The 122,335-nt window shown below is 50.3% G+C and overlaps 1 protein-coding gene across 1 annotated transcript; it reads right to left on the bottom strand.

The window, feature by feature from the left end:
• Positions 1-9,524: 9,524 nt before the first annotated feature.
• On the bottom strand, positions 9,525-108,101 carry Clmn (calmin). The gene is made up of 13 exons (XM_052185144.1): positions 107,890-108,101; positions 44,114-44,175; positions 39,912-40,007; positions 36,747-36,830; positions 31,272-31,364; positions 29,967-30,157; positions 25,870-26,063; positions 24,192-24,274; positions 20,812-22,473; positions 18,349-18,545; positions 15,799-15,859; positions 15,116-15,186; positions 9,525-13,275 (listed from the first exon to the last, which is right to left on the bottom strand). The coding sequence occupies exons 1-13, from the start codon at positions 107,969-107,971 to the stop codon at positions 13,104-13,106; spliced, it is 3,048 nt and encodes a 1,015-aa protein (XP_052041104.1). The 5' UTR covers positions 107,972-108,101; the 3' UTR covers positions 9,525-13,103.
• Between the last annotated feature and the right edge of the window lie 14,234 nt (positions 108,102-122,335).

Genomic DNA, 122,335 nt, shown 5'->3' with positions numbered 1-122,335 from the left:
TCTGTTCCCTTCCCAGATCCCTGGTGCGCTCCATCTGAGGGAAAGTAGACTTTCCTTCCTTCTGACCTCTTGTCTCCAAAAGCCAACCAGAAGGCCTGTGTGCTGAGGGAGCCACAACTGCTGGCCTAACCCCTGACCATTAGAACCTAGGCAAAAGCCACTAAAGATGCTTGCTGCTGTCTCAAAGTGTACTTAGTATGGTTGAAATATCTATTCCCTTAAGAGTTCACGTACCGAAGGCATGGTCCCCAGACAAATAGTGGTCATAGAGGTGGCTTATGGAACATGATAGGATCCTGAGGGCTCTGACTTCATCAATAAATTAATCTACTGGCTGATTCATAATTGGTAATATTACTAGGAAGGGTGAAATTATCAGAAGGCGGGGCCTCACTGAAGGAAGTCACTGGGGCTGTGCCTTTGAGGAATGTCTGTGCTCTGCCCCTCCTCCCCTCTCCCTGCCCCTTATCCACCATGAACCGATGTGCCCTATCATACGGTCTCTCTCATGATGTTCAGACTTTAGATCACAGCAATGGAACCATCAAGCTAGAGACAGAACAGTAGTTGACTCTTCAGAGACTGTGAGTAAAAATTAATCCCCAACTTTGTGGTGGTTTGAATAACAGTCCCATAGGCTCATGTGTGTGAATGCTTGGTCTTTAGTTGGTGGAAATGTTTGGCAAGGATCATGAGGTGTAGCCCTGTTGGAGGTGTGTCACTGGGAGTTGTGGACTTTGAGCTTTCCAGAGCCCACACCCTTCCCACTGAGCTCCTCTTGTCCTGTGCTCACCCATCAAGTTGGGATGCAAGTTCTCAGCTACTGCTTCAGCGCCTTGGCTACCTGAGGTCATGCTCCTGACCATGATGGTCACGGATTCACCTTCTGAAGTATAGGCACCAAATATACTTTTTCTTCTGAGAGTTGCCTTGACCATGTGTAAAGTAGAAACCACTAATTTCTTTGGAAAGTTAGTTATGTCAGATGATGTTGTGCTGGGGCACACAGGTAAAAGGATGTCTTGCTACAGCAGACAAGTGACAGAATGTTTTCCTGAAGCAGACACAGGTGAAAGGATGTTTTGACACATGAAAGGACCCATGATGAAGGGATATAAATATGACTCCTCAGGCAGTAGAAGAGGAACACTGAGCATTGCTTTGGTTTGCTCCGCCTTGCTACTCGTCACTAATGACATGCATGTACTGGTTCGCCTTACACAGCTTTGTTGAGCTGGTGGTAATGCTGCCATTGAGAGAAACTCGCCAAAGAACTGCTCGTGAGGTTTCTGGGGCAGCTTGCAGCTCCAGTGGCCTTGCCTCAGGCTGGTTGCTGAGCCTTGCAATTTCTTCAGGATTGAACGACAGCTGTTGGTTCATGCCTGGTGTCTGCCTGCCAAGAGGACTAGTCTGTAGCTGCCGGTTCACGTGTGCTGTCTGCCAGCCTAGAGGACCAGTGTGAAGCTGCTGAGTCATATTTGGTGTTTGCTACAGAACTGAACTGCTGCCCAAGAAGATCGAGCTTGACCCCAAAGCAGTACTGCTGAACAGGTTCACTTCCCCCATATCCTAATAACTTTTCTCAATTACCTCTGCTGTGTGGTGGGCTAAAGGAGAGGTTGAACCCTTATTAAAAGTAGGTTGCAAAATATCTATGCCTACAATGGTGTCAAGGCAATAGAAAGGTAAGTAAGGTGCTCCTTTAAGTTGGTCTCACAAGTATTTGTAGAACAGGGAGAAACTAACACATCAATCTTCCATACAATTTTTTCAACCCTGTGACTAGCCAGAGGACAGTTGCTTTCCCCCGGGTAGCTGTGGCCATTGGCAAGATGTGCTGTGTGGTCCTTAGACACCTGCAGTAGTGACTCACAGTTGTCACTCCCACTATTCTGCAGCATGGGATAGAGATGAGATGTCTACACAGCCTCCATTTTGGACCATGGGGATGGGAACCACAGTAGAGGGATGACCCAGCCACAGAGATCCAAGAACAGCAGGAAGGAAGGGTCAGCTATTAGATGACTCAAGCCTGAAGGTCCTTCCAGACAGAGATGAAAAGTAAACCTTTCATATTGTTTCTCGTTTTCTATGTGCATGTGTAGCACATGTACATGCGCACATGTGTGCCTACAATGCGGAAGCCAGTTTACCCCCAGGCATCCTCCACTATCTCCCTCCATCCTACATTTCAAGGTAAGTCTCTCAGCTGAACCCAGAGCTCACTGATTGGCTGTACTGGTTGAGCCATTGAGCTCCAGGGATATATAGCTATCTCTACCCATGCCTGCAACCCATGGTGCTAGGATTACAAATGTGTGGGTCCTCCTGCAAACCTAGGTAGGTCTTCCTGCTTATCCAGCATCTGAGCCTTTACCCTAGCTCTTTTTTTCTTTTTCTAAGAGAAAGTCTCATGTAGTCCAGGCTGGCCTTGTACTCACAGTATAGCCAAGGATGACCTTGAACTTCTGATCCTCCTGTCTGCACTTCTCAAGTGCTGGAATAACAGGCATGTTATTCTCTGTGCTTGCTAATGCAGTGCTGGGAATCGAACCCAGGGCCTTGTGTGTAAGCACTATCAACAGAGCTATATCTCTAGCCCTTTCCTGAATTTTCCATCAGTTGAGCAACTGATATTTGAGTTGCTTGTCACATGGAGTTGAAATCAATTCTAAAGATAATGGCAGTTACCAGAGAGAAAAATATCACCCTCCCTTTCTCCAGTTAAATGGGGAGCAGGCTCTGTGCAGCATTAAGGAGGCTGGCGAAGAAGGGTCATGACACCTGAAATAGAAAGATTTAACATGTGGGGCTGAGAAGCTTCAGCAGCTAAAGTGCCTGTTGCTGAATCTGAGGAACCGAGTTCGATCCCTAGCACCCTCATGGTGGGAAGCGAGAATTGCCTCCGTAAATTGACTTCTGATCCCCTCTGTGTCTCAGTTTCTCTCTCTCTTTCACTCACGCTGTGCATGTGTGTATGTGTGCACACATGTGGGCGCACCATCCCCTGTAACAATAAATGTAAAAAAATAAAAATAAAATAAAACAAAGATTAAAAATACAAAGAGGACAGGATTGTGGAAAGAGAGGTAGGTCACCTTGAGTGTGTACCTTTGGTGTACAGAGATCAGCAGGTGTGTAGCATATATTCTTCCAACCACTTCCCCCCTCCCCTCCCTGTTGCCTCCTTTTGCCTCGGGCCACCCTTTGCCTGAAGAAGGAGTCTTATTACCTAGGCTAGGACTCGTCTCTGTGTTGTGGGTAATCAGGCTCTTCTGTTTTTTTGACACAGATCTTCAACTTAGTAAATAGACCAGGCTAGCCTTGACCTCACAGAGATCTGCCTGCCTCTGCCTCCTGAGTGCTCGGAATAAAGGCATACACCACCGTACTGGCAAACCGGGCTATTTCAGTTTACCATAAAGCTGGTTTAAAAGAGGGGTGGGGTAAGGAATTCAGGCCCAGAAGCCTTCCTCTGAACCAGAGGGGCTTGCCACTGTGCTGGTTTCCTTGTGTTGAGGATTCCAAATCTGAGGGTTTTACCAACAGGATTAAACAAAAATTGTACACACACACACACACACATACACACACACACACACACACAGAGAGAGAGAGAGAGAGAGAGAGAGAGAGAGAGAGAGAGAGAGAGAGAGAGAACCTGTACTGCACATAGCATAGGCAGACTATCTTCCCGCCATTATTCCCCCAAACAATGTAGCATACATAAGCATACATGTCACAGCAAGGATCACGAGTAATCCTGATGTGATTTAAGTATAAGAACATGTAGGTTTACACACAAATATCACACCACTTATTTTCAACCTGTACATCCAAGGACTATAGTGTTTCCCAGAAGTTTGAGAACCAGCCTTCTGCAGACACCCAAGGCTGACATAACTGTTGTCATTCCTTCTTGGAACTTTACTTAAAAAGACTCAAGACAAGTGGACATAGCCCAGAAAGAGCTTGTTCCCTGTGAAGGTAGATGGTAGAGTCTACTTTTAGGAAAGGAAGGGCAATAATTTCTGGTTGGAGAGAACACATATTCATGTATACACACACACAAAGTTAGCAGAGAGGTAATAAGTTCAAGAAATTTATATTGAAAAATTTTCTTAAGAATACATGTGATTTCACAAGGTCGTTCATCATAGCACCAGGCCCAATGTTCCATGATAGAAAACAGTCAAGTAACAAATACTCCAGGGTATTCCTACAGGTATAAATTATGCAAATATCCATTTATATCTTCATTTACAATAATCAATAAATAAGAGCGCACATTCGTACAACTTTTTTTACAAAGCTCCCTTTGTTTTTACAAAGCAAAACTACACACAACTAAATAGACAAAATAAGCCTTGTACCACAAAATAACATTTTGCTTTTGTCCCCAACAATTCTGCAACTTTCAGGCACAAGCCATGAGGTCCTCCACCACGCTATTAAGAAAACATTAAGTCTGTTAACTATATCCCAGGCCCAAAGACGATGAAACACCCGTCAGCCTTTGAGGGGTAATCTCTAAACACCTTCTTACCTCCAGGCTTAACAACCTGTCCCAACAGAGCTTGGGAGGGAGTAATGTTTTCCTATTTATCTTTGGCTCACATTATCAGTACAAAAGTAAATAATACAGGTAACATCCCAGGGTCCAGTTTCAAGGGCAGAAGGCGGGTGCACCCTTCACTCTAGACCTTCCTACCACACCCCAGGGATGCTCTGCATAGCTCTCTTTGCTAGGGCATGAAGAAAAGTCTGAGAGGGATGAAAAGATACAGGTGGTGGTGCACGCCTGTAGTCCCAGCACTTGGAAGGCAGAGGCTGGCAGATTTCTGAGTTCGAGGCCAGCCTGGTCTACCAGAATGAGTGCCAGGACAGCCAGGGCTATACAGAGAAACCCTGTCTCAGAAAAAAAAAAAAAAAGATACAGGTAATTAATTGCCTATGGCTAACTATTCCTATAGCTGAATTCTTGAATTTCAAAGAAAATCTTCCCCTGGGAATCTGGGGTGCAGGTGCAGTGCCCCCCAGGTTCTACTTCAAGCCCTGTAACAAACAGGCTACCCTGGGTTGACCAAACTTCTCCTCAAGGCACCTTTTTTTTCTGACAGCAAACCAAACCAGACAAAGGTTTGGCAATCTGGCAGTGCATTCATTTACACAAGTGCACTTATGATGCAAACAGACCACTTACAGAGATAAAAACAAAGAGATGCCTGGCTGAGCCTGGAGTTGTGTGTGGTCTCCCAAGCTTCTGCCCGGAGAGCTAAGTACATTCTCAGAGCTGAGCCAGGGTATGGGTCTCAGGTCAGAGACTCTTAAACTTGGGAACTTCCCCAATTCACTTTAAATAAAACACGCCTCGATCCTCATGTGAGATTTAAGAACACAGGCATTTCTCGGCTGCCCTTCCCACACAGTCTTGCAATCTCAGTTCCTATTGATTTTTGAGGTCACTGAAACAACAAGTAAGGGGTTTCTTTCTTTCCTTCCTTCCTTTTAAAAAAATAATAATGTAAAATTCATGACTTTTAAACTTAAAAAACAAACAAAATGGATCCCCATGATTATAACTTCAAGGGAGTCTGATCATCTACCCGTTTTAATGCTTTAGAAGGTTTCACGGACAACCTGAGTTTGGCTCTCTGCATCCACAGGGTGGCTCAAAACCACCTGTAACTCCAATTCCAGGGGTTCCAACACCCTATTCTAGATTCCAAGGGCACTGCACACATAATACAAATATGTACATGCAGGCAAAACGTTAGCACACATTAAAAGCAAATTCTTTTTTTAAGGTTTATTTTTGTGGGATGTTTTTCTTTTTCTTTGTTTTGTTCTTGGTTTTTGGTTTGTTTTGAGATAGAATTTCACTTCTTAATCCTGGCTGGCAACCTTCGTGCCCAACCTCCTCAGTGCTAGGATTATGATGTACATCACCAGGGCTGGCTCTCAACACCTGTTTTTCACTGTGCTCTTTTAAGCCCACCCCTTTCTCTAGGCTTATGTTTGAAGAAGAAAGCCTGAATTCTTTCTCTGAGAAACATGTGTTGGAGCTGGGGACCAGGGAGAACAGCTGGGATATTGACTGAGGGGGCGTGTGTTTGACTTTGGATAGTGAGATTTTACTACTACAAGCTAAAGGCCAGCCATGAACGTCATGGACTCCTGAGAGATTTAAGCAGTTGCAACACAGGTTGGGTCAAGGCATACAGAAACTTGGTGGGGTGACAATGGGTGGGGGTAGGGTACCAGGTAAGGAAGGGCTGGCTCTGAGAATCCTACCCACAACTTCCAAATGGACTGGTGGGTGCCCCACAATTAGAGTCTCCTCGAATTACTGCCTTGTTTTTCCTAAGCAGCAAAGTTCATCACAAAAGTCAGGGTTAGCCGGCTCTAGGCTATGACCACCTTATCTTCCTGTCCAATGTTTTTGATCTTTCCTGAAGGAAACACTTCCTGGACTGTTGGCAGGGCCAAGGGAGTTTACAAGTATACAATGGCTTAACACTTCCTCTTGTAAAAGTTGCTAGATTTAAGACTGGGCAGCTGACGCTAAGTCTGGTAGTGTGGGGCTAGAGAGAAGCTGGCAGAAGGAAGCCATGGTCAAGGGAACGCCATTGGGGAAGGAGGCACAATGCAGACTGTTCCGTCTCCCTCTGGGGTAATGGGTAAGGGAAACCTCCACAGAATTTCCAGCCAATGAGAAAAAGACACCAGTACACACCAGTCTCCAGCTACCCAGCCTAGGTCCCAGATGTGCTCATGAGACCAGCTGCCTCCCCGGGACAAAAGGCTAGAAGACTTGGCTACTACTCAGCCGTAGCCCCTGGATGCTGCCTCTGCTTCATCAAGAGTCCAGACAAGAAAGTCAGTGGAGATCCCCAAGGGCACTGTCTCCAGGCAAGCCGGAGAGGGAGGCTAGGCCTCACACTGCACTGAGCCTTCTGGAGTTTGTGGGAAAGATGAACTCACATGAAGGAGCTGACATCACCGAGCCAATGACATCCACAGAAGGCAACAGTTCTCACCATGGAAGCCAGGTTCATTATGTTCTTCCAAAAAACACTCCCACACGATGGCTGACTTCCGGCAAGATGTGCTCCAGAGGTGTACAGAGGCCTCACTGAGGTTGGCTGGAGTTTTACACAAACCTTAATTGGGAAGGAATAGCCATCCCAAGGTCACTGGCTAGATAGGTAATGAGTCTTTCCTTGTTTTCCTTCTTTTTTTTTTTTTTACATCTTACTGAATTATCCTCCACAAACATCTCTCTAAAGACGGTGCTTCATGCGGTTCCCCAATGCCACCAAACAGGCTAGGACTTAGAGAACCCTTTTCTTCTAGATGCCAAGGCTTATGGGGCAGGTGAGTGCTGATGGATCTGGGGTGAAGCCAGTTGTGGAGAAACATGGCCTGGATCAGAGAGTGTGTTGGAGCACATTTCTCCTCCAAAGTCGCACCTGACCAGTAGCCCTCAGGCTCTGTCATCAACAGCTAGGGAAAGCCACAGCTTTTAGGAGGAAATTCTACCCAGACTCCAGACATCAGCGGGTAGAGAACCATGTCTGCTATCTGGCAAACACTAGTGCGAGCAATCCATTCCCTACATGAGAGTCAGGGCCAGGGTGGCGGGTATAGCAGGGCTAAAAACCATGTGACCACACAAACTACATCTTGAGAGGATTTTGGGAATCTAAGTGTTCTACGGGAGAGGCTGGCAAACCACGAAAGGAAGGAGAAAGAGGGACACCTTGAGCATGACCCGCAAATGCAGCGTCCTTGTGCCTCCTGATACTCTCCGGCCCTTCATAGCTTCAGCGCACTTATTCAAGACAAGTTCACAATGATGTTTGCAGGATCACGAGCCGCCTAACCCACCAGCCAGAAATCCCAAAGGCATTTACAGATCAAGATGGCACACAGAAGCCAAGCACCGGGGTGCGTGCCTGTAACCTAGCACTTGGGAGGATGAGGAAGGAGGATCAAGAGTTCAAGGCCAGCCTGGACTATTTAGTAAGTCCATGTCCCCCCCCAACCTCCCCCAAAGATCAAACTGAAAAGCAACAAAGCTAAACAAAAGATAGGGTACAGAACATCTGTGCTTACTTCACCTGTCAGAAGAAGTGTAAGGGAAGAGAAAGTTCCAGAGCCAGGGACTGGAAAAGATAGGCCAAAGGCCACAGGCACCGCCCATTCAAAGCTGAAGACCACCACTGAGAAAGAGGCAGGGAAGGATCCTCCCACCATGTGCCTGCAGGGGGCAGCACTGAGGAGTGGCCCACTTTGCCACCCAAGACAGCTTGTGGCTTGGGATGGTGTCTATAGTCTATAAGGTAAGACAGAGTGCTGATTCTTGGGCCTCCTGCCTTCTCATGCAGCCAGATGACTGCCTTGCCTCCTCTTCATAGAGGGCTAGAAAAGCACAGCCCAGGGACAGAAGCATGGCCAGAGCAGCTTCAGGTGGTTACACGGTGATTCTGGAGACTGCCTGCTTCGGGGCCAAAGTACTCAGGGGTATGTGGGTCCCATCCTATGGTTGGTGCTCGACACCAAGGCGTCTAGCCAAGGGAGCATGTGGGGGTTAAAACCCCAGCTTTGAATTAGCTGAGGACTGTGTCTGCTAAAGAGAGAAAATAGCTGTCCTCTGCCAACTAAACCAAATATGGATGGTGGGTGGCTTCTGCCCAGAGGGGGACCACGTACTAGCATTGCACAAGTGTACTGCATGGGCTAATCGTGGCCCTGTGTGTGTCCCTCTCTTCCAGGCAGAGAAGTGGTGGGAAGCTCTGTAAGGAAATGGAACAAGCCCCAGAGGGAACATTTAACTCCCAACATGGCGGCCTCTCGGAGCTAAGCCAGCCCACTGGGCGACACTGGACGGAACCTTACCAGACGGCTATCAGAATATCCTGCCAGCTCCTGGGTTTATCGCCCTGAAATATGAGTAAATGCAGGTGTCTGTGCACAGCGTGAGAGATGGGGGCCCAGCCCAACCGAGGAAAATGGAACTTAGAGGACCCAAAAGCACACCTAAGGGCAGACGATGCCCCCTCCCCCCACAGCTGCAGCAGCCACAAAGAAGACTCACACTCCTGAACCAAGAACAGGAGGCTATGCAACAAAACTCAGAGGAAGTCTTAGAAGCTAAAAATAGAACACTCACATTGGAAAGAGAAGACGGAATAAACCCCCTTGGAAGGAGAAACAGAGAGAGATGAGGGATTTAAGAGACAAAAACATTTGAAGACAAGCCAGGGAGGCCCAGTCCTGGGTCAGTCAGGGGCTCAGAAAGAAAGAAAGCAATTGCAAGAGAATTTAAGGAATGTCCTGTGAGGACCCAGCACAGGTACCCCAGCAAGGACAGAACACCCTCAGGTCAGGCCACCAAGAGAAGGGAGACTGGGGATGTCACCAGGGATGGGAGAGTCCCTGTCTCACATCAAGGCATTGGGCAGGTAGGAATGGCATCAGAATCTTTTTGTTGTTGTTGTTTTTGTTTTTTTTTTTTTTTTTTTTTTGGATTTGGTTTTTTCAAGACAGGGTTTCTCTGTGTAGCCCTGGCTGTCCTGGAACTCACTCTGTAGACCAGGCTGGCCACAAACTCAGAAATCCACCTGCCTCTGCCTCTGCCTCCCAGAGTGCTGGGATTACAGGCGTGTGCCACCACCGCCCGGCTATGGCATCAGAATCTTAAGTATGCGATTGGAAAGCAGCAGCAAGGACTCCATTCCCACCTGTGGATGGATCTATGCCCAGTCACAAAGAAGGGCAGGGCTTCACAGACATATTAAATTATGAAAAAAAAATCTAAGGTTATTTACATTTGGTTCTCATTTTCCATTTCTCTGGAAGTTGGTGAACAACGGACAGATGGGGAAGGGGAGGGGGCACCGAAGGAAGAGAAAGAAAAGAGGGAAGGAAGGAGACACTGACAAGCGAAGATGTTTAACCACTGCCACTTCTTAGCTCAGAAGCAGTCCCCACATGCCCAAGACACTAAGGGGAGATGCATCAGTCATGTGACCTAAGTACAAACCCTGTATGGTTCTGGTGAGAGGGGAAGCCCATCTGAGGTAATATATATGTATGTATTTGTAATATAGTTACTAAAGACCCAGAGGAGACTAGAAGAAGAAACAGCTGAAAGGGACTACTACCACAAGTGAGCCAGTCTCAGGGACAGCTGTCCTCATTTTAAACTTGCAGAATTTTCTAATTTAATAGAAGCTAACTAAGCGAGGCTAGAGACATGACTCAGTAGTTAAGAGCACATAACGCTCTTGCAGTGGACTCTGATTCAGTTCTTCATACCCACAAAAGGGATCTGACGCCTTCCTAGAGCCTCCACGGATACCTGCACTCATGCACGCACGCACGCACGCACACACACATACACACACACACACACACACACACACACATATACACACACATACACAAGCACACATACACGCACACACATACAAGAGCATGCACACACATGTACATGAGTGCACACACACGAGCACACATACATGCACGCACATACACGAGCATGCTCACACATGTACATGAGCACGTACATGCACACACACACACACACATTCACTCTTTAAAAATTAATTTTTAAAGAAGATGTCAAGTGGCCGACAGCTTGGCCAGCAGCTTACTGTAACGGTTTCTTCCATATTCCCCTACACCCAAGTGAGATTAAGGTTGTCTTTAAACTAGCCAGCTTCCTGCCAGCTTGGGCTGAACGAAGCCTGGGCATCTTGCCTGCAGAGGCTGTAAAGGCTGCTCTAAGCTGTGGGGGGTGAGAGAAGCAGCACGCACAGACTTCGGACTGAGGTCTAGACCCATAAAATAAACGACTCACATCTGGGTCAGCTCCTCTTTGGTGCCTCATCTGGGCAAGGACCAGGACCGTGCAGTGTGCGGGGCCATAAAACATCACACAGAAAACCTTTATCATCTGTACTTCTGAACTTCCAATGAGATCAGGGAGCTCATTAAGCAGTTCACTTTCTTTGGAGCTTCGGCCCTTCGACCTGGAAGTGTTCCAAGCTCCCTACCGCTCTCTCCTTAGAAAGCCTCAAGTCTTTTTTGGGGGGGGGGGAACGGGAGGCAGACACCAATCTGAATGACTGGGAAGCCAGGTTTTTAACTGTCCGGATTCAATGTGCTATGTAAATTGTCTGAGTTGTGTCTGAAAGCCAGCGAGCCCTCGGCTTGCTTAAGGAGAATGACTCCTGGATTAGTGCTCACATCAACCACAAGATGAGATGCTCCATCTCCTTTGTCAATATGACTGCATTTAGTATTCATGGAAACACACCCCTGGATGGGACTCTGAGGGTCTTTCCGGAAAGAGGCAAGGCTTGCCCTGAAATGTGGGCAGCACCATGCCCTGGACTGGGGGTCCCAACCTGAACTAACACCCATACTCTTTCTCTCTGCCCCTCTCCCCTCCCCCTGCCTCCTGATATATGACTAACCATCTCACGGTCCTGCTGCCATGACTCCCCCTTCATGATGGGTCCTATCCCACAGCTGTGAGCCCCCAAACCCCCCTTTAAGTTGTTTTCTCAGTTGCTTTGTCACAGCAACAAGAGTAGTAACCAACACATAAGTCTTTACAGCCGTCAAGAACATTCTAGAGGGAGCCCAGGCTAAGCTTGGAGGTTAATAAAAGGTCTTAAAAAGGATGGCTTTGTTTGACTGAGGACATTTGTGTACCTGGCTGGAAGTTTTCTACAAAGAAAAAGCACTAGTTCCAGACTGGGCTGGGGTGGCGGGGTGGGGACAAGCAGCCTGGGGGCTGGTGACGGTCTGTTGCTGGTGGGCTGTGTGACCTTGGCCAGCCTGCTCTGCCTCTCTGAGTGCTCCCTGAACCCTGCTCTGGACTAAGAGTTTGTGGTTTTTAAGGGCTGCCCTGTGTGTGTTTTTTGAGAGGGATAGCAAGGGGAAGAAGAACGGGGAGCTTCCCCAGACTTGAGACTTCTCAAAGCAGACAGAGGACACTGGGGTAGGGGCGGAGGAAGACAGGAGGGTGAGGGAAGAAACCTTTCTCTTTCTGCAGGCTGCCTGCCTCAGCCTACACCCTGGTCCAAGCCTTTGCAAGATCTTTGCTTGGCTAACCGCAAAGGATGCTGGTGCCAAGATACACATGCATCCCGAGCCCAGAAACCTGCAGAAACCCTCCCAGCTCCACTGTTTGTGCGAGTTTATTCTGGCTGGGCCACTTCCAGTCTCCTAGGGAACCTCATGCAGCCCCAGAGGTCAGGCTTCCTACAGAAAACTCAGCAGAGAGAGGGAGAGGCAGGGCTACCCCAGTCAGCCAGAGCCTTGCTTTACAGGCAAACCCAGACTGTTTTTCATCAGATAGAAGGTCCTACTGATGGGAAGGTTTGAAAACTACAGTTGTTCCTTGATTCAATCAATAAAAAAGCAAATTAAAAATGTAACCCTCCAAGGCTAAAGACAAATGGGCTCTAGCTCACAACAAACCGGGCAGAGCGCCCTCTTCTTTGGAGTCTGCTAATGCCCAGGTGTAATTCCTGGCGAAGGGCAGGTAAGTGCTGTTTAACTCCCCCAGCAAAGGATGGTCAGGCCGGGGCAGAGTATGAGGAGTAGGCTCTTCACTCACTCACTCACACTTGCAGGCAAACAGGGCACCTTTCTTCCTTCCAGGAACTCCAGCTTTTTCTAGAAGTCAGACAGACTCTCCCCTGAGATAAAAGTAAGTAACTCAAGCTCCTTCAGGACCTTAGGAACCTGCATGTGCACATGCTAAGACCCAGGCTCGGGGTTACACATTAGTAAGGACTCGCTTCTGACCAAACAAGGCACATGAGGAGGAATCCCGCCTACAGATCCAGCCTCAAACGTGAGCTGGGAGCACACAGTCTGAGGGGAAAGCATGCTCTCGGGTCTTAGAGAATCAGAGGAAATGTGAGCAGACAGAACCAGACAGCAACAGGGGGTGGGGCCTGCGCTCCCTCTGAGGTCTTCCATCTCTGCACAGGTGGCTCGACCCTGAACAGACAGTAAGATACGGTAGGAAGACTCTGCCCTGGCCAGGGTCCTGTCTTTTTATTCTCCAGACACGCATTTCAGAGCCGGCTGACATCAAGCTGGGGGAAGAGCAGTAAGCAGTAAACCAGGAGCCAGAGGAAGAGAATGAAATATATCACATCGGGCTGCTGTACAAACTGCGTCAGAGAGTCGTTGGGTGGGCTCTGGCTCCCCAGGGGCACGGCTTCTCCGGAGGAGTTGGTGCCAGTCCTGCAGAGGGAAAGAAAGGGACAGGATGGTTACTGGCAGGGTCCCGATGATTGGAAGACCATTCCGGACCTCAACCCCACCGCCCACCTGCAGATAAAGGTTCCCACGATACACCAGGGAGGTCCCCATCTCTGTGTGTGTTCCGGGAGTGGGGACAGACCCCAACCGTCTCCAGCACCCCTCCCTAACAGAAGGAGCTATGCCAGCCATTTCACAGATGGCCACGGTGACAGTCATGGGGCAGCAGTCACACAATTACTTTACTCTAGAGCTGAGCCAGGTCCCCTGGGACAGCCCAGGAGGAGGTAGGTAGACTGCCAGCTGTCACCTGGGCCTCAGTTACTGAAGGGACTTTGGCCCTGAATTTCAAAGCAGCTACCAGAAACAAACAAGTCAAGTCACCCCAAGTTTTGTCTTTGACAGGCTGCCATCGGAAGAACTGCCAGCTCTGATTTGGGTCAGAGTTACCTTTCTTTCAAGGGTAAAGAACAGGGAACTAGCTGGAGGGGATAGGTAGTGATAAACAAAACAAAACAAAACAAAACAACCAAATGTCCCAAGGAGAGGTAGGAAGGGGTAGGTCTGCTACCCAGAAGCCTGAAGTATGGGGGTGCAGGGCTGTTTTCACAGCATAGCTCGTGGGGGGTATGGGTGGGCTGTGGCATCTGCAACGGAGTGATTCATAGCTGAATATTAGACACGGGGCACAATTTCCCTAGCTTGCATAGAAAAACTAAACTCTTTGTTGCTGGATGTAGGAAACACTCCTACAACATGTCAAGTTCTCATGCAATGCCCCCTACCTGATCAAAGCTAAAAGCATTTTCTTCCTAGCTGAGAACTCCCTTTGGTGGAAAACTGAAATTAGCATTTCCATTTTAGCCCCCACCCCCACCCCCACCCCCAAGGAAGCAGGGGATCCTGCTTGTATTTGTTTTTGGGACACAAAAGAATGGAAGTCTAAAGCCCCTGCTCCCTAGGCATGGGCAGAGACTACCAAGCCGGGTCATCTAATCCTTCCAAGCCCGTGCCAACCTGACGGAAAGATCAAGTGCTTCTGTGACATTAACAGGGGTAGGGCTGTTTCAGAACTCGAAAGATCCCATTCCGGTCTCTCAGGTTCTAAGTGGACCAGTTTACTACTGTAACTCGAGAACTATCAACTAGACAATTTAGTTCTCCACCAGTAACGAATACTTTCATAGACAGCCTGGCATGTTTGTACTCCCTCTTCATGTCTGCTCTGATGCCGTAGAACTGTAAAATCAGCTCAGTGAGCTTCTGAGAATTGTACCTACAGTGGGACAGAAGGGGTAGAGAGTCAGGTGCTACAGGATGGGATGCAAGCAGCTCTACCTCCGACGACTGCCTTCTGCCCCTAACGGATTCAGACACAGCCACAGACTCAGAACCCAGACCCGGCTTGTCCCATCCCACACTTTGTGAGCTGTGCCCCACCCAGATTCAGGAATCTCTCTATCTTTTCCTTCATCCATTTACATTCAGTTCATTTGGAATAGCTATTTTCAGGTATTTCCCCAAATTATTAACAGCATGGTCAATGAGCCATAGCCAGAAAAATAATGGCCCCTGTGGGTTAGGATATACATATATACATGCACACACATAAATATGTATTAAAATAAGCATATTTACTTAATAACATATTAAAATATATAAAAATTCATTTATAATATATTTATATTTATATAATATTTATAAAGAGAAATATAAATATATGATAAACAGATAATACATAAATATATGAAAATATATTTATAAATATAAATATATGTAAATATATTTAAACCCCACACACTTATGGGACGACGCCACCAACCTGTTTAGCACTCTGTTTCTCCTGTCATCCAGATCAGCTGCGTTCCTCAATTGAACATAGCTAAAATGGTCCTACAGTGAAATTTATAAACAAAACCCCGCAACCCAATTAGTAAAGATGAAATCTCTGAAACAGAAAACAAGGTGATTTTAAGCTTACAAAGCTGACCACGCCACGCTTTTCTCGATACTGCAGACATCTAGTTTCAAAAATCAAATTGCTAAACAGTAGATACCTCTGCCTCCTCCCCTGACCTCCCCACCCAAGGGGGACTGGGAAGAGGCCCACCCACCACCTAGCCTGGATCTGTCCTCAGGAAGGGTCTCAGCACTTGCAGATGTCCCAAGGAATCCTCTTAGTGATTGGGTACGCCTGCTCTGACTTTGATCTCTCCAGATGTGGGTGCAGGGTTAGGGAGGTGTCTTGAATTTGTGTTTTGTTTGTTGTTTTCACAAAGAGGCCTTTGGGGCTTTGAAGTCAATGCTTTATTTACACCCTTTCTTGCTCCAACTGGACATCCAATTGGACTGTGCTTAACAAGATTTCAAGTGTGTCTGTCTTCTATCCCAAAGTTAAGGTTGGTGCAGGTCAGTAATCTCAAAGCTCAGGGCTGGGAGGGAGAGGAAGGAAGGAAAGGTACTGATTAGCAGGGGCCACAGGGAAGAAGAAATTCACATACTAACCAATTCCAAAGACCTATTAGCGTGTCGCCGAATGTAGATGCTGGAGTCGCTGTGACTATTCCTGGAAAGCAAAGACACGCTGTGAATGGGCCCTGCTCAGAGCACCAATGATCCAACCACACAGTCACCCAAGTCACCTCGGCCTGGGGCCTTCCACAGCTGGGGTAAGCACAGTCACGGCTTCAAACCAAGGGACACTTTCTACCTATGGGTCCATCTCGTCGAAGCACACAGCCAGGTGTGGCCACGGCCACTGGGCCCTCATCTATAGCAAAATGCAAAGCAGGGTTTTGAATAGAAAGCAGGCCACCTATTTCTAAACCTCCAAGGATTTGAACCAGAATTGGGGCCTTTATATCCAAGCATCCTGAGGTTTGATGGTTCACCTGCAGTCCCCTGCACATTAAGGACAGGGCTGGGCCTAAGGCCTGGAGGCTGGACTTACTCTCTGGTGTTCCTTGCTATGCCGTGACATTCTGCCAATCTAGCCCTAGGGAATACCCACCATTTTTCCTTTCACACATAAGGAGGCTTATTTTTATGCCCAGATCTTTGATTCTAACATGGAATGCCCTTCTGCCCTCTGAACAGAGCTGATACCCCCAAAATGGAGACAGAAGAATCCTGAACCATCAGCTGTGACTCCCGGCTGGGAGCTGCCAATGCTACTTGGAAACCGAAGTTGTCTTCCCCTGGAGAATGGGTCACCGGGCTTGGTCCAGAAGGCCTTGGGGCCTGGCTTGCTGCCTAGCAGAACTAAGTATCTGGTGGGGGCCATGCACCTTCACATAGTGTCACCTCAATTTCCCTTAAGCAAGCTCACTCCATGGCCTCCAGGAGCCTGGCACTTGGCCTAGGTACACATTCTCAGAAAGTCCCTGTAAGGCAACCTCAGTATCTCTTGATCTAGGTTTCACTACATTACATTGTGAACACAGGGAACAGGAATGAAGCAAGAATGTAACCTCAGAATAGAAAGGGATCCTGGGGCCTGGAGCTCAGCAGAGCCCAGAGTGACGTGATCTCCCATGGTGCAGTGCTGGGAGCTGCGGAGCCCCCTTCTTGCCCTTACGTGTAATACTTCCTAACGCAAAAGCACGTCCTGGAGGGAGGAAGTAATCTCTCTGTCCCCTTCACTGCCGCAAGCTTCCTCTTATGTATGTTTGTGTTACATTGTATCATCAGTCTGAGGCTTCTAATGGGTGTGAAGCCTGACCTCACTCACTCTCCCAGCTACAAGGTGCTGAGAACCCATCGCCTTTTCCAGAAGACAGGGAAAACACAGCCAAGTCAGCCAGGCATTCATCTACCCAAAGAACTGAGTGCCCACTCCAAGGCAGGGCCGTGCTAAGTGATGGAATCAACTCCGTGCCTTGCCTTTGTCGGGCTTTGGAGCCAGTTCAAAGCCAGCCTAGGCAACTTAGTGAGACACATCCTTAAAATAAAAAGTCAAAGGGAGCTGGCCAAGTGGCTCTGACTGGTAGCCTCACTTCCCAGCATGAGGCTGGGAATTCAATCCCCAGAACTACCAAAAATCTTAAAGGAAAGAAATGACTGGTGTGTGAAGAAAAAAAATCATGCTACTGTACAAGAATATATCAAAAATAAACCATGGGAGGGCTAGAGAGATGGCTCAGTAGTTGACTGCTCTTCCAGAGGTCCTGAGTATAATTTCCAGCAACCACATGATGTCTCACAACCATCTGTAATAGGATCTGATGCCCTCTTCTGGTGTGTCAGAAGAGAGTGATGGTGTTCTCATATATATTAAATAAATACATCTTTTTTAAAAAGGGAAATCCAAGACACTTGCTTGGAGGAGGTGTAATGGAGTCTTCCCTCCTTCCCTCCCCTCTTCCCCAGCCCTCTCCACCAGAGGCTGAGCTGGAATGATCAAGGACAGAGTCGAATGGAGAGAGGGACAGCTCTCCAGTATGAAGGAGCATTAGCAAAGTGTAAACCCAACTGAGGATAGAAGGCCAAAGCCAGAGGCGTACATGGGCCCTGTGGGTTCCTGGGCCTCTCTGCCTGGGCCAGTAGACAGCTATGTAGGGAGACCATACATAGCTGAGTCATGATCATATAGGAGATAGGTACCCAGAGGACAGACCTTCCACTGGTACTCAAGCCAGGTATCAACCTCGTGGAAGCTCGGTTTACCTGGGGCCAGCAGGCTCCAGGACCCCCTCACATAAATGAGCTCACCTCGGTGCTGCCTGCTTACACAGGGGCTGCAGAGATCCGTTGTGCTAACTAGGTCTACCTGCACCACAGCATCCTTAGCCACACTGTGCCTGAGCAAGACAGGAAGCAGAGCCGGGCAGTAATCACCACCTGTTCTGTGACTAGTGTCCAGACTCTGTGTAGAGCATGGCCAACCACACCTCATGCCCACGGACACGGACATTTCCTTGTCTGTTCTCAGCCGATCTCCACGGCTGGGGCTTTGCCTGCCCCTCTGCTGAGGCACTGTCCATCCAAGGTGCTCACTCACCCCTAGAGAGCAAGCGTCACCTCTGTTTCTAAAGTAAAAGGACCTTAGTAACATACCTGGAAGGGACCTTGTGTTCGCAGGGGTTTTCTTCAAGGTCGTCTGAGGAGCGGACCGTCCCAGGGGCTATAAATAGTGAGCTTTCTACGTGGTCCACGTGTTTCCTTTTTTCCTTCTTTTTACTGCTAGTTGAGGCTTCCGTTAACTTTTCTTCTAATGGCTTTGTGGGCAGTTCTGGGTTTAGGGGTTCTTGGGACTAGAATACAAAATAGCCAAAACACAGGTCATCACTGCCTGGGCTCTACTCCAATCTGACCAGTGTCCCTTCCAATTCTACTCATCTTATGAATTCTTTCAGGCCTGGACGGCCCAGGAAAGAAGCCCACGCCACTCCCGCTCCTTGTGCAGAAATCAAGGGCTGTGAATCGATGGAGAGAGGGCAGCAAGAGTTTTGGAGACAGGAAGCTGATACATAATCCTGCCTGAGTCACCTATTGACCTTGAGCCATGGACTGTCTGTCCCTGAGCCTCGATTTCCCAGCAGTGAAATGGGTACAACCACCATCATCCTCTTCCCTCTGCAGCACAGGGTTCCTTAGCAGGAGGCCTCTCACAACTGGCAATGGCTGAACTTGCAATATACCCAGCGACCTCAACAGAGGAACAAATGCTAAGAGCTAGGTGGCTAAGAGCAAGGTGGGCCTGGCGAGGAACCCACACAGGCAAATGCAGTCTATGGGAGGACACTGACATCGTGCTTTTGCTGGAAGGGACCACAGGGCCACATCTTTAGTATTTACTGGAAAGGGAAATAGCTAGGTAGCCGCTGTAACACAGAGCACCCGATAGACATGAGCAACGCCCCCACTGAAATCTCAAGTGTGGGACCAGCCGGGAGAACCTGCTCAACCGGGGCCAGTCAAGGGATCTGGAGGCCAGGCCAGCTACCCAGAACAAAGCTCCAGGCAGGAACTGAAAGTGCTCTTAGCCACAGGAGGCCATTGTTCTTCCTGGCTGAGCAAAGAGACCTTTCCTAAAGCGGAAATGAGGAGAGAATTTTCTTTTTCAATGGTCAGAACAATACAAACTTGCCATTTTCTAGTCTTTGCTTATTCCAATAGCCTTTCCTTTTTGAAAGGAGGAGCAGGTAGGGAGCAGGCTTGGGGTTCTCCTCACCATGGGCTTTGCTCAGCCCCAGGGGTGAAGAGGGGGGACACTTGGGGACCAAGTGGGGTGGGGTAGGGAGCAGCAGACAAGCAGTGCCACGGGTGGGAGCCATGATGCAAGGTCTGTCACTGTTACTGCCCTGGGTTATAGGGAGGCTGTGCTCCTAAGACTTGAGGTAGGATGAGATTCCAAATCTAACTGACCCATGATTCTAACCCAGGGCTGCCCTAGCCACCTAACACTCTCCACAAAGCAGGTGCTCAATCTGAGGTTAGCAACTCCTGGCATGAAGGGTCAGGCACTGAGCACACGGCTCTGTTAATAGAGGGCTTGGCTTGCACAAAAGAAGCCCTGGGTTCGACCCCCCAGCACCGCCTAAGTCTGACATAGCAGTGCTTAGAGAAGAGGATCAGACATTGAAGGTCATTCTTGGCTTCTGAGTGAGCTCGAGGCTAGCCTGGGATACATGACAGCCTGTCGCAGCCAATCAAACAGGAGAATGAACGGTCAGACTTGTGTCTCCATAGGCTGCTGTGGCCCTTTAATACAGCTTTATGTTGTGGTGACCCCTGACCCCAACTATAAAATCATCTCGCCGTTATTTTATAACCGTAATTTTGCTGCTGCTATGAAAAGTAATGTAGATATCGGACAAGTGACCCTAAGGGGGTCGCAACCCACATTGCTGAGTTGACAGGCAAGTGACCTACTGGAGCTAAGCCTGGGCCCCCCTCCCCTCACCTGTCTCTGCACCAGCAGACCTTCGATGCCCTCTCGGGGATTCCCAGGACTGCCAGGGTAGTTTTTGTTGAAAGCTCTTGCCTGTTCCCCAGGGCACCAGGGCAGGGCTCTGTGTACCAGCGCCTCTTATATCTGCCTTGAGCCACTGGCTAGACATGGTGGAAACACAATTGGCTACCAAGCACATGCTCAGTTACTTGCACCTAGAATGAGTGTTCCCCTTCCTGTTTACACAATCCATAGCAAACCACAGGAACTTTAGAACAGAGCCTGATCCAGCCAAGGCTTCTAAGAATCAAGCTGGAGTCCAATGTGAGCTTGCCCTGTTCCCCAGGTGGCCACAGGAGAGGGCCTGGAAGTTCACAATTAATGGCTGCTTTTAAAAGATCATTCCTTACCCTGTTGGCTCCTCACACACAATCACATTTGTCCTCTTAGAAGCCCTCCGAGTAGGGCCTGGACTGGAATAAGATTAGCGGGATGCCCACGTACAAAGTATTAGGAGGGACTCCCTTCCGGGTATCAACCTAGCTCTTGCTGGAATTCTGCACCTTAGGGGATTCTTTAAGGGAAGAACAGAGGGAGAAGCTCTGAGTTCCCAAAACCTCGAGTACCTGGCTTTCCACAGGGCCATTCTCTTTGGTTTCCTTTGGCTGGTGGTCCTCATAAGAGGGTGGAGAAGCAGGTCCCGAGGCTGATGTGGGTCCCTCAGAACTCCCGTCGACGTGGGACACAGGGTCGCTGACTCTGGGGTGGCTGTTGTCAACAGGCAAGGAGAAACTGCAGCTGCTTTGGGAGCTGTGGGCCTCCTCCTCCTCCTCGTCCTCCTCCTCTCCCCTGGAGTCCTGCAGATAGCTCTCCTCTGGATGCTCTATGTCCGCATCTTCACCTTTCAAATCCTCCCCGCCTTCCGCGTAAGCCTCCAGCACTGCAGCCAGGGGTACCTCATAGTGCGGGTAGTAGAACAGATCGTGGGGGATGACGGAGATCTTCGAGAGCGGCGGAGAAGGTTTGAAATCCAAACCTTCTTCACTGTGACTCCTGAGGGTTTCCAGGCTGACACTGGTGCTTGGAGGGTTGGATGGTATTTCTCCACCGACTGCGGGGAGGCCGCTGCCTTCTGTTTCGACTTCTTCCTCACTGTGATGACGAGTAGACTTTCTCTTGGCCTTTTCATACACTTCGGGCTTTTTGTCTGCGGATGTTTCCGGGGGCAAAGCGCGGCCTTGGTCTTCACGTTCAGGATCCTTGGGAGGAGGCTCGCGTTTGCTGGGCTCTGATCTGGACTCGGCAGACTCTGTTTCTGCATGGGGAGACTTTGATTTCTTTTTCCCTGGTCTCTCAGAACCCTCTTCCTCCGCAGGTGCCTTCTCGTGGGATGAAGGATCCTCACCAAAGGCCTGGCTGGTGGAGGCGAAATCTACCAGGTCCCTGTTAAACTTTGAAGCTTTTAGCGGGATGCATTCAAAGTAGTCGTCTTTGTCCATGGGCTCAACGGTCAGCAGCTGAACCTTGAGCTCAGTGGAGTTGGCTAGGATAGTATAATCTCCAGGGGACAGTGGGGAATGGCCTTTCTCACCTTGACTGGATGGACTCTCTACCATGCCATTACAGAATGAGGAATCCTGGGAAGACTGAGCATCTTCGGACATAGCATCCACGCCATCAACAGTGTCTTCAGGGGCCTCGTCTGAGGCAACTTCGAGCACTAGCCTGGCTTCCTGTTCTGGCTTCTTTTCCTTGGAAACCTCAGCCAACGCCACATGGCCATCCTGCTTTGACAGCTCCTTGGCTGCCTTGGGGCTCCCCTCGAAGCGGAACTCAGAACTGTAGAAAGGGTCTTTGCTACACGAGGCATCCTTGTGCAAGTCGGCCTCGAAGTGGACGGTTTTCTTGACAGGCAAAGAGTTGGACCTCCTACCATCCTTTCTGGTTGATAAAATGGACGACTCTGGAGCTGGCTCTGTGGTGGGTCCAGTCTTCCCTGTGCTCCCCTGGATGACTTCGTCAATAATCTGGTGCATAAACTCCGTGGAGCTGTCTGACAGTTTGTGGCTGGGCGCACTGTCCAGACAGAAGCCCTTCGGGCTCTCAAGCTGGTCACAGACGAAGACCTTGTCAGGCGGCGGGTGGCTGGTCTCGTGGTTGACAGTGTAGGCCTGCTCTCCGTTCTCGCTGAGGAGGAGGACTCGGCGCTCCTGCTCAGAGGGGCTTTCTTTGATCCGGACAAAGGTAGACTCAATGGGGGCTTCTTTGTCTGGATTTACAAAGTCTTCCTGCAGAGAGACACAAGACAACATTAAACCACAGGTTCTGCCTTCAAGTACAACCTCCATGCCCTTCTTCAAACCCAAACACGAAAGCCACTTAAACAAAAGTTTTCATGGTGATGTCAACAGTCACAAGAGTTCTGTCCTGCCGAAATGCAGAAGTGCCAGAAAAATAAAAATACAAAATACGTCTTTTTTTCAAAGAGATAACAACACACTGAATGGAATATTCAGTGTACTCCAATGAACATCGACTAAGCTGCTTCACCCTGCCAGTCAAGGAACCAGCTTGCCTGAGGTAAGGAAGGTCCAGCCACATTCCTACTGACGTGCGGCTCATGAAGCTAGAGGGGTCACAGTCAAGCTGTATGACCGACTCTCATCAGAGCCTTGCGATTCTACTCAGGGCCATCCAGTGCAAGAGCCAAGGCAGGGCTGAGCCAAGGCAGGGCTGAGCAGCAGAGAGCAAGCCAATAGGGCTGCAGGGGGCGGTGCTGACAGAGAGGACTGACCTCATCCTTAGCCCGTGAAGCCATTCTGTGTCAGGATGGGATGCGGCAATAAACTAGCACCGACGTGCCTCTAGGTTCCTGAACTGATCAAAATAAGCAACTCCCATCTTAGGGGTGTGTGTGTGTGTGTGTGTGTGTGTGTGTGTGTTCAGTGAAACCACGACAACTTCTATCCATGCCTAAAACCTATCTTCAAGTGCAATCTGGGATTCTAAAAGGTAAAAGTGTGATCAGAGTGTAGTGGCACCTATTGTATTAGACAGAGGGAGGAGGCTGAGGCAGGGGACTGATGAATGTTCAAGGCCAGCTGGGACTGTAACATGAGATCCTGTCTCAAAAATGCAAAAAACAAATAAAAAACAATACCCCCCAAAACCAAACAACAGAATACATACACACACACACACACACACACACACACGGACACAAACAGGGACACACACACAAATGGACATAGACGAACACACACATACACATGGACATACACAGACACAGACAGACACACATACACACAGATGGACATGGACACACACACAAATGAACATGAACACACACACAGACACATACATGGTCACACACACACAAATGCAAATAGATACATATACACACACAAACAGACACACAAACTGACATGGACACACACACAAATGGACATGGACACACACACAGACACACATACACACATGGTCACACACACAAATGGACATAAATACACACACACAAACAGATACACAGACAGACATGGACACACACAGACACACACAGAGACACACACACATGGATACACACACAAATGGACATAGATATACACACACACACACACACACACACCCCACAAGCATGCTAGTCACAAATGGTTGGTAGTTTTTATAATTTTGAGCCTCCTCTAAGATTTGGTAACTTGTTGGAGTATACCACTGGGTATCTAAAGAGTGATGCCCAGTGATAGGTGAACACTGTTGTCTTAAGTCGGTCTGGGAAGAGGTTTGTGTGAGCTGTGGCTGGCTTTCTGTTCTACTTGCAACCTAGATGTACTAGGTCACAGATGGTTTAGAAATTGAAATAGGATAAGCAAGCAACTTGAGGTCACTCTGTTGCCATCACCCCTATAGAATAACACAGCCCCTGCCAGAGCCCTGGATATTGTGTCTGTCCCTTGAGTACCCAGGAAAAATGTCGTTTGTGAATTGAAGGGAGGGGGAACAAACGTACAGGCTCCAACTCTGGAAAGCGCTCTAGAAACTGGGCCACGTAAGTCACAATGGACTGCTCATCCGGCATGTCAACCATGATGTCTGTGGAGAGAGACAAAGGCATTAGCAAAGACACACACTTTCTCCTCAGGAGCATGGGGCATTGATGAGGGAGGGACATGCACATCAGCAAAGGTTTTCCCTTTTCTTTTCCCCAGGAAGAAATTTAGACTCTGAGAGGGAGCCGTTGGCTCCTCTAAGATTTGGTGACTTGCTAGAGATTATGCCACTGGGTATCTAGAGAGTGATACCCAGGTGACAGGTTGGCTAAAGCTGGCTGACAGATGGAGGAGCCAGGAAGGGAGGCCTGTCACCCTCATGTTCAGGATTGGGTCCCTCCTTCCTTGGGTCCCTCCCTTCACTGTAACCAGTCAGTTCACTGCTGGCTCCATGAGTACATCTGGTGACCATGAAGTTGTGTGTGTGTGGCGGAGGGTTCCCAAATTAGACACCACAGTGTGGAAAGCAATGTGGCAGAATAGAGTAACACAGCTCAATGTACAGCTGCTTGTACCTAGCCTCTGGGAACCCAGTTGGCTCTGACTGGTAATAAAGATGCCAACAACCAATGGGCAGGGCAGGGCGGGCAGAGGCAGAGCAGGGCGGGACGGGCAGAGGCAGAGGTGGGACTTGGCTTGGGACCAGGAGGGAAGGAAGGAGATCCACCATGCGGGGAGAGCATGGAGGAGAGGAGAGACGCCATGCCTGAGAACAGTGCAGGGCAGAGAGGCATGGCCGCCTTGTGAAGGACTCCGGAGAACACCACCCAGTTGGGCTGCCTGATGGGGTCCAGAGCAGCCAAGACAGAACACAGAATTAGTAAGTAATAGCTCAAGATTAACCATGTAGAGGTTAGGCAGTGGGCCAGCTATTGAGCTACTTAAGGCATATTAAAATATAAAGACTGTGTGTATATATCTTTCATTCAGGAATGTAAAGCATTGAGGTGGGTAGCAAACACGCTGCCAGGATTTATTAATAGATAATTAATGCTATATTAATGTACTCCTCTAACTCTGTCATTCTGCAAGTGGGAGCTGGTCTTTGAGGGATGGTCAAAGGCATGCTGGGTAAGTAAGATGGCTATGGTCATGCTGTGTGCAAAGGCATGCTGGGTAAGTAAGATGGCTATGGTCATGCTGTGTGCAGAAACTATCCTTCCTTCCCGTTCTTCTCTTCCTCCCTCTTTTTGCTCTCCTTCCCTCTTCCTTCCCCTGTGCTCCCCCCCTCCTTCCATCTACAGAACTGAGTATCTAGCCCAGGATCTCACACTTGCCATGGAGCTACATCTCCAACCCCTGAAGTGATCGTTTTTGACGTAACCTCAATGGCCAGGTAAATTTAGTATACCTGCAGGTGGACTGTTATGGATCCACTAGAAATAAATATAACCAGAAGATTATAGAAATATATTAGCCAAACATTGATATTACCTACAAGTGAAAAGGAAAGAAAATGATACACATACCAAATGATGTCGACTACGTAGAAATTAGATGCACAAAGAAGACTATAGCATAGGAAATAGAATTTTTTTCACTAGACTTTTATTTTAATTTTCTTAGTTTCCTACCTGAAAGAGCAGATGGTATATTTGTAATCACAGTTGAAAGGACAGAGAGGGAGATTCACCGTACCTTCTGGCTCCAGGAGCCTGGGGATATGCAAGAAATCATGTGCAATGCTGAAGGCCTTCTCCAGATTTTCCCGGGTGGAATCTTCCAGAGCCTGCTTCATGTCTACGAGGCTGGGGTCAATAGCTTTGATGACAGCCAGGAAAGCCAGGCCACTCCTCCAGCTGCCCGCAAAGTCTTGGACCGCCACACCATACCTGATGAGAAGAGGCAGGGACAGTAACAACCCACCTTAGTAAAGGAACCCAAAGAGGAGGCCTGCCTGAATCAGGCTCCCTGGCCAGATGGGGCTGGGTGCTGTTCTCCCTCTCCTGCTGTTCAGAGACGCCCTGGCCCTGACCACTATGAGGGCTGCCCTAAGAATTTTCCAAATGGAGCAGGAGGTATATGTTATCCAAAAAATGCAAGCCAGACCTCGCTTCCCAAGTCCCTAAATACATAAAGATTTTTACAGTGTACACATCATCCACGACAATGGAAAGGGGACACACAGGACAGAGGACATCCTGTGTCATCAACACACATAAAATCACAACTTCTTTTTCTCATGTGTATGTGTATGTTGTAGGCATGTACACATGTGTTTGCATGTTGGGTGTGGCTGCGCACATATATCAGGAAACTTCTTTAATTGCTCTCATTGTGTTCAGTAACACACAGTCTCCTGCTTGAACCCAGAGCACACCGGCATGCCACTTTGGCTAGCTAGCTTGCCCTGGGAATCCCACTACATAGTCTTCTGAGCTCTGGTCATACAGATGGGCCACCAAGCCCATGGGTGCTGGAAATAAAAACTTTGGTCTTCACGCTTACCCACTGTCATAGTTAGTGTTTGACTGCTGTGAAACAGATACCATGACCAAGGCAAGTCTTATAAGGACAACATTTAATTGGGGCTGGCTTACATGTTCAGAAGTTCAGTCCATTACCATCAAGGTGGGAGCATGGCAGCATCCAGGCAGGCATGGTGCAGGAGGATCTGAGAGTTCTACATCTTCATCTGAAAGCTGCTAGGAGAAGACTGGCTTCCAGGCAGCTAGGATGAGGGTCTTTAAGCCCATGCCCAAAGTGACACACCTACTCCAACAGGGCCACACCTCCAAATAGTACCACTCCTTGGGCCAACCATATTCAAACCACTCCATTCCACTCCCTGACCCCCATATGCTTGTTCAAACACATGAGTCTATGGGGGCCATGCATAATGAAAAATATATTTAACTAAATTAGACTCAACTTCAAAAGTCCCCACAGTCTATAGCACTCTCAACAATGATAAAAATCCAAAGTTCAAAGCCTCTTCTGAGATCCATCTAATCGCTTAACTGTAATCCCCAAATTAAGACAGGAAACTAGCTGGGCAAACTTCAGACTGCATCTCCATGGCTGATGTCAAAGCAGCCTTCAGATCTCCACTCCCTTTTCATCTTTGTTGACTGCAACAGACTTCTTTCTCCTGGGCGGGTTCCACTCTGTTAGCAGCTTCCCTCAGCAGATCGCCCATGGCTCTGGCATCTCGAACACCTAGGGGTCTCCAAGGCAACTTCAATGTTACAGCTTCTTATTCCAATGTCTGGGATACACACATGATCTTCTGGGCTCCTCCAAAGGACTAGTGTTACTTCTCCAGTTCTGCCCTCTGTAGCACTCTAAGTTCAGGTTGATCTATTCCACTGTTGCTGCTGTTCTTGGTGATCATCCTATGGCACTGGCATCTCCAATACACTGGGGTCTTCTGCTGTACCAATAGCTTCTCATAGGTTCTCTTCATGGTGCCAAACCTCAACTCGTTTGCATGACCCCTTCAGTCCTGGGCTGCCAACTGCAACTGAGGCTGCACCTTTACCAATGCCCTTCCCTGGACTCTCATTGTGCCAAGCCTCAGCTGTTCTTCATGACCCATTCATGCCTTCAAAATGAGTACTACCTGGGTGACTCTTACACATTACCAAGTCCAGCTGCAGCATGAGGTGAAACTTTGACTATCTCTAGAACACAGCTTCTTTGTGCTCTCAGGAAATACATCCCAGGAGATTTCACCTCAGGGATGCTGGTCTTTTCTTAATTGCTGATAATTTCTTAGCTCCAGCTAACTGACATCAATTGTCCCAGTAGTCTCCTCCTCTTGACTCTAAAGCCAGAGACACATGGCCAAAACTGCTGAGTTCTGCTGCTTGCTGGGGCTGGAACATGGCTCCCTTGTTTTATTATATTATCACCAGTTTTCTGTTTTCCAGTTCTTTCATTGCCTAAGCTTAGCTGTCCTGGAACTTGCTCTGTAGACTGACTTTGAACGCAGAGGTCTGCATGCCTCCTAAATGCTGGGACTAAAGGTGTGGCCCATATGCCTGGATTTAAGTTTTTCTTTACTTGGAATTTGCTCTGTACCAGGCTGGCCTTGAACTCAGAGAGTTGCTTGCCTTTGTGTCCTGGGATTAAAGGCTTATACTACCTTGCCTGGACCTAAATTTAGCTGGGTGGGATCTTGCCCCATGGTCACTCCTTCCTTAATTCAATCTAATATCCTTGAACACAAAATTCAGCTCCATGTCTCTTCCTGATGCCCCTTTAATACTTGAACCATATATTTTATATTTTTCCTTTCAAAGCTTGCTAAGCTCGTTCAAAGTGCTCTTCCTGAGACTTAACCAGAGAAAAAAGTCTCTGGTTGGGCTTTTTTGAGACTTCCTTTGTCATTGTAATTAATATAAATCTCTTTACCTTAGCCTCAGGCAGACCACTACACCCAGCATGTATTTTAGCCACAAGGCATCTCCTCGGCCCTAACACCACAACTTTCATAGTGAGGTGCATGCCGGGAGGTGTGGGCTCTCTATAAAGTCCTTTCATTCCTTATCATGCTCACAGAATTAATAGAATCTAACACCCTTTGATGTAGAAATAACTTCAGTCTTCCACAGGTTACAGACCCTCAAGGTCTCCTGCAAACCTTGGCCCCTGTGGCCTACTAAGAGTGCATTCTCAAAGCCAGGGACCTGATGGTCATCAAGACAGTGCTTAGTGAGGCTGTAAACCAAGCCAAAGTCACCAGCAGCTGTCACATGCACTTGTCCAAGTGCAGAGTCACATGGGTACGCACAGGATGCTCCCATCTCCCCAGCCGCCATCCCTCTGCCTCATGCTCTGGGGCTCCTGACAGTGAACTGTCTGGCTTGATTTATTCTTTAAACCTTTCCTGGTTTTTTTCACAGTAATCTATTCTAATCATTCACATTCAACTTCCTCCATCAACCTCCTATCCCCTTCTCCCCAACCCCAAAGGTCTAGCCTCTGTTCCATCTCCTCTTCCCAGGGAGAGGTGTGAAGAAATGTATTAAGTGGCTTTTAGGTGAGATGCCAGCTGCTCTCCACAGTTGTCACAACTGTCTTGGAAGGCAGTGAATGGTGTCACCTTTTAATAGGATGCTTAGCAACTATCCCCTAGGCTGTGCACAGAGGAGCTAGGGTGTCCCCAAGTAGGTGTGGCTTCCTTTACACTAGCCTGACACTGCTGACTACAGCCCAGGACAGTAAAAAGCCTGGCAGGAGACTGCTGTAACTGGGCTTAGGAAATGGTAAGAGTGCCTGCTTCACAAATCCGAGGACCCGAATTTGAACCCCCAAGCACCCACACCAAAAGCCAAGCACGGCTGCCTGTGGGTGTTAGCCTATCGATGGGGAGCAGAGGCCGGAGGACGCCGGAAGCTTGCTGGCCAGCCTAGCTGAGATAAAGAGCTTTTGATTCAGTGAGAGACTTTGTCTTGTAAGAATAAGATAGAGCGCGATGACGGAAGACGCGTGATGCTTGCTCTCGCCTCTGCAGGCTATAAACACGGACACTCATCACATACTCACAGGCATACACCATACACAAACTGGAGAAGCACATCACATTCCTGTTCTGACGGTTTGTGTGAAACACAGGGCCCACAGACAACTGGCACCTTAGCATCTGGAATTGGATCTATCTTGGCCACCCGGGTCCATGTGTACTACTCCCTGGGCCTAGAGACAGCCTTGTAGGGTGTGGCAAGCCCATGGTGGACACCAGTGCGCCTGAAGCCGGGCTTGGGCTGGGGGAGGGGGAGCCTGTATCTTACTTCCTGGTTTTCCTCTGCACCCATGACAGCAGGGTCTTGATGGCCTTCCTCTGGTCTTTCACTGACACTGCCACACTCCTCTCTGTGGCGGGGGTGGGTGGGTAGGAAGAGTCGGAGTCGGTGCCCCCGGAGCCAGGTGACAAGCTGGAAGATGGAGAACTCCTGCTGAGGTTGCCCGTGAGCTCCTTTATCTAGAGAGAAAGGGGCATATCAGACCCAGTGACCCACAGGGACTCCTGGCCAGTGGGTCCCTCTGACCTGCTGCAAGACCCTGGTTGGAGCGTCCGACTTATATAGACTTGGTTCTCAGTATACGACAAGAAGCTTTTTCTGAGATTCCTGTAGCTCTCTCTCGTCAGCCTAGGCACACACATTCTTCCTGACCAGGCTATCTGTTCTGTTCCACTATAGCCTGGCACTCCCAGAATGCATCCTGCTCCTGTCCAGCTTCCCAGGTTCACTCTGGGCCTGCTGGCTGACTGCCCTTTCCTCCAACATTGAACTACCATGGGGTACATGTGAGAAATGCAGAAGCCCAGGCCTGTCCCACACACCTACAGATTCAGGTGGCATCTTAGTACCATGCCTATGTAAATCATACACATAATAAATCTGAGATGCATACTCCTACCCACCCTTCAAAATCCTGCATAGGTCAATCCCTTGGTTATGGTTTTTCTCATTCTGCTCAACCATCTGTGGTAAAGCTGTTCACACTTAGAGCTCTTACAAAGAAGCTGCTCAAACCCCAATAGTGACATTCACCCTGTAGTAAATTAGAATCCATGAGTCTTTGTGATTCCCAAGAAGAGAAAGCCCTGTCTCCCTAACATCTGTGATACTGAAAAAACTCAACAGATGTCTGCTGAAGAACTGAAGGAAGCTCTGAGGTCTATAATTAAGGCATTCAACGCCTTTCTTGATGTTCCCAGCATCCCTCAGGTAGCCAGGTTCCAGAGTGACCGAGTCCCACGTAAACTTGGCACAGTGGGTGAAGTCCTCACACACAGCCTATCTGGTGACCTCTCCTGCATTTGTGGAGCTGAGAATGGAGGCTTGAGTTTACAGCTGATGCAGAAAGGGTATCACACAGCTCCAAACAGTGCCCGGTGCCTCTGAACAACACCAGCGCCAAAGTCCCTGCAAACCTTCCCCTAGTGGATCGCCTTTGTAACTAAACAATGAGCCTCAGTCTTTGCTTCTGATTTCTCATCAGAAAACAGAAACTAAGTCTCGTAGTGTCCCCTTGATGTGGTTTGGACGCTCAAGATGATATTCAAGAGTCCCAGAGAGCAGCAGGCTTACCTGGAAGAAGAGAATGATGTTCCATATCAGCCCGAGAACCAGCGAGGGGTTGCCGTCTGCTATTTCTGCTGCATCGATGCTAACCAGCTTGACCTGGAAAGAAGCGGTGATGAGCACAAAACTCGGCTCCGAGAAGTCCGACTGCCACCATCCCTGCCCTCAGAATGCTGATGCTGCTGACTGCCTGGTGCTATCTGTCGTTGCCAAAGGCCACCTCTTGGGGACACCTAGTGTGGAAAACTACACTTGACCAAAACACATGTAGTGCTTACCATGTGTGGCCACCACCCTAAAGTCTTACAGGTACTTATGAGCATTGACTCAGTTTTCCCCAGCCACAGGTCTATCATGTAAGCACTTCTCTTACCACTTTGTGTTAGGAGAGCATCCAGAAAGCTCTTGATAGCTAACCCTGCATAAAAAAAATACAGGTGCGTAACACCAATGGGCCCCAAGCCACAAGTCTGCAGTTTCTACCATTCCATTCCATAAAGGGAGGGAAGAGCCTGGGAAGGCTGTCTGCACACCGCAGCAATGTCATAGCAACTTAGTGTACCCTTGACTGCCTCAGAGCACAGCCACCAGCCATCCGAAGAACGAACAGTGAACCCATCACAGCCAGGGACTCCACATCTACACTAACTGTCCTGCAGAGCAGCTATGCAATGTGTTAAACAGAAACCGCTCAGACGATACTATTTCACCTGTGTCTGGCCATGCAAAGATGTTCCGATGAACCCTAACACTACTTAGAGCCCCCAGACCTGCAGCGTCTCAGGACCTAGTTAGGGAGCTATATTTCCCCGACACACACAGTCTGCATTTCACGTCTGTGCGTGTGAAAGCCAGAGGTGGGTGTCAGGTGTCTCCCTACATCAGGCTCCACAATTTTTTAAAGATTTATTCATTTTAAGTATATGAGTACACTGTAGCTGTACAGATGGTTGTGAGCCATCATGTGGTTGCTGGGAATTAAACTCAGGAGCTCTGCTTGCTCTGGTCCCGCTCGCTCTGGCCCAAAGATTTATTTATTATTATATGTAAGTACACTGTAGCTGTCTTCAGACCCATACTAGAAGAGTGCATCGGATCCCATTACAGATGGTTGTGAGCCACCATGTGGTTGCTGGGAATTGAACTCAGGTCCTTTGGAAGAGCAGTCAGTTCTCTTAATGACTGAACCACCTCTCCAGCCCAGCACCTGTATTTTCTATGCAGGCTTTAGCTATCTAGTATCAAAAGTCAGGTCCTCATAAGCGGCAAGTGCTTGACCCACACTGCACTTTAAATGCATACAGAGTGTCCTGTGTGGGCTCAGGATGGAGGGTCAGCGCTTACAGCCATCTTTGCATTCTCAGCCCAGCGGTCAGCCTCCTGCCAACCTCTCTGAACAGTGCAGAGGGTGAGAGGGTGAGCAGACCGTGCAGGCTGTCGGTCTCTGTTCCATTTCCCCTCCTCCTTGAGCAACACTTCATACATGTGCGTAACTGTCTTCAGGGGTAATGGGGATGGAGTGAGCTCAGCAGAGCAACCTTTAAAACCCACACTGCAAACTTTATCCCGGGACACTGGGGGGAAGGAAAAACTAGAGAGGCTGTCCATCATAAAGCAGTTTCTCGCTCCACGCTCTCCCTTTCTGTCAGGAGCCTTTAAACTGCTTTGGCTCACATCTCTGATCTTATCGGTTTATTGGGGGGCTCTGACAACATCAGTTAGGCCTGGGGTAGCCTAATTGAGACTGACTTCCCGGCTCCCTGGTTGACGGGCCATTCACAGCCGCTGCCAAGAAGGTAATTGAGACAACACGGGCTCATCGCCGGCAGACTGGAGACCAGGAAGGAAGCTGTCAATACTGAGAGGGATACAACCCATCAAACTCAGGGCCAGTCTCCCGTCCAGGCTCCCCTGGCAGCATTCCCCGCACATAACCAATCATTTGTCGAAACTTTTCTGTTTTCCTACCCTCCAGGTCCTTCCTGGAAGCATCCTCTGGTTTGCAGTTTATAGAACATTCTAGCCCAGTGAACTACAAGTCCTTAAGGGACTCTGTCATCCTCATCTTCAGAAGATAGTCCTTCCTGGACAGAGCCTCCCACTGTCCTTGGTGATGGACAGACAATAAAATCGCCGTGCTTCAGATCTTTAGGGACCGTGGCCCCCGTTCTGCCACACTGAATACCAATGAGCCCGCTGGCCTGTAAGACCATCTTTTCTTCTCTCTGAGCTTGGCAGGTTTAAAGAGTGACTCAGACACCTTCATGACAATGGCCTCCCCTACAGAGAGCACTGACTGCTGCAGGTGGTTTCCCAAGTTAGTCTCTCCAGGGCTCTCCATGCCCCCATTTCCAAGGTGACAAAGCCAAGACTCAGCCCGAGTGACTTACTGAGGTCCCAGAGCTGGTCCCATATGGCAGGCTCTCCCTAACCCACAGAAATGAGTTACCCGGAGAGAAGAGGGCACCCTGGCTGGCCCCAGGACCCAGGACAACAGTTAGGTTGCTGTCTGCACCTATTCCCCAGCTCTGGGCATTGCCACCGAGGCCTGTCCTTCTAGGAAAACAGGCAGCGGCACAAATACAGGGACATATAAGGCTCCCTACATCATATTATGGGACACAGCTTGCCTCCGGGAGCTTATCTTGTCTTCTCTCCATCATCACCTTCCCTCCCCCACCCCAAAACAGCATCCCTCTGGACCACTTTAGACTTGTCCTACCTGCCTGGGAAATGGACCCAAATGAGGTATTGTGCTATCACACACCCGCGCGTGCGTGGGGATATTTCTAAATGTCTTTATGAAGAATAACTAATGGAAGGGAAGGTAGGTTCATTGGTCTGCGATACTGCACGGTGCTCGAGCAGACGGCCTGGGAAAGGCTCACATGTGGAGGTCGGAAGGCCAGGCCTCAGCCTTGACCATGCTTTTCCCACGACGCCATACTTTCAGATTAGCCCATGGCAGGAGCACCTCGCACGCCGACGCCGCAGGCCATATGTTCTCATATGTGAGACTGAGGCTCCTCTTCATGACCTGGAGTGCCAAGCAGCCAAGTCTGCAAGAGATGGCTCTTTCCTCTGGACCCCAACCATCTTTAAAAAGGTGCATCTTACATAACTGAGTCTCCCCAATGCTAGGCACAGCCCAAATCCACTACGACACTCAGATGCAAGCCTATGACCTGCCTAACTGTGACCAGAGTCACCCACATGGGCATTAATAGTGGGAGATGATCTTAAGGTCAACGCAGGCAGAAGGGGTAACCTAGGCAGCCGCTGGAAGCCACGCCTCCTGTCCCAAGTAAGGCGCTTTTGGAACTCAGAAGACACAGCCTCCTGAGAGTTATGCTAATGATGGAACACAGGTGGGTGGTGCCACAAGGGAGTTCAGTCAGTCAAGCCAGTGAAGTGGCAGAAACGGGGCCACACAGCCCTCGGCAGGGCGGGCACACCACCTCCTCCATAGCACTTTGAGGAAGGTTCTGTTTCCGATCCTTCTATTTAGAGAGGGATATGATTTCCCCACAGTCCCTAGGTGTGAGTGGGGAGGGCAGGATTGGAAACCTGGGCCTAGTCACACTAGGGCAAGCTTGATCCTTGCTCAAGTCAGGCTGGCGGTGTTCCTGAGCCCACAGAGTGAATCCGGGAAGTGCTTGAATTTTAATGGGCACTGTATTTAAAGCATCACGGAGCTGAGGTTGACCGGCTATTTAAGCCTCCCATTTAGAGCAGTGGGTTTGGTGTATTTGCAGACAGGTGGTGTAAAGACCACTGGAGCAGACTGTAGAATATATTCGCTTATTTTATATATACACTGTAACTGTCTGCAGACACACCAGAAGAGGGCATCGGATCCCATTATAGGTGGTTGTAAGCCACCATGTGGTTGCTGGGAATTGAACTCGGGACCTCTGGAAGAGCAGTCAATGCTCTTAAGCGCTGAGCTGGAGAGATGCTCTTCTGGGGTGAGGAAAACAGGGGATTAGGTATGTGTACCAGGGACATGAGCAAATGAAGGAGCAGTAAATTGTGTTCCTTAAAACATTACAGCAGTTGGGCTGCAGAGAAGGCTCAGCGCGTGCTTAAGAGCACTGGCTGCTCTTCCAGAGGTCCTGAGTTCAATTCCCAGCAACCACATGGTGGCTCACAACCATCTGTAATGGGATCTGATGCACTTTTCTGGTGTGTATCTGAAGACAGCGATAGTGTACTAATATATTTTTATATATAAATAAATAAATAATATTTTTTAAAAAAACCATATTCATCATTTCTAACAGCAGCTGTGGACCTACTACTAACTGTCATTTGTCACCCCTCCGCCTCCCCTTGGGTTTAGCTTTCTCTAAAGCCATTTCTCCATCACAGAGATTTTATACAGATGGGACATGTAAGAAGCACCCTTTATGTCTGTCTGGCTCTGCTTTTCAGTATACTGTGCCTAGGGTCCCACGCCCTAACATACACCAGCACCAACTCATTTTCCACAATCAAGTAATATTCCCCAAGAGTGCTGACCCATCTATCAGTTGGTAAATTCCTGATCTGTTTGCCCCTTTGGACTCTGGTATCCAATATGCACTGGGGTGTTTTGCGGTCACCATCACCTAAACCTCTTGCATCCAGGTCTTCCTCTACTGTATATAATGTGCTTCCCAAGCTCTTGCATCTGGGCTGTGGCTCAGCCTCAGGGTCGACATTCACATCAATTCAGCTTGGGATGACACTGCAGTGGTGAGTGCCTTCCCGAGGCTGGGTGCGAGCGTCCAGAAGCATCAGGGCAGGAAAGTGGAATCACGCCTGCTCCCGCCCCTCGGCGGGTTTTGAGAGGTTCTAGGATCCCGGTTTTCCCGAGGCTCCTTCCTTGACTCTCCTTGAGCTACTGAGCATCCTCACCCAGTACTCCTTCTGCTGAGACAGCACACACATCTGCTTGTCTTACACACACGACCTCAAAGGGCCCACACTCTAGGGTAATGGTTTAGTCTGCAGATAGGCCAGACAAGCTGAATTCTCACCCAGACTGTCCTGAAACAAACCTAGTGAAAGGGGTGTGTGTGTGTGGGAGGTGGTCTTTAGGGATGCCACCTGTGGGCTTCCCCTTCCCACCTGTAAAGGATAAGAAAGAGTTCCAAATGCAGATCTAGAACTTCCTATGACAGAGCCGGCTGCTCCCCTTGCCTCTGTCCTTAAGTTCCAAGAAAGAGAGATACATTGTAGCGACCAGTCCCCGAACCTCTGAGAATCAATCAGCTGCTGGCCTTCTCCCAGACTGCGTACCCACAGGCGCAAATAGGGTGGGCAGGGCGTGGGGGTCACATCTTAAAACGTATCTTCCCTTCACCCAAGCTTAGGAGAACTTGGCTCTTCCCCCATCACGCCTTTCCACACTTCCCGAGAGCTGAGCACCAAACTTCAAGTCCGGCTCTTTCCTTCCGTGGGAAGCTTGGATTGCCCAGGCAGGCTTCAAACACTTACATTGCTATCTTCCAGAAACTTGAGTGCTTTTGCTATGTTGTTCAACCGAAAAATACGATGTGACGAGGATTTGTACTCATGCAGCTGAAAGACAAAACAGGCAGCTAAGCCGGTGCCAATGCAGTAGCGTGCCAGGACCACAGGGGGCGCCTTTCCTTTATTTTTTATCACTCGCTTTTGAAGCTTAGGGTTGTTGAAAAGAGTCGCCAACCAAAGAGCATGCAGGGGCTGGACCTAAGCCTCCTACACATTTGCAGTCTATGTGCAGCTTGGTCTTCATGTAGGTCCCCCAACAACTGGATCAGGGGCTGTCTCTGACTGTTGCCTGCCATTGGATCCCCTTCCCCTAGCTGGACATGCCAGTCAGGCCTCTAATAGTCCCACTGCAGACTTGATGTCCCAGGGCAGGCTGGTAGTCACGGGGGTTTAGGGGGCGGCCTTCCCCTTCTCTGAAGAGAAGGGGAGGAGGCAATGGGGTGGGGAGGGATTTGTGAGGATGGTACTAGGAGAAGGGGGGGGGCAGTCTGCAACCAGGGTGTAAAGTGAATAAGTAAGTGAATGAGTGAATGAGCGAATGAATGAATGAAAAAGAAAAGACCCATAGTGGAGCATCCAAATGTCACTATGATCCTAGGATCCTGAGACTTGGCTCGCTGGAGCTGGTCAGTGGGAAATCTTGACATGGGACAAATGTGTCTAATTTTCTCTCCAACCAGTTCCTGGCTTGTTAACCCCTGTCCTTGCGCCGCCCCCAAACCTGCATGATCTCACGGCATAAGTGATTATTTGCTTAGGAAATCCAGCTTGCCGTCCGAATCCCCACTCAGCTCAGTCTCCCCAACAGCAGCCGATGTGACTGGGTTTTCGGATGGGGCTTGGGGGAGAACACACAAAAGCCAGCTGCAGGCTGCACTTCAATTCCTAACCGTGTGCGTTCTGCACAGAGCACCGCAGTGCGCTCGTCTCCTCCCACACAGGCCAGTCCCACCGGGAAAGACCTGCTGCCCTCTGCTAACGCACAGTGGAGGATGGCCGTTCTTTGCTGAGCTGCAGGGTCAAAGGCGAAGGCTATGGAAGCTGTTGCCACATGCCCTGGCTTCAAAGTGGGAGCCTGTCTACAGAGAACACAGAACAAGGGACTGGAATATGCTTTCTTACAAAGCCTTGGGGGAACTGCGGCTTGCTCTCTGAGACCTGCTGGGTATGGCCCTGTTCAGCTTTGCACAGCTTTCTCTCTTGAGTGACCTCATGACCATCTTCTACTTTGTGGGAGGGAAAGCCCAGGTGAGAAGGGAGAATGGGTGGGGCAGGCCTCAGCTACAGCGATCTGAGAAGTCATGGGTTTTGTTTGTTTTGATTTTCAAGACAGGGCTTCTCTGTATAGCCCTGGAACTTGTTCTGTAGACCAGGCTGGCCTCGAACTCAGAGATCCATCTGCCTCTGCCTCTTGAGTGCTGGGATTAAAGGCTTGTGCCATCAGGCCAAGTGGGAAGTGGAGTTTTTAAAGCCAGATCCAGAGCAGACTGCCATCTGTCACTGGACCAGAAGCATTAAGGGACCACCAAGGCCAAATCAAACACTCAACCATAGAGCCAGTTTCTCAATGTAAACATTGCATTTAAATAAAATATTTTATTTTTTATTTGTGTGTGCATACAGATGCCAGCAGAAGTGGAGGTCGGAAGAGTGCTTTGTACCCTCTGGGGCTGGGAACCCCTTGATATAGATGCTGTGAATCAAACTCTGCCAGAGCCACAATCACTCTTAACCACTGAGCCCTTTCTCCAACCCCTATGACTTGCCAGATTGATTTGCCACCTGGGGTAGGGGCATCTGAGAAGGCCTGGGGACATTTGTGGTTGCTATACCAACGGCATCCAGCATTGAGAGGTTATCTACTGTCATCCAGCAGCTACAGGAAGGCTTTCCCTAATTCTCAGTTGTCACTCTGGTTAACACAATGCTCAGCCAGCTAACTTGAATGGCCCAGGTTCAAGTCTTAGCTGTCACAGGCTCTCTGACATTCACTGGTCATTCATTTATTAATTTACCTACTAAAATATGTTTGCTTTAAAAAAAGCAAACAACAAACTGAAACAGATATCGGCCAGCAAGACGGCTCAGTAGCTAATAAATGCTTGTCACACAAGCCTGATGACCTGAGTTTGATCCCACAAAGCCACAATGGAAGGAGAGAATTAACTTCCTCAGGATGTCCTCTGACCTCTCTACATATACCCTATCACATGTGTACTACACCCCACATGTATGCATGCCAATGCACAATAATGAAATGATAATAGAAGAAAAACATTTTACTCAGCTACCATCGTTCATATCATTTTCTTTAAGAGTCACATATTTTTATTTTATGAGCATGACTTCAGGTGTGTACATATACCATGTGCATGGAGTACCCACAGAGGCCAAAAGAGGGCGCCAGAAGAGAGGGCATTCCCCTTGGGACTATGGTTGTGAGTGGTCACACAGTGCTGAGTTCTGAACCTGGGTCCTCTGCAAGAGCAGCCAGTGTTCTTAACTGCAGAGCCATCTCTTAGCCCTTATGTCATTATTTGTTTTCAGTTTCTTTATGTACATGTGTCTGTCACATGTGTGCAGGAACCCTCAGAGGGCAGAAAAAGTACTGGATCCCCCCCAAGCGACAGTTACAGGGCCATCGTGAGCCACAGGGTGCTGGGTACGGAGCTCAGATCCTCCTGATACTTACCCTGTCTGAATGTGTGTATACATTTATATGTCATGGTTGCATGTGGGACGCTCCCCCCAAGACCCCCACACTAAAGGCTCCGGGTGCCATTGGCCTGTATGCACCAGGCTGTGGGGCTACTGGCTGCTGATGGAACCTTTAGGAGAAGGGGCCTGGTGGGAGGAAGTTAGCTCTTTGGAGTTGTGTCTTGGTCCCTTTCTCATTGCTGCTATGATGAGATGTTTCTCTCTTGTGGTGAGCTGTCTTTTCTCAGGCCCACGTGGCCAGACACCTCTGGAGCCATGAGCCTGGTGTTTAGTCAGTGTCTGACACCCGAATGGAAATGGAACCTTGGCAGTGACTACACACACACACACACACACACACACACACACACACACACACACACACACCCCGCCCCGCCACACTTCCCCCCCCCCCCCGCCATAACAACATACCAGATTTCGCCCAGAGAGGACTTCTAACAAAGCCATTAGGATTTTGCCATCTTGGATATCAACAAACAGGTCCGTTACTTCTAGAGGTGGGTCACACTGTGGGACAGGAGGAAAAGAAGAAGCTAATTAACGACCTGGGTGAGCTATATGGTTCTTGCTCCAGAGCGGAATTTGCAGGCAAAAGGTCATCTGAGGAGGCAGAAACCTATCACCCTGGAATGGACCTCTGACCAGCAGGTCTATGATGGCTTGGCAGGAGATATATATATTGGATTTGGTTTTCTCAAGACAGGGTTTCACTGTATAGCCCTGGCTGTCCTGGAACTCATTCTGTAGACCAGGCTGGCCTCGAACTCAGAAATCCACCTGCCTCTGCCTCCCAGAGTGCTGGAATTACAGGCGTATGCCACCACCCCCTGGCCCAGGAGAGCTATATAAGAGATTCAGCAACAAGGAGCTGATTAACTGGCTTTGGTAGCCCATCTAACATGAGATCTCAGATTCCAAGACTAGATCACATTCAGGTTTCTGTTTAAGAGGAGAAAGAAATGGCATGCCATTATAAGCTTCCAAAGTATGACACCCTGGGTTGATGGCTCAGTTGATAAAGCATCTGCTACACCAGCCCGAGGATCTGGGTTCAATTCCTTGGTACCCACATAAAAAGCTGGGCAAGGTGGTACATGCTTATTATCCCAACGGAGGTGGGTGGAGACCAGAGGATCTCTGAAGCCTGCTGGCCAACCAGCCTTGCTGAATCAGAATGTCCTAGTCTCAGGAAACTGTGACACAAAACAAGGTGGGTTGCTCCAGAGAAACAACCCTGGAGAGGCTGACCTCTGCCTTCACTTGCACCCATTTTACACACACACACACACCACACACACACACACACACACACACACACACACGCACGCATTCATGCACGCGTCAGCGGACCTACCAATAAATCATATTCAAAGTCTGTTAGGCTCATGGGAAATGACCCAGTGCAAGCCCTCACTTCAGATTTGGCGAAACTGAGGCTGGGTGACCATCACATGGGTATTTGGTAAAATCCTGTTTCCAACATCCGGCCTTCCATGCTTGGACTGAGTACAACAGAGAATCACACAACAGGGACCAGAAGCCTGCGTCCCTGAGCTCCTGCAGCCTTGGTCTGAATTCCCACCCCCCCTTACCTTTCTCCAGGTTAGAGGAGTGACAGGGTGCTTCCTACACCCCAGGGACAAGGAAACAGGATGCAGAGGCAGCTCTCACCAGCACACACCCAGTGGTGAGGGAAATCTCAACACAAGGCTAGCTCCGTTGTCTTCTCCTCTGGGAAAGCCCCTTCCTTCCCTGGCCCACCAGGGCCTGTGTTCTACTGTTTATTAAGAAAGGTGGCATTTCCTCACCCTTTATAGAGTCCCAGTGCCCTGTCCTGGTTAGTCAAAATACAGGATGAGGCTACCTACAGGTGTACAAAAAAAGTGGGGGGGGGGGCATTGCCCTGAGGGCGCCGGTGAGTTTGAGGGAAAAGGCAAGATATTTTCTTTGCAAACTTTGCAGCCTCTGGCACATTCCAGGCCTGGCAGACTGTTTCCTTTTAAGAGACCCCAACACCCCTGATGGATGGGCTAACAAAACTTCCCGTTACCCGCCTGACAGAGGGAGAGTCTGGATGGGGATTTAAATGCAAAGGCTAATTTCCATCGGCTGTTTCTGGAAGGGCCTCTGCCACCTTGGCTGGAGTCCACAGCTGGATGGCAGCGGGTAAGAATCCACTCCAGGCCAAACACTCCCCAGACCCACATTCCCCAGGCTTCAGTCTATGGCCGGAACCACAGCGCCCCCTCACCTCCCCAAGGGCTTTCTGCATCATTGAACTCCTTCTGTAAATTAAGGGATTTTTTTTTCCAGAAGCCAGAGACTCAGTAAATATTCCTGACAGCCTTCAAATTATAGTTAAGCCCAATCCACCAAGGACTTCCTAGGTTTCCTTGGCTTGAAGGTTGTTTTTTAAAGTCTCGGGGCTGGAAACGGGGCTGTTAATTTCTCTCTACTAACAAGAGCGCCACGTCACTCTCAGGTGCGGTCTGACATCCTCAGAATGGGTGCTACCTGCTACCGACCTGCCTCCTGAAAAAGGGACAAGGGCAGGCCCAGCCAAGGAGAACGCCTTTAACATGCGTGCCACATATTTGCTCTAAGGGCTTCACACTGAGTGGTTGGTCAGTGTGGAGCATTTGTTACACGATTCTTTGCTCTTTTCAGTATTTATTTTTTACTATAAAAAGGAAAAGAAAGACCTTCTGGCTCTACCCTGTCCCCTGCTAGGAATTCTCAGCCAGGCTGACATGGATCTTCGGGCATTAATTTAGGGGCTCACCAAGCTCAGGTTTGGAGCTGGTTTCCCCTTTTGTCATCCCCACCCCCTGCCTCACTCCCTGTAATGTTTCCCTTCATGAGTGATGTACCCACGGTTGAAAACACCGGCAAAGGCTTTATCGTGCTTCAAGTGTGAGCCCTTGTCACTTTCCATCTAGTCTCCAAGATGCTCCTGGGTGACGTGGCAGCGCCCTGCCATCCACTCTGAAGGCGGGGCAGGGGCTCAGGAAGGAAGGAAGCTCGGTGGAACACAGTCAGGTGCTAAAGTGAGCCACTTCAACCAGGAGCCCCGCTTCGCTGCTTTCTGACTTAGGATGATCACACCCACAGGGCTCACAGCTACAGCTAATGAGCACGGGAGCCCCATTTCTGCTGGTTCCCCTCCCTCCTTTGCCAGCTCACCCCTCTCTCCTCTCCTCCTCAGCCTTGCCTTTTGTTTGGGGCCGTAGTCATCCGTTACCTGGGAGCTATATGTGCAAGAGCAGCAGCTTGCAGACATAATGTTACACAAAGTTGCATGGCCAAAGAACATGAGAAATAAAGGGAGAGAGGAGAGAGGAGAGAGAGAGAGAGAGAGAGAGAGAGAAAGAGAGAGAGAGAGAGAGAGGGAGGGAGAGAGAGAGAGAGAATGAATGAATTGGGGATGGAGAGATGGCTCAGGGGTTAAGAGCACTGGCTGCTCTTCCAAAGGACCTGGGTTCAATTCCCAGCACACACGATGGCAGCTCACACCCACCTGTAACCCCAGGTTCAGGGCTTCTGATGCCTGCACACAGACGTGCGTGCAGGCAAAACACCAATGCACATAAAGTAAAAATAAATATGTATTAGCATGGGAATGAAAAGAGTCACAGCAGAGCCGTATGAGAGCTCTCGGGAAGGCCTCTGGCACCCCGTCCTTATTTGGACAGTCTTTTTTGCACTATGGGAAGCCTGCGTGTGGTGTGAAGGCTGCCTGGTGGCACTTCAACAGCAATGCGAAAGTGGCTTTGCTAACCCTGCCTAAGTCGGTTCAAATGGCTACGAATGGCTACTAACAGCCCCAGAGTGAGCAGCCGGACAGCGTCTGAGCTGGAGGTGACTGAGGAGGGTCTTTTGTCCACGGAAACACTGCAATGGTTCACGGAATGCCTTCTGTTGCCCACTCGTGGATTCCCCTCCCCGGTGATCACAGAACAGCTGTGTCTGCTCCCCGTGCTCCCCGTACTGAGAATGGACAGTTGTGAGTCTTCATGACACCCATAAAGCCTCAAAGGCACAGAGAGGGCCACGGGGCACAAAGCCCTCGCCATGGAAGTGTGGGGACCAGAGTTCCAACAGCCAGAACCCAGATGCGGTAGTGTGCAGCTGTAATTCTCAGTGTCCCTAAGTCAAGAAGGGAGGCAGACATAGGCAAATCCACAGAGGCTCATGGGTGGCTAGTCTGGTGCATACAGCAGTGAACAACAGACCTTGTCTCTCAAGGTGGAAGGTGAGAGAACTGAGGTTGTCCTCTGAGGGGCTCACTTCTGTATGCTTACATACATGAACACTTACATGCATAAACACTTACATGATGAACACAGACATGTCCATATATGCACAGCAGTATACACTACAGAAATTCACCTCTCTCTCTCTCTCTCTCTCTCTCTCTCTCTCTCTCTCTCACACACACACACACACACACACACACACACACACACTCACACACACACACACACACACACAGAAACAGAGGGAGAGACAGAGAGAGAGCCATGTCTCCTCCCGGCCACCATACAGAACCATCCAGTAGCCGCATGCGAATATAGGTAAATGTATCCCTCACCAGTCCCCAGACTCCTACTTGCCTTTTCGAGGTGTAGGTTTATCCATCGTGTGAAAGTCCTCTTCTGCACGTTTTCCCTCTCCACTGTAAAAAAAGAAATGACATTAACCAGGGCACTGAAGAAACACGGGCAAAATCCTGCCCTCCCTTCCCAGGGAAATTCCGTGTAGTCAGATGGCAGACTGAGCCCCGCAGGGTCCCCATCATGAGCGAGCAGAACTCTCTCGAAAGGGAGTCACCAGAGGTTTATGTAGCACCGGATCCCAGTTTTCTAGCTCAAGTGTGGGCTTCTAGGCACCTCATGAAAACAGTGAATGTCTGATCACCTGGCTTTAAGTACAAAAGTCACACAAGGCAGTGGATCTCACAGCCACCTAAGGTAGAGAGAGGTACAGGGCCATGGGATGGTGAGATGGGTCTGTGGATAAAGCCCTTGCCACACCAGCGTGAGCACCAGAATGAGGATACCTAGAACCCAGGTAAAGCCAGACTCAGTAGAGCACGTCAGTAATCCAGTGTACCTCCAGAGAGGCAGGACAGGATGGAGCCAATGGTCAGGGGTTGGGATGGGAGCTCTGGGACATGCTGGGTGTTGGAGAAATAATCTCCTAGTCTTAGGGTCAGACTTCCAGTCACTTTCTAGCTCCTTCCTGTATGCAGGCCTTTCTCCCTGCACCCCCACTTCTGCTCAGCAAGCTGAGAATGAGGGGGTCCACTCCCAGGTTGACAGAGGGAACCTGGGGTCCTGCACATCACGGGCAACACAGTTGTTTTTCTTTGCAGTTGTTTTTGAGCTAGGGTCTTGCGACATTGTCTAGGACCGCTTCCAACTCAGGATCCTCCTGACTCGGCCTCCAGAGTGCTGGGGTTAAGTCTATGGATGTGCCTCCACGCCCAGCTTTGTAGCTCTTACTTTTAAAGCTAGGAATGTAAGATCCTGCGGGCACCCGCTGCCTAGCTGTGGTGAGTGGACAGCCCTGAACCATGGCTGGATCCCTTCTTGCAGGGGACAGTACTCCCCACTGAGCCTCTACATAAGAGGCGCCCATTGAGGGGCCACCACCATCTGTCCATTACATTTATGTGTTTATAAAGCAGCAAGCTTGACAATACCCCCATAAAGAGTAACTGTGCTAAGTATGATAAGAACAGGATTTAGAAGGCACCCAGCAGCCTTTCCAGTGGTCAAGAAGCAGAGCCTGGAATCCCCTGTGGTTGCAGTGGAGATGACAAGTGTAGGTTAAATTCCAGCTCTCCCAAGGATAATCTGTAACCGCAACAATGACTTTGAAGAAAGTCATCGAACAGGGCCTGGAGAGATGTCTCAGTGGGTAAAATGTGTCCTCTGTAAGCTCTGTAAGCAAGAAGACCTGAGTTCGCTTCCGCGGGGCCCCTGTCAAAGCTAGGTGCAGCAGGGTATGCCTGCAACCCCAGCCTGGGGAATCGGAGAAAGGTGGATCCTAGGGGCTCCCAACCAGCCAGTCTAGATGGTACAGCAAACCTCAGGTTCAGTGAGAGACCTGGCTTCAAACAATAGGGTAGACAGTGATAGAGGGAGACAGCTGACCACCTCTGGCCTCCACATGTGCACACCTGGGTGCACACCTGGTTGGGTACACACACACACACACACACACAAATATTTTATACATACACACGTTTTGTACACATGCACCACACATGTCTTATACACAACCACTGAGACATAATACGTACACACACACACACACACACACACACACTTTACAGATAAGTAAAGAGCTAAATGCCCCATGCTTCCTTCCCCTCCCTCCTAAGCACTGTAGTCTATCCCAGGCCCATCAAAAGCAAGATGGTGTTCCTCTGAGGGACATAGCACCAGAATCTCTATCTTGATGCATCTTGGCCTATGGTATCCAGACACCATGCCTCTCAGCCTCCCCGAGGTACTGAGCCAGACGACTTCTAAGTTACTGCCAGACTACTAAGTTCTGGCTTTCAGCTCAGTAGAAGGACGTGCGGTAGATGCCAGCAAGCATTTCATTCATTGTCCTTAGCAAGAGGAAAGTAAGAGCGAAATTTGTCTGTTGCTGGAGAAGAAAGGCTTTGCTTTTCCGTAATGACTGCAGTGCTTTTTTGGCTCCTGGCCACACTGTTAGGCAGATAGTGGCGCCTATAAATCAGATTTTAATATCGTGCCTTTCGTGGTTTTTAATTGAAGAGCCAGCAGACAGTAATTATGCTTGTAACTGCTTTTTCGCCTCGCATTTGTCTCCTTCCCTAAAGAAAGTCACTGACAAGCAGGCAGGAGATTGAAAGATGTAATCCCAGCAGGCTGTGCGTCCTGGAGCAGGACAGGAAACACTGATTGGAAAGTTAGGACAAGGAGACACTTGCTGAGATGGCTGTGTCCCAGGGACTCCTGAACGTGTGCAGTATCCTATCTCAAGCACCAGTCGAGAGCTGTCCATCTCTGGGCACAGATCTAGCATGTTCTCTTTGGTGGCTGGGAGTTTTCCAGGGTATTTACTTATCCCCTCCTCAATGGACACTGTGACTCCTTTTAATCTGCCATCATTAGGAGGCAGACCAACGAGCAGCCTTGCGCCAGCACCCAGCACCCCAGCACCCAGCACACGGAACCCAGCACCCAGCACACAGCCTTGTGCACAAGCCTGTGAAGGCTTCTTCTCATCCTCAACAGCTCAGAGTGGAGCTGCTGGGTCTTAGTGGTAGGCACATTTAAAATTTTAATAGCCACTTCCAAACTGCCCTCCCCAAAGGCTGCCCGAGTTTATACTTTCACCCCCACCTGTCTTAAAACAAGTTTATGGGGATTGTAAAGTATTTACACACACACACACACACACACACACACACACACACACACACACACACACACACACACACTCAGACACCCAGGCTTGCTTCTCCAGCTGGCCTCAGAGAGAGCCAAGTGTAGCCCCTGAAACAGAAAAGCATTTAGTAAGGAGGCTGAAAGGGAACTCACAGCTTAACTGCACGTGGTGGTGTAAATGTGGGTGTGAGTGTCTGTTGGTCTACACGTGCTGTACTGGCTTAGTTTTGTGTGTCAACTTGACACAGGCTGGAGTTATCATAGAGGAAGGAGCTTCAGTTGGGGAAGTGCCTCCATGAGATTCAGCTGTAAGGCATTTTCTCAATTAGTGATGGGGGGGGTGTGGGTGGTGCCATCCCTGGGCTGGTAGTCTTGGGTTCTATAAGAAAGCAAGCTGAGCAAGCCAGGGGAAGCAAGCCAGTAAGAAACATCCTTCCATGGCCTCTGCATCACCTCCTGCTTACTGTCTGCTTGAGTTCCAGTCCTGACTTCCTTTGGTGATGAACAACAATGTGGAAGTGTAAGCTAAATAAACCCTTGCCTCCCCAACTTGCTTCTTGATCATGATGTTTGTGCAGGAATAGAAACCCTGATTAAGATACGTACCCGACCCATCTACTCATCCACCCAGCCATCCACAACCACACACTGTCCTCAATTCATCCAGGACTTTACCACTCCTCCATCTGTCTATCCATCTACCACCCCCACCTGTCTAACATGGCATCCACTTACCCATCCACACATCCATCCATCCATCCACACATCCATCCACCTACCCATCCAACCACTCACCCATCCATGCACCCAGTTGATATTTACACAAGGATTCCTAGACACTGGAGCAATGCCAGGCTCCGTGGGCAAAACCAGCAATAAAAAATTAAGCATTCACGGAATCTGAGCTCCAAGAATTCACAGACAAGTAGGAAGGGGGAAAGAAAGTTACCACCAGGTACAAGTGAAAGGGATAATTGTTTAAAAATACCCAGGATGACAGAGATTGGGACAGGTGACTTTCTATGCCATAGGGTCCTTCTAGGGTCCCGTGGGAGAAGTGGGACACAGGGGACTCCTAACAGCAAAGGCTGCTTATTTAAACCCTGCTGATTCAGAACCAACTCCAACGTTGCTTTTGCTTCTGTCTCCACTAATACCTGCGGGCAAACCTTAGCAGAAATCATCTTCTACAGGAGGGGTAGCAGGAGATGGTCAGACACGATTCCAAATAATCACACAAGTTCCAAACTGAAATAGGTATGAAGAACGTATGTTCAGTGCTTAAAACCAGGACACGTCGCTCAGTGCCCAGAGGAGTCTGAGGGAACCTTGGCCCGCCCAGCGCAACTGCTTCATGTCGGGCTACAACCTTCAACAAGTTCACACTCTACAGAATGAGGACAGCCCTGTCCACCCCCAGAAGCATGCTATGGTAGTGTATGAGGTCACCCGTCCCCGGCAGCTGCTGTCTCCGGGCCAGCTTCCTTGGCCCCAGGCTCGCACAGCACACCCTGAACTCAGGGATTTTGTCTAGTGTCTCGACAGAGGCCCGTTGCCCTTGCATAGCTGTCTCCATTTCAAAATGTGCCCCCCCCACCCCCTTCCTGCAGGCATTCCTACTTCTGGCCTGCCAAGACTCCATAAACTTTATATAGTTTCCATAAATCCAACGGCCCCTTTTTCCTCTCACGTTGTAAAGGTGTAGGAAACAGTTTCCCTGGCGAGGTCTGGCCAGCTCACGGAGTGGCTGAGGGCCCCGAGCGGGCAGCAATGAAGTATTAACAACACTGTAAAATTGCCATCCTAGCTCTGCCTGGCCAGCGGGGCTGCAGGAAAACCAGGTGGGGGTGGGGGTGACGGTGGTGGTGATGGAGGGAGAACGCCAGACCCAGGACCCCAAAGATTGGGCAAAGGAGGGGCAGGAGACAGGGGAGGCCCCAGTCCACAGGCTCAAATTCCCAGGTGCAATTCTGCCTCTGGCTTTGAGGGGGAGAAAAAAAAAGATTATCTGGAAATGGAAAGTGGGTTATTTCCCTCTTCTTCAGGCCCCTAGGGGTGGGCAGGCTTACAAGCTGGAAGCCTCAGAGGAAGGGACACACTGTGGGAGTTAAAAGAGATTCCTTCAGATATAAGTGTAGTCCTCACCCCTGACCAAGGAAACCTCTCTTGGCCATGGATGGAGATCATTCCAGAAAACCACAACCAATCAAGATGCAGAGCTGTGGAACCTAGTCCCAGTGGTTCTTCTCCAAAACGCTCCTGCCCCTGAGGAGCTCACTGCAGAAGAGGGGCCAGGAAGGTTGTTGGTGCATGAAGATTGGGAGGACGGTGGGTGTTTGCTGTTACATTGTGTCTCCTGGAAATGTGAGAAGCTGCACCCATGGAGTCTCCTTGTAGAACAAGGACAACAAAAGAGGAGCTAACAAGGATGTGGTGGCAGGGGGAGGGAGATGAGAACAGCCCAGGAGGCCTCAACTCTCACAAAGAACTAAAGACACACAAGGAAAGCCCAGAGGAGGAAAACAGTCTTCCTCCCTGGGGAAGAGCTCGGCAAATGGTTACCTACAGCTACATGGTCAATCTTGAGAACCTATATGCGAGCCACACTGTATTGACAGGAAAGTTGGCTGTCTTACAAGTTCAGGAACATCTCTTCCTCTTCCTTCTCCTCCTCCTCCTCCTCCTCCTTTTCCTCCTCCTCTTCTCTCTCTCTCTCTCTCTCTCTCTCTCTCTCTCTCTCTCTGTCTGTCTCTCTCTATGTGTGTATAAATATATGTATGCAACAACAATGAGGAAAAAAGACTATGAATTTGAAAGAAAGAAGTAGGGTATATATGAGAGGGCTTGGAGGGAGGAAAGGGAACGGGAAATGATGTAATTACATTAATCTCAAAAAATAAAAGAAATAATTAAAACAAAGACTCCTTCAAACTTGTGGTCTTCTGTCTCTATGGTCATATTTCTCCAAATTTTACTTCAAATATAGTCTTTTCTCTGTAATACTTCTGTTCTTTCCAGCCCAGGGGGGAAATCTAATGGCTTTTGGTACTCATTTAAAAAATTATACGACTGAAATTATACCATCATTATGAAATTTAAAAAGCACAGAGAAAATTAAAATCTCTTTAAACTTCATTATGCTCAGAGAAAACATACATAGAAGTATGCGGTGTGCACACACAGAGAACACAGAAATCCTCGCTCAAATAATTTCCACGTGATCAGTGTGATCAGGGGTGACTCGGTTTCTCAAAATACGGTTCGTACTCACTGACAGATTCCCCAGAGTGATGGTTCGAATACTCATTTCTGAGCTCCATTCAAAATTCTTTTAGAAAGACATCATGTTTTAAATGCATAGTACATGTAAGTGCTTGTGCGCTCAGAAGAGGACAGACATCAGCTGCCCTGGAGCCGGAGCTGGCAACTGAGACTTGAGTATTGGAAACCAAACTATGGTCCCGTGTTAAGAGCAGCAAGCACTCATAACCACTGGGCCATCTCTCTAGCCCAAGACTTTCTTTTGAGACAGGGTTCTAACAGATCCCCAGTTGGCCTTGACCTCCTTATGTAGCTCGGGATAACCTTGAACCGAGGAAACGGACTTTCACTGCCTTGCCTGATATCCGTGATGCTAGAGACAGGACCCAGGGTTTCATGCACGCTTGGCAAGCAGTCTGACAACTGAGTTACGTCCCCAAACCCTGTTCAAGACCTTCAAGTTTATGCTCTGAGGAAGGGGCCTGGGAATCTGCACCTTACCTGCTCAGTGGTGAGAGACCCCGCATCTTGGAAAAAGAGAGAGCCACAGGTGATACAGAGAATGCCAACAGGTATGCTAGGCTGGTGGGGAAGGCCCAGAAGTTTAAAGCCTGGTAAGTTTTATCATAGCTCCTAAGGCAGTGGTTCTCAACCTTCCTAAGGCTGCGACCCTTCAATACAGTTCCTTGTGTAGTGGCGACCCCTAACCATAAACTTATTTTCGTTGCTACTTTGTAACTATAATCTTGCTACTGTTATGAATCGTCATGCAAATAGTTTTGGAGATGGAGGTTTGCTGAGGGGGTCGTGACCCACAGGTTACGAACCATCCATGGCTCCTCAGGCCCATAACCATAAACTCGGGCTTAATTATCATTTAAGCCAATTCAGTGAGAACAGCCTGCAGAGAGCGGCTTGGAAGCACCAGGCAGGAGGCACTTTCACTTGCGCCCCTGAGCTCTCCTGAAGTCTTTATTGCTGAATTCCTGGGACTGGGACGAGGTTGAGTCCCTGAGAGGTTCCTGGACTGGGGTGGCTATGGATCCAAATATTTGTGGGAAGACAAGCTTTGAGGCCAGAGGCACTGTTGGGCAGAAGGGAGACGGCAAAGGGCACTAGCTATAAAGTCCTTGCTCCACTGATGTCCTGAGCAACCTAAATGGAAGGAACTGAGGGAACTGACCGGGGCTGGCACAGGACAGAGTCCAGAGGAAAGACCTGTAGTCCCGCTTGGAAGACACAACCAGCTTTGCCTCTGGCACAGACGCTGCTGTGGAGGACCACAGGTGGGACTGTGGAGCCTGCCCTGTGGTGAAATTGTTTTGTTAAAGGTAGCTGGTGGTAGAGGCCATGGTTCCTCTCATCTACAAGTCCACATGTTCTATAAATCTGCCCTGGAACTCCCCAGGTCACAGAAAAGGCCTGGGATGCTCGGGCAGCTGATTTGCAGTGGCCACTTGAACCGAGCCTACCTTGGCTCCAGGCTGATTTCACCTCTGCCTCTACTCCACATTTGTGGACGTTCTGGTACACACTCACAAAACCTACAGGGCTCCAGCTCCTCACCAAGTTTGGCCTCCTCTCTGATGGTGTCCCTCAGCCATGCCCATGGGCAGGAACATTGGATAAGGTTTAGAATCCTTCAGGTGTGATTCTCGGTTCCTCTGATCAACCAAGGCGACTACTCCCAGAAACACGGGACAATGTCTGGAGGTAACCTTTATTTATTTATTTATTTATTTATTTATTTATTTATTTACTTACTTATTTTTATTTTTTTGGATTTTTGGATTTGGTTTTTTCGAGACAGGGTTTCTCTGTATAGCCCTGGCTGTCCTGGAACTCACGCTGTTAGACCAGGCTGGCCTCGAACTCAGAAATCCGTCTGCCTCTGCCTCCCAGAGTACTGGGATCACAGGTGTGTGCCACTACCACCGGCTTGGAGGTAACTTTGATTCTAACAACTGAGGGCATGCTGCTGGCATGTCTCATGGCCAAGGGCTGCTCCATATCCCATGATGCCCAGGACAACCTCCCCAGCATAGACTTGCTGGGCCCATAATGTCAGCAGAGCTGTGGGAGCAAGCCCTGGGTCGGGGTATTGCTCTGAGGTGACTTCCCATCCCAGACCTGCACCAGTACAGCACAGGTGCTTTGAAGCAAGTGTGGGAAGACTCTGTCCCTTCCAAGTGACCTTGGACGAAGTCAGATCTGCCCCATGGCCTCTGTTTCCCAGTCGGTGCAATAGGGCCATAAAGCTTACTTCAGGAAGTTGGAAGCATCAAATACATTAGCTCTGTGTCCTTATAACACCACCGAGAGCTTCACCCCATCCTGGCAATGAAGCCCCTTGTTATGTAAGGGGGAGGGTTGCAAGCAGGTAACAGAAAGCAAGATGGGCCTGTTAGGGCAAGACTTGAATGGGATCCCAGTAAAGGGCTGGGGACATAGATGATGCAAACACACAGTGTCGCTGCTGTGGGACACCTTGGACAATTAGAGGCTGTTGTCTATCGAGACAACGTTTCCTTCCAAGGGCTGCTGGGAAATGATACTGCCTACGCATGTCAGGTGCACCAAAGACACTCGAGTAAATGAACTCCTCAGTCCCCCAGGTGGCAGCATCAGGCTAAGACAGAAACATTCCTTAGGGCTGGCCTTCCTTTACCCATCATCATGAGCCCACGGATATCTTTATAAAATGAGTTGGCAGCCAGGGCGGAGAGCGGCGGCGAGCTCGTAGGAGGGCAATTTGGAAGTCAAGACCTCTCTGCCACTCTTCAACATCTGAAAGGCCAGGAAAGGCAGGGTGGTGGGACACTGCTCTGCCTACTCCTGCACCCACAGCCACTGCTTGCCACAAATGGCTTTATCCTGTGCAAAAAAGTTGGCTCAGCACCAGGTAACAGAGATTTTCCCTGTCAGAGACAATCACCAGGTTTTCTCTGATGCTTCCCGGACTAGAAATCTCTTACCTATACGTACACGCAGTTCGATTTTCTGTTTCTGCATTCTTGGATTCAATCACATTTTAAAAAACAGATATTTTTAAAATTCCATCCACCCTGAACACGAACAGGCGTCTTTTTCTTGTCTCCACAACAATACAGTAAAATGACCGCAGATAGGGTGCTAAGGTCTACATGCCATCTAGAGCTGGTCAAAGAACCTGAGGATGCATTTGTCCTTGGGAACACTAGGCCACCTTATACAAGGGACTTGAGCTTTGGTACCCATGGGCCTCATGAAACCAAGCCCCTTATCACCGATGCACGACTGCATCTGAGACCCTGAGATGCTCAGACCCTCCTGTCCCTAGGCTATCCTTGGCTCACTCCAAACACACTTAATTCCTTGACTCCGGTTTGCTTCTGTCTCTTGAGCTGTTTGCCTGGTTTGCTGGGGGCCACAATGCGGCACAATGGGAACTCCGGGCCCTTGCAGCTCATGAGCATCAGCCCATAGCAGCTCTGCGTCCTCGCCTGGGCTTGCCAGGGCTCCTCGAGAGCCCATACCCCTTGAAGAGGTCCACACCCGCGCCAGATGAGACCCTACCTTGCTCCGTGGTTTCCTCCTCTTCCCGTCTTTCAACACCTCCCAGAAACACAGCCTCATTACAGGGCCCCATGCTGGTTCACTTGAGAAATAAAACTCAGAAACAAATTAAATGGCAATTTCTTTTTAAACAGGAGAGAGGCCAGGCTCTGGGAATACCAGGGCAACGTCCTTCGGTTCCGACTCTTGGGGACCGCTCCCCACAATGGCTCTGGCAGTATTAAAGTCAGGCCTCTGTGTGGTTGCTCACCAGTCATGATTTTGCATTTCATTTCCTTTTTTTTTCTCTCCATGAATATTTGCTTTGACCCAAGTCCCTTTTATCGAGACTGGTAATAAAATGTGAAACCCTCGTAGGGACCACAGGCCAAGCAGCACAGAAATACTACAGACAGGGGTGCAGGCAAGCGCCTGCAGGCAAGCTCACACACCCTCCCAGGATGCTCTGCTCCTTTCTATCTTCCATTCGTCCTGCATGCTGGGGACAGTAGCCACAGGCAACAGAGCAGAGAATGACCTGCTCCGGTTGGTACAAACCAGTGGTCTCTGTAGCACATGCCCCCTCAGACTCAAATAAAACTGCCAAGCTCATTCTAACTGGGGACTTAGATCCCGTTCTCTCTCAGGTCCCAGAGGCCACCAATTAACATACCATGTCCTACCCCACCTCACCCCTGTTTCTCAGCTGCTCCAAAACACATAACCCAGGGCTCCAAAGAGCTAGTCCCAATTACACACCAAATTAAATTTTAAGCTATATATATATATAGGACCAGTGCCTGTAGCTCAAATAAAAAACCCACTCCAGTTTTCCCTGAGAGTGATTCTGTCTAAGCTCAACATTAACTCTCAAACCACCTTGATTTATGGCCAGTGCCTCCAGCCAGCCATAAAACTGTAAGCAGACAAACAGAGATTTTACATTTGGCCAGATGGGCAGGCCCGGGCTCTGGGCCCAGTGCAGGCAGACTGCCCCAAAGTGTCCAGCTATGACCCAGGAAGGCACGAGTGGTAGTGTACAGCCTAAAGTCACATAGGAAGCAGAGGCAGGGACTATACTCAACTGTAAATAATAAGACATGGGTCCCATCCTCATAGGCTCTCTTTGCCAGGTTTCAAAAGAGAGACTGGCTGGGAGGATCAGCTCACTTCCGTGAGTCCAGCACCCAGGATGCTGAGGCAGGAGAGTCACAAATGGAAGGCTACGGAGTGAGATGCTTTCTCAATAGAGTGAATGAAGAGGAGGAGGAGGAGTGGGGGAGGCTGGAGAGAAGGAGAGGGAGGAAGAAGAGGAGGGAGAGGAGGAGGGAGAGGGAGAAGAGGGAAAGGAGAAGGTGGAGGAGGGAGAGGAGGAGGGGGAGGAGGGAGAAGAGGAGAGGAAGAGGGAAGAGTATGGGATGGAAGGTGCCAGGAAGGAAAGAGGGAAGAGAGAGAAGAACGCTATGGTTTGCTTTTATTTGTCCGCCCAAAGCACGCAAAGCTTGGTGCCAGCTGATGATGGCACTGAGGAGAGACAGGCTCTTTAGGAGGAAGCAGGGCCTTGGAGGAAGCAGAGTCACTGAAGACAAGTTCTTAAGGAAAAAACTGGAACCTCAACCCTTTTCTCTTTCTTTTTGCTTTCTGGCTACCCCGGAGTGGGTGGTTTTTCTCCATCACATGATCCTGCCGTGAAATTCTGCCTCCCCACAGGTCCAAAGCATCATGTCGGATCCATACCATGAACTCTGACTTCCATGACCTCTGACCTCCGACAGAGCAGAGAAACCTGGCTTCACTCTTCAGATGTTTTTCTCAAGTATTTTGCCACAGCAACAGATTTCTCATTCACATCCTATAAAGACTCATCTCTGGGCCTCTGACACAACGATCTACCAAAGGGTTGAAGTTGGTGAAACCACAAACTTAGGCAAATTTTTTTTCAAGCCAATGTTTCCATAAAAATGAGAAACTTCTAGACCAGTGTTTTCCAAACTATATCCTGCAGAGTGCTCACTAAAATGCCTCGTGGTAAGTTCAGGACATATGGAGTATATTTATGACCAATGCATTTAAAGCCCTGATAAACCTCACACACCAAAAAGTATGGGGCAGAGAAAATGGCTAAGGGGTAAAGTGCACCCCACACACGCATGAGGACCTGAGTTCAATCCCCAGCTCCTATGTAAAGTAGCCATGATACCATGTGTCTGTAATCCCAATGCTCCCATAAGGAGATGAGAGGCACGGCAGATTTCCCAGAAGTCTAAGGGCCTGAAATCTGCCACAGGCAGCTGAGAATAACAAAGGAAAACCCTGCCTCAGAGAAAGCCCAGTGCCGGAAGCTGCCCTCTAACCGTCAGAATGTGCTACATACATGTCCGCATCCATATCCATACACACACACAAGCATACTCAAACATGTGTACACACACATGCATACACTCACACTTATGCATTCACACACATGGTCACATACATGTGCACAATACGTGCACACACTCACATACACATATACTCATTCACACACATTATTACATACATGTACATATATGCATGTGTGCACACAGTCTCACACACACACACATATACACTTCTGTAATTCCACTCAAACCAAGTTCATGTGAGGCCAGACTTTTCTATATAAAATATGGTGTCCTTACAGAATCTTGCTTTGGAAACCAGAGGGAGGACCACGGATGGGGGAGAGGCTTGCACTGCTCCTTACAGAGTGCAAAGTGGGTGGCTGATGGCCTATGTGGTGGCAAAGACTACTCTGTAAACTCTGTCAGAGCCATCTCCTTTTCCCTGTGGGACACCCCCCACTTCCCAGCCTCCCATGCAGGTGGGTGGTGGGGTCACATGGTTGAGCTCTGGTCAGCAGGATGGAGTCAGGCAGAAGGCATGCCATTTCTAGACATCACTACTCTGCCCTACAAAGGCTAAGAGAGAGCAGATACCACAACGGCAGTGCCCTCTGGAACCCACTAAGAAGAGGAAAGCCACCGTGTCACAGCTGGGGCGAGGAAGGCAGGAGCCATACCTGTGCAACCTCAGACAAGTTCCCCTGTGAACAGGGACACTGAGTCTCAGCTGGAAGGATGGCAGTCTGGTTTGTCACCCTCTCCAGGAAGGGACCGTGCCCAGGCTGCTTGCTTGAGCTCCTGTTCGGAGCGAGTGTGTCAATATGGGTCCTTCCAGAAGGACCTGTGTCACAGGTGCAATCTTAGAAGAAAGGCTATCCTGATGAGCTATAACTCACGAGCAGAGCTCCAAGACCCGAAGACGAGAATCAGCATGACCTCTGCATTCCAAGCACACTTAAAAATGGAGATTAAACACACAACCTTGTGTTTTCTCGAACAGACACATAACCTTAATTTGCATCTTAAAGCCCATCTCTGCCTTTAATGAGATCCACAAGTCCCTCTCAAATATCAGTGTTCTCCCACAGCCATGAAGGTGACCCGCTGTCCCTGTCCACACAGGACTAAGGGAATCCCAGCAGGGCGTCAGGTGCTAAAACTGGGGAAGTGTCAGGCACATGAGACAAGTTTGTATCTAGGACAGCAGGCCTGGAGGGGGACGAGGGAGGGAGGGTGGGCAGTGCAGGCAGAACAGGTCCATTCAGAGTATAAGGACAGGGATGACAAGCTGACACAGCACTCCCCTGCCCGCAACAGAAAGTGACAGTGTGAATATGAAGACTGCACACTGTGACAGGAAGGTGAGGAGTGTCACAGAGCTTCACATTCTCCTCTGGCTGGGACGACAAGATCTTACATTAATTAGCACAAGACACGGCTGCCTGACGAGAGGCAGCCCTGCCACAGAAGCCAATGTTCACAGGCCATAGCAGCATATCCCTTCTGGAGTGAGGCCCTCTCAGGTTGCCAATCCTGGGCAGAGGCACACAGCTCACACCACGTCTCGGCTGGTAGGGAGGCGGGTAACAATCCCAGGCAGAGGCAGAGGAGGACAGGAGCCGGTGCTGGGCCCAGCTCTGTAGCTGCTACAACTCCTCCTCCCTCCTCCTCCTCCTCTACTGCTACATTTTGATTTCTTGAGATAGCCATACTCTATAACCAAAGCCAGCCTTGATTTCACTGTGTAGCCCAGGCTGGCCTCAAACTCGCCAGTCTTCCTGTCTTAACCCCCAAGGTGTTAGAGTAATAGGTGTGCGCCGCTACATGTGGCCCAAGGCGGTGGGCTTCTGATTATCCTCAGCTGAGTGAAGGACCACGGCTGTTACATCACTGGGAGTCTCTCAGCTAGCACTGAAGTCCTCTAAGGTGCTATCCTAGGTACTGAGCCACCATGAAGGGATTCTTCCTCGCCCAGCCTCAGGGAGTGCTGGCCTTCTGCAGCAGTGGCCAGGTGCGGCTTCTGACCCAGGCTCTGGAGTCTGTGCATAGATCTCCAATAAATGGCTGTCCTCCTGGAGAAAGGGTGCCCTGCCTCCAAGCAGTGTTGTGCACGAAGCCGCTTGCGACGCTAGCATTCTCTTGGCCTTTGGTTGCTGAGGCTATGGTGTACTCTGGGCTCACTGTGGGGTCAGTGCTGTGTTCCTCACACCTTCTCCCCTAAGCTGGCTATTCTAGGAGACAGGTGTCATCATGGTGGGTGGGACAGACGGGGATCACCCTTTCTTGTCATGATCCATGCAGAAGAGAGTGGGTTTCCAGAAGCTTCGATCACTAGATCAAGATCAAGCCTGAGAACGTGCCTAGGGCACTCAGATGAAGCAGTGGTTTCAGTCTGGCTCTACCTGGCAGATCTCTGGCACAGAGGGGTGGTGCGGAGGCCACTCGCCATCCTATGGACCACAGAGAGACCAAGAAGGATGCAAGCAAGAGAAAGGAAGAGGGAAGGGACCATGAGAAGCCTGCAAACAGACCCCTGCTCTGGCCTATTGCCACTGTCCTGACCACGCCCCTGCCACGCCCACGCCCCCCCCCCCCCCCCCCCCCCGGCTTCGGGTTTGCAGGGACCATAGTATAAGAGGGGTGCAGAGTCTGCAAAGCGAGGTCCTTCCTAGATCCCGTCTCAGGTCACCCCAAAATGAGCAGCTGCAGTCTGAGGGCTTGCGACTGTAACAAAGACCCAGGATATGTAAATGTCAACATTAGGAGATTTAAATCAAGCAACAAAAGTTAAAGAGCCTTTGACGGGAGTATTCTGGACACCACTTTGAAACCATGCCAACCGAGGCAGGGAGAAACAAGGTCACCCAGTTAATGAATGACAGAAGCAGGTTCTGAACCCAGGTGGACTCCAAAGCTCACGTCTCTAGCCATTATGCAATACCTCCTACCTCACTGTCCCTCTCCAGCCCCATGAACTCAAAACCATCCAAGTCCTTCATAACTAGGTTGTCACACCCAGCAGAGAGCCACCTGTCACATTGATGGGTCCCTCTGCAAGGGATGCTGGTTTCTAGTCCCCGTGTTATCAGCTATTCAAACTATTTCAGCCAATTCTGCAAAGGCAAGAGTCCCAGATTCAGGCTGGTGAGATGGCTCAAGCGGTTAAGAGCACTGACTGCTCTTCTGAAGGTCCTCAGTTCAAATCCCAGCAACCACATGGTGGCTCACAACCATCCGTAATGAGATCTGATGCCCTCTTCTGGTGTGTCTGAAGACAGCTATAGTGTACTTACGTATAATAATAAATAAATCTTTGAAAAAAAAAAAAAGTCCCAGATTCAGGGCTCAGACACTGTCATACGGGAGATATTTTCCTAGGAGATTTTAATGCAGAGAGGCCTGGGGGAGGGACACTTGCTTTATTGCTAGCTTGCTTGAGTACTGTGTGTGTGTGTGTGTGTGTGTGTGTGTATGAGGACATGTATGTAGCACATGTTCCTTATTTTGACTACTCTGTCATCACATATGTAGTGGGATCCTCCACCTGGGTCTCTCTCTTACCCTTCCTGAATGGTTTATCTCGCTACCTCTTCGTGACTGTGTTATGGTCGCCCTGGGACTTTCTTTGACCTTGTAAGCACAGCGAATGACTTCAGCTTTTAATCAAGTATGTAATCCTGAAAAACCAGGCACATTCCAACCTAGCAGGGGAAGCTGGCCCAATCTCTCGTGAGCTGGGCTTAGCCCTGGCTGCAACCCCAGAGCGAAGCCTTCTGTTATTCTCTTCAGGGAGAAACATAACCAGGTCTGAGCAGGGGGGGGGGGGTAGGGGGTAGGGGTGAGGGGTACCCAGGATGCTGGGGAGGTGATGGCGTGGGCTGTGGCTGTTCTGATACCCGTGGCCATCTCCTTCCTGTTCCTAACAGAATCCCAACTTTGCATCTGCAATCTTCTTGGGTTTTAAAGCATTTCCCAGCCTCCCTTGCGGAGCTGAACTCATGACAAAGTTCAGCCAATAAAGTGAACATGCAAATGAAGGCAAAGGGTTTCCTGGAATGAAGGCAAGGGGTTTCCTGGAATGTTCTTTACAGAGAGATCTGAGAACACTTTACATCTTTTCCTCTAACCTTGGCCTTCCTATAGTGGAACTCAGAAGATGGAAAACCCAGCAGTAATCACTAAGGATGACCAAGAAGAAAGCAGCTAGTCCCTCTGCAGCCCTACTAAGTGCCAGCACTGGTCCCAGGCTCCTCATCTGGGGACTCTGCCATGACACCATCACTCTCTGAAGAAGCCACTGTGTTTTGTAACTTAACAACTGGATACCAAGAGAGACACAAGAGAGACCCCTGACACTGTTACAAGTTTATCATTTGTGACTAAGGACAGAACTCAAACCAGCCCTGGGTCCTTATGGCTGGATATTTACACCAGTGCCCCTTGCTGCTACTAATGGCCCAGTAATAAGCATTTTGATGCACATGTGTCCATGGGCCCTTACATTTCTCTAACCCTTTATTATTTATAAAATCCTCATACCTGCTTTGATTAGTTTTCTTTCTTTTTTTCCTCAAAAAGTTAAGAAAGGAAGGCAAGACAATTCAGCAGACCAGCCACAGGCAACAGGCTGTCAGGAATGTTGTCTCTCTTTTTAAGTCTGCACAACAACTATAGTCTGCTCAAAATGTCAGCAGCTTCAGCAAATATTGAGCTGAAAGCCAGATACAAACAATGACAAATCCTGGACAGCCCAGGGGTGGGGAGCGGCCCAGGTTCTAAAATGCTACAGGTCACCCTCTGACACCAGATAGCTTGTCTCCAGCCTTGAAAGCAAAGAACGATAGAAGGAAGGAAGGAAGGAAGGAAGGAAGGAAGGAAGGAAGGAAGGAAGGAAGATCTCTCATGCACAGGACTCGTAAATCCTGGATATTGCTTGGAGGCCTCAAGAAACAGGGGGCTAAGCCAGCAACACGCAACCATGACCCAGGGTTTGTATGGGAATAAGCAGGTGGGGCGGGATAGCAAGGACAGGCACCAGGCGAGGTGACAAGGACCGGGAGACCTTGAAAAGGCATTAGCGGCTAGTCCTCAGAGACAGCACAGGAAATCTGTTCGAGGGACCCCGGGAAACCAAGCGTCACCTCTGACCTCTAGATTCCTAAATGTTACTTGCTGTTTAGCATGTGGCGAGGCTTGTGCATTCGGTATGCACAATGAATGAGCTCATCTCGTGTCAGGAAAGGAGGTGAAGACCCCAGCCAATATCATCTTGGGCTTCAGAGGGTGATGATAAAACACTTCCGCCGTCTCACATTTTGTGGATGGAATCACATTATTCCACTGGGAAAATGACTCGCATATTCTCAGAGCCACCCCAGCAAATAGACAGAGTAAAACGGGACTTGCTTTCTACTTAAGTAGGCTTTTCACTGTTTTTATAAAAATGCATGTATATGTGTATGTGTGGATATATGTGTGTGCATTGGTGCACATGCATATATGTATGTATACATGTTTGTGCATTGGTGTATATGTCTATGTGTGTATACATGTGTGTTCATTGGTGCATGTATATATGTGTGTAGCTGTGTATACACGTGTATATCGGTGCATATGTGTATGTGTGTATACATGTTTATGCATTGGTGTACATGCATTTGTGTATTCATATATACATGTATGCATTGGTGCACATGCGTATGTGTATGTATGTGTGCATGTGTGTGCATTTATGCATATGTCTATATGTGTATGCATGTGTGTGTGCATTGGTGCATATATGTGTGTGTATACACATGTGTGTATTATGCATATAAGTGTATACATGTGTGAATTGGTACATATGCATATGCGTGTGCATTGGTGAGTATATGTGTGTACACGTGTGTGTATTGTACATATGCATATCTGTATGCACATGCATATGTGCACATGTGTGGCAGTCAGGGGTCAACATTAGGTGTTGTTCCTCAGATGATTTTCTACCTTTTTTGGGGGGTTAGAGTGGGTTTTCTTTTATTTCTTTCTTTTTTTCTTTTTTCTTTTCTTTTTTCTTTTTTTTGCTTTGTTTTAAGACATGCTTCTCACTTCTACCTGGGACTCAGCAATATGGCCACACTGGCCCAAGGATCACGTCTCTTTGCCCTAACACAGGGATGACAAATGCACTCCACCATACCTGTCATTTTTTTTTTTTTAAATAAAACGCGCATCTGATGGATTGAACTTGGGTTCTCCTGCCAAAGTCCTTCCTGTCAAGGACTTTGCCCCTGAGCCGACCCCTGCCCAGTCTTTCTTTGCACTCTTTAAAGAACATTTGTTCTAAGCTTCTTTCGTTCGGAATATCTTCATTTTCATAAACAGAACTCATCTATAATAAAGGGGACCTTGAATGTAAACTCAAATGCTCTAAGAGCTTCAGATATGGAACCCAGAATGTGTATTTAAGTTGTGTGTACTGTGGAGGTATGTGTGGGAAATGTGTTTTAAGCATACCATGTGCATTTGTATTTCTTTTTTCTATAGTGATAGGGATTGAACCTAGAGCCTCACACACACACTAGGCAAACGCTCTACCACTAAGCTATAGCCCCAGCTATAGCCCATCTGAGATGAGTGCTATGATCTCCATGTCACATACGAAGAAAGCAAGGCTTGGACCTGGAAGGGAATTTAGCGCCCAGCCCACACAGGGAAAGACTATTCACGAGGTCTTGGAGAGATTCCCAGTTGTTGGAGGGATTGGTGTCGCCCAGAGGATCCTGGGCTTCTCCTGGCTGACAGTCTCTCTTTCTACTTTTCAGTTACATTAGGAGCAGCTGGGTGTCTTTTGAGACACATTCTTCTGTTTATTGTCAGATTGGGGGGGGGGAGGTCCCAATCTCAGGGCCAAGGCTGTCCCCATGCTGGGACCGAGCTGTCTGCCCTTGGCCCCTGCAGTGGAGAAGGATTAGCAAGGCAAAGCCCGACTTGATTGAAAAATAACTTCCCTACAGCCTGTTCTCTGGCCGCCTTTCTCCTCCTTCAAGCCCTAGGCAATGATGGCCATGAGACCCAAGACCTGTGGACTCAGGGTGGTCCTTCCTTCTTGGAGGGACCGGAAATTACCAAAGGAACTCCAGGGGTGCTGAGCAGGCCATCTGACGTGCTGTGGCCACTAATTAATGTTTTTTAAAGTTTAACAAGCAAATCAGGCAGGTGTGAGAAAGGGGTCAAAAGAGCGGGCATTCTGGAACCGGGTGGCCTTGCTGCCACCCCTGGCTGGCTCTGTGATGGTTGGCGGGTTGCTTCCCCTCAAGGTCCCGGCAGTGCTAATGATATCCTCGAGCTTCAGGGAATAGTCATAGGGGCAGAGTGAGAGCTGGGGCCTACAAAGGGCTCAGAGCTGAATATGGAGAGTGATTGGCCCTGCCCTGAACCTCGCCGTTGCCTGTACAGCTCTCATCCAACCAAAGGCTGTCCCTTCAACCTATCTGGGTGATGAAGAAGTGGGTATTTCTCAAAGAGATGCTGGGTCTCCACCCTGGCCAATCTGAGTCACATCCAACGAGAAGTTGCCTCTTTGGGTGGCTGCTCACACGGATGCGTAGGGCGACTGGCCATTCCAGAAAGATCAACCAAGGATGTGACCGAGGATGGAGGCTTTGTGTCATAGTCTTGGTGGGTCTGGAGAGACAGTCAGTCTGTCAAGCAAGCCTTAGAGGCAGTGATAACAACTTCCAGCGAGCCTCCTCAGCTGCTGGTACCCTGCTGTCACGTGTTGATGGCGGAAGTCCAGTATACCTGCCTCGTTAGGAGGAGACCTGGCAGGTCTCTGTCGGGCCCCTCCCTGCCTCTGCTCCGTGCAGTCGCTTTGACTGGATAGAACTGTCTCCCTTCTCTATGAGGAATCATGGCAGTGAGATGCAACTTTCAGTTATTCTAAAAAACATCAGTTAGCTGAGGCTGATGCCAGGAACCTCTCAATAGGGCCAGAAATGAAGGTGGTATGTGGTATCATTCTGAACCACGACAGTGGCTAACTCCAGCCCAATCCCTGGACACAAACCTTCCCAGGCAGCACACCTACAGGAACCACAACCACTAGGATCGGAGAGAAGAAAGGAGCTGAGGAAGGGACTCGCCACTGCCCTGAGTGACACGTTTCCCAGGTGGGACCCTGTGGGTGCCTGGGTATCACATCTGAAAAAATGAAAGTCAAGGTGTCCATCTCTCCAGGCTGGGCCCTACCCTAGACTCACCACTAGGGAGCAAGAGTGCACAAGGTTTAACTCCATGGCCTGGACAATCCTTGTAACATCTACAGGCTGAAATCAGCTCGGAGGAGACAACTCTCCCATCTGAAATGTCAAGTCATGTATCTCGCCCACCACCATGACAAAGATGGACGGGATGCTCGAGGGCAGGTGGGAAATGGAGGACAGTCTCGCCTAGCCTTGTCCTGTTGCAACAGAGAATGACCTGGCCGATGGCTAATACAGCTGCCCAGGCCCAGGCATGTGCAAGACCCGAAGCTGTACTACGAGACGAGCCTGGAAATCTGCATGATGACCTCATGTCATACCATGGGCTCAGTCTCATAAGAGGACCTGGAAACCCCCTTCCCAGCACCACCGTCAGGTAAGCCTTGGATAGGAGCTTTGTGCCCTTCCAGGAGATGGGTGACTGACACAACAGTCCTTCCCTCCTCAGACTGAAACACATGGGCACGCTTGGACAGATCGAGCACCGAGACTCGTGATCACCTGAAGACTGAGCAGTACCCAGCACGTACTATGTAGCTATAACAGTAGGCCGAGACATGTTCATCAGAAACAAGTTTGCCTCCGGTGTCACAGATGCACCATGGGTAGCTTCAACATAGCGTGCACATCAGGGACTGGAAAATGTGCTAAAGCACATTTCTGTCTGTAAGATGCCTTTAGGAGACACAGCTAACTCCTGGCTTTGTTCTGTTAGGAGGAGGTTTAGATTCAGTTCCAGGTGCATTTCCTGTTCAGACCGGTGATGCTCCTGAAAGCCTGTTGCTCTGGCTTCAAGTATTTCTACACGTCTCACCATTGCCAGTGAGTTTCTTTCAATGTTGATGTCTTTCATCTTCTATTAGTTCTCACCATGTAAATTTAGATCGGCTAGTAATACATTAAAAATAAAACATTGGGCCGGGCGATGGTGGCGCATGCCTTTGATCCCAGCACTTGGGAGGCAGAGGCAGGCGGATTTCTGAGTCTGAGGTCAGCCTGGTCTACAGAGTGAGTTCCAGGACAGCTGGGGCTATACAGAGAAACCCTGTCTCGAAAAACCAACAAAACAAAACATTGGGTATGCTCAGAAAGCTGCACTTGGGGCTGGCTGCCGCTGAGTGGAACTGTGTAGGATTACAACATACACACACACACACACACACACACACACACACACACACACACACACACGCTACCTCAAACACCCACCAGCCCCCTTGGGGTTCACTGTGTATTATGAGCCACATGCATCCATGTCTGAGATGAACAATTCTAGATGCTGAAGCTTCAGATGGAACTGTGTGGATACAGGGCCTTGAACAAGGTGGTTAAAGACAGAAAAGCCTGCAGGTGGCTCGAAGCCAATGTGACTAGTGACCTAAGATGGGGAACATGGTCATACATGGACATACAGGATCATACAGATCATACAGGACACCTGTGCAGAGAGGCGGTGAGGACACAGATGACTGGAAGAGAAAGAGAGGCCTCAGCAGACCCTGACGCCATCTTTATCTCAGACTTGCAGCCTCCAGGGCTGGGAGCATGCCATGCCCGTTTCTAGTACAGAGGTCCCCTGGCTCTGTGCCACACCCTTCCAGGCACACGGCCAAAGCTCTTTTATGGCTAAGTGTCATGTTTATCTTAGTATTTATAGATTCCTTAACCACTTAGCAGGTGTAAAACTGGGTGGTTCTTTTTTCTTTTACTTTTCTTTCTTTCCCTTTTCTTCTCTTCTCTTCTCTTCTCTTTTCTTTCTTTCTTTTTTTTTTATTTTAAGAATTGTACCACTGTCAGAAGGGGCTGGTCCCACAGACCCAAAACTACAGGATCTCCATGACACAGAGCAGCAAGAGGACATCTGAGAGGAGTCCCAGGGAGGTCCCTCCCAGTGAGAGTGAAGCAGAAGCCAGAGGCCTCGTACCAGACCCAGGAGTCGTTGCAGTGAAGATCTGCAAGCAAAGACGTGTGGACAAAGGAGTATTTGTGGGACACACTGTGATACAATACAGCTCCCACAACAAGATTTTTTTCTTTTGCTCTGTTGGGGACATTGCAAGGGTGGAGGGTGGGTGGAAGAGGAGGGGGACGATTGGAGTCAAATTCACAAAGACCCCCCCAAAAGTTAAAAGACAAAAACCAGACTCCACCACTGAGGACGTTCTGAGTATTCTGCCCCAGCCGTCCTTCCTGACTCTCATCTCCTGCCTGTGATGACTTTTAGAAGCAAATGTCATGTCACAGCAGAAGCAGTACCTTTGTTAAGTGTGTCACCAAGCCAATTCCTTTAGTACTAACTCTTTTAACCCTACAAGGCATTATGTACCCGGCCTCTCTTTACACAGAAATCTTACCTATGGATGCACAACCACAGGTGGGCAGAACAGAGACTAGAGCAGTGCTCTGTATGTGCATGTGCCCATGTGTGCACATCTGTACACATGTGTATGTAGGCCTGTGTCCTGTGTGTCTCCAATCGCTGTCTACCTTACACTTCTGAGTCAGGGTCTTCCACTAACTCACCCATTCAGCTAGACTGGCTGGCCCGAGCCCCAGGAAGCCTCCTGGCTACGTATACCCCGCAATCCACAAAACCAGCTCTACAGGTATAGACCATAGCGTTTGGCTTTTTTTTTTTTTAAATTAACATGTGTTTTAGGGGATCAAACTCAGGTCTTTAAGCACTTTAATGACTGAGTTATCTTCCTAGTCTTGAGCAGTATGTGTCTGTGTGTGTGTCTGTGTATGTGTGCGCGTGCCTGTGTTTATGTGCACCACATGCTTGCAGGTGGCTGTGAGGGCCAGAAGAGGGCGTGAGATCCCATGGAGCTAGAGTTAAGGAGGTTGTAAGCTGCCTGACATAGATGGTGGGACTCAAGCTTGGTTCCTTTGCAAGAGCAGAAAGTGCTCTTAAACACAGAGCCAGCTCCCAGCCCCTTCAGCAGTGCTCTTGATTGTTAGGATACACAGCGAATATACGGTGGTTAGCAGGTGTAGTCAACGCACAGGGCACAGGCCATGCGTGCCCCAGAATAGCTATGAATGTGGCCCAACACAAAACTATACATTTGGTTAAAATATTGAGGTTGGCTTTGCTTTGTTCGGTATTTTTACAACTCAAATCACACAGCTCAGATAGCAATTGCTACTGGCAACATCAAAAAGTTTTGGGCATACTCTGCTAAAGGAAATAATGGCCCTATATTTTTGCTCCCCATGGGGAACCTCCAACCAAGACCCCAAGAACCCACTTGGACCCAGTCAGGAAGAGCATTAGAGACCTGCTGGCTCCACCATAAACCTAGTCTTGTAAGCCCACAGCTGGGCCAGGCTTAGGAAGACTTGGTGAGGCCTAGGGATCCTGTTCTGTTAGCAACAAAGACAGAGGAGGCAAAGGCAGCAGGTGGCTTTGGCAGCTTAACATAAAGACGGTGCTACACACCACGCAGATTCACTCCCAGCGTCTCTTCAAGGACTGTGGCACAGGGTGTCCCATGAGGGAATGAACCTGCTGGGACAGCTCTTCTGCTCCCGCGGGACCCTTGTCTACCTCCATCTCTCTCAGCACAGAAGGATACAAGCATGGAAATGACCAGAGGAACCCCAGGCGACTCCTGGCAGGAGGCCCCTCAATTTACTCCCTTAAAAACCAAGCTGAGCAACACATGGGCCTTGCAAGGCAGGGAAATCGACAGATGGGGGACGGGTGTCACTGGGTCCAACAGGAATCGGACACGTGAGTCTCTGGTGCTTCCTGGGTGAGGCTGGGGCAGGGGTTTGAAGCCTAGAGGGGGTCCACAGGTCTTAAGGATAAGGAAGCCTCCCCAAAGATTACATCACTTCCAGAGAGAGCAGAAAGTGTGGTGCCCAGTACCTTCTAAGTCCTAAGTGCAGAGCTCGGTACCTTCTAAGTCCTCCGTTAGCCCACATTCCTTGTAGGTGTGGAGACAGAAGGACACAGCTGCGATGGGGGCATTCTGGTGAGAGCCTTGCATGCCACCCAGTGGGTTCTTTGGACCACATGCAACATAGGGCTACTGCATAGCTTCCATCAATTTCACAATGAGATGAAGTTACTGTAGAATTTGGGGAGTAACAGAAAGCTAAAGCTACAATAACCAGATGGCCCATGCATGCATGCTCAGTCCATCCAAGTCAAACGATCACCCAGGCACCTGCCTGAAAGGAGGGTCTTTATCACTGCTTGGTTCCTTCTCCCATTTTCTCCTGTATGAAGAACGAAGTTGGGGCTGGTGATGTGACTTAGCGCCAAAGCACTTGTCTAGCATTTACAAGACCCTGTGTTCCATCCCTACTACAGAAAACCACCTGCACCAGCATCAGCATCAGCAACAGCATCAGCATCAGCACCCGCACCATCACCACAATGAACAGATTTCAAGTGTTCTCCGGGAGGTGAAGGACTAAGAGAGACAGTTTGTTCTCTGACACAGACCCAGCAGGCGCCATGGGAAACACTGGGTTCAGAGAATAATTATCTGCTCAAGTGTTCATAATATTTTAACAAGACCTCATTAATTCAAATTAGTCTTCTCTTTCAAATAGCTTGTGGTACTTAAAGGAGGGAGTGAGGCGAAGAACTGGGCAGCTGGCCAAACTCTCTCATCAGCTCTGGCTCCATCTTTAACCGCGATGGCATGTTCACAGTCCTTTCCTCGGGGTCTCCTCTCTGCTCCCTGCCTCCGACAGTAGGCTGCCCAGGCTGCAGGCTGCCATATGGTATACTGCAGCTCCACATTCTAGGCCACACACCAGCTCTGAGGACACTTGGCCCAGGAGGGGGTCAGTGAGCTTCTCCCCTGAGAGCCTTGGACCCAACAATAGCTGAACATGGGGAGACAAATCCACACACCAAATGAGGGTATTAGATCAAACAGAGAAAGTCAAGTTCAGGCCCCAGCTGTCCTTTCTCCCCAGTCAGCTGCCCCGGCCCTGACAGTACCTCCATCCCCCCTCTCTCCCTAAAAGTCCATAAGTAGTTCCTGTGGACTCTGGTTTTGTGACTTGCTAGCCCAAATCCTAGCACACAGCACAGTCCTCTTCTCAATGAGAAAACCAGGACTTGGGACAGACTCACAGCCATGATACTGGAAGGTCTGATATTAACCCTTGAATTCCTGTCCCCTATTCTCCGCTCCATCCTTTGGGGCATATGGGACGGATGACAGCAGTCTGACACTGCTGGTCCTTCTGATGGGAGCGAGGACCATGGGACATTCCTGGGATTAGTAACATCACATCATCCAAAAACCTGGGAAATGTACTTCATTCCCTCCATCAAGCCCTTCTTCCTGACTACCCCTAAAGCAGCAGAGAGAGGACCCTGAGCCTGTATGTGTGGGTGCTAGGGCCAGAATCCCCTCTGAGGGGATTCTCAGAGGGCCAGGAGAAGGAGGTAGAGCTAATGTTGCAGCATCAGTGTGTGAGTCTGTGTGCATGCATGTGTGTTCTTGAGTGTGTTTGCGTGCGCGCGCGCGCGTGTGTGTGTGTGTGTGTGTGTGTCTGATGGAACAATACAGAATGTGGAAGCTGGGACAATCTAGGCCGGCACACAGGGCTGGGAAAGGAAGCCAACCCCTTTGCTAATGACATCAACAGGCCTCTCCTCACCCTAAGCCAAAGGCAAAGTAGGTGAGGTTTATCTGAGAATCTCCACAAGGCTAAGAAGCCCTGCTGTGGCCAGCTCCTTCTGAGGCCTGACCTCAAACACCAGGGCAGAGGAAGACATGCTGGCACAACCCCCTAGCGGTCAGAACAGGCATCTTACAAAGAAACTCCCCCTCCTCAGTCCCTGTTAAGCTCTTCTCAGGCTTGGAGACACAGGGAGGAAACAACCAGTCAGGCCAGTGGTCCCCACAAAAGGAGTGGCCGGCCAGGAGCCAGGAAACGAGCTCTCAATCCACAGAGACGCCTGTGTTTGTGCCTGGCTGGGGCCCGGAAAGGAGTTGCCTTCTAAGCAGCCCACCTGATTCCTGAGCTGGGAGCTCCTGGGGACACAAACTGCCCACCCCGCCTTATTCCTGGGCGTCTCCCTCCCCGAATGGAGAGCACTGAGCCATACTTGCTCCCAAACAACCAAGGGTGCCCGCTGTCACAGACACATCAGTCCAGACCCATGCACCTGCCTTTACACACACCGCCATGCTCCCTGTACACGCCCTGCCCCACCCCTGCACATCCCGCCCATTGCCAGGAAGGGGTACAGTCCTCACTCTCTAACATCAGTGTCTCACAGTGGCCTCACCGCTAACAGCTTCCTGCTGCCCAAAGTCACGTGACACACAGCAGGTATCAGTGACACATCATTCATTTATTAGGCTCCGTGTCTATTTGGTCTTGAGAAGGTAATGAGCCAGTCAATGAATCCAGAATCTGTTGAAAGGCTGTCACTGCTGACCTGGTCTATTCTGAGCACAGACATTATCTGAGCCCATTCCCAGCCTCAGAGCTCAGGCCATTGTCACGTATAAGAGAACCACGTGGCAAATCGACTAATGTCTTATAGACATACATTAAGCCAACGGTTAACAGTCAGGCAAAACAGGACAGGAAAGATCCTTGGAGGCAGCTGTGACCCTGGGGGACTTCCCAGAGGAGGTGGCTTTCAGTCAGGTATTGAGTGACTATGAGTCCCAGCTGATGCCCTTAGCTGAACTAGCCTATAGAGAGGGGATTGGAGCTGCTGTGAACTGCTGGGCACACATTTACAAAACAGGACCTTGCTTTCTGTGTTTGCTTTAAAGATGCCTCTAATACGCGCAGGTGTCGGCTTCGGAATACGGAACTCACGTTCACCACCCCAACAGCTGTACAGAGTGCCTGAGCCTGCCCTGCCTAGCCCACGCGTGTCCTCACCAAAGCCTTCTTGCACGTCCACACTCTGCTTAGGAGCAACTTACAGCAACGGCTTCCAACGCTCAGACCCGGGGAGCGTGAGGCAGAACCAACTGGGTTCAGAGGGCACTGCTGGTGGCTGAAGCAAGGGCGGAGCTTCTGCGGTGACAGGGTTGGCTGGGACTGCATCAGGTGTTTGCAGTTTAACTTTCAAACCCAATATGTGTATTTATCTCTGTGAGGGCAGGGGACAGCTTGAGAGTCAGTCTTCTCCTCCATCCATGTAAGTCCCAGATGAGCTCGGGCTATTGGACTAGGGGGCCATCACCTTGAAGGACTGAGGCATTTTTCCAAGTCAGTAAGTCAGTCAGTCAGTCAGTCAGTCTGTCTGTCTGTCTGCCTCCTTTTTCTCCTCCCTCTTTTCCTCCCTTCCCACTCACTCCTCCCTCTTCTTTCCCTCCTTACCTCTCCATCCCCCCTCTTCCCCTCCCCATCCTTCTCCTTTTCCCTCTCTCCCTCCGTCCCTTTCTCTCTCCCTCCCCCTTATCTCTCCTTTCCCTCTACTCCCTCCTCTTCTTTTTCTCTCTCCCTCCCCTTCTCCCTCTCCTCTGTTCCCCCTCTCTTTACTCCATCCCTCCTTTCCCTCTCCTCCCTCTCTCCTCCCTCTCTCCCCCTCTCTTTCCCTCTCCTTTTCCCTCCCCCTCCATCTCCCCTCTCCCTCTCCTATTTTTTTCTCTCCCATCTGTACACCACCACCATGAAAGAACGGTGGTCACAGACTTTGGAGTTACAGATAAACATCTAGGAGTTAGTGAGTTCTCAAGTATTATTCTCTTAGGAGAATAATAGCAGTCCACGAGGCTGGAGGGAATGGCCCAGTGGTTAAGCACATTTGCTCTTCCTGAGGACCTGAGTTCGATTCCCTAGCCCCCAGATCAGATGGCTTACACCTGTAACCCCAGCTCCTAGAGGACCTGATACCTCAGACTTCTGTGAACACTTGCATTCACGTGTGCATACCTACACACATACACATAGTAAAAATAATAAAAATTAATATACTTCTTGAAGAGAACAGAATGTGACTGACAACATCTCTGCCAGTCTTGAGAATCTAGGGGTCACTGAGATCTCTGGGGGGGGGGGGGTCACTGAGGTCTCAGCAGTGCCCAGCAGAGCACACAAGCAATGTTGAGCAAGCCAACTCTTCCAACCCAAGCCATCCTACGCTGTGTTAGGAGTCTGGCTCCGTCACTTGTCACAAGGTCCTGGTGTGCTTTAGAAGATCTGGACCCCACAGCCCATTCCTATGGCAAGAAATGAGCAGCCGCCTCTCACTATCTGCTCTCTGTGTATCAAAAAATGGATCCCCACCAGGTATCTTATCTGGATCTTTCCTGCAATCAGGTGGCATCAAAAGGCCAGGTAACAAGAGCTAGAGCTGGGCTAGCATGCCCTGGAACTGGGCTGGACCAACATCTCCTGGAGCTGGGTTAGCATCTCTTGGAGCTGGGCTAGCATGCCCTGGAACTGGGCTGGGCTAGCATCTCTTAGAGCTGGGCTAGCATCCATGTCCACTGTCTCAAATTCCCCAAAACACTGCAAATCAATGTAAATGTTCTGTGCATCTCCCACAGTGTGAGGAGCCAGTGAGCAAGTGTTGCTCCCTGCCTGTTCAAATGCCTTAAAGCTCATCTCAGAGCTATGCGCCATGGGCGAGGGCAGAACCATTATTTTCTCAGATACCTGTGTATGCCGAGGCTGGCCAGCTACTGTCCTGCTATGGCAACTTTCGAGTTGCCCAGCTGCTCTGCTCCACAAAAGGCAGCCAGTCACCTCCCCACACAGAAGTCAGGCAAACAAACCCATGCCAATCACTAGACTACCATGCAGCAAGAGCTGGGCTAAAAACCCATCTAGACCACGCAGGGTGTGCCGAAAGGTCTTTCCAGCATCTATCTCATGCCTAGGGAAAGGAGAGGCCCCTTCATCAGCACAGAGTGAGTGCCATGCAGGGGTGGCACTGAGGGTTTCAGAGAGGACATCGTATCCACTGTGAAGTGGAGGATTACCCTTTTTCTGCAGTAGCAGGGCAGGGAATGGATCTAATATCACTCAGCATGGTGGTCAGTGTTAACTTGACAACTTGACAGAAGTCAGAACCACCTGGGAGAATTCCTGTGAACATCTGCAGGGATTAGAGTCCATTAATCCAGGTGGGAAGACGAATCAGATGTGGGTGGCATCATTCCCTAGGCAGAGGGATCCTGGGCTTTACAAGTGTGAGCCTCCAGTCCTCCCTGCATTCATTGCTCCCTCCTGACTGGGGATACAATGTGACCAGCTGCTTTAAGCTCCTCAGGTAGCCACCTGGAGCTATGGAGTTAAAAAACTATGCTGCTTTTGTCTGGATATTTTGTTATAGCAACAAAAAGACACTAGAGCATTCAGTGTGTCCATCTGGGATTCCAAGGAATCCCCTTAGAGTCCAGCTGGAGTCTCTAATGGCATGGTGTCAACAGGCACCCCAGGGCTCTTCCTGCAGAGCCCCATCCTGATGCCTAGTGGTCATAGGGCCTATGTGACCCAGAGGGAGAGGCCAAGTAGTCATACCCACTCAAGGAAGAGGCTGGGAGGAGAGGGAGGCATCTATACGCCCCTGACTATAATCTGCTTTTGGGGACTTGGGGACAAAGGTCCTTATGGACTTGCACTATGATCAAACTTAGAATGGACTTGTTAGATGGAAAAGGTTTGGGGTGAGCTGGGCAGAGCCTCCTGCTGGAGAAGGAGTCAGGACAGTTGGAGGAGGAGTCAGGACAGTTGGAGGAGGAGTCAGGATACCTGGAGGAGGAGTCAGGATACCTGGAGGAGGAGTCAGGACAGTTGGAGGAGGAGTCAGGACACCTGGAGGAGGAGTCAGAACACCTGGAGGAGGAGTCAGGACACCTGGAGGAGGAGTCAGGACACCTGGAGGAGGAGTCAGGATACCTGGAGGAGGAGTCAGGACACCTGGAGGAGGAGTCAGGACACCTGGAGGAGGAGTCAGGATACCTGGAGTGTATCCTCTGAGCTGTGCCTCAGTTTCCAGGCAAAAAGAAGCAGTAGCAGCACCAGCCTGGGGTGGAGGAGGGGTACTGTGAGCCTTAAAAGAGGAAGCGCGTGAGAGGAGGGCAAGCAAGGGAGCTTATGAGACACTCACTAATCAGTGGTTCTCGGCCATGGTCAGCAGCCCCATCACATCCACAGATCTGATCTGGATTAAGCATGCCTTCACCACAGATTAGTAAGTTCTCACTCCAGCCTTGCTTATCCATTCAGCAGCCTGCCTTAAGATCAACCCCTTAAGGTAACCTGAACTCAAGGTTGGGGAGTCTCAGAACAGCCTCGAACAATGCACAGAGGCCGTGTCACGAGAAGACACAGGATCAGGCCTCCATTCCTACAAGACGCAGGTGACACAGTTAACACTCAGCATCCCCATGCCCACGTCAGCTACCACGTCAGAATAACAGTTAACGTCATGCGTCAACCTGACAAGCCCAGAGGACACAAAGATTTGGCCATTATTCTAGATGTTTCCATGAAGGCATTTTTCAAATGAGATGAACGTTTGACCTGGCAATGTGGGTGGGCCTCATCTAATCAGCCCGCAGACCCACCCCACAGAGTTTGGATCTGCTGTACCTTCACCAATGCATAAGCCACTTCTCAAACGCATACAGTTACGCATGCGCACGTGTACACACACACACACACACACACACAAACACATACAGAGTGATAGCTGCTTCTGCACTCGTGATCTGGACTCCTTGGTGCAGGTGTGACCCCTGGCACTCGGGAGCCCAAGAAGGAGAGGAGAAAGCCCTATGCGTCACGTGTCCTGTGGGTAATGACTTGTTATTGCCCCCACTAGATCAATTTCTCACTTTTGCTTCCTGATGAATCATATTCCTGCGGCTGACTGAAATGAGATAGAGCAAGTCATCTCTTCATGCCCAGACAGAGCTCTGTTTAACATTTACCTTCAGCCAGATTGAAGGCGGAGGTGTATGCCTGTGTGTGTGTGTGTGTGTGTGTGTGTGTGTGTGTGTGTCCCGGTGATATTCTCCAGCTTTGAGGAAAATAATGAGCTATAGACTGAGTGTCATCAGAGTTCTCCATAGCAACAGCCCACCCCTGCCTCCCGCCCCACACAGGCCTCTGGGAACCCCAGTGAGCTTCCTCACAGAGATTGGACAAGTCATAGGCCGCCACTGCAGAAGCAGCTGGCCAGTCAGGAAACACATTGGGTTCTCTGCTCTCTCTCTCTCCTCTCTCTCTCTCTCTCTCTCTTCTCTCTCTCTCCCTCTCTCTCCCTCTCCCTCTCCCTCCCTCTTCCTTCCCTTCTTTCTTTTAATTCTTATATTTGGATTATATTCTTTCCTCTCTCCAACTCCTCCCAACTCCTCCCTAGCTCCTCTCTACCCAACCAACTTCATGTTCTCTCTCTCTCTCAGAAGAAAAGAAGAAAATCAAACCAAACAAAACTACTATAAAAATAAACAAATAAAACACCATGAAGTCCATTCCCCAGCCTGGGGTCTGCCCTGGAGTGTGCACAGTGAGACTCCAATGAAGAAAGTCGATTTCTCTTTCTTTCCCAGCAGGAAACAGTGGCAAATAGCTCTGGGTTGGGAATAGGATCTCAGTGCTGGGGATTGTACCTGGCTTGAACCCGAGCAGGCTGCCCGTCTCTGCACGTTGCTATGTGCAACAGTCCTGCTGTGTCCATCCCCAACACCACTAATGTGGCCAAGGACCCAAGACTGGACAGGTCATAGGGACAGAGGAAAGCCTGCTACTATTACCCTCCTAAAGGAACACAGCAATAAAATGACTCTTACAGACATAGTACTATATTCATAGATTAGTGTCCCTCTCGGCCCCAATCAGAGAAATCTCTTCTTGCAGAAGGTGGGAATTAACGAAGACCCACAGTGATCAAGATGCAGAGACTGAGAGACTTTGGAACACTCAGTCTGATGCCTTCATCAAACCCTCCCCTCAAGGCTCAGGTACATGTGCAGAAGAGGAAGTGGGTCTAAGAGCCACGGTGGCATCAGTGCTAAGGCATGGATGGGTAGTCCAGCACTCCCCATAAAGACACAGGCCACTCCTATTGTGAAACCTAGAAAGTAGAACTGAAATGCCAACTGGGGACTGTGACAAAGGTCCCACATGACCCATGAGGGTGTGCCTTCACAATCATCTATAACTCTAGTCTAGGAATCTGGCACCCAAAATGACAATGTGCCTTATTGGGTGGGCCCCCTCACAGGTGGGCCCCCTCACAGGTGGCTCCCTCACAAGTGGGCCCCCTCACAGGTGGCTCCCTCACAGGTGGGTTCCCTCACAGGGACAGGTGGGCTCCCTCACAGGTGGGCCCCCTCACAGGTGGGCCCCCTCACAGGTGAGTTCCCTCACAGGTGGCTCCCTCACAGGTGGGCCCCCTCACAAGTGGGCCCCCTCACAGGTGGCTCCCTCACAGGTGGGATCCCTCACAGGTGGGCCCCCTCATAGGTGAGTTCCCTCACAGGTGGCTCCCTCACAGGTGGGCCCCCTCACAGGTGAGTTCCCTCACAGGTGGCTCCCTCACAGGTGGGCCCCCTCACAGGTGGCTCCCTCACAGGTGGGCCCCCTCACAGGTGAGTTCCCTCACAGGTGGCTCCCTCACAGGTGGCCCCCTCACAGGTGGGCCCCCTCACAGGTGGCTCCCTCACAGGTGGGCCCCCTCACAGGTGAGTTCCCTCATAGGTGGCTCCCTCACAGGTGAGTTCCCTCACAGGTGGCTCCCTCACAGGTGGCTCCCCTCACAGGTGGCTCCCCTCACAGATGGCTCCCCTCACAGGTGGGCCCCCTCACAGGTGAGTTCCCTCCCAGGTGGCTCCCTCACAGGTGGCTCCCTCCCAAATCCTCCAGATGCCTGACCCATTCTGTAGGCAGGTCAGGACAAATCTACGACCCTGGCCTCTGGGTGGGATCAGGTGACAGAGTTCGGCCAATGAAATAGGGGTTAGATGTGTGTCTCTTCTGGGATGGAATATGGGTGCTTACTCCTCCCCTCCCCTGCACCCTCCTGTCTCTGCGGATCCCATAGTGTACTCTGAGAAGACAGTAATGTCATAGGGGCGGGAGACATAACATAGCCAGTAGTCCAGCAAGCACGAGCCCTGGGTTCTATCTCCAACATGACATAAACTGAATGTTAACACACGCTTTTAATCCCAGCCCTCAGGAAGCAGAAATAGGTGGATCTCTGCTAATTCAAGGCCAGACTGATTTACATTACCAGTTCTAGGCTAGCCATGACCACACAAGGCAAGACCTTGTCCAGAAACAAACAAACAACAACAACTATGAAAACCAAAAACCAAAATTCTCCAAGTATACAGTGAGTTCAACATCAGCCTGCATAAAACCTTGTTTCACGCACATAACAATAAATCAACTTCCTCTGGATCTCATTGCTAGCTGGCTTTCCCCAAAGACATTTCTGCTTCGTGAGGAAGCAGATCCCAGGGAGGTGGAATGACCTGGCCAGTACTAAACAGCATAGGAATAGCAGAGCCAAACCAGGGCCCAAGCACCTAGAGAGGGTTCTCCTCCCGAGACATGCCCACAATCCGGCACTGGCTACCCAACCCAACCCGCGTGCACCTCTAATCAATCCTTCTCAGTCACCAGCAAGTACCTTATTTCCCATTAGACCTGTTGGGTGTCTCTTATTTTTTAGATGTCATTAATATCAAAATACGGACCAGGATGCCTTCTTGAGTACATAGTTCAGAGATTTCTAGCCTGTGCCTGAAATGTCACCCATCTCCATGATCTCATTTGAAAACACCTTCTTGCAGAGCTGGAGCTGACTCAGTGGTTAAGAGCACTGGCTGCCCTTCCAGAGGACCCAGGTTCTATTCCCAGCCTTGACATGATGGCTCACAATCATCTGCGACTCTAGTTCTGGGGATCTGGTACCATCTTCTGGTCTTCGTGGGCACCATGCATACATGGTGCACATAAATGGATTCAGGCAAACACTCATATCAAAGAAATAATTTTTTAAACACTTTGTCCAAAGGTAATTCTATATTGACTAGCAAACCTTCTATTTCTTCCTGCCCCAAGCAATTACAATTATACTGTCTCTCTCTAGAGAGATTTGTGGTATTTCATATCAATGAATCCATATAACATGTGCGGCCTTTGCAACTTCCTATAATGCTGCAACACCCATCAGCACTTCATTGCTGTTTAAAATGTTCCACAGCATGCAGATAGTATCATCTATCAGTGTTCTATCCCTTTTGATTGCTGAGTAATATTCCATAACATGGACATACCACAGTTTATAGGTCTGGCATGACCTACAGTTTCTGTGAGGGACTTGGGATTGTTGATGGGCATTTGGGGCTGTGACTCTGCTATGGTCACTTGTGGAGCTTGCTTTATATTTTGAGACAGAGTCCACTGTGGTAACTTGTGATTGCTATCTGTTCCCCTCTCTTGGAGTACCCCTTGCTGCACCCCTAAGTCCTCAAATCCTGATTTTTTTCCCCTCCACTGATGTACTTTGAAATGCCAAGCCTTCCTCTTTCCTCACCCAGCAGCCCCACATTATACTGGCACCTTCCAAGCTCCCACAGGCTGCATGGTGCCCCCAATCCTGGAGTCAGTCAATGTGTGTGCCCATTCTGCCAAGACATGGTGACTCCAGGCCTGTGATGAGCTGGCATGTCACCCTGTGGTCAAGCAACAAGCATACTGTCACATGTTACATCCTGTCAGGTTCCTCAGCATCTGCCCCCACCCCCTATCCCTGCCCCCCACCCACAGTCTCGCCACAGGTGGGAGTGAAGCAGCCCCTGAGTGTCAGAAGGCTGTTCCCTCCTGCTGCTCTATCCCTGAGAGCTTTTATTCTGGAATCCCCGTGTGGGAAGGAGACCTCTCCCATACCTTCTGCAACAGTCCCTTTCAATAAACATTTACTGAGCTCAGAGAGGACTCAGGCAGTGGTGGTGCTGGCTCTGGGGACATAGCAAGGGTCCCTCCTCACAGGCAAAGCTGAGGAATCTGGGACAGAGTGGCCACCAGGCAGAGGGAGAAATATGTGTGAGACACAGGCTGTACCAGGGAAGGCAGCCAGTGAGCAGGGAGACCAGGAGAGAGGGAGAGGAGGAGGGATAGGGAAAGGAGAGACTGCAATCTGTAATGATGCTCCAGCCTGGAAGGCCCCCGTCTCTCTCTCTTTCTCTCTCTCTCTCTCTCTCTCTCTCTCTCTCTCTCTCACACACACAGACACACACACACACACAGATACACACACAGACTCACAGACACACACAGAGACACACACAGAGACACACACACATACACACACGACATCTATGGTTGCTGGAGACATTGCACGTTTTATGAGAGGACTGAAGCTAATGGCACCTAGGTTTCAGAGGCCAGCACACTACTCTCCAGCTGCAAAGCACAGAGCAGACTGGACAGAGTGGGACCCTTAGCACAAGAGCCGCAGTGCCGAGGCCAAAAAGTCTGATCCGAGGGAAGAGGCCACTCGATCTAGAGCCAGCGAGTCAGAAGTAGTGATGTACGCTCTCTCTCTCTCTCTCTCTCTCTCTCTCTCTCTCTCTCTCTCCCCTCTCTCTCTCTGTTTGTGTGTGTGTGGTGTGTATCTCTCTGTCTCTCTGTGTATCTCTGTGTGTGATCTCTTTCTGTGTGCCTGTATGTGTATCTCTGTATCTGTCTGTCTCTCTCTCTTTCCCCCCCTCTCTCTATGTGTGTGTGTGTGTGTGTGTGTGTGTGTGGTGTCTCTCTCTGTCTCTCTCTCTGTGTATCTGTGTGTGTATCTCTCTGTCTGTGTATCTCTGTGTGTGATCTCTCTGTGTGTCTCTGTGTGCTCTTTCTGTCTCTCTGTCTCTCTCTCTGTGTATCTGTGTGTGTATCTCTCTGTCTCTCTGTGTATCTCTGTGTGTTTATCTCTCTGTGTATCTCTGAGTGTGATCTCTGTGTGTCTCTGTGTGTGTCTCTGCATCTCTCTGTCTCTCTGTCTCTGTCTCTCTCTCACACATACACACACACACACACACACACACACACACACACACACACTTCACATGCAGATGGTCCCCAACCCAAGACCACTCACTATCCAGCTTCTCAGTTTGAACCGTGCAGTAGAAACCCTGCTTGCCCGTGAACTTGGCTCCATTCCCTGGCCAGTCATGTGCAGCCAGTCACCTCTCAATACTGAGCTTGCTTCACTGTCCCCAAACTGTAGGGATGCATGTGGCCTCTGCAGGCTAGAGACAGCAGAGTGCCAGCTGGCCAATGCCAAGGATGCCACCCGTGCCTGTGACAGACTCGGGCCTGCAGAACTAAAAGATGAGAGAGTCGTGACAATCTGTCCCAGCAGCCAGAGGTATCCTGCACAGCACCTCGTGATGCAGAGGCTCAGACTGTCAGGGCGGCTGTCATCCTAGGTGCTGCCATCCTCCCGCCTTTGGGCTTCAGAGTGCGGCAGGTGCTCCATGCGGCTGGTTCTGTCATGGAGTTAAGGGTGAAGAGAAAGCCGGGACTTTCAGAACAGGGGGCTCTGATGCCAGAGCAGACACCCCGTGAAAATATGCCTGATCTCTCACTGAGATCAAGATAGCACCAACATCACTAACACATCCCACATTCGCCTAGCTTCCCCCAGAGAGCATCAAACTCTCCATTTTTTCTCAAGAACTGTAACAAAAGAAAGCACCTTTGGGTCGGGGATGTTGCCTAGCTAGAGTGGATCAGCCACACCTCGGGGGCTGTGATCCTCTCTGGTCCCTAGTGACAACGCCCACTCTGGGCTAAGCACAAGTGAGTGCTTCCTGTCCATCTGGGGCTTGGCTTCTATGAAGGAAACCACCTGTCGGCTCCTGGGTGCCAGATGCCTCACCAGCCTGCCAGTGGCTCCTTCCAGACTCCTCCACCCACCCAGTTCTGCACATAGAAGGCTCCTGCCTTATTACCACTAATAAGAAGGCACCTTGACTGCCACAGCCTGAATCAGAATGAAAATAAACCCCAAACAGCAGCATGCTCCATGGAAATGCCCCTGGCCACAGCTGCCTCCTCTCCCCGGAGGATCCTTATTTGCAGGAACAAATGCTTCTTCAGCAGAAATCCACCAAAGGGACCAGCTCCCTGGGGAGGCTGCACCTGCCTCTTGCAAAGTAGCACCCTTGTTTAAAAAAAAAAAAAATCCCGGCCAAAACAATCCCACCATGGTTCAGAGCACCAGAATTCCTGTCTCCTGTGGCCCAACATCTCACCAGGTAGGCACATGTCCTAGGATGATATCGTCAGAAATAGGGACAAGAGAGAAGATGCAAAGATCTTACCAGAGCTGGAGGGACCAGAGGGACGAACCAAAGCCGTCAAGAGCAGAGGAGCCACCACAGGGGGGCACTCTCATAGCACAGGGCACCGTGAGCCAGCACTGGGCACAGGAGAGGTGGGGGCACAAAGAGGGAAAAGGGACATTAAAGGTATTTTCTACAGATGCCCTAAAATCAAGGAGAGAACCCATGGGGTGCCTGCTGTGCTCCTGGTACCAGCCATGGTGTGATATCTACCCACGACTGCGTTCCACATCACTGTAGGCCTGGAAACAGCCCCCAAAGGAGGTCAGGGCCTAGGGGGTAGAGTTGAGGAGCCAGCATGGTCACTGTGTCAGCCCCACACAGCTCCAGCACCCCCTCAGAAAAGCCCAGAAAGAACAATGCATCCGTGGGAACCGAGTCACACAGGATACCTGCAGGGAGATGATTCGATTTCTCCTCTGTGTTTTTGATATCCTCCATAAACAGTGGGCATGTACCACTTTGCAAACCAGAAACGGTGCTATTTTTACAAGACTCTAGAGAGTTCACCGCCTCTCCTAGAATCGCTTAAAATAACAGCCCTAACTATCGCCATCTCCGACCAGCTCCATGACAAGAGGTTCTCTGTCCCCAAGAAGGCAAAGAGAAGCAGGACACTGACAAGAACAGAGGTGAGGACGGAAGTGAAAATGGCCCTGGCTGTGAAGGTGAGGAAGGGGTCACAGGCAAGGGAATGCAAGAGGCTCCTACAAGCTAACAACAGCAAGAAACCAGTTGACAGACACCTTGATTGTCACCAGTGACTGTCAGACTCTGATCCGCAGAAATGAGATAATGATGCCATAGGATGCAGTTGTGACAATATAGATGTATGACTGTATGTATGTATGTATGCATGCATGCATACACACACATATATATGCATATACATATATACAAACATGCACACACATATACATACATATACCAGGATACTGGGAGTCATTGGCTCTCAGGGCAGCTGCTGTCCTATTACACCAGCAGTGCAGGGTTAAAGGTGTAGAAAATTCGAGGACACTCAGAGCAAGAAGCTTGGGTGCTTTAGTCCCCAGACCCATGACACTGGCTCCTCAACTTCCAGGAAGGGACTGTCTCCTGCACTGACAGTCCCCTTGTTACTAGACCACACCTTGACTTTAAATAGGCTCAGGTGCAAGCCTCAGAACACTATGCCTTCGCACAGTCTCAAGGGGCACCAAGCACCCTCCAATCCCACCTGCTCTCAGATTCCCCTGGCTGGCACCTGCAAAGCTCTCTAAGGGGCCAGGACTGGCTGACAAGGAGACCGAGGACTGGAAGAGGCAGGAGCTCAGAACACCAGGTACCAGAGAGCCACGAGACAGGCAAGAGCATAACTTCTTCGCTCCCACCCAGGACACCAGCCGTGTGCCAAGGCCAGGTAGCAGGAACCATGGAGACACGGGCATCAAGGCCAAGAGCAGGCTGAAGATGGAGACTAGAGAGGAATGCACGTGAGGGAAAGGAGCAGCCAGAAAAATGGCGAACAGGAACAGAGGAGAATGAAAATACCCTCCCTCCTTCCCTCCCTCCCTCCTTCTTCCTCCATCTCTCCTTGCCCCACCCCTTCCTTTTCAAACCTTCTCTGATTTGTCATATCAAACCAAATGCACGCACACATCTAAACCTTTCACCCCCATCCCAACCCTAGTCTACTAGGCTGTGGTCCTCATCAGAGATCTCTCTAGATCACTCACCCCCATCCTCATGAGCAGAGCGAAGTTGTAGGGTACACAGGCCCAGGCCAGCTCAGCGGTCAGAGGTACCCACCCCTACTCTGTGAGCCCCTCTGCTTGGGAAAGGAAAGAACATCAAAAACAGTACAAGGTTCAGCCCTTGCCCATTGTCCCTGGTTGAGGATGGGACCCAGGCCCCAGATTCCCTCCCTCCTTGGGGACCTAGAGGTCTGGGGTCTTCCACAAGACTATATATAGTCTCCAGGGAACAGCAGTGACACTCCACAGGAGGGAGGGTAGCGAAAAGTGGGCCCAGTGCCTCCTAATCCTGTCAGCCCTCAGCATGCTCGAACCTGCTGAATGCCAACAAGAGGTACCAGTCTCATTGCATGGCTGGGATGGTGAGGATGGAGGAGGGTGGGGCTGGAAGTCTCCTGCGAGCTGCTCTCTCCACAGCACTCCCCACCCCCTGTCCAAGCAACCAAAGTCCTTAGCATCCTTAGCCCTGTCATAGTCCAAAGTGAGGTGAATGTGTCCACACTTCTGGCAGAGGCAGCCATTCGTTTAACAAATATTTTGCCTCTTGTGACTCAGGCAGTGGTGAGACAGAGGTGGAGGAGAGCCAGGTTTTCACCCTGGGCAGCTGCCCAGCAGAGGCCACAGGTGTTATCAGCAAGTGGTACCACAGGACAAGGCAGGCAAGAGCTGGGACCAGCCGGGCACACAGAGGGCTCTCAAAGAAATGACAGTGGACCTGCCTGGAGATACGAGCAGTTCTCTGAGCTGAAAGAGCCCTTGGCACAAAAGGAAAACCAGGAAGATGGCTGACGGAGAATCCACCAGGACGAAGGTCAGCAGTCTCATGTTGACCAAAGGACTTGGCCACCAGCACTGAGCGAGTCAAATGCTCCCTGGCCTCGGGGACCTTTGTACTTAGTGTTTCCTCTGCCCAGGGTCCTTTTCTGTCAAAATCTTGCCTGCTTTGTTTTCCCTGGCTTCATCTCCTTGAGAAACTTCCCCTGACTACAGAGAGCCTCTCCTGTCATTTCTCACTGGTTACTGTAACAAATTACCCCAAAACATGGTAACCTAAAACATCACAACTGTATCCTATAACTCTGGAGGTCAAATGCCAGGAATGAGCCTCACCAGGCTGTTCCCTTCTGTGTTTTTCAAGGGACATCCAAGCATTCTGGTTTTCTCGTTTCTTCTGCCCTCCCCACTTTTGCTGTAGTTGCTAAGACCTGGTTTCTCACACTGCAGAGTCCTAGAGGCTTCAACCATGCCTTGTCAGACCCATAGCATGGAGGCAGGGATGCAGGCGGGGGTGGGGGGAGGGTTGCAGGGGAGCTGGGGGGGATGGTTTGGCTATGAAAGGTTCCCTGCAGGCTTCCATGCTGAACACCACACTCCTAGCCATGGTGTTATTGAAGGGGGCTCTGAGAACATGAAGGTCCGAGACCTAGATAAAGGAAGTAGGTCACTGGGGATGTACCCTCGAGGATTATGCCTGTCCCCAGTCCCTTCCATCTCTGCCTCCTGCCTTCCATGACTTGAGCAGTGTCTCCTCCTACTCGCTAGCCTCCCGCTGTCCCTGTCCTGTCAGAGCACAAAGGGCCAAGTAGTCACAGGCACACTCTCTGAAACAGCAGTCAGTCAGTCTTTCCTACTTCAGGCTGCTCCCTGGAGTATGGTGGTCACAGTCGTACAAAGAGAACCAGTGAGAGAAACGGCTCAGTGTGTAAGAATGCTTGTTACACAAGCCTGCCGACCCAGGTTCGAATCCCCAGAACGGATCTAAGAAACTGGAGTGGCTAAGTACCTAGTGCTGGGGCTTGCTGAGCACCGAGGCTCCAGGTTCAGTGCGTGACCCTGTGACAAGGGAGCAAGGCGAAGCAGATACAACAGGACAACCAACATCCTCTGCGGCCCTCTACACACATGCATTCACACACACACACACACACACACACACATACACACACACACTTTTAAAAATGTGGATGGTGGGTGTACAATGGAAACCCCACAAGCCATCATCTGGCAGGTGACCAAGCTGGCACACACAGTCCCAAATTCAGTCATGACTGAAAAATTCTGTTCTGATAGAAGGTGGAATAAGTCTCCATGACCTTGGCCAGACCGTCCCAATAAGTACGATACACATTTGCCAGTTCCCCCACCCCCCACCATCCCTAAGATGGACACAGCACGGAGTCACCAGCACCCGGCTGCAGGGAGGCCTTGACCTTACTACCTGGGTATCTTCTCACTCTCTACGTGATCTTGACCAGGTCCCTTGTCCCTTGAGTACACAGGCTCCCTGGGCCCCATGGGGCGGAGCTGCATGGCCAGGGGACACTCACAGCACTATGCCACACACGCTGCACAGAGAGAGCCAGGTGACCATCATGTCCTGGTCATCCAAACAGTGTAGGCTGAATACTGGGGTCACACGTGTGCCAACCACTTCAGGCTTTTCATGCCAGTACCAGGATCCGAACCCAGGTCCTTGCGTTTGGAGAGAAGCCTCTTTCCCACCTGAGCCGTCTCCTCAGTGCCCATGGGAGTCACTTTCATATCTCTGTTATCTTGGCACCTGAGGGTGTGACATAAAGGAGGCTTAAAATGTGGGGACCCCTCGTGTGTCCTCAGCTCACCCTGCCCTCTGTGGCGCCTGCCCTGTGAAGCAGAACCGCCACAGCCAGTGACAACACAGCAGACGAGACTTCTGGTTCCCACGCTGTGTCAGGCCGGGTCAGGACTACAGGAGCCGTCAACTCCAGTTCCAGGAGCCGTCAACTCCAGTTCCAGGCAGACCGAGATGATTAAGACATAAGGAGGCCAGGACTGGACTGAGGCCCTCGGAGCTGGGAGTTGGAGGAGAGATGGGTTGACAGGGCCACCTCACAGTTCCCTTCTCCATTTCCTCCGTGACTGAGAACCCCTGGTTGTCAGGGGAACTCCACCCACCAGTCTCCTTTGCAGTCTCTTGTAATTATATTTCAGCCAATGGGATCTGAGCAAAAACGGACATAAGATTAGTCTAAAAACCTTGGAAAACACTGGCACTTGCTCCAATCCTCCTTTATCTTACTTTCCTCCAACCTGCTTCCTCAGACATTAACATAAAGGCTACGGTCAGTCCTAGCTGTCACCTTGGGCCATACTAAGATCAAGATCCACACAGGAGAAGGCAGAGCTGTGAGCCAGAGAGAGCCCGAGTGAGTAACTGCAGGGTTAGAGTGGACACACTGCCACACGGCTCTGGACTACACACACAGAAATGCTCTTCTGTCTATAGCACCATGCCCTGGGGTCCTCTGGAACTTGGCTAAACCTGACCGAGACTGATCGCAAATGACCCTGGGTCTGTCTTAGACCGAAGCCCATGTTCCTGAACCTCGTGTCAGCCAGTGATGAGAGAATGTGTTCTCTGTGAGGGTTAAGTGCATCAGCTGGGGCTTCTGGGGTAGCTCTGGGCTGGGGGAGAGGGGAGTACGGGTGGGTGGTGCATAGGAGTTGAAGAAAAAGGCAGGCCAGCAGAGCCCTCGCAGAGGCCCTCCTTGAAGGTCTGGCTTTACCAGTCTTGAAAGAACCCGGTAAAGTCTCCTCCTTGACAAGAAAGCTCTGTGTCATGGGAGTTTAGGAGTGAGAGATCTCAAAGGTCAGCTTACTTATGACATCATCCACCACAGAACCCAAGTGACTCCAGTGGCCACCCTTGTCTAGTCTGGACAAAGACATGCAAGGCACAACAGGTCGTTTTGAGGAGCCATTGCAGCCACCAGTCATAGCCCTCACACTGAAGAGCCAGTCATGCAGAAATGAGGTTTTTAGTGACAGGGATGTGACACACACACACACACCTGTAATTATCCCATATGCTCACTTTTTTATTTTTTTTTATTTTTATTTATTTATTTATTTATTTTTGGTGGTAGTTCCTTAAGATAAGAACTCTCTATGTAGCCCTGGCTGTCCTGGAACTCACTCCATAGACCAGGCTGGCCTTGAACTCACAAATCCTCCTACGTGTGCCTCTCCAGCACTGGCATTGAAGGTGTGTGTGTGTGTGTGTGTGTGTGTGTGCGTGCGCGCGCGCACCCAGCTTCCTTATAAAGAAGTCTTGCAATAGGATGGAGGTGAGGCAGGGGCCGGCGGCAGGTGAGCAGCCCTGTTACAGACCAGGGTCTCACGCCTGCAGAGGCAGGAATAGAGGACAGGGGCAAGAGGGGCATGTCAAGCTGCCACCTGGCCATCACACCATCTCTCCTACAGTAGAAGCATGCAGAGAGAGACCCGTTCAGGTCACAGTGCCCACCCAAGCCCTGAGCTCCTGCCTGCAAGTCATGGGAGGAGAGACAGTACTGAGTAACTCCCTGCACTCGGCTTCCCAGTCCTGTAATTCCTTCCTCCTTGTCCCCTTCCTTTCTCCCTTGAGCTGACTTTCTGAACTGGGAGAGGAGGGAGGGACCTGCTGGGCACATCTAGCTGACTGGAGCAATTGTGGCAGGCCCGGGAGAGTGACAGCTCAGCTCGGTGGGATGTGGGGGAGGCTGGTGAGGAGAGGGGGTGGGATTCCATATGCTTAGCAGGAACAATACTCCTGGCTTTCAGTTATCCATATGGAAATGGTGGTAAGGATAAAGCACCCACTCCTGACTGGTCATAAAATGGCCACAGGACCTTTCCCATAGCACCTAGCCTACTCAGTTCCCCAGGACAATGGTGGCCATGACTCTGGCTACAGAAACAGCCCCCTTCCCTTTAGGCTCTTAGGAGAGCATAGTTCAGGGCCAGACAGCTGGCCTTGGGGACCCTGTTAGAGATGCTTCTTCTCAGCCCCACTCTCAGATCTCCTAGCCAGAGTCTCTGGTGAGGCTCTGCCACCCGCACTCTAACTGTCCAGCATGGGGCAGGGGTCCTCCTCTCACTGCTGGGGGAATCATTTCCAACTGGGGATTGATCTGTGCCTGGCAAGGTATTAAATGGTACTGGGGCCCCTGCCCCACCCCCATCTCCCGAAAAACGTAGCAGCCTTACAGTGCTTGAAACCACAAACATCCCCAGAGGTTAGTTACCAAGTTCTCCTGAGAGACTGGCTCTGCCTGAGGTAGGCACTGGCTTAAAGTCTGAGGACTCCGCTGGAGAGCACACAGACAGGGTCCCTCCCAGTAAACTCAAAGATCCCCACAGGGGAGGGGTGCCTTGCAGGGAAGACAGGGAGACAGCGGACTTCTCACAGGGCACTCTTTGTTGACTAGCAAAGAGGGCTGAAAAGTACCTGGCTACCAAGAGGGGCGGAGCTAGGACCGGCTCCAAGAGTGGAGGAGCCAGGACCTGAGTCCAGATCTCAAGTCCTTCAAACTCACCACACCCCTTCCTGCTGGGATTCGGGATCGGCGAGTCTCAGACCCCACCCCCTCCCACCCCTTTCCCTGTTTCTCTGGGCAGCTACTCTTACCCTGCCATCCCTCTTGCCCAGAAGTTCTGCGCAGTGGCTACTCCCTCCAGCCTGCCTGGGGCCCCTTCACATCGTAGGTAGTCAGAAAATGCTCGCCCCATGACCCAGGCCAGTGGAGGAGGGGCTGAGAGCCCGTGCTGCGGTGGCTGCTCCTTTGGATTTGATTCCCGGGCTTTCACATCCTCTCAGGTTCTGTAGGCTTAGGGGGTGGGGATGGTATTGCCCGAGGGCAGAATAAAATATTCTAGGCCAGAAATCTATTCCCCAAAGGTGGTGAATGGAAACCCCAACTTTAAAAACCATTTCAGGGCTGGGCTAGAAGACTCAGAGGTACTTGTCACCATGCCTGGTGATCTGAATGAAACCCTACCACACACACTGTGACTAGGGAGAACGAATTTCTGCAAGTTGACCTCTGACCTCAGACCTCCGCCCATGCCCCATGACATGTGCATGTCACCCCATACCCCTGCCCCTTACATAAAATCAATAAAATTGAATTGAAATCTACCCCAAATGTTGACCAAGAGCCTGGGCCACCACTTTTCTCAGAACCTACCCTGAGAAAATACTACTCATGACAGGTTGCCCTTTTAGGACAAGCCTCACCGGGGGCAGCTCTGTCTAGGAAAAGGCTTCTGTGTCCCTAGGAAAGGTACGAGGAAGTTGAGGCCCACTGCTCACAGAGCCTGGGGTGCCCACTCCACATGTGCTCCTGGGCCAACTCTGGGCCAGCTTGGACCAGCCAGTCTTCAACAGGCAGCTAAGTACAGAGAGACGCCAAGGAAGTGACAAGGTTACAGCCAAGAGCAGAGAGCACCAGAGGCCCAACAGGTAGCAAGACACTGGGCAAGGCAGATGCCAATCTTAGGCAGTGAGGCAACGGGCACCTGTGAGCAGTAATGATAGCCATCCCTGTGATGGAAAAGGAGCAGGAGAAGATAAGGCTGGTGGCCCAGCAAAGAGGCCATGTGTCCTGATAGCCACGTAAAAACTAGAGTGGTTGTACACAAATGTGTAGATGAGCAGTATAGAGATATAGTAACTCCTCTGCAGGCTGCACACCCTACCTACCAAGTACTATCCAAAGTTGGTCCAGCGCTCCAGCACATCCAGAGAGGAAGGCCCCTCCAGAGAAGCCTTCAGGCAACCTTTTAACTCTTTAACCTTGTGTTGAAGCCCTGAGTCCACTGGAGGATGTGCAGACAGGTGGAGGGTATCTATGGCCACCAAGGTAAAAGTCTAGAATTCCCGATCCGTTTGCATAACCACAAAGATTTCCTTGGTGCAGCTGCATAGTCAAATCCAGACACACACACACACACACACACACACACGCCCTGCCTCCAGATTAGGTCAGCTGACAGCATCTACCTGATTTTGCCAGTTGGACCATTGATGAAGGGATGTGGCTCATTTGACTCAATGGCACATTACCCCCTGTGGCTTTAGCTAAAGAAATTGCATGGCTGTGGGAATGATGCCAAACATATCTGCTGGGGCTAGGGAGATGGCTCAGTCACAGTCAGTAAAGTGCTCCTGCAGAAGGTATGAGGACCTAAACCATAGAACCCACATAAAAAGCAAGGTGTGGAAGTCTATACTGTAATCTGAGCGCTGGGAGACAGAGACGGGTGGATCTCTGGAGCTGTCTGGCCAGGGAGTGTAGACAGTTAGACTCTGCATCAAGAAATAAGGTAGAAGAGTTACTGAGGAGGACACCAACATCAACCTCCAGCATCATACACATACACACACATACACACTTGCACACACACATATACATACCATACACAAATACATATATACACACTTCACAAACATACACACATATGCATTTACATATACATGCACACACATATACACACTTGCATACACACACATACACATACTACACACACATGTATGCATGCATACACATACACCACACACAAATACATATACATACACACATATACACTCACTTCACCTACATACACACATACACACATATGCACACACATACATATATAAACACATATACACACTTCACTCACACACATACACAAAAACACACACATACCACATACACATAACACACAAATACATATATTCACACATACACACACATATATACACACAATATACACATATACACACAAATATATATACGTCACACACATACAGATACACACACATATACATCTATATGTACATGAACACGTACACACATATGCACCATACACACAGAGATATGCTTTGTGTCATGAGGGTGACAAATGTCAGCCAGAGAGCACTGAGCAGGGGTCAAGCTACAGGGAGCTGTGGCCAAGTGTGGACACCCCATGTGTGTCCTTTCACAGGTCCATCTGGAAGAAGGGAAGCATCCACCAACTTTATAGATATGGGCAAACTCCATCAAGGGTGACAGTTGACACCAGAGCAGGAAAGTGTCTCTCTTCTGGTGGCATAAGAGGTCAGGCTGGACAGCCCCAGGGATAATCAGGAGAGTAACTCAGGAGGGCCTTCAGGCACCATACCTTGGTGAGGAGAAGAAACAGAAGCACCGTGGCCTGGGAGTTTAAGAACTGCAGTGACTTCTGCAGTCACCGACGGCTCTCCACACTAAAGATGCCTGGGAGGAAACTGCACCTGTATCAAACACGGGCAGCTCTCCAGATGGCCCTTCCTGACAGCATAACCCATTGGCTCATCCCAGGAATGAGTGTGATGGCTAATCGTGTCAGCTCGACAGGATGTGGGATCTAGGAGAGGAGCCTCTGGCATGTCTGTGAGGGGTGTCTGGGCTGGGCTAAGGTGGAGGGCCTACCCAGAGCATGGGCAGTGCCACTCATTCAGTCTTGGGCTGACTGAAAGGAACAAAGTGTCTGCTCTGCCATCTGTCTCTGCTTCCTGGCTTCGGATGCCATGTGATTAGCTGTCTCATGTTCCCACCACCATTGCTTCCCTGCCGTGACGAACTGTACCCTCATACCTCGAGCAAAGTAAACCCCTTCCTTGCTCGTGTTCGTTTTGTGAGGCATTTTGTCATGGTCATGGGCAGAGGACACGGGCAGACAGGCTAAGCACTCCGGAGTTAAGGTAACGGAAAGTAAGCTTAGAGTTGGTGCCACGGTATTCCATCTCACGTGAGGGATCGGAAACCCTGAATGGAACCCCTGTCGGGTACCCAGGCGTCATGGTTCCGCTTAGCCTAGCCCTGCTGTGTCTGAAGACACACCCTAATGGTGCCCCCTCTGTGGGCACTGCAGCTATGACTCATCACCATACACAGGAAGAGAAACTGAGGTCCAGACAGGAGCTTCAGGCCAGTGCCACCAGCTTGCTACTCATAGAACCAAACCCAGTGTCTGTGGGGGACTGCTGTGGCCAGTGGAGAGAGCATGGGCTTCTGAGATACACCTGCAGTCAAATTCCAGCCCTGCTATGGAAGCCATGAGGCCAAGAACCTTGAACCAGACTGTGCAGCACCTCCACTTCCCATGCACCCCACTGCTCGGAGAGTTACTGGAGAATTAAGTATAAAACACACTCCAGGGTCCCCATCACGCATGCTCGGTGACAGCAACATCAATGTGGTGGAAAATGTTCTGTCAGCCTCCCTTTGCTCTCTCCATCACGTTAGACCCCGCCCCCCCCCACAGGTGCCCAAGAGATGTGCTTTCCCCATTTAGGGGACAGATCTGCCTGGATTTCGCTGGGGAGGTGGGTATTGGGAGAGGGATATACCATTAGGGAAATATGGCCAAGGTGCTCTTTGCACCCCAAAGCACTAAGTCACCCCAGTTCTGTATGTCCGTATCTGAGTTAACCCATGTTCCATGTCCGTGTCTAGGAGAGCCTCTTCCTAGCAAAGCCTGTTTGGATGGAAGTGGACCTCAACTTCTGGGTGCACAGATCATGGCCGAAAGCCTGGGCCTTTGCTCCCATGTGTGGAACTCCATCGCCTCTGCCTCAGCTTCTGGGGCATGGCAAGACATAGGACACCCACAGTCCCAAGGCAGCCTTAAGGTCTGGCCCATGAGCCACCAGCTTTGGCCACAGGTAAGTGGGCTCCCTTCCTGCATGCCAGCAACTTCCATCCACTCTTTCCAATTCAACATAAGAGCAGCAGACATGGAGCCCTAGTGACCCTACGGTCACATCTATTGCTGCCACTGCTGCTGTATATCTCAAGAGGGATAAACAAGCCCTTCCCTACCTTTCTCTGTGCCCCAGAGTGTGCTGCTACAGGCAGACATCAATGAACACGTGTATTATAATAAAGTCATTTCAAGAGCAGGAGGATACTGGCCGGGTTGGCTTAGAAACAGTCTGTGCTTTGAAAAGCAAATAAAACTTGCGTCATGTGCATCTGAGGTGTCATCCGAGGGGGCGGGGGCATCCTGGCCCTCTCTTGGATCCTTCCCATGACTGGAGAGCCCTAAGCTATAATGGGCCCCATTCATGGTATCTGTGACATCATCTGTTGACTTACCAGGGACCTCAAAGCTGGACCTTCACATCCAAGAGGCAGCTCCTTCATTTGAGCTCTTAAGCGGATGGTCCCCTCTCCACTGGGACGCTCAAGGGGACTCTGATGGCAACATGACTGCTATTTCGTAGACTCACGGAAACGCCCTGAGCGGCACTTGTACATGGAGGGATGCTGGCCTCCAGCCGGGCAAATGGTTACAGCTCAAAAGTCTACAGCCTTATTCACAATCGCACCCTCAGGCTTCCTCTGGGTGGGAGTCCTGGGCTGTGTTGGACTGGCCACCTCTGACTCATCTCTGGCGCACACTCCTGCACCTGTGTCATATGACCTCACAGCCCCTCCCTCATCTGGCAGCCACCTCTCTCTGCCCATGCCCACCTGACATAGGGTCCTGTCCCAGGGTGTCTTCCCCAGGCTTCAGCCCTAGTATCTCCTCTACCCCCAAATGACTCAGGCTTCAATTAGACACTCGGTACTAGTTATCAAGTAGCCTAAATCTGAGATGATGCGGCACAAATTTGAAACACTGCCTGGGTGTGTAAGTCCCTCTGCTCATCCAGCTGTGCTGTGAAAATACCACCACACCATAGGGAAGGAAGGAAGAAACATCCCCCTTTATTTTTAAATGCATCTGTGTGTCCATGTTTGTATGGTGCAGGTACAGATGGATATGTGTGTGTGGAAACCAAAGATAATCTCAGCTGTTCCTCAAAACAAGTAGACAAAAACAAGTAGACACTGTTTCTCACTGGCCTGAGCCTCACTAAGTAGGCTCAGCTGGCTAGCCTAGGAGCCCTGTAGATCCAACGAGCCCTGTAGATCCAACCTCTGCCTCTCCAATGCTGGGATCACAGGCATGCTGGGTCACACTTGGCTGGTTTGGTTTGGTTCTTTTCTTGCTTTGCTTTTTTTTGTTTGTTGGTTTTTTTAACCATGGTTTCTGGGGACCGAACTCAGGTCCTTAGCAAGTATTTTCCCAACTAAGCTATCTCCCCAGCGCCTGCCACTGCACACAATTCATTTTAAATAAACTATAAAGGAAAAAATGTTGACTCAAAAGGTTTAGCGACCTCAGATCTCACTGCATCCCCCCCCCCAAAAGCCTCAGGGGGGGCACTCAAAGACAGAAGAGACCAGCACGCTAGGAGGCAACTACTAAAAGAAGCAAACTCTAGCCCCAGGCTGTCTTCAAGCCTGACTCAGCAGCACAGGCTGCCCTTCCTTGTTTGTTACTAGTTGCCGGATTTTGTTTTGATTTCCGCCCCTCCCCAATGCCCTCCCCTCATTGATTAACCGTGTTTAAGCAGCCAGGGCTGCAAAATAAAAGGCCTCATTCGAGCCGCCATGCTGAAGGACCACACATTGATTTGTTCTTTCCTGGAACCACCAAAGGTCGCTTCCACAGTCCTCCTTGCAGCTGGCCCAAACCCCTCAAGCTTCTAGCGAACAAGTTAAGGTCAACCTGGCAGCCAGAGCCTGGTGAAGGCCAGGCAATGAACTATCATCCCACCAGAAGCAAAGATTTTTTAAAGGCTTGGCGCCAGAAAGCCTATGGCTTCAGGCTAGGGCAGATTTATAAAAATGGGCAGGGAGCCAGCATCCAACAACACAGAGCCTAAACAAGGGTCCTCCCCGCAGCAAGATTTCAGCTCAGGCTCCTTGTTATAACAGCAACTAGCCTATACTGTTGTCCAATCAAAGTGCTGACTGCCAAGCTGGGCGGGGCTTGCAGCCCACTGCCAGGTGAGTGGGAGTCTTGGGGAGGGAGGACCCTGGCGGTAAGTACTCAGTTTCTGCTCTGCCACTGACTCTTCCTAACTTGAGCCTTGGGACATCAGCCAAGATAGAGGAAAGAGATAGAGAAAAGCCTTTAGAAGGGGCCAACATGCTCCCAGAGATGCTGCCAGTTCCCACTGGTAATCAGTTTGTAACAGCATCAAAAGGAAACCATCAAAAGGGAACACCTAAAGCTAACCCTAAAGGACCAACATTGTAACAGAGTCAGAAGTTAAGTCTACAGAACACTCACTTGCCAAGTTTCCACCAGCCTCCGTGGCTGGCTGTCGACATTGCAACACAACATTGGTATCTACAAAGTTCATGTTCAAGAATCAAGAATCGTTGTGCCACCTAGTTAGCAAAATAAATCTCAAAGTGACTCAGGTACATTTACAACTCTGTGTTGTGCCAGCTTCTTAGCTAGACTCTGGGTTAGCTGGGCCCTCGGACCGCAGGTGGAGCATGCCTCCGGCATCAGGACCCAGCAGTCACCAAGGTTCCTGAGGCAGGGGCATTCGTCTAGTGCAATGCTTCCCACACCACACGAGGTGTCTGGAGAAAAGGTGGCATCCAAAGAACTTTCCCCAAACCACCAGTGTTGGGGTCCCAGCCCCTGAGCGGGCTGCCTCTTAATGGCTCCCACCATCTTGGGCGGCACCGAGCCACCCGCCCCCAGTGTGGGAGAGCAGGTGTCTGCTCTACAATGGCTCCTGCAAGTTAAAAATGCAATAGATAAAATACAGAATTAGAAGTCAATGAAATCTCTCAGAATGCAAGGATGGAAAATATAATAGATAAGAAAATTAAAGATAAAAGTCTCCCCGAGCCACTATCTAAATAGAGTTCTGGAAGGTCAGAGAAAACTGAAGAACAGAAATCGTAATGGTGCAGTTAGAGAAAATGTTCGAGAACCGAAGGGCAGTATCAGACGGGAAGGATTCGGTAACTGTTCGATGAAAGAGTCAAAAAGAAGCCAGCCTCAGGGGAGTCCTTGAAGACTCAGGGTTCCAGGGGGCAGAGAAGACACAGAAAGCTTAGAGAGAGGAGAGAGAGAGAGGAGAGAGAGGAGAGAGGAGAGAGAGAGAGAGAGAGAGAGAGAGAGAGAGAGAGAGAGAGAGAGCGCTTGCCCACAGTGGATCAGGCATGGCTTCACAGCTCCTGACTGCAGCCTTCCGGGCCCTTTAGTGGACTAAAGGAAGAAGGGACTCCCAGTCATGAACATGACATGACACGACGTCAGCTAATGCAGCAATCAAGAATTAGAGGAGAGGAGACCCATCCTCCAGGTTCGAGTTCTCAGACAGCATACCACCCTGCCACCCGCTCTCAGCAAGGATGTGTGCCAGCATCTACAAGTTGGCACCACCAGGAGGCAGGAAGCAGTGGAAGGGGAAGGAACGCATGGTGAGATATAACTGAATGCCCAGAAAACAGCCAGATCCCAGGCGTGGAGGGCAACAGGTCCAGACTCGAATAGACTGAGGACCTGGATTTACCCAAGAAGTCAGGACCAAGAGACAGAATTCACCTGGTGTCCCAACCACCCAAAACAGTCATCCAGTGCAGAAAGAGTTTGGAATGACATACATAAACCCGGAAGTTTAGCAACAAGATCAACAACAATATCTAAACTCCCCAGAACACAAAAGGCAGAACAGGAGGCAGCAGGAGATCAAGCCTTTCAGTGACTAAGCTTTGAGCAGCACAGACCTAGTAGAACACTGAGATCCCCTAAAGTGTGTTGGAACTAGATCAGGAAGTAAGGACTGAGGGCCAAAGAGCAGGAGCAGAGCCATGATGCTTACATTTTTCAGGAACTGGAGTATAAGATAAAGGAGTCAGGATTAAGACGCGCAAACATTCGATTTGGTAACAAAGAGAAATATCAAGATCATCAGCTTTAAAAAAAATGTCAAAAGGAATTGTCCGAGGAAAGGGCAGTGGGGGAGGGGCAGAGAGGAAGGGAAAGGGGTGAAGGCATGTGACCTCATTGTTCAGTAGGCAGGAGACCTGGGGATGAGTGCCCCCCTTTCACCAGCCATCAATAGGCGTTCTCTCTCTCTCTCTCTCTCTCTCTCACACACACACACACACACACACACAGGGGTCTGCCCAGGGTTTACACACACACAGGGGTCTGCCCAGGGTTTAGATTCTCCCTTCAATTCCTCGTTCATACGTTCTGATGTGAACACAGCACTCTAGTGCTGAGCCTGGTACAACTTCCGGTCAAGCCAGCAAACAACTGGAAGCCACTGCCACCAAGACAGATCCGAGGGCAGCAGCACTGACCTGGGCCTTCTCACCTGTGACCCATGCTGATGCCCTCTGCTCCTCTTCATCTCCTAGCAGCGTGTGGTATCTCCTGAGATCCCCTGTGAGGCCATCACTGGGGGGTGAGGGGTGACACCAGGCTGTCTGTGCTGAAGGCCCTCCGCTTGGACTTTTAAAGTGTGTGGGTTCGTTTTGGGGCAAGTTCAAATTAGACAGGCGTTCCCTCCTGCACTGGCCTCAAAGTATGTGTCTGTACAGTGAGGCCATAACACCACTCAGAGAGTAACGCCAGAATGAAATGACACAAATAGGAGACACTGGACACTTTATAATCTGTCATCACCTCACACAGTCCAGGATACAGAGTAAAGGACAGTCCCCAGGGCCACCAAGTCACTTCAACCATCAGTCAGTCTATAAGCATCATATTCTCCAACTTCTTAAACTGAAAGACCTGCCCCCACACTCCCCAGCCGCCCTGTGATTACCAGTCAGGAACTATGGGCTGAGAGCTTGGCCTTCTGTCTTGTCAGTTGCACTTACCAGTGCATAAGAGACAATGAGCCTTGTCCAATCCCAAGAGGCAGGTGGCAAGCCCACCTGAGGCGGTCACTTCTTGCCCAGTATCATCTGCTATTTGATCAGCTGGTCCTTGATATGTGGCCAAGTCTCCAGACTTCCTCCCCAGCCCCAGTCCCAGCCTCCTTTTAGAGCCTCCACCCTAGCCCCATCTTTGCAGACTTCACTCTGATTTCTGATTCATGAAGCCCAGCAGCTGACACACCTGGTCTTGCTTGGCCGCAGGCGGTTTCTGTATAACTCTCAGGCACAGACAATATCCATCACGGGGCAGAGCATCCCATGGGCCAATACCACTTGCTCACTCGCCCCAGCTCATGCTTGGCTTTCTTATACAGCCCAGGACCACCTGCCTAGTGAGGGTGCCGCCCACAGTGGACTAGACCCTCCTGCATCCGTTATTAGTCAAGACAATTCTCCACAGACTTGCCCACAGGCCAATCTGACCCAGGCGTTCCCTCTAAGGAAGCTTTCCTCTCAGATGACTCTAGGTTATAAGTTCTTGTCAAATTGACAAAGCTAATTAGGATACCCCCCCCCCCACACACACACACAACCTGCATGGAACATCAAACATTATTACAACAGAGTCCCAAGCCGTCTTCTCTAACTCTGGCTAGACCGTCCCTAGGTCAGCCTGACAACCAAAGCGCCATCCTAAGACATGCCTTTCTGGTATCTCATCAGCTCCATGTATATCCCCGCTTTAGCAAACACCACGGAGACAAAAACAAAGTGTGCTTAGCAATGACCATGAACAGCACCATAAACTCTCCATGGAGACGGCAGTAAAACAAGCTGACCTCTGCTCTGAGCGAAGGGGAGGAGCCATGGAGACAGGGAGGTGAGCCTAGAAATACTTGGGTGGCCATTCGGCTAGACTCTCACCCAAGACAAGGCCAGCTGTCATTTTCTGGGAGTGGAAGCCCCTTGCAACTTACATGTCTAGACTGGGGACTTTTTTAAATAGTGTATATTCATGGCATAAAAATGATGGGTTTCATCATATTTCTATATATGTTATTGAGTACTTTGATGCTATTCATACTTATTTTCCTCTCTTGTCTTTACTTCTCACATCCTCCTGGTTCCCTTCCTCTTCCTGGATAGACTCCCCCCTACTTTCATGACGTGTGTCTGTGTGTGTGTGTGAGTGTGTATGTGTCTGTGCAAGTGTGTGTGTATTTGTATGGTGTGTGTGAGCTTGTGTGGTATGTGTAAGTGTGTGAGTGTGTCTAGTGTGTGAATGCATGTGGGTGTGAGTGTATGTGTGATGTGTATGTGAATGTATCTGGTGTGTGTATGTTGAGTGTGTATGTGTGGTATGTGTACATGTGTCTGAGTGAGGGTATGGTATGTGTGTGAATGTGTGTGTCTGCTGGGTGTGAATGTGTGAGTGTATGTGTGATGTGTGCATGTGTGTGTGAATGTGTACATGTTGAGTGTGTGTGGCATGTGTGAATGTTTGAGTGAGTGTGGTAGGTGTGGGAATGTGTGTGTGCGTATATGTGAGTGTGAGTGTGTGTGTGTATGTGAAATATCTTTAATTATAGATTGCACAGATGACGGAGAATGTTCAATGTTTGCCCTTCTGGGTCAGGCTAACTTTATCCAACATGGCCTCCAGTTACAACAGTTTCTCCACACATTCTAGTGCTTCCCTCTGGGAAGGGTGAGCATGAGAAACAATGGGGTCCAGTTTATCCAAGGAAGGAGCTTTTCCCTGGGGACGTGAGTGGCTGGTGGGATAGAGACATCCAGAGGGTAAGGTTGCAGGGCTGAATCTGGCCTGGTGGCCAAACTACAGATCATAGGAGGTACACAGAGGTGTGGTCCAAGTAGGCTTGGCTCCGGGTCCACGGCTAGCCTGCCCGAGGTGAAGGAGGAAGCAGGGATGATGTCATCTGGATTCAGGTTCTTCCCCATCAAGCCAGATCATCTCTGAGCCCCTCTCCACCTGCTGCCCCAGATCCTATCGGAGTGCTCAGAACTCTGCCTTTTAAGTATGTCATAGCATAGGAGATTAAAAATAGTCTTAGAAAGAGACCAACAAAGTGGCAAAGGCTCCAGCTGCATGAGAAACACCCCACCCCCACCGCAGGAACAGCAGGAGTGGGGTGTGATGTCACTGGGGCTCTATCAAACTCCACCCAGCGTTCTGCAGGAGATGAAGTGGCTTTTGACCAGGGCTTCCGAACGCCACCAAACCCTCTTTCAGCTTTTCCTCACCCTCACGCACCTTGGATAATAATCTCCAAGAAGCTCTGGGCTCCAGAGCAAACACAAGGCGGATAGCAAGTGTGTGGGCTCCAGAGCTCACTGCTTAGCTCCCTGCCTTCCAACCACAGCTCTGGGCTTGGCTTCAAGCGGGTAAACCCATTATATGGCAGGCAACAGAACGCTGCAGACCTGCAGCCAGCCCTGGGGTAGGAATGGATGGGCAGCCTTACCCGCGAGCACTCTACACTCTGCTGGCTGGGAAGCCTGCGGAGATGAATACAAGCGGCTAGCCCTCCTTATGAAGTCCCAAGACCAAACCAAAGGACAATCTCAACAAACGTCCAATTTGAGACACCACTGGCTTTAAGTGAGTGGTTCTTTATAGGAGCCTGAGCAACCCCAAAGTTGCAGGATGGAGGAGCTGGAACCTCAGCGAGTGTCCAGTGACGACCCTCCCCCTTCCTCTGAGGGAATGCCAACAGTCAACAAGCCTTTCTTGGGGTCTCTTTCAACAAATCACAGCTATTCTGAGGAAGACGACCAACCACCAACTGTGGTTAAGCTCAGAGGAGGCCCTCTATAACATGGTCCTACTAACTCCCCTCACTTGTCACACTGAGTCTGGCTTTCAAAAATAAAGTCCCTGCCATCATACAGGAAGTTCTCCAGGTTGCCATGGTACCGACAGGAAGTCTTCGACCATGCTGGTGCTGACATGAGCTTGCCAGCTCCCCAGGAAGGCTAGCTACCTCATGATCAGAGAGATCAGCCTCTCTGGACCCCTGAGTGTGTACCCTGCTTTGGAAGATGACTGCATGTGCTATAGGTGTTAGCATGACATCCAGGCCTCACCCAGAACTGCTTCTAGATCCAATCTGCTGTGCAGCACTGAGAAGGCAAGCAGGAGTGGCTGCCGTGTACTTCAGATCCGAGACCCTGGACAACTTGGACTTGGTGGTTCATGTCCAGAGGCAGAGGCAGGCAGATTTCTGAGTTCAAGGCCAGACTGGTCTACAGAGTGAGTTCCAGGACAGCCAGGACTACACAGAGAAACCCTGTCTCAAAAAACCAAAAAAAAAAAGAAAAGAAAAGAAAAATATTTCTCTAACAATGGTCATAACTAGCACCTAAATTAGATAAATATATTATACATATATATGTATATATACATATACATATATCATACAAATTCTCTCTCTCTCTCTCTCTCTCTCTCTCTCTCTCTCTCTCTCTCTTCCCTCTCTCTCGTATTTTAGTGTTTCTACATTCCCCAACTTTACTCTTTTTCTGCACCTGACCAAGTGGTAAATATGGCCTTCTGGGTCCCTTCTTCCCTACCCAGCCTTGGGTAATATCCAAATGAATGGGTATACCTACATACCAAAACAACAACAACAAAAAGCTTTATTTATAAAATGAGCAGCAGGCCAAATGTAACCTATGGCTAAAGTCTTGGACTGCCTACTCAGAGGAGAAAATTAATCAAAGAAAAGCAAACACACCAATAAAGAAAAACCCCCAAAGGCTGCTTCTACTTCCTTCTATGACAGACATAATCTACCAGTACTTTTTTTTCCCCAAAAGACACCAAGGGATGTGAAAGTAGGTTTCTATGGGAACAGGAGTTCACTTTTAGTGGCTCAACCATTATAAAGACAATCGCTTTATTTTTCTTCTTCCCTTCAGACACAGGGTAGGCGTAACCTATGACCTGTTGGGCAGGATTGTGCCCAGAGCTCTGCTGTTCCAATAAAATATAAAATGCCACAGTGTTCTGCGGGCCAACAGGGCACTTCATGAAAGCTGGGCCTCTTGGGCAAGAGGCCCTTCCCTAGAATGGCTGATCTGGTCCTGTGTTCTGCCTTTCCCTGGAGGCTATGGTGCCGGCAGGCAGCTTGGCTGCTCTGAGGAGGACAGGCCCCTCTGGCTGCCAGCTTCCTGTGTTCAATTCTCTTCATAGGTCAGGTACCAACCTCCCCCCCCTCCCCAGTGGAGGGCTCGCCTCTAGTTGTGCTCACTCCATTTTCAAGATGGGTTCTGCCCCCTCTGGTTTCTGGGTACGCATAGACAGGAGTCTCCCTTTGCCTGAATCACAAAAGCCCTCCGGTTCACCAGCCAGGGCAAACCAAGAATGCCCACCCTTTACTGCTGTGTGCCTTTTCTATAGAAACCCTGTGAACCGCAGCCTTTCCTGCTGGGCCCCAGGGTGGAATGGAAATGAATCTCTGGCTCTTGAATGTGAAAAGAATCCAGGAACACAGCCAGCAGAGCTGCGTGGAGCCCAGAGCCACACGTGGGCAGCCCACGCCCCGTGTGCCACAGGCCAGAATGCAAATGGCTTTAGGCAGATAAACAAAGCCCAGGCCCAACCTCCAGCCACCACCTTCCAGGGGTAACTCAGAGCTCCCGGGAAGCCAACTCCTACTTTGCCAATGCGAAAACTAAGAGATTCAGGCAAAAGATTTATTTCCCTGGGTCCCACGCCACAGTATCAGAGCCTTGACTCTGACCATCAGCCTCCCAGGCCAGGCTGTGTCCCTGAACCACACAAGAAAATGCCCCCAAAAAAGACCTTTCCCAGACTGTGGGCTTCTTTACCTGCAGTCCAGAGATGACTCAAGGCCTGGGGTCTGATTGAAGAACCAAAACATCCACGCCAAGATTCCTACCTGGGAAACAAGCACGCCCCAGTGCCAGTGACCCAGCAAGGCAGCTCTCTAGGGACAAAAATCCACATCTGATTTTCTCCTGGTTTTTAAACGGAACCTTCAGGGTACTAATTGTGCTGACAGCCGGAGCTGGGGGAGGGGTGGATTCAGGGAGTGAGGATGGAGAAAATCCCTTTCCTGGGCTCTTCCCTCTCTGGCCTGGTCCCAGAGCACAGACCATCTAGACAGGGCAGAGAGTGTGGGCTCTAGGGGAGAAGGAAGGTAACTAGGGCTGAGGAGGCTGGTATGGTACCTCCAGCAGACCACAGCAGATGGCCCCATAGCAGCCCGTCTATGGTCTGCTGGGGGTGCCACACCAGCCTGCCAGGCCAACCCAGCCTTTTTCTCATCCATAGTCTCTGACAGTGCTCTTCAGAGGGTAGACCTAGCAGCTACCCATGATGTCCTCTGTGTGCCAGTGTAAATAGGAGGTGCCAACTGAATGGGGACTCCAGCTTTCATGAGTTGTCACCCATGTAAGTGGGGGACAACTTTGTAGTGATGTAGCTATTTTAGGGTCACCCCCCCCAGTCCTGTAGCAGCTCGCCCCTGCTTCTGAGAATGAGTCCAATAAACTCACTGTCCCACCGAGCTCGATTTGGATGTAATTGTTCCTTTGGCCTATTGTTAGTGTCCTAGGTGGGGTGAAGAGATGTTTCTTCTTGTCTCCTCAGGAAAAGTTACACCAACATCAGGTCCCTGATGCCACTACCAGGTCACGAAGCTCTGCCCTAGTCCACAAACTCCCTGGAGGGCTTAGCAGGAGCACAGTGGGGTGACTGGATAGTGGGTGGATCAGAGGAGGGAAAGCTAGGCCAAAGCCTAAAAAAGCCATTGAGAAGCCCAAGCAAGCTCGGGAGAGCCAGAGCCTGGGCCAGGCCACTGAGGAGGAGGAGGAGGAGGAAAGGGAGGAGGAGGGGGGGGAGGAAGATGAGGAGCAGGGGGAGGAGGGGGAAGATGAGGAGGGGGAGGAGGGGGAATAGAGGGAGGAAGAGGGGAAGGGGAGAAAGAGGGGGAGGGAGAGGGGGAAGAGGAAGAAGAGGGGAAGGAGGAGGGGGAAGGGGAGGGAGAAGGGGAGGGAGGGGGGAAGAAGAGAGGGAGGGAGAGAGGAGGGGGAGGAGGAAGGGGAGGGGGAGGAAGAAGAGGAGGGGGAGGGGGAGGAGGGGAGGCAGTAATAGAGACAAGCATGAATCCTTCTGGAGCATACAAACGATGCCCCAAACAAACAAACAAACAAAGTAAAGTCTATGGTCAGCCTTCAAAGTCCAAATTCAAAGCCCCTCTTGGGAACTTCACAGGCACCACCAATGAGGTTAACAACCTCTCTGCCTGCATGCTTATACCCACAGGATGCTTGCCCTCCGCCTCACCTGGGTTCAAATACCACCTAGACTTACAAGTCACATGACCTTGGGGGTGGGCCTGACTAAAGGTGGCAATGCCTGTCAGAGAGCACAGTCAGACAGCAGAGCCCAGACAATGACAATGCTGCTGCCGTGCGCCCCTCACAGGAGGGACAGGACAGCCTGGTGTCTGTCCCAACCACCTCACCCAGCCCCCTCGGATAGGTGTGTCTAAGCCAAGCTGTTCTAGAGAAGTCAGGTTAGAAACGATGGCGTCGAGTCCTTAAGGTAGCAAAACAGGAGACAGCCCCCAAACAGAGATGACCTCCGCACAGCCGCAGTCAGGGAACAGAGCCCTGACTGTTCTGGTGCCGAGATGGCGTTCTACAAGGTTCAATGTGCCTGCCCCACATTGCCAAGCAAAACGAAACCCCTGGGATTGGGAGATAGTTACCAGGTTCCTAATGAGCAGGAGCTCACTCAAACCCTGGCTCCGCAGCCCTAGTCCACAGTGGGTCACTCCTCATCTGGACTCTGAAGCAAAGGGAATAGGCCAGCAACACTGTCCCCAGGACACTCAGCAGTCAGCTGAGAGGAGGCCCCTGGCCACCTCTAACCTCAGTGTCACCTGCCATGGCTCTGCAGACGTGTGGGATCAGCAGTCCTATGCTTGGGCACTTCCTCCCATGGGTCATTTTCTCCTCTGTGAAAAGGTCAACAGCCTGAGCCACCCCCACTTCCTTGCAAGGGACCCCATAAGCTTTCACAGGGAGTCCGTGCCAAGAGATGCCATGCCGCACCGAGAGCCTTGGTGACACACAGCTCGATGGTCATCGTGGGCTCCTCCTGTCTAACAGCCTCCTCTGCCGTGTGGCTGGTAATGGAGGAATGCCCGCCTCCCCGAGGGAGGCTGGTTTCCCACACAGCCCATCTGGCCTCCCTCCACCCCAGTGTTCCTCTGGGGAAGGTTTTCCATATCACAATCGCAGCCTGGATTCTAGAACCCCACAGGCCAGGGGGACAAAGACAGAGGTAGAATGTATAGACAGTGTGCTTCCTAATAAGGACAGGAAGAAAGGATCAGCTAACTCCAAGCTAGTCTCTGGAAGGCAGCACACAGGGCCCAACCTCAGCGGGCCTTCATTGCTGACCCCAGAACCACCTTGTGCCAGGAACAGAAGCCTCCAATCAGGCTTGATAGACCCGACAGGAGCAGCTGTGTGTGAATGGGTACCAGGAGCCTCCATCCCTGATTACAGAGCCTTGAAGTCCCACTGTCTCCAACGGTGATTACCAAGACACCATGGCCACCTGTACTGGGAGCAGTCACAAGCTTATAAATCAAACCCTGAGCCAGGCTCTGCCGGCCACTCCCACCCACAGCCCAGGCGAGCCAGGGCCTCTGACGTCCATCCGCCAGCCGGCTCAGCAGATGCTCTGAGATCAATGTAGAATGCTTTCTGGACGTGAACTTTTGGTTGAGACCTCCTCAATACCACAGGAACAAGAAAAAAGAGAATATGTCTGTTAGGCCCCTAATCCAGACAGACAAACAGAAATAGAAAACAAGAGCTCTGGCCTGAACTCCATTTCTGCTTTATCTCAGCAATACCAGGCAAAGCCAACAAGTCCCACTCGACAACTGCACAGAACCAATGTTCGCCCCCCAAAAACATAGCTGACTCTGCCCCAAGCTGCAAACAACCCAAAGGCCCTTCATCAGATGAACGGAGAATAGAATGGTGGTATATCCATTCAGTGGAATAGTACTCAGCAGTTAAAAGGAACTACAGCCATAGTAAAGACTGTGTGGATGGATCCAACATCAAGTTGACCAAAAGGGCCATATGAAGAGGAAACAGTGAAGTGCACCATTCAGCTTTGTCCGAGCCCAGAGAGAGACGGATTAAACCTACTGGAATTGAAAACAAAGATGAGGATAAAGGTTGCCTTGGTGATGGCTGGGCGAGGTTACTGACTGGGAGGGAAGGTGAGGCAGTGGTAGAGGGATCTGGGAATCTTTATGTAGGTAGCAATTACCTGAGGTATACCCACAACTAAGAGCATGTTGGGCTTACACTTAAAATGAGTCTCCATTATGTGTAATACATACGCCATCTGAGATACATGATTTGAAGTGTGCCTCTTACTAACAGAGTCCATTGCTGTTCAAATTATAACCGACATTTTGCCTAAAAAATGTGGTCGCCCCAAAGGGAGGGGCTGAGACACCCCCCAACCCCTCAAGAACCTTCGCGAATCATGCTGTCTAGTCCTATCCCTCTGCCTCACTTCGAGGAGTGTTCCCTTTACAATAACTGAGCTCCGCAGGGGGGCCTGATCCTGCAAGAATAATTGGCTGTGACAAATAATACCTACTCATTAAAATGCTTCGTGATTGCCTAAGGTACAGGAGACACATCAGATCTGACAGCCCCAACCAGATACCATCTCAGGGATGGTATGCTGCCCACCCCAAACCAGCTCCTCTCTCCACCACTGTGGCTCCAAGCCTCCTCCTTTGACACAAATCACAGTAGCTGTGCAGTAGCAGAGCCCAGAGCCCAGAGCCAGTGCCCACTCCCTGAGCCGCCCGCTGGCTCCTTTTCAGGTCACCTCTGCAGACCTGTACTGTCCTTGCCAAACCTCAGTTGGAAAGGGCCACGTGAGCTCCCAGAAAACATTCTCCCAGGTGTAATGTTTAATCTAGACTCTTCCGCCACCCCCAACAGGGGCGACCTGCCCTGCTGGCAAAAGGGACAGCTATGATCCAACTGCCCCACCTCTCTCCAGACCTCCCAGCTGGCTCCTTGCAAAGTCAACCTTGGACTCGTCTCCAGCCCCAAGTCAGTAGGGGAAGTGGTTCACCCAGCCTCACCTGTGCACAGGTCCAGGTGGGTGGGGAGGCCGGAAGTGGGTATATGTCCAATTCTGCAAAGCTCCCATAGGAGAGAGAGGGCTGGAAACACACTCCACCCACAGGGCTTGAGGGCAATGACTTTTGGGAGTGGGAGGGGTGGGTTCTCTCTCTCTCTCTCTCTCTCTCTCTCTCTCTCTCTCTCTCTCTCTCTCTCTCTGTTTGTTTGCTAAGTTTCCACACCCAATACTTTCTTTTGAAAGATACTTCATATTCATAGGTAGCAGAACCACAGAGCCCAAGTCTGACACAAGGGCCACCAGGAGTTTCTCTTTCATCTTGTCAACCACCTAAGGCAAGGAGGTTTGGTCCCTCCCGGTCTGTGGACTGGGTGCGGAAGGTCTACTGAACCTCAGGTCACTGGGGTCCTTAGCGTGCCCCCATCATCCAGAGCTTCTGGGGACTGCCGCTGTGCCCCACTCCAGGTCCACAGCCCCATAGGTACTTCAGAAAGTGCTTCAAGTCTGGCTTGTGTTCACCCAGCACACACAGTGGCACTTTCTCCTGGCCCTGACCTGGGCCACCGCCTCCAAGACTCCAAGTACAAACTTCTCTAAACTACCGGAGGTGGGAGGAGGGGGTGAGGGTCCCCTGCTGGGAATGGGGTGCACACGCGCGCGTGCACACACGCACACTCGTGCACACACACTCACGCCCACGCACCGCCCCACCCCCTGAGCTCTGGAAGCCCGGCGCAGGCCAACCACACCGGCTCCGGGGTGCGCGGAGGGGGACGCAGCGGGGCCCACGCTCGGTGGAGACGGCCCCTCCGGCCGGGGAGGCCGGGGCCGCCGTACCTTGCAGGTTCTGCACACGGATGTCGCTGATCTGCCCGATGAGCTCCTCGCGCTGGAACCAGTCCCACTCCTGAGCAGCCATGGAGCGCGCGCGGCGGGCCGGAGCGGCGGGCGGCGGGCGGCTAGCGGTGGGCGGCGAGCGCGGGGCTGGTGGGCGGGCGAAGGGCCGGCCCCGCCGCGGGCGGACGGGCTGGCGGGCGGGCGCGGGCGGCGGAGCGGGGCGCCCGGCGCGCGCTCACTGCCCGGCGGGGGCGGGGGCCCCGGGCGGGAGGGAAGAGGGCGGGGCGGGGCGGGAGGAGCCGGCCTCAGGACAGTCCTTTTTTTTTTCCTTTTTTTTTCCTCCCCCACGTGCAGGGTGGGTGTTGGTTGGATTGTTTGGTCGCAAACGCACAATGATGAGGCGCGGGGGGTCGCAGCCCATAGATTGTGATGTCTTGAGGGGGGTGGTCCTGGTGACGCAAGCCAGGGTGCCCCTGGAGTGGGTCCAGGATGTCTGCCCCTTCCCTATCCTGTCCCTCTGAGATCCTTCTAGATGCAGTAGGAACCCCTCCTATGCCTGAATCATCTCCCTGTTAAAGGCAGCTAAACCCTGTCCATCCCTGACCCCAGGACCATGGAAAGTGAGTGATGGGCTCAAGTGATGTAGAGATGGAGTTTCTATAGTGCAGGAGTTGGGGGGCCGCGAGGGTGGGAGGGTGGGAGGGTGGGCGGGGGATTCCTTCCTTGGTTTAGATTAAAGGCCACTTCCGGTTCTCTCCAGTGGTTGGGAAAAACAGCTCTCCTCCCAGAAATGGATACCATTGGGGTCTTGGCCGCAAGAAATGTTCTTATCAAACCCCCAAGGACAGGCTGGGCAACGGCTCAGATGGTACCCTGCCTGCCTCGCCTGCAGGAAGCCTTGGGTTTGATCCCATGCACAACATAAATGGGGTGTTTGCACAATCTGTGGTCCTAGCACTCTGGAGATAGAGGCAGCAGCAGGAGAAGTTCAAGGTCATTCACAGCTACCTGGATGAGTTAAGGTCATCCTGGGATACCTGAGACAGAACAGGCCTTTGTGGTTCCCATTCTGGGCCCCCGCGCTCGTGCGCGTGCATCTTTTAACCTGAGAATTCTGGAGCTTATCTTGTTTGGAGATTTACGGGACCTGTGGACTTCAGCCAGGACTCCTTTATCGGTTGGTTAGCCAGCCAAAAATCTGGGAGTGCGTCTAAAGCGAGGAATGACTTAGGGGTACCAAGTCCCAAGGTCTTGCTCCCTGTTCAGGTTCTACCTACCAGAAAATGAGGTATGCCATTTGTAGAATGAATGCCGGGAAGGAGAAAATGCGCAGAGTCCTCTGAGTGTGAAGACGCTCCTAGGCCCGCTGACCATCGTCATGTCTGTGTTAAGCCCGGCAATGAGCAAGCAAAGATGAAGGCCACGGGCCTGTGTCTCCTGGGAGAAGCAGGCCCTGGAGGGGAATGAGAGACCCTTAGGTCACCTATGTTTAACCCAATAGCCAGCTGAGATGACAATCACAGATCAAAGTGAGCTCCAGAAAGGAGGACAGTGTCAGCTGGGGACAAGGAGCCAGGGTGGAGGTGACATCATCACCAAGGGTCCCCTAAAGCCTGACCCTGAAGCTGAGCCTAAAAAGGGGAGAGGCCTATCTCTCCACCCCCACCGGGCCAGGCATCCGCCCAGCAGAGCAGCCTCAGTGGAGACCATGGGTGTCTGAGGGCTCTGACCTAGACCACCTTGTCCCTACTTAGATTTACAGTCACTCCATAGAGCCGGGTCCAGTTTTAACACACCTAGTTTCATCTCTCCCCAACAAGCCATCACGCTTAAATTCGTTTTCTCTCATTGCTGTGGACTGAAAATCATTTCCTTCACAAAACAAAGTCAGCTTCGTCTCCATCGTGAGATGGGCGACAGAGTACTCTGAACTCGAAACAGCTTGAGAATGATCAGAAAGGACATGCTATCTGTCGTTAAATTATGATGCCTATTCTTGGGAATGACGGGGAGGGCCCAAGTCACCACTGATTAAGCAACCACTGTAAATCAGCTGTTTCTTTGAGTCAAAATGGAAGGGACTTTAGGTGGTTTTCCAAACAGCCGGGGAGCCAGAACTGGGGGTAAAGCTGGCCCCTAACAGCACCTGATCATCACTGAATGAACAGGACCCCTTTCAGGACCTCTGAGGGAGTTGGGAGCACACCTGGTGTCTCTGATTGGTCCTTGGGCTTATACCCTCGCCTGTCAATCATAGTTCTCCACTTTGATCTAATGCTATGAGTCGCTGCAGGTCCTGGCTATCATCCAGTGCTTGCAGTCTGGTGTCGTCTGTCCCTCTTGAGTTCATGTTTGGAAGTCTGGTCCCAGGGTGGTGATGGGGAGAGGCCGTGAGACCCTAAGAGGTGTGGCTTCGTGGTGAGAGGTCGTAGGTCTCCATTGATATGTTACCCTCAGAGGGAATTAAGGTCATTCTCGTGGGACCCTGGCTGTCCTCACAAGACCAAGTTACCACAGAACAAGTAAGCTGGGGGTAGCCGTGTGTTGGAGCACTTGCCTGTTAAGCACAAGGTCCTAGATTCCAAACCCAGCACCACCAAGGGCGATCCCTCCAGCTCTGTAGCTTCCTGGTGTGTGGGCTGTCTCTCCCTGTCATTCAATCCCACCATGATGTCATCACCACAGTGAGAGATTGCCAGGAGCCTCATCACCGATTACAGCCATGCCACGTGCACTTTAAACCCCTTCATAATGGAACAAAACTCCCATTTGTTAGTCATAGAAACAGAAAATGGACCGATAAATGTGTCACCTCCAAGCCTTAATCTAACTCGTCCCCTCTGAAACCACCCCCAGCTCCTCCCTTTCTCAGCTTATGCCTCCTGAATCTCACCTCAAGAGCTCCTTCTCATCAGGTGTGCTGAGTGGCTGGCTGGTGCCAACCTGGGGTTATTTGGTATAATCTCATGAACCCTGCTGTCCCATGTCTACACAGCATAAGCATAACATTTCCTTGATGGGTTTTCCTCAGTCAACCATGAGGTCCTGAAGAACACAGCCGAGTCTTAGCCATTTCTCCACTTGACCCATGAAGCATGGTGCCTGGCACAGAGGAAGGCCTCAAGTACCACGCATGAATGGCCCTTATTGTAGCACTTAGAAAACAGGCCACTGGTGTGACCAACAGCTGGCCCTCACAGCCGGGCCCAAGCAAACTTCTGAGAAGGCAATCAAGACATGTTTGCTTAGCTCTCATGGCAAAGGACACCCCGGGGAGAAGCAGGCACAAGTGCCAAGGTAGGGTATCCCTTTCTCAGGCATGTCCAGCCGTCTGGAGGGTGTGGACTTCTGGGGAAAACTGGGCATTTGGCCTCTCGCATGACTGAATAGAACTCCCTCTCTTTTAGACATTTTTGGGAAAGGAAAAGTACTCTGCTTGGCTCCCTGGAAGTTCCCAGCAACTGATTTTTCTAGATGTTTCCCAGTTCTTCCAGAATCTTGGCTGGCCATTGTTTAAAACTGACTTCCCCCAAAGGGAAAGACTTGGGAGAATTGCAGTGTGCTTAGACAGCACTGAATCCAGCCTCACTCCCAGGCCCACACAAGGCTCTCCAGCTGATCCGGCCCAGTGAGTGACCTTCCTGGCCCCTGCTTCTGGGGCCTGCTGAATGCAGGTGGGGAGGTTAGATACAGGTTCCCTTCTGTGTTCCAGCCTATATGACTGTCATGTGGATTCCAGACACAAAAGGATAAGTTAGCCCCAGTGTTCCATGGGAGCAGTGGGAGGGGCCCAAGCGGAGGGAAGCTGCCCTCTCTGGAAACAGACGCTTCCCTGTGTTCTCATTGCCGTTACAAAATGCCTGAGCAAAACCTGAGTGGAAGGATTTATTTAGGTTCATGGGTTTGCAGGTTTCCACGGTCATCTGGTTCTGTGGCTGTGAGCCTTAGAACATCATGGTAGAGGAAAGCTATTCACATGACAGAATTCACATGACATGTCCTCTTCCATGACATCTAGGAAGAGGAAGGGCCTTCAGGAAGGAGGCCACATTCTTAGTGACTCACTTCCTCCAGGTCTCATTCCTCCCTTCCCATCACCTCCAATGAGGCCACCATGTTGTGAATCCTTCAAGGGATCAGTTGTATCAAGGGATCAATTGATTGATTCGATCAGAGCCCTCGAGATCCAATCACCTCACCAAAGCCCACCAGGCAGGGACCATGCCTTTAACTCTGAGCCTTTGAGACCCTTCTCATCCAAACCACAGCAGCCTCCTAGGTGTAGAGACAGCCTGCCTCCGCTCAGAAGGGATGCCAGAGGCCAAAGAGGTAGAAATTCTTGTTAGAGGAGCTTGTCTATTAACATCCTGCCCAAGGCTCCAAACAGAACCTTTTGTTCTGTATGCCTCACTCCCAGTGTTCTCCAATGTGACTGAGAAAGACTTGGGCCATAAACCACACTAGCACTTGGTGATACTGTAATGTGTGTGTGTGTGTGTGTGTGTGTGTGTGTGTGTGTATTCTTATCTCAATCAAAATCTCTATACTAATCAGAATACTAAAACCTTCAGGAGCCCGGATGAGTAATCAGGGCCTTTAATCCCAGAATTCCAGAGATTCAAACAGAAGGACTAAGTTTGGGGCCAGCCTTGGCTACATAACAACATGGCAATCAAGACATGTTTGCATAGCTCTCACAAAGCACACCCTGTGGAGAAGCAGACACAAGTGCCAAGATAGGATATCCCTTCCTCAGACACATCCAGTCTGAACATTGGCAGAAACATATATCAAAAAAAAATTGAATAAAACTTTATAAATTTCAAATGACAAAAATATCTAAGTTAGCAGATGCCAGCTGTTCAGCTAGTGATTATTGTTTAAAAAGACAGAGACATTTCCTAGACAGGGGTCTGCATTATGATGTCACCAGGCTGCACTGTGCCATAAATACCCCTGGCCTCACTGAGTGTCTCCCCTGTGGCCTGACCCTGTGTATGGTTACGGCTGTCTCCTCAGTTTGATCTCACCACTGAGATAGGAGCCTTTCAGGCACTAGACAGCGCTCTTCCTGGCTCCAATAGCCACGCTGTGGAAGATGACAGATACGGAGTAGGTGACCTAGCAAATGGGTGGCAGCTTCTGTCAAGCAGAGGAAATAGATTCTTGAACTATTTAGATGGAAGATTTGACAGCCCTAGGTGCCTGGTTAAGGAATCCTATAGCCTCTCTCTCTCTCTCTCTCTATATATATATATATATATATATATATACCTCTGCTTCTAGTGTTCTCTGCCTGTCATTCCCACCGTTAGTCAACTTTCTGATACTGTACCAACTCCCGGAGTTCATCAACTTATGAAGAGAGAAGTTCGGTTTGGGCTCACAGTTTGGAGGTCTCAGTCTCTGGTTGGCCTTGCTACTTTGGGTGATGCAGTGCATCATGGTAGATGTACAGGGCCAAGCAAGACCAGTTAAAACCAACTGACACGCAAGCTAGAGTTGGGGGAAGAGCAAGCAGCTAGGGTCCCTAGCCCTTTCAAGGACAGGCTCTCAGGGACCTGAACACTGAGTAGACCCCACTGCTTAAAGAGTCACAGCCTCTGAGTAATAGTGCCACACTTTTACCCAAACACCTTTGGGAGATGCTTAGATCCAAACGATAGCACCCGCTTAACTCCAGTCTCCTGGAAAATGCCTTGAAAGTAGAGCTGTCTATTTTATATTGCCTAATATAACTGACTGGTAGACAGTTGATGCTCAAGAAATATCAGTTGCATGCATACACAAACAAATTACGTCTAAGCCTTATTAATTGCTAACTCCTGATCCTCACAGAGCCCAGGAGCCTAAGGCAAGGCAGGGTCTCTTCCAGAAGCAAGCAGTGGGACAGAGGGCACAGGGAAATGCAAAGCAATAGAAATGAGGCTACTCTTGACCTCTCTGTGTTGGCTGTATGATCCCAAGCAACTTCTTAGCCTCTCTTGACTTCTGCCCTCTGTTCGCAAGCTCTGCCTGTTGAGACATGTGCTTAGAGATGTTTGTCCTCAGAAGGATCTTCACTGAGACCCAGGTCATTTCAACAGCTCAAAGCAAACCACATCTGGAAGACTGAAATGCCACTGACATTAGGTGATTGCCTATAAGGTACAAGATTAATGTATTTTCTAAGATTGTATTAATAATTTTTTGGTATGCAGAGGTGTTGGTGGGTGGTTTAAAAAAAATTCTACTTCCCTAGGTAGAAGGTACCGGATGCCCCAGTTTCCACAAATAAAACCCTTCATTTCTTCCAGTTTTGAATAGTCAAAGGCTGCTTCCCTGGGGACAGAGCAGCTAATTTTTTTTTTTGGTAGATATAAAAACTCCATTTAAGGAGTGTGCATTTTCCAGAAAAACTAATGATAACCTTCACCCTCACCACCACAAAGAGGGAGATACTGGTTACATGTAATGTGGAGAAAAGGGCACTTTAAAAACTGTACAGAGATAAACGCCCACACCCCCTCAGGTGTTTGCAATGATATTGAAGCAATGGACATCTTTGGGGGGGGGCATTTTGAAATCAAAAGCAAGTTTTTCTGCTGAGAATCCCAGAAAAGTCAGAACCAGTATTCATAAACCTCCTGGGCTTGTCCCTGAAGCTCACATTCTCTGGCGGGAGAAGCCATTTCTAGTTTTATTGTATGTCTATTGTCTACCTTAGTCCTTCCTGCTGCCAGGACCCAGTCAAGAGCATTTATAACCTCACTCGCCCTTCCCAGCAACTCCTCTGGAGAGGTGCTGTTATCGTTTTTTGATGTTAGAGATGAGGAAACCAAGACCAAAAAAGTGTAACAGTGTCCCCGAGGTCACCAGAGTGCCTTAACCAGGAAGAGATGCAAGCCCAGGACCTGGGTGGGGAAGCTCTAGGATCTTCATGTGCTGTCTATGGTAGCTCTGAACTAGGCAGCTCCCACCTGGGGCTGTTTAAGGCAGAGTCTCTATCTAGGGAGCACTATTGCTGATTTCTGGCCTTAGCACAATAAGACCGCTAGGGCAAGCTCACCTCCAGGACAGGGACAAAGGGCTCTGCATAGATCCAAGAGAGATCCCCAAATCTGATGCCCAAGGACCCCAAATAGCTTCACATCATTAAGACACCTCAATGGGGTCTTTGCAGAAGGTGAGTTTGTGCGTGGCATGAAGAAGGGATACTGCCTGCATCCGGGTGAGAACATTATTGGCACTTTCGTCTTACTGGGCATCCGCACAGACTAAACCAGCTGAGACATCACTCCAGCTAGATTCCTAAGGGACCATCAATAAGCATGCAGTTTGTTGTTAACCAACAAGTTATGTGGCACATGACTCTGTTCCTTGCAGTATAAATGGATTTGCATTTAGATTCCTTAGGGCAAAAGAAGAAGCTGTTAAGTCTTAAGTCCCAGCCACTTGATGTAATGATTCCTCGGCTGTTACCTGTCCTACCGTGACCTGACCTGTCAGCTTCCCCTCCTTGCTCTTCACCCTGATGCCCCCGGGATGTGGGAGTCCCTGCACTCCCTTGGACCTGGGTTGGATTTCATGGCTTGCCTGAGAAAAAGACTATGGTGGCCGTGATGCCCATCTGAGGCCACTCAGAAGCAGCCTGGCAGCTCCTGCCTGGACTCCAAATGCTGCCTGGATGAAGTCAGCTACCATTCATTCATTCATCAGCTACCATTCATTCATTCATCAGTGTGAGCCTGCATACTGGGTGGAAATGCGAGCATGTGGGGAGAGCCCCACCCCACGACCCAGCAGCTAGAGCAACTGAGTTGGGAGACAGAGAGACACAGGAGAAGAGAAGCCCTGTTCCAGGGCTCATGTCCATCCAGTCCAATGGAGCTGTGCAGGGCTTCAACCTCAGCAATCTCTGGAACTGCGTAAGGGATGCTTGATATCACAGAGGAAAATGTATGTATGCTTTAAAGTACTAGATACATCATGAAGTCCTAGAACCCAGAACCCAGCCCTGTTCTATGTCTCCAGAGTCCCCTGTCCCAGCTGCTGATACACCTCCCCGCTCCCTCCATCACCAACTATCTGTGTCCGGTCCTTTGATGGCCTCCATCTTCCTCCCTAGCAAATGATCTTAAGTAATCATTAGAAAAGGTTGCTCCCAGTCCACTTTGGTATGTCTACAGTGCCTACCATGTATGACCCCCAATCTCCTTCACCCATGTCACCTGCTCCTATTGGGTCCTCAAAAGAGCTGTTTACATACAGACTCTTCAAAGCCTCCCTCAGATGTTTGAGAGCTGGGCACGTGGTTTATGCTATGGGAATCTTGCCAAGCATGAGTGAAGCCTTGGGTTCCAGCCCTAGTGATTCTGGGAAGAGAACGGATACATCACAGAATTATATTTATCAAGAAGGAGGGAAGACACAGCTCAATCACTACCACACCCTGAAGCAAAAGAATCCAGACACAGCAGTGTGAGCTGTAGGGTTCTGTTGGCTAAAAGGTCCCGGTGCTGGTGATGGAAGGTAACAGAGGCCATGGCCTTGGAGGAGTGAGGAAGGCACGTGAGGGTATCCCCTGAGGACTGCATGTGTTTGGTTTCTGACCTGAGTCTGGTCACACACTCTACAGTGGGTAGTTCTAACTGACCAATCTATCCATTTTGGGGGTGGATGTTCAAATTAGTGATAAAGAAGGGAGTGCTGTGTCACAGGACATTTGATCCCACTGTGAACCCCGAGATTGTGTGTCCATACCTACCTAGCACACGCCTTTAATGAAAGAGCTTTGTGTTTATTGTCAACCGGATCAAATAAAGTCAACCATTGGTCAAGAAGTGGAGCAAGCAACCAGAGCACAGGGGAAAAAAGACAGAGAGTAAGAGGAAGTAGGGAGGATGAATAGTGAGCCGTGCAGAAAGCAGGGGGGAGGGACATTCAGCTCGAAGGATTTCTGAGCTGGTGTGGAGAGGGAGAGCTTTTTCCTTTTGGGATGTTGCCTGAGGAGGAAGGTCAGTTGGGTGCTTTCTCTTCACCTCAGCATGTGGCTTCTGATTCTTCACTGGTAAATCCAATTGAACATTTAAGACACTATTAAGAACAACAGCAAGGTTCCACCTACTAATTGGCTGTCACGTTCACTCCTTCCTTCCTCCGCCTGGAGTTCATCTTTTGACTTTCTTTGGTGAACTCCTATTGGTCATTCTCATCTCAGCCAGCCTCCCCCTTCTTTGGGGAGTCCTTTTCCTATTGTATCAGTTAGCTGTGGCCATAAAACAAACACGACCGTGAAGAGAGTGACTGAGAACAATGATTGTGTACTCACGATTCTGTATTTGGGACGCACAGGAGTTGTGATGTCAGACTGGAGAGGTCCGTACAGACAGGGAGGTAGCCAGCAGGATATGACATAGGTGAGCTGTTCCAGGCCCCTCGGTGGCAGAAAGGAGTCTAGGCTGAGTATGGGACTCAGGCTGTGACTGCCAGCCTGCACAGATTTTGATCCTAGTCCTGCCGCCTCCTTCCTCTGAGCTTTGGGCAGGCCTGGACTTCTGCCCTTGTGAAAGGGAGTCACAGCGAGTTTTAGAGGCACATAGTGTGCAGAGCTGCTCCCTACACATAGTAGGCACACAGCAAGGACCCTCCACTCGACTTGTGTGACCGACTACTGCCACTCAGAGGCAAGCGTAAGGCAGGATCCCTGGTGGGAGGGGCTCCTGAGGCATCCAGTGGCCTTGGCATCCTCAGTTCTGCTGTGGCTATGGCCTGGGGCAACTGTGACTGGGTGCCCCTCTCCAGGGCAGCTGCTGGGTCTGCAGGATGCTCCAGTGTGTGGGTAGCCAGGCACATCTTTGAGGTATTGCTGAATCCCCTGATGAAGAAGAGGAGTCCTGTTACAGTGTCTCCTTTGCTAATTAGCCAAAGCTTCCTGGTGCCAGGTTAGAGAGGCCTTATTTGCTTCACTTTAGGGCTTGCCCTAGAATGTGGGTCAGAGGCAAACAGGTACCATCTACCTCCAGCAGTGTGGATCATAACACGGTGGTAAAGTTGGAGTAAAGTTGGCACAAGTCACTGCGGGTTGGGTGGGAGCCCCGCCTGCTTTCCCCTGCTCCCCTGCTTTGGGAACTGGCTCTCTCTCTAACCAGTTCCTCTACCCTTGGGGTCATTCACTGGCCTCAGCAGGAAGCTGGAAGAGAAGATGGGAGGGAGGAGGGTGTCTGGGAGATACAGGGTCAGTAACAGAGATAGCAGGGACTCTGGCATTTATCTGGAATCCAAAGCCTGGTTTGTTGCGCCCTGTTTTTAGAACAGGCTTATTTTTTTAAAACAGCATTTTTTTGGGAAGACCTATCCATGGGAACCTCACCTGCCCTGGGGCCAGATCATTGCAGAACCCCTTCAGCAAGGCAGGAGGCTGGCTCCTGTCAGACCTTTGGTCTGAGGTCAGGCTCCCCCCTCCAGCATCCCCATCCATGAGGGAGGGGTATGTGGGGCACCGTGGTGGCACACCTCTAGCAGCAGGGCCCTTCTCAGCATCACAATGAGAACCCCCTTGGAACCCTCACTCCAGGGCCACATGGTTTCACTGCAGGTTGGGAAATCTCAACTCTACTTGATCCTGACAGGACATGGGACAACTGTGGCCACGGACGGAGTATCCCTGACCTCACGGCTCATGGTTGCATAGTAGAATCTGTCTCCCACTCCTGTGCTTTCTCAGGGGGCAGCTTGGCACTCAGTGGAGATACAAGGGGACACACGCGCACACACACACACACACATGCAGGACAACGAGGGAGCATTGTGGCATCTGAGCCATGGTGACACTGGGAGGGGGAGGCGTTCAGGGTGGGAAGGAAGCGAGAGCTGTGCAGAGAATGAACCGAGGGCTGAGAATCTGGAAGGTGGACAGTATCCAGCTGTGGGCAGAAGAGCCTGCCTGCGTTGGTAAAGACTGGTTTCTGGGAATGGGGCGGGCGCACGGGACGCTCAGCAGCCCAGATGTTCCTGTGTGTCCGTTCAGAGATTGTCTCCATCCTCCCAGGGCTTCTTGCATCCTCCCTCATTTAATTCCTTCCCCTCCCACTTCCCTCACCGGGGCTCGCTGGTACTCACTATTGGCCACTGTGCAGGGCACAGATGGTCCCATGCAGGTCCCTGCTCTGCCACCAGGGACAAAGAAAGAGGGCAGTTTGGCATGTATGGACTCCGTAATAGCAGCGTCATGCCACAGACAGAAAGTTGTCTCTCTGCTAACTGTGCTCCGGGCGGGTGGGGACGGACACAGCTGTAAAGACTTTCCCTCGGGTCGCCATTGGGAAGACTTGCTTTGGTCTATGGGTATTAGCAAATGTGATCCACACAAAGACACAAATAGTACTCGGACATTCAGACTTCTGTTCCCCTTTGGGTTGCTTGGAATTCTGAGACCACAGTGCAACGAGGCCGAGTGAGCCAACCTCAGAGGCCACGTGGAGGTGCCCTGGCACCCGTGTGCCAGCCCATGCTCCCACAGGTGTTCTAGATCACCCAGCCTGGCACATCCAGATGGGAGAGGCCATGTCTCCCTCCCAGGCAGCACCCAGCACTTCCGTGTTGATGACTGCCACCCAGCGACTGAGCTTTGTCCACGACCCCGTTCTTGCTGTCACCACTTGCAGTGTGTGTGCAGTCCGGCTTGATTATCGCCGAAGGTTTGCAACTGTCCTGAGTTGGCCCTTGGGAATTTAATCCCAGGGGAGTTCGTGATTGAGGCAGAAAGGGACTATCCTGGGTCTGAGCTTTATGGTTTTAGAGCCTCCAGTGCAGAATAATCAATAGCCCGTTTCCTGGCCTATAGCTTTATATCCATACGTGGGCTCTGCTTGCCTCAGGATTCACTTGCAGACTGGGATCCAGGTCTGGGTATTGCTACTTAGTGGCAAAGGCTGATGCATATTCTCCCTCCCTCCCTTCTTCCCTCCCTCCGTCCCTCCCTCCTTCCCTCCCTCCCTCCCTCCCCCTTCCCTCCCTCCTTTTCACAATGCAGACAGTGCGTGAAGAGGGAGGGGTTAGGCAATGTTTGATTACTTGGCTTCACTCGAAGAGGTCACCTGCTTGCTCTTTCTTGGACTGCTTTACTGCTAACTACAGTGAAGGGTCTCAGGCAGGAGAGTGGGGGCTCGATAGTTCTCTAAGAGGTTACAGAGCAGAGGTTTCCAGCGGTCGCTCCCTGGAGGAAGCTAGATTCCTGAGATGGGCTGATCACACTTTGCCTTATTTCTCTCTGGTTTGATGTGTCCTCCAGCCCTCAGAATCATTGTCTTTCAAGAAAAGCAAAATTACATGTTTGTGCCTGTCAGGTGGCTAGAGGGGAGGCTGCGGGCCAGGATCTAGTGCCCCAGAACACCTCAGATGGATCCTGCTAATACTCCCTTAAAGGGAAGGCAGAACCATGTGTGGAGTATAAAGGTCACAGGGGAGTTCCATGGGGACCACGGGGACCTGGTGCCCCCCCCCCCTAATTACTCAGACTATCACCATGACTTCAGGACTTCAGAGTCACTCCCAAATGGACAGCAGACCAAAGTGAAGAGGAGAGGATGATATAAATATTGGGGTGTCCACCTCTCTTCTTCATGGAAGGAGACACCTGAGCTCAGGGAGGTGGCCGTAAGCATCCAGCCCCAATAGCAGGAGTATACAGCTCATATAACAGCCACAGACCCAGGGAGGCTGTCACATACTGTGACACATGGCTGCAGCAGTTCTCAACCTGTGGGTCGTGACCCCTCTGGTGGGGGGTCAAATGACCCTTTTGCAGGAGTCACATATCAGATATCCTGATCCTCAGAAATCTACATTATGATTTGTTAACAGTCACAAAATTAGTTATGACATAGCAACAGAACAATGTTATGGCTGAGAGTTACCACAGGGTATGGCACTGTTAATGCGTTGAAGCATCAGGAAGGTGGAGAACCACCGTTCCACAGGCTAGGCCAGGCACACAGCTATTCACGCCTTGTACCACGTTTTGGAGAGAGAGGCATCATCTCCATCGCATAGAAAGGGCTGATAGGCAGACGTAGGCTCTGCCTGTCTGACACCCATACCCACTCCTGCTGATGCAAGCATCCTGACTTCTGTAGGGGGCGTTGCTTCTGGGAATGGGCTTGCTGATGCAATTCTCCACCAAGAAGCTTGTTATGTTTCCTTTTTTTATTGCTGTGAAACCAAGCCATCTTGTAGGAAAGTTTACTGGGGAATTGCTAACACCTTCAGAGGCTGGGTCCATAACCACCATGGTTAAGGAACATGGCAATACCCAGGCAGACATGGCTCTAAAGCAGCAGCTGAGAGCTTAGACCTTGATCCACAAATATATACAAGGCAGAAAGGGCTATCAGGAAATGGCATGGGCTTTTGAAACCTCAAAGCCTTCTAGTGACACACCTCTTACAACAAGGCCACACCTCCTAATCCTTCCCAAACAGTTCCACTGACTGGGAACCAAGTATTAAACATATGACCCGATTAGGGGGGTGGTGGTGGCTGTCATTCTTCAAACTAGCACAAGATTCATGTTCTATAGCCCCAGAGTGAACTAGGACCACCTCAGCTCAGGCATCCCTCACTCCCTGCTGTTTCTGTCTGGAGCAGAGGGAAGCAGCGTTAAAATTGCAAGAAGCTGGTTTGTCCAATAAGAGGACAGAGCAGCAACCCAGGAGACATTGCTAAGGGTTCCCACTGCCTGGCCTGTTCTGCTCCATCCCTCTAGGCAAGGACCCATAGGCCTGATGGGGGAGCCTCTTGGGCCTGCTGCATCCTGAACAGCAGAGTGACTCTTCAGTATTATCCTGCTCATGAGTGATGGAGTCAAAGCAAGGCCCCCATATATCATCCGGCTCCCAGGCAAGCACTGTTCCCCAGCTCCGCCCAGGGCTGATCCGGAAGCTGCCTTGCCACAGTGAGGGCCTTTGAAGAGGGGTAAAAGCACCAGCAGGCCTGTGGTGGGCTGACGCCTGTCACCATGGTGCAGCCCTGGAGGTCCAGGCTCCCTCCGTGAAGGCATCCAGCGGAAGCACAACCACATGCCCTCTCTGCCTAGAGTTAATGGGATATCTTGATTGTTCCTGTCAGCAAACGACGCCGCTATTCAAGCTTTCAATTCATCATGTACTTTTAAAGGCAAATTCTGAGGCCTCGATTAAATAAGCTTCCTCGTTTACTTAATAACGGTGCCATATTGATGGAACAGGGACATTCTGTGAGGAATGTGTTCTCTTCGCAGACTCAGGATCTGAGGTAGCAGAAGGGTGGGGGAGTGGGGAGCAGCCCCAGGCTGCCTTGGAGCCCTGGAGCCTGAGAGTTGACCTGAAAGTCACTTTCAGGCTGCCTGAGTTCTTTAGTGCCCATCCCCCAGATCCTATCCTTGGTCAGGCAGGAGGCTAGCCTCTGACACCAGCAGGGCCTCAGAGCC

This window comes from Apodemus sylvaticus, chromosome 6, assembly GCF_947179515.1.
Source record: "Apodemus sylvaticus chromosome 6, mApoSyl1.1, whole genome shotgun sequence".
Taxonomy (NCBI): Eukaryota; Metazoa; Chordata; class Mammalia; order Rodentia; family Muridae; genus Apodemus; species Apodemus sylvaticus.
Note: the sequence above shows the minus strand (reverse complement) of the source record. Positions and strands in the feature narration are given on the sequence as shown.

Bases quoted from the DNA above. Each gene is read 5' to 3' on its own strand.
- Clmn (XM_052185144.1), bottom strand. From the start codon at position 107,971: ATGGCTGCTCAGGAGTGGGACTGGTTCCAGCGCGAGGAGCTCATCGGG. The intron at 26,064-29,966 runs GTAAGATACAGG...TCTTCTCATCAG, and splicing joins GTGCAGAGGAAAACCAGGAA to GTATGGTGTGGCGGTCCAAG. The intron at 22,474-24,191 runs GTACGTTTGTTC...GTCTCTCTGCAG, and splicing joins GCTTTCCAGAGTTGGAGCCT to GAAGACTTTGTAAATCCAGA.